Source organism: Salvelinus alpinus, chromosome 10, assembly GCF_045679555.1.
Source record: "Salvelinus alpinus chromosome 10, SLU_Salpinus.1, whole genome shotgun sequence".
Classification (NCBI taxonomy): domain Eukaryota; kingdom Metazoa; phylum Chordata; class Actinopteri; order Salmoniformes; family Salmonidae; genus Salvelinus; species Salvelinus alpinus.
Window position 1 is genome coordinate 48,409,229 of NC_092095.1, and position 144,179 is coordinate 48,553,407.

Sequence of the window (144,179 nt, forward strand, 5' to 3'; positions counted from 1 at the left end):
CAAACGGCATTCCAAAGAAGCGCGCATCTTCAAAGGCGCCCAAGATCAAATGTCACTTGTCTTCGTTTTTACAATCAACACAATTCACAGTACCATAGCAAAAATCACGGAATACAGTTATTTTGACAGTTCACATGAATCCAATAGAAACGAATCTTGTTCGATGTGAATCACCAGAGAGCAATCTTGCAAAATTCACGTTTCATATGACCTGACATGAATCTTCTTCCTAAGGCTTCCAAACCACAATGATCCATAAGCCACCCCACAATCAAAGTTCTAATATGCAAAGCGTTCAAATATTGCTCACGAAGCCACTCTTCACTGCAATTCCAAAGTTACACAGTTCCAATACCTATGCGTTCAATATTACAGATGAAGTCCATTTTCACAGTAATGCCACAATTCCAATAGCCTATGCAGTGCATTTGATACTCTTCACAGCGATCTAAGCACAGCATTCCATTGGGTTCCAAGTCACATCAAACATTCGCACACAAAGGCACTCTTCACGCCAATCCAATGTGAGAATTGCAATCAACAGTGTTCCATTGATGCTGCGCAAACATTTCCATACGAATATTCATACGTTGCATTGTTCATAAATCCATTCGAAACCGTCCCCGTATCAGAATATGTAATGGCTTGGCTTCCATATAGCCAACTAAAAGGCCACGTCTATAAACGCCTAAATACAGGTTTGGTTCCTTTTGCATTAACATAGAAAAAATAAGTTGTTGCAGTTCAAATGTATTTATTAATTGTCTATTGTTAGTCATACAGATTCCAGGTTGGTAAATGGTCAAATAAAGCATAAACAAATAAATGGTACCAAAAGCCAAATTAAATCCTAAAGAAATGGTAGCAAAAGCCAAATACAATTTCAAAAGAAATGGTAGAAAACTGAATCTCTACTAGGTGTCTTCCATCAGGTGCAATCACTTCCCCTCATGATTTACTGACAATGGTGTAAAGTACTTAAGTAAAAATATTTTAAGTAGTTTTTTTTGGTGTATCTGTAGTTTACTTTACTATTTATATTTTTTTGACAACTTTTACTTTTACTTCACTACATTCATAAAGATAATGTACTTTTTACTCCTACATTTTCTCTGACACCCAAAAGTACTAATTACATTTTGAATGGCTAGCAGGACAGGAAAATAGTTAAATTCATGCACTTATCAAGATACCATCCCTGGTCATCCCTATTGCCTCTGATCTGGTGGATTCACTAAACAAAAATATGCTTTGTTTTTAAATTATGTCTTGTACATTTTTCCACCACTGGTTACTGACACCATCTTTTACCCATAACCATTAATTCTCTATTTTACAGGTTAACCATAGATGTCCACCAGGTGTCAGAATAGCATCCATAAAAGACTTCTAATATACATATTTTTGTACACTAGAGGGCAATATATGTTGGGGTCACTGGTCACATGTGTGTGTGTATATAGGTAGCACAGGTGATCAGGAAGGGTTAACACAGGTGAGAGGAGTTCTTACCGTATCACAGATACAGCATATAGAATGCATCTCTCTGCACCTTTTGTATAGCAATATGTGTATTGGAGCTATTTATATTTTATAGGCTCAATAAATGGGAACTTTACCCAAAAAGAGTAACATTTCGGAAAGCTGTTATGTTATGGACGGCTCTCTACTGTGCCAGTGGATTTTCATAGGGAATCGCCATTACACCTCCTGTACACCCTGTTCACCCACGACTGCAAGGCCACGCACGACTGCAACACCATCATCAAGTTTGCTGATGACACGACGGTGATAGGCCTGATCACTGGCGACGACGAGAGAGCATTCAGGTAGGAGGTGAGTGACCTGGCAGTGTGGTGCCAGGACAACATTCTCTACCCCAACGTCAGTAAGACCAAGAAGCTTATCGTGGACTACAGGAAACGGGGTTGTACGAGCATGCCCCCATCTTCATCGACAGGGCTGCAGTGGAGCGGGTCCAGAGCTTCAAGTTCCTCGATGTCCATATCACTAAATACTTTAAGTGGTCCATGCACACGCAAACAGACCGAACGGAGAGAAGTACAGAGAGATCTTTGATGAAAACCTGCTCCAGAGCGCACAAGACCTCAGACTGGGGTGAAGGTTCACCTTCCAACAGGACAACAACGCTAAGCACACAGCCAAGATAGCTCAGGTGTGGCTTCAGGACAAGTCTCTTAAACATTTTAATACATTTTAGAATAAGGCTGGAACATAACAACATTTTGGAAAAAGTCAATGGGTGGAAATACTTTCCAAATGCACAATATATACTGAACAAAAATATATATGCAACATTAAACAATTTCTACAATTTTACTGAGTTACATTTCATATGAGAAAATCAGTTAGTTGAAATTAATTAATTAGGCCCTAATCTATGGATTTCACATGACTGTCAATACATTTGTTGGTCACAGATACCTTTAAACAAAAGGGCCTTAAAATGTAATTGTGTTCGTTGTCCATAGCTTATGCCTGACCATACCATAACCCCACCGCCACAATGGGGCACTCTGTTCACAACGTTGACATCAGCAAACCGCTCGCCCACACGATGCCATACACATGGTCTGCAGTTATGAGTCCGCTTGGACGTACTGCTTAATTCTCTGAAACGACGCTTATGGTAGATCAATTAACATTAAATTCTCTGACAATAGCTCTGGTGGACATTCCTGCAGTCAGCATGCCATTTGCTTACTCCCTCAAAACTTGAGACATCTGTGGCATTGTGTTGTGTGACAAAACTGCACATTTTCTTGTGACGTTTTACTGTCCCCAGCACAGGGAGCACCTGTGTAACGATCATACTGTTTAATCAGCTTCTTGATATGCCACACCAGTCAGGTGGATGGATTATCTTGGCAAATGAGAAATGCTCACTAACTGGAATGTAAACAAATTTGTGCACCAAATCTGAGAAAAAGCTTTTTGTGGATACGAAACATTTCTGGGATCTTTTATTTCAGCTCATGAAACATGGAACCAATACTTTACATATTGCGTTTATATATATTTTTTGTGTACTTCCATTCATTTTTTCAATTGGTCCCAGGGGACCTTCAGAAGAGTCTTGTGAGGCCTGTGGGTGTCCTAGAGCAAAGCAAAATGTATGTGTTTGTGAGAGTTTCACCTTTCCACAGAGGGGTAATATTAGTGTGAAGCCCAAACTCAAATATAATAAAATACAATTTATTTGTCACATACATGTGTTTTGCAGATGTTATTGAGGGTGTAGTGAAATGCTTGTGTTTCTAGCTCTAACAGTGCAGTCATATCTAACAGTAATATCTAACAATTTCACAACAATACACACACCTCTAAAGAAAAGGAATGGAATTAAGAATATATAAATATTGGCAGAGCAATGTCAGAGCGGCATAGACTTCGATACAGTAGAATAGGATATAATACAGTATATACATATGAGATGAGTAATGCAAAATATGTACTGTAAACATTATTAAAGTGACTAGTGTTCCATTATTAAAGTGGCCAGTAATTCCAAGTCTATGTATATAGGACAGCAGCCTCTAATGTGCTAGTGATGACTATTTAACAGTCTGATATCCTTGAGATAGAAGCTGGTATTCAGTCTCTCGGTCCCAGCTTTGATGCACCTGTACTGACCTCGCCTTCTGGATGATAGCGGGGTGAACAGGCAGTGGCTCGGGTGGTTGTTGTCCTTGATGATATTTTTTCGTCTTCTTGTGACATCGGGTGCTGTAGGCAGGTGGTTTGCCCCCCCGGTGATGTGTTGTGCAGACCGCACCACTCTCTAGAAAGTCATGCGGTTGTGGGCGCTGCAGTTGCCGTACCAGGTAGTGATACAGCCCGACAGGATGCTCTCAATTGTGCATCTGTAAAAGTTTGTGAGGGTTTTAGGAGCCAAGACAAATTTCTTCAGCCTCCTGAGGTTGAAGAGGCGCTGTTCCATGTAGGCTGTCTCGTCATTGTTGGTAATCAGGCCTACAGTACTACTGTTGTGTTGTCTGCAAACTTGATGATTGAGTTGAAGGTGTGCGAGGCCACGCAGTCATTTGTGAACAGGGAGTTCAGGAGGGGGCTGAGCACACATCCTTGTGGGGCCCCAGTGTTGAGTATCAGCAAAGTGGAGGTGTTCTTTACTACCTTCACCACCTGGGGGCGGCCCGTGAGGAAGTCTAGGACCCAGTTGCACAGGGCGGAGTTCAGACCCAGGGCCTCAAGCTTGGAGGGTACTATGGTGTTGAATGCCTAGCTATACTCAATGAACAGCATTCTTACATAGGTATACCTCTTGTCCAGATGGGATAGGGCAGTGTGCAGTGAGATGGCAATTGTATCGTCTGTGGATCTATTGGGGCGGTAACCAAATTGAAGTGGGTCTAGGGTGTCTGGTTAGATGAGGGTGATATGACCCTTGACTAGTCTCTCAAAGCACTTCATGATGACAGAAGTGAGTGCTATTGGGCGATAGTCATTTGGTTCAGTTACCTTTGATTTCTTGGGTACAGGAACAATGGTTGGCACCTTGAGGCATGTGGGGACAGTAGACTGGGATAGGGAGAGATTTAATATGTCCGTAATCACTCCAGCCAGCTGGTCGGTGCCTGCTCCGAGGACACGGCTTGGGATGCCGTCTGGCCCGGCAGCCTTGCGAGTGTTAACATGTTGAAATGTCTTACTCACGTCGGCCACGGAGAAGGAGAGCCCACAGTCCTTGGTAGCGGGCCGTGTCAGTGGCACGGCCTCAATGTTCTTGGCCTCAAAGTGGGCAAAGAAGTTGTTTAGCTTGTCCGGAATTAAGACGTCAGTGTCCGCGACATGGCTGGTTTTCCCTTTGTAGTCCGTGATTGTCTGTAGACCCTTCCACATACATCTCGTGTCTGAGCCGTTGAATTTCGACTCTACTTTGTCTCTATATTGACATTTTGCCTTACGGAAGGAATAACTACACTGTTTTTATTTGGCCATATTATTTGGCTCTTGTAGGCATCCCGGAAGTTGAAGTTGCAGTGGTCAAATGTTTTAGCAGCTCGAGTACTAGAGTCAATGTGTTGATAGAATTTCGGCATTCTTTTTGCTTTGTTAAAATCCCCAGTTACAATAAATGCGGCCTCAGGATATGTGGTTTCCAGTTTGCATTAAGTTCAGTGAAGTTCTTTGAGGGCCATCGTGGTATCGGCTTGAGGAGGGATATGCGCGGCTGTGACTATAACTGAAGAGAATTCTCTTGGGAGGTAATGCGGTCAACATATGATTGTGAGGTATTCTAGGTCGGGTGAACAAAAGGACTTGAGTTCCTGTATGTTATCACAATCACACCTTGAGTCTTTAATCATGAAACATACACCCCAGCCCTTCTTCTTTCCAGAGAGATATTTTTTCCTGTCTGTGCGATGAACTGAGAACCCAACTGGCTGGACAGACTTATACAGTATATCCCGAGAGAGCCATGTCTCCATGAAACAGAGTATGTTACAATCCCTGATGTGTTTCTCTGGAAAGAGATCCTTACCCTGAGCTCGTCAACTTTATTATCCAGAGACTGAACATTAGCGAGTAATATACTCGGAAGCGGTGGGTGGTATGCGCGCCTCCTAAGTCGGACTAGAAGACCACTCCGAGTACCACTCCTTCGCCAGCGTTGTTTTGGTTCGGCCTCTGGAATCAGTTCAAGTGCCCTGGGGAGTATGGTCGTAATGCTGGTAGTGCTGGTGAGTTACCGCCGCTCTGATATCCAATAGTTCTTACCGGCTGTATGTAATAACACAAAAACATTTCTGGCTAATAATGTAAGAAATAACACATACATCAACAAAATACTGCAACGTTTCCTAAGAGCTAAAAGCTAGGCAGCCCTCTCTGTCGGCACCATTTCAAAAGCTCTGTTCGGACTCTACAGACAGAAGTTGAGAGATCGGCTTTAGACGAGTCCCAAGACCCATGCGGGGGTCACATCGTGTTCATGAGAGTCTCATCTAGTTTGTAGGCCAAACCGTTCAGATGCTACAGACAATTTTGTGAGAAGACTGATTTTTTGGGATGTCTCATGGTCTAACAAACACTGCTCTAGCTCTGTTGTTACCTTTCATCACAGATGCGGAAGTGCGACATAGGCGAATGCTGTGGATTGAGACGCATCCAATTAAAAGAATATCTCTCTAGCTTAACCACCATCTAAAATTACCGTTAAAGAACCATAGGATATGATATGACCATGATGTACAGAAATTCAGAAAAATAAATGTTCAATAATAAAATAAAATCTCTTTGGTTTACATTTGTATTACTTTCCATTACTTCGATTGATAAATGTTTATGTTTAAAACTTCTTTAGCATACTGGTTATTGTTCGGAATTCCGGATGACTGACGTGCTCAAAGTAAACTGCCTGTTACTCAGGCCCAGAAGCTAGGATATGCATATATGGTAGCATTGGATAGAAAACACTCTGAAGTTTCTAGAACTGTTCAAATAATGTCTGTGAGTATAACAGAATTGATATGGCAGGTGAAAACACCAGGAAAATCCATCCAGAATCTTTTGTTGTTGTTGAGGTCACAGGCCATTTCAATGCTAGCCGATGGGATATACAAAATAATTCCTCTCAGATTGCAGTTCCTATGGCTTCCACTAGATTTCAACAGTCTTTAGATAGGGTTTCAGGCTTGTTTTTTGAAAAATGAGCAAGTAGTTGTAGTTTTTCCAAGGTGTCTCTCATTAGAAAAATAGTCTTGTTGGCGCTTGAATGAGGTGCGCGCTCTTTGTTATTTATTTCCCTATTGAACATACTATTCACCGTCCTAAATTTGATCATTTATTTTGATATTAGAATACCTGAGGATTAATTAGAAACATCGTTTGACTTGTTTGGACGAACTTTACCGGTAACCTTTTTGATTAGTTTGTATGCATGTTGAACCAGTGGATTACTGAGATCATTGGCGCCAACTAAACATACTTTTTGGGATATAAAGAAGGACTTTATCAAACAGAACGACCATTCATTGTGTAGCTGAGGCCCTTGGGATTGCAAACAGAGGAATATCTTCAAAGGTAAGTTATTTATTGAATCGCTATTTGTGATTTTGTGACGCCTGTGCTGGTTGAAAAAGTATTTTGATGTGGGGCGCTGTCCTCAGGTAATCGCATGGTATGCTTTTGCTGTAAAGCCTTTTTGAAATCTGAAAACGCGGTTGGATTAACACGAAGTTAAGCTTTTAAATGATGTATGACACTTGTATTTTCATGAATGTTTAATACTACGATTTTTGTATTTTGAATATCGCACTCTGCAATTTCACCGGTTCATGCGCCCTAACAGGTTGTACATTTTTTTCTTAAATTTTCTTTAATCGTGAAGTATTTAATTTGAAGCTATATATTAAGATTTATAACTCTCCCGACCCTTCCTGTCTCAGCCTCCAGTAATTATGCTGCAATAGTTTGTGTCGGGGGCTAGGGTCTGTCTGTTATATCTGGAGTATTTCTCCTGTCTTATCCGGTGTCCTGTGTGAATTTAAGTGTGCTCCCTTTAATTCTCTATTTTTTTCTCTCTCTCTCTCTCTCTTCTCTCAGAAGACCTGAGCCCTACGACCATGCCTCATGACTACCTGGCCTGATGACTCCTTGCTATCCCCAGTCCACCTGGTCGTGCTGCTGCTCCAGTTTCAACTGCCTGCAGCTACGGAACCCTGACCTGTTCACCGGACGTGCTACTTTGTCCCGGACCTGCGGTTTTCGACTCTCTCTACCGCACCTGCTGTCTCTAACGCTGAATGATTGGCTATGAAAAGCCAACTGACATTTACTGCTGAGGTGCTGACCTGTTGCACCATCTACAACCACTGTGATTATTATTTGACCCTACTGGTCATCTATGAACATTTGAACATCTTGGCCATGTTCTGTTATAATCTCCACCCGGCACAGCCAGAAGAGAACTGGCCACCCCTCAAAGCCTGGTTCCTCTCTAGGTTTTTTCCTAGCTTCCTGCTTTTCTAGGGAGTTTTTGGCTGAGTTTCTGTATAGCACTTCGTGACATCGGCTGATGTAAAGATGGCTTTATAAACACATTTGATTGATTGATAACTGAAACCCCTCCAAACCATGATCATATATATTTTCAAATAATTGCATATATTCAAATACCTTCAAATATTATTTATCTTTCTGAGAGGTATTCAAAATACTTCCAAATATTATTTGTTTTTCTGAGACCTGTATTTGAATTTCAAAGGAAAGTAGTTGCCTTTAGTTGGCATTTGAAATAAACTACAAAGTACAATGATATTCTGCCCAAGTCTGCTGTGTATGGTGAACTCCAAAGCAATCATACTCCATGGTCATTTAAAGCCTACTACTATCACTATACTTTTCCCACCACTGCTTACTGTTGCTGTAGTTATGAGACAGTGAGCAAGACAGTGTTGAGCTCAGAACTTCAGTCATCATAATGAATGAGTAAAAAAAAAGTTAGGATTTATTCAATAGATTGTGAGGCAGGGATACTATCTTATTACACATCAATGATTTGGCCTGATTTCCCCCCCAGGTCTGTTCATTCATGAACTTTGCCTGATAATTGCGATAAAACACTTGAAGAACTTTTAAACTTTCAAATGGTTCACAATGGTAAGGATGTATGAACAGAAGGCTACACAAAAGCAGGTATATTATTGCTGGGAATTACTGCACAGACATTTATGACACATTTTCTTTCATGTGTAAGTTCCTCCAGAGGAAATCCCATTCTATACATCATTTTGACAAGCAAGTTGTCATCAAGGTGAGTCCGCATGACATCATCTCAGTAGAAGACAATTTGCCTGCACACTATCCATCATAGGTTTTTCTAAGGTTTCTATAGATAATTCTTAAGGTATCTGCATCAATATTGAAGAAATGTTTTCTTTCAGTTTGAAGAGAGTCGATATGCTTGTCAAAGGTAATATTCTTTAATATTGGGTCCAGTTGGAGGGTTGGTTTTGGACAACCACTGAAAGACATGGGACCCCGAACCATCCCCTCACGGACTGACAATGAATGACCTGATCAAAATGTTTCTTCCACGTGTATATTCCCTGTGTGTAAATAGAATGATTTGGCTCTACTTATTGAATAAAGTCAAGCAGTGTATGAACCATACTTGTTATAGCGATGCATGAAGATGAAACCCATTCAATGCTAAACGCTGCCATCTAGTGGTCTGTTTTCAGCACCAACATTATTAGGTAAAAACAATTCAGATTTCAGATGGACAACATCAGCAATGAGCAGTCACTATACTTTATTTTAGGGACAATAGCATACAATTTCTCTGTACAATATTTAACATCCACTTCCAACCAGGCATCTGAAAAAGTTTATTAATTAACTTGCAAAGCATAAAAATTATTGGCAAGTCCACTAGCCAATAGAACAGTCATTTGTGCCAAAGTCACACCGTTTGACTATCAGCAAATACAGAACCGAAGCTAACCTAGGTTTAGCTTTAGTGTTGTTTTGAGAGGAAGTGTGTTACAGAAAACACTGTCTGCTGGTCACATACAAGGGATAACATTGTTGCTGGAATATTGTAGCAATGGTATCTCAATGCTGTAGCGTAACATCTGGGGTCTGAGCTAAAACAATGACCGGTTTCACACTACTGAGCCAACCCAAATCATAATTTGCTGGCTCTGATATTTTCCGATCACATTGTCATTTTCAGCAACTATGGTGGATGCTTAACCAGGCCACCCCAGTCCGACTCGGTTCGGCTTAGTTTGGCTCACCGCAGTAGTGTGAAAATGGTAAAACTATTGATACAGGGTTTCATTTGAGGGAATTTATCATCAGACCACCTTAGAAAGAAATTAGTCTCATCTCGGGAAGGAAGAGTGACCGTTTTGGGCCATTTGGGTCATAAATTGATACAATTTAAAAACAGATATACAAAATAAACAGGTAAAATCTTAATATGGAATAATGAATTCATCAGGGATCTTTTTGCTTCTTTGTAATATATTCTAAAAACAATAGAAACAACCTCATGCTATATCCATCATCTACAATCTAAAAATGGCATGTTTATTTACATAATGTGCATTTCAATATTCCAGTCAATCTGAAGTCAAATGTTATCGTTTATCTGAAAGAAATCAACTCTCACAAGAAGGCCAAGGTCTGATCAACTAAGAAGATTGTAGTGTGGTTTGGGGTTTAAAACGTCTGTACAGTGAAATCAGCTCTGTACAAGTAGCTGTGGTTTAAAAAATAAATAAAATCAGGTAAACAAAATTATACCCTCAAAATACCAGAAAATCAGAGGATCACATCATGGCTACATATTTATTTTTTCTCAAAAGCACATACGACAATCAAAATAATGCAGTAGTACTGTAGTGATTATATATCTGATTGTTGGTTCACCGCTAACTGCTTGGAAACTGGTGCCCCTTCCACTCTTCCTCCAATGACCTTTGCTTGCTAGTTGTATTGCTGAGCGCTACAGGGTTCCAGTGTGTAGGGAGGGAGGGGGGGATTCACAGTAACGGCCACCATTCTATGGCTTTCTCAATTAAAATGTCCTTGAATCCTCACATCCCCTCTCCTCCTCCTCAACCATATTAGGCAAGGAGACAGGATGTGAGGAACCAAGGAAAGACAAATTGCGATAGAGCCTACATCCGCTGCGAGTCCACTGGCCAACTGCAGCCTTTACCCCCGAGAGTACAGACACAATCTAGCAATGCAGTTGGGCCTTCCCTAAGTCCGTTCCACTGTCTTTCAGATAGAGGTAAAGTAATAATCGTTTGATTTGGCACCGGCCCACCTGCTCTCTGTCTAATACTCAAAAGCTCAGGTCTGCAAATAATTAAAAGATCAATAGACAAGATTAACTGTTTAAAAAAATGCTACAGTTGTGTGAAAGTCGCTCCTGCAGCAATGCAAGTATGTACGCACTTGCACCATTCTGCACGAGTTGCATATAATGTAGTAATTACTGAAAAGCATAGTATTGAATCCCTGAACGTTGTTGTAGCTCCAGTTAAAACACTGACTCGGTGCGAAGAGAGAGAACGCAAAGATGAACGCATCATCATCATCATCCGTGTCAATGTCACCCAGAAGACAAATCTGAGCTCATACGACAAGCTAGAAATGGTATACAGAACACATTCACAAATCAAATTCCGGAAGGACGACGAGAGACATCCTAGTTTTGCCCAGGGTGGGTCTACAGTAGTAATGTTGTCACACTGATTAAAGGCTCAACCGAGTTGAGATGATAGAGAGGCTAGAAGTAGAGATGTCTTAATGCTATGGTTAAGATGACACCAGGAAGAGATAGTCAGTGTGAAAGGTCACCCGCGTCTCAAAGCAGAAGGGTAGTAGTTAGGGACTGGAGAGACAGAAGGGTAGTAGCTAGGAACTGCGAGAGCGAGAAGGGTAGTAGCTAGGGACTCAGGAGAGACATAAGGGTAGTAACTACGGATGAGGGTGAGACTCGAGAAGTAGCTAGGGTCTGGGAGATAAAGATGGGTAATAACTAGGGAGTCAAGAGACAGAAGAGTAGCTTCCTGAGCTTTTAAAAAAATAATACCAAAGGATAACCAAAAGGCATGCTCACATCATTAAATACTCGGTTGACACAGCAAGCAAAAATAAGGAAGTGTAAAAAAATAAATAAAAATAATCAATGACTTAGGGGGTTATTGAAATACTCTTAAAATGTAGGATTAAAATGTTTCCAATAAAAACTAATTAAAACAGCAAGGAAGGACAAAATAATGCACAAAAAAAAATCTCTTGGCAAACTAGTTTTAAAAACTGTGGTGATAATTATTATATTTTCACCTGCCACAGCTGTACAGTATACAGTTCAATAATACCAAAGTAATGACGTCATCTGAATAGTTTAGAGAGAGATTGTTGTAATCATAGAAATATAATTAACAGTACTAGAAACAATAGTAGTTCCATTTCTATGGTTGTAGTGTTGTAATGAAGATGGAACTGAGGTATACCTTGTTGACTTGAGGGAGGTCTATGGTTTTGCTTTCGAAGTAGTAATGCTTGGAAATGGATCCCCCCCTAAAATAAACCTTGATTACCATTGTTTTGATATTATATACAGCAGCAGTACACGTGACATTCAGAAGCTGTTTCTTATTGGCATTACAATTGTCATTATCATACAAACACAGAAAGAAAAACAGCAAAGGAATTTTAAAACAAGTTGCCCTTTTTTCTTTACTGAGCCGTGAGAGTTCGTCTCGTAGAGTCCATCCTCTTCCTCTTCTTTTTCTTAGAAAATAGAACAGAAGTCTGTTAGGAGGTCCTAGTGTTTTCTTCATATATAAAATATCCCTTTTGCCCAACACAGGGTTCGTTACGACCTAGTGTTGTTCTTCTGAAGGATTCTTCTTTACAGTTTGAGGCTCGCTATGGGCGTCCAACTGAGTCCAACACATCATGATACTATGAAGTGGGTAGAAACCAAACCAGTGTTGGTGGGCACAGCCAGGTATTTCCTGAATGGCAGTAGTGTAGCGCACAGCACTAAAACACACCACGCCCATCTGAGGGGGTCAGGGGTCAGAGTTTAACCCGGGATCATCCAGAGTTCATGATCCTGTACGGGCCACTCTGGTTGATCAATGTATACCTGAAAACATCTAATCAAAATAGCTCCATGTCCACCACTTGACACGTCCAGTCAATGTCCGTCCATTCATAGGCTGGACTCTTTGGGAGGGAAGTCCACGTTGGTCACCATGGTGACGACGGTGACAATCTCCTCGGGGGCAATGATGTTGGTCTGGCGTTGCATCTGGATGATGCGTTCCTCCACGCAGCCCGCCGAGAGCCTCGCCTCGGCCTCGTGATCCCAGCACTCCTCGATGGTCTCACACAGCGTCACCAGGCCCTGGGACAAGCATAAGAATATATATATATGGTCATTTAAGCAGAAGCTTTTATCATACGCAGGAACTGAACCCATAACCCTGATGTTGCTAGCTCTATGATCTAACCCATTGGTTTCCAACCTTTTTCGGTTACTGTACCACCAACTGAATTTTGCTCTGCCCAGAGTACCACTGAAATACGTAACTACTACTTTAGGTAGTTTTTTGTGGTATCTGTACTTTACCATTTATATTTTTGCCAACTTTTACTTGAATACATTCTTAAATAAAATAATGTACTTCATAATCCATACGTTTTGTCTGACACCCAAAAGTACTCGTTACATTTTGACAGGAAAATGGTTTGCTTAAAATGTGATTTTTTAAAAACTTTTAATACTTAAGTATATTTTAGCAATTCCATTTACTTTTGAGTACATTTAAAACCAAATACATTTAGACTTTTACTCAGTTTTTACTGGGTGACTTTCACTTTTACTTGAGTCATTTTCTATGAAGGTATCTTTACTTTTACTCGAGTATGGCAATTGAGTACTTTTTCCACCACTGGTCTTCACTCACTATGTGTTTCTGCCAGCACTCTCTGAGGCAGGGCCGTAGCTTCTTGTGGACCACCACCTCCTGCATGTCCTCTAGAGACGGGTGCTGGCCGACCTCCTCCTCGAAGGGCAGTGTGTACTCATCCACAGGACCTGCAACAAAAACAAACACACTGCATGAGAATAGAGAAAACACACACACACACCAGCAAAGGAACCACACACACAGACACACGGCGAGTCCTTTGGGATCACATTCGGCACTGTAAGTATTCTGGTCACTTCCGTCAGCTCCACATGGAGTCAGCAGTCAGCCGTGTCCCCGAGTCACTGATCCTTACTGAGACGCACAAGGTCAACATACCCATTGCAAACACACGAGGACACACACATTTTTCTCTCACCGTCTGCAGCGGTGCAGCGAGCGGTCAGCTCCCACAGCACCAGCCCCATGGCGTACATGTCTATCCTCAGGAAGGAGTCTCTCTGGAAGTTGATGGCCCCCTCCAGCACCTCAGGGGCCATGTAGCGCCTCGTGCCCACCTGGAGAAGCATAACACAAGGCTACACTCTGTCTCATGTCAACAACACACTGCCCTAAGGTCATAGTTCACTCCGAAATCAACGTTTGTCCGATATTTACACGCCTCTTACGGACCTCAATCGTGGGATATTACACCGCGTTTGAAGTCTGAAAATGTATTTGATTTTGAAGTGAACTACAGTATCACTACATTTGCGGATAACGTATTGACAGATTCTGCTCTTTCTGCAGGTTAATACAGCATCAGAATAACCAGCGTCATTATTTTACCTGGCCGTGGGCGTCTCCTGCTGACTTCCCAGCTTCAAACTTCAGGGCCAGGCCGAAGTCCGCTATGCAGGCTGTCAGGTTGTTCTTCAGAAGCACGTTCTTGCTCTTCATGTCCCTGTTGGAGCCAGAAAGAGAGTGATAAGAGAGAGAGTCGTCGTCCCCCCGTCCCCCCCCAGAACAATAACTTTTTTGGGGTTCAAGGTAGGACCAGGCCAGCGGATACCACACCCTACCCACCTGTGTGCGACGGCGGGCTTGTGTCCGTCCTTCAGCCCAGGGATGTCCTCGTGGAGATAGGCCAGGCCACGGGCCAAGGTCCGGGAGATATGGCACAGCTCGTTCCACGACACCACGTTGGCCTTCAGGTAATCAGTCAGAGAGCCCTAAGGGGAAACAATTAGTGCTCGTCTTTTCTCTATTCACCCTGTAGGATTGTGCGCAGGAAAATTAGGACATTGGTTAATTTGACATCTCCTGCTACAGCTGTGACATGGGAGGGGGTAAAGTAGTTGTAGTAACACTGTCCAACCACTGGAGGGCAGACAACCTGTAGTTGCCAGTCATTGGAAACCCGCTTCAGGGGCTGACCCTGTGCTGCTTCCATTCTCTTGGTATATGTGTGGCAGAGGAGGCTGGTGGGTGGAGCTATAGGGGGACAGGTTTATTGTAATGGCTGGAATGGCATTAATGGAACGGAGTCAAACAAGTGGTTTCCATATGTTTGATGTGGAACCATTTATTCCATTCCAGTTGTTACAATAGTCTGTCCTCCTGTAGCTCCTCCCACCCACCTCCTGTGGTGTTTGGTCGGTTGGGGGTTAAGAACAAATAGACCAGGGTTCCCCAACTGGCGACACGCAGGCCAATTTTATTTGCGACCCGCAGGCCAATTTTATTTGATCCCCCCCAAGTTGTCAGACTATTTTTGGGTGGTCTCTTCAGCTCCAAGTGATTTTAATATTGGAAATCTCTTCCAAAGTATTCCCACGCATAATAGAGAGATATATGTGATCGTATACAAATGTAAGCAAGGTTTGAAATTATTATTTTTTGTTATCTTTTATTATCTTTTGCAATTATGTTAGCACATAAAGAAAAAATCGTCCCGCAGCCGATTCCAGTTCATGATCCCTGAAATAGACAAATGTACATTTTAATGGACAATCAAGTTATATACATACGTTGTCGTGATAGGCTGTTATGAGCCAGAGGTCTATGTCCATGTTGTTGCCTCTCTTCTCCACGCCGATAAAGTGGAGCAGGTTCTCGTGTTTCATCCCAGTCAGGCTGTAGATCTCATACTCGTTCTGCCATGACAGCTTGTCCTGCAGGCGACACACCAACAACACAACGTTAGGTTCTCTGTAGCTCAGTTGGTAGAGGACGGCGCTTACTACGGCAGGATTGTGGGTTTGATTCCCGCGACCGCCCATACGGAAAATGTTTGCGCACATGACTAAGTTGCTTTGGATAAAAGCGTCTGCTGAATGGCATATATTAGCTATTCCACCTTGTGTGATGCACAAATATGACGCAAATTGAACACAATAACTAATAGTAGTTCATGGGACACTTCAGTCCCATAAAACATGCGGCTCAAGCCAACTTCCTACAACAGAGCTAAACCTCAATCGATCAATTATCTATATAAAGTCATTTTTATATCAACAGCGTACCTCAACATCCAACTCATACCTGAATGGGGAAGACCTTGACAGCCACGTAGTCGTTGAGGAGCTGAGCCTTCCACACACAGCCGAAGCGCCCCCTGGCTTTGATCTCGATCAACTGCAATGGCTTCTGCCCCATGATGGGAGAGGGAGGGGTGTGTGGCCCCAGTGGGTCCTGTAGCAGAGGGCAGACAGGGAGATAGACAGCAGGTTGATACTGGGATCAATGAAAACACTCACACGCTCTGTACTAGTGTGACATTGGGGCTACATACTTGGTGTTGGGCTCAATTCCATTTCAGTTCAGTCAATTGATTCAGGAGGTAAATTGAAATGCCAATTCTAATTTCCATCATTGCTTCTCAGTTGAGAATAGCGGAGAGAGAACAGGTGCACGTCCTCACAGTATTCGGTCCCCACCTGATGCTGATACACCGGATACAATTTTTACTGTATCTAATTAGATCCGTCATTGCGCTAACAGGAACAGCATTTTTAAACTCTAAAAGCTGTGTAATTGCTGGGCACACACTTGGGAAGACAGATCATTATTAAAAAGAGTCCAGACTAGACAAGACAGTGATGAGAACCTGATGAGATTCATCTGAAAGATTTCTATCAAGGAAAACTGACTTAGTTAGGCTAGAGTGGTGTGACCGTTTAAAACACTGTCTGCAGGGATCATTCCAGGACAAGGAGAGAGCATTGTTGTATTCTACTTCAGTTATGTGGTCCTGTGTGGCTCAGTTGGTAGAGCATGGCGCTTGCAACGCCAAGGTTATGGGTTCGATTCCCACAGGGGACAAGTACTAAAATATGCACTCACTACTTACTGTAAGTCGCTCTGGGTAAGACTGTCTGATAAATGACTAAAACGTTATAAGTTGAATGCAACGGTGATAGAGGATGCATCCCTATGTAGTGCACTACTTTTGATCAGGGCCCATAGGACTCTGGTCAAAAGTAGTACACTACAGTATATAGGGAATAGGGTGCCTTTTGGGGCACACCCAGAGTCTTCTCAAAAGACATCTCAAGGCCTTCACAGGGCATTAGCTCGGTCAGTCCTACCGTCTCTTCAAAGAAATGGACTGACATCCATTTTCAATTAGATCATTCCATGTTATTATAGGAATATTTGAAGACCAAGCGTATCTTCTACAAATCCTCCCGCATAAAAGGTAGAGTAAATAAGAGACAGAAGAGAGGAGAGGTCTGGGACTTAGATGAAGCTAGGTAATGCAGAGAGGGGAGGGCGCCTTTAGCCTTCGATTGTGGTGATGAGAACATAGCGAGCCGTTTGGGACGCAACTACTTTTGACCAAGGCCTATAATGGCTCTGGTCAAAAGTAGTGCATTATATAAGCAACGGGGTGCCAACCCGGCAGGGTTGAAAACAAGGAGGGTGTGGCAGTAGCTGCTGTCAGAAGTAATGCCATGTATTTAGCATATTTATATCTGGGTACTGTATCGCATGAAGAGCAACCTGATATGAGTGGCCTGGATGGGTCAAGCCTCTCCCTCTGGTGATGGCTTAGGGCAGGGTTAGTTTCAAATCAACAATGTGCTAGAGGGAGCAAGTGTTCCAAATTGTGTGTGTGTGTTCCAAATATAAAATGGGTCAAGTCAGCTGGTCCTCTGGATTAAACTAATCACTTCCACGTGTGACTTTCGAGAGAGAGAGAGAGAGTAAGATGTCACCATCGATGTGGAGCCCCAAAACCGAACAATACGTAGTGGCTGGTTCAATGTCCACTGGAGGGCATGGCAACCATTGATGGAAAGATGAACAAGTGAGGGGTGTTCGGGGGGGGGGGCGGCTATTGTCGCCCTGCAGAGCTGAGGAATGGTGAGAGGGGAGGTGGGGGCAGACTCTCGCCGCCATCAACAGCCAGCCAGGCAACAGCGCTGACATTGGCCACGGTTTCAGTAAACACACCAGACGCCTGCCTGCCCTACATGCTTACGCCTGACTTTTCCTCCCCATAGTTTCAATAATTAATCAGACGCTTGAATGCTGAGTCGTAAAAAGCAGGATTGAAAACCGTATTGTGTTTAATGGAGAGACGCCCCTGGGCACTAATAAATGGCCCTCAATAGAATTCCATCCCGTTTATGATGTTTTGATAAAGGAGCTAAAAAAACAAAACAATTGTGTTGTTTATTTTACGGCCGATTTACGATCTGGTCCGTCCTTGGTTTTGATAAGAGGGTTATGAATCGTGGTGTGAGTCCCGATTGGCACCCTATTCGCTATATAGTGCACTACTTTTAACCAGAGTCCTATGGGCCCTGGTTAAAAAGTAGGGCACACTATAGGGGATAGGGTGTCATTTGGGAGGCATACCTTGGCTAGCAATGTAATGACACATGCGACAAGGAGTGATCGCATTGAAGGACTGTTTTGTTTCTAAAATCCTAAGTCCTCAGGAACCATGACACAGCCAAGGAGGCTAAGGAGCATTCACAATAGATACCAGCTGTACCACAGGACAATTTGGAAGAGGTAACCCTAGGTAACCCTGCTAAGGAGGTGAGGGCAATTTGATCAGATCCACTGACTGTCTAAAGACCTAGGATGAGTCTCAAATGGCACCCTATTCCCTATATACGCACTACTTTTAACTGGGGCCCACGAGAGCTCTGGTCAAAAATAGTGCACTATTTAGGGAATAGGGTGCCAATTGGGATGCATCCCTAGACCAGTGGCAAACAGTTCAAGTGGCAAACAGTTCAAGTAAAGCACTACAAAAGCAGGAGCAGCATCTCTTTCCCTAGAATTGTTATGATCTGGGCTGTGTACAGTGACCAGTCAGTCACCATGTCACCTGACCCAGGCTCCGTTCACAAGGTGGTTGGGCGGCTGAATGGCGTGCATTACACTTTGTCAGCACACCACACTGTACCATAGAAAAAAAAAAAAAAAAAAAGATCTGACGTAATCTTCACAAAACCCACCCACCCTGATGTATGAGGCCTTCAAACAATCACACATCTCAGCTACTTCAATTACAGCAATTGACTTATGACATTGAAAGCATCACATGCTGCTGGGAAGTTAACAGTAGTCCTTTGTTTGCGAAACGTTGGCTAAAATGTTGACCAGCGCCACATCAAAGGCCATACTTGTATTTAAATTGGTCCAATGCCTCTTTCATCCATGTATTAGCACAAGAATGGTCCGCGTTCCAAATGACACTATTCCCTACATAGTACACTACTTTTGACCAGAATCCTATGAGCCCTGGGCAAAAGTACTACAGTATATAGAGAAACAGGCTTCATTTCAGAGGCAACCTTCCCGTATTCAATGGATTCCAACCCCTCTTTCATTTACATGTTGGCACACGGCATCTTAGTTAGCTACCCTTGGTTGCATTGCAACAGACAAAAAAATGCAAAATATTATCATCCAAAGTGGACATCCATGCTCATAGAATGCATTTTGTACATTGACTCATGCATGCACTTTGTTTGGTCATTGGTTGATTCTACTGTATTTTGCATTACAAAGGATGAAAAAATGCATGACGTCCATGCAAAAATATGATTAAAAAGATCCATAAAAGCAACGATGACTCACATATAAAACAAACCCATCCCAAAGAAATAAAACAAAATCGGGAAGCAGTCAGAAATCAAAACGGGCCCAGTTATCAAGCTCCCTCCCAACCAAAACCCACTGAAATTGAAAAGTGTTGGAGTTTAATTAAACGTATCTTACCTCTATCATTATATGAAAGGCGTGCTTGTTACAGGATAGAAAAGAGGCAAAAAGAAATGATTGTTTTCAGTGAGGGTGACATGGAGGTAGATAAAGGAGCAGCAGTCACATCCCAGATGATAGATGACTCCGGTAAGAGAGATATCTCCCCGTTTCTCCCCTCGCTCTCCAGCTTTACTCCTGGGCCTGTGATGTGAAAGCTGTGGGCCTCCTCCCTTTTCTTCTCTCTCGCCCCGCTCACTCCTCCTGGGTCTGGCGTGTGAAAGATGTGGGCCTGTGTGTGTAGTCAGCTACTGAATCAATTCCAGCTTCCCCTGACCTCTCATGGCCGTATGAAAAATAGAGCCCCGATAACAAATGTGGACAGTATCGCCTGGCGCCGCAGCATCTGATGCCCATGTGTTTGTGCAGGAAAGCGAATATACGAAACATCTTTCCATGACATAGACTAACCAGGTGAGTCCAGGTGAAAGCTATGACCTCTTATTGATGTCACATGTTAAATCCACTCCAATCAGTGTAGATGAAGGGGAGGAGACAGGTTAAAGAAGGATTTTAAAGCTTTGAACAGGGTTTGGTAGTAGGTGCCAGGTGTACCGATGTGTCAACTGCAACACTGCTGGGTCTTTCACGCTTAACAGTTTCCTGTGTGTATCAAGAATGGTTCACCACCCAAAGGACATCCAGCCAACTTGACAACTGTGGGAAGCATTGGAGTCAACATGGGCCAGCATCCGTGTGGAACGCTTTCGACACCTTGTAGTCCATGCCCTGACGAATTGAAGCTGTTCTGAGGGCAAAAGGGAGGAGGTGCAACTCAATATTAGGAATGTATTCTTAATGTTTTGTACACTCAGTGCAGGCTAGTTAAAAGTATAGAATACTAATAGAGCAGCCATCTCCTTTTCAGCCTGAGGCTTTTTTTATACTCAACTGTTTTCATACAGATGTAGGATCTTAATTTGATCACCCTGTTGCAGGAGAACTTTCCTGTAAGGTTTTAAAAGTTTTTAAATTTCCACTTTGAAATGTCGGACTTGTTTCGCCCTAATGAAACGTGTATCAACCCCTACAAAAATGTCCATTAATTATAATCCACATAAAAATTCAAATTTCCTGTTCCTGCAGGATTATTTTCCTGCTGTAGCGTACTGGCTCAAATTAAGATATGGACGCGATTGTGATTGTGGTGACCCTTGAAAGGTTGCCAATCCCTTCTCGCTCACTCTCACTCTAACAAAGCACAGTAAGTGTTTACCTTTAAAAAGGCTCATTAATAATGGAGAGGCCTCAGCTCATGTTCCATACAGTAAGACAGTAGTAGTTAGGAGAGTGGCTGCTGTGCCCAAGCAGGACAGTCCTAAATGACGTCCCTGCCAGAACTAGCCCTGGGCCTGTGTATGCATGTATTACTGCCAGACTCTGGCAACCTCTAGGACACTGGCTAACGGTGTCCTAGCATTTCCTGCAGTCCATTGTTGTATTCATAACAAATACACGGATGCTCTTAATGTACATTCTCCAGGCTCACCTCACCTGTGTGTCACGACTGCTCGTCTGGCTACAGCAAAGCTTGAAACAAACCCACGTAGGGCAAATGAAACGGAGGGGCGCTCGTTGTAACAAATCAGACATGACGCAGAGATTAAGAGTCGAAGTGGGCGAGTTTAGTCCGGTGTCAGATCAGCTGCTCACAAGGCAAGGCAATCAGCACTTCTGTTCAAAGGAGATGCGTTATAGATTAAACATGGATGCTTTAAGGGCCCAGGGTTAGAGCCAGCCTCCAGGGGAGGAAAGGAGGGAGGGAGAGAGGGGAGGGGGGGCTGACTGCATTATTTATTTGTTTGTGCTTTACCCCTCACTTTCCCTTTCAGGCCTAAACCGCACCCTGGGTGCCCTCTCCTCCATGGCATCGTGGCAACGTAGTGCTGGGTTAGGGAGGCCAGAATAGTCCCAGCTCACCCCAGAAATAGATGACAAACACAGGGAGCCTGCCTGGCCCTGGGGTGGAGGAGTGGGGTCAGGACACACTGTTCCGTATATGACGCAGTAACCAAACACTTCACGGCATCGTGGGCTCCCTCTCAAACACACTGCAAAGGGCAACAGGCGGAGGAAAGGCAGTGGCAGTGTTCTGGTGACATTTGTATTTATTGAACGGCAGTTTACAAAGAGCTGTACAGGAGCAGACTTGAGTGAGCGAACCCTTGTCCGACCTATGAGCACAGAACCCTATCCTGTGAGCCTAACCAGGGTGAACAAACAACAGCTTTGTGTGTGTCCGTCGTGTGCCTGTGTGTGGGGCCATAGTAATGGCTTGAGTGCTGAGCAGATACACATTTCACAGTATTAGTGGCAGGCTGTGCCCACATACACTGCACGCACACACACACGGCCGCACGCGGTCCGAGTCGGGGCTAGGCTTCCTGTCACTCTCCAGCTAATCACATGTGTTCACTTCAGATCAGCAGGTTCAATGTTCTCTCCTGCCATCCATTGTTTGGCATCCGTTTTCCTTGGAAATGTTAGTGAGTCACTCCTATATCAAGATTAAAATACCAAGCAGTGAGGAGTACGTCTTCCGTTTATTCTGGACATCGCACGCACACACTCTCACACTCTTACCTGTGTTGGCACCAGGACGGGCGGGTATGCCAGCTTGTGATGACGGTACATCCAGAAGGAGAAGAGGACGATGGCGGCGATGCCCATAATGGGCACCAGAGAGTACAGCAGGGTGTTGAACAGCTGAGGCTTCTGGGTAAACGGGTTGGAGGTCGCTGTGGACGGGGGACCGGGGGGAGAGGGCGGTAATGGGGAGGAGGGGGAAGAAAATGAGAGGTAAGGGGTACATAAAGGTGCGAGAATGGGGAGGATGGTGGAAAGAGAGGGAAGGGGGTTGGTGAGGAGGAGGCAGGGAGATGGAGAGGGAGAGAGAATACACCTTAATACAGGTTTGCAAATGGGCTTTGTTCCTCTCATGTTTTCATCACGCCATACACAATGGTATCAGAAGACTAGTAGTGCAACACTCTAAAAATAGTTCCAACACAGCTCAACACATCTGGGTCGCTTCAACAAAATCCTCTAAATAGTGAGATTAATAGTGAAATGCATTTCATGAGAACTTAAGCCAGCAGCCAAAAATAACCACCGAAACCACCAAGTGACCCAAAAAACAAATAGCTAAGCCTTACTGTGCAGTGCGCCCACTTGTCATATCACAAAGATGTAGTATTTGATGTGATCAGCCACAGTTCCCTGCCATCACAGTTCCCTGCCATCACAGTTCCCTGCCATCACAGTTCCCTGCCATCACAGTTCCCTGCCATCACAGTTCCCTGCCATCACAGTTCCCTGCCATCACAGTTCCCTGCCATCACAGTTCCCTGCCATCACAGTTCCCTGCCATCACAGTTCTCTGCCATCACAGTTCTCTGCCATCACAGTTCTCTGCCATCACAGTTCTCTGCCATCACAGTTCTCTGCCATCACAGTTCTCTGCCATCACAGACACGGCTGGATTGCATTATTGCTGCGGTTTCCCTTCCTGTGACACTGAGGTTGTCTGGGGCTGGGCTTGGTGGCCCTGACGGACGACACTAGTTGCTACACTCTGACTGGGCCTAGACTCAGACAGGTCCCTACTGGCCGCCATAGAGAGGAGGACAGTGGCCAGCCTGGACACAGAGTTTCAAATTAAAGCAGTAGACCTACGGGCCCTGGTAAAGTAGAAGACCTTGTGTGTCTAGTGTTTGTTGGGGAATATGCCCCAGTGCCTCTTGGGTTATTCTTACTGACTGATTGTGTGTTTGGCTGGAAAACTGACAGAGGAGGATGTGACATTACATCAGCTTCCTGTGTGTGAACTTACACGATGACTTACTTTGGACAGCCTGCGTGTCGGGGCTGTAGAGGAACTTCTCGTTACACATGTTGCCTTCGCAGCAGCAGAAGAAGACGTCCGGACTCTCTTTCGTCTCCACACATTCACTACTGCGGCAGAGAGAGAGAAAGACAGAAGAAGAGAGAAGAGAACACCTCTGTCACAAAGGTAGAGAGCTGAGTGCTGGCAGCCCTCCACTGAACCGATCCACCTCTTTCTCTCTCTGGGGAGGAAGAACTACATCTTTACAGGAAGAGAGACAACCACTCTGACAAGTGCTGTAGTAGAAATGAGAAATGAAAGACAGGCCGTAAGCAGAGCTTTATGCACTATACTAAAAGCTAATTTATGCTTGATCCGAAAATGTGGTATGTGGTCGGAGACGCTGTATGGAGGGGTGTGATGCAATAGCGGAGCCTCCGGAGGCAGGCAGAGGCCAAATTGAGCTCCGTACCGCATCGCCATGCGCCTCTCAAATTTCGTAACAATATGGAGGGCTCCGTATAGCGCCGCATTGACATGATTGGTTGACGGTAGGTGAGGGCGGGAGGTCCTGCATAAACACAAAACTCACTTCCTTGACAACTTCCTTCACAACAGCTCTGCGCTGGTTCGCGAAGCGCAATAAGTATGAATGCCCTGACGTCTGCAGAGGCCATATCACCGTACATTCTGCACGGCCAATGCAGATGTCGGATTCACCATGCAGCGCCTTTAAAGATGTACTAAGTCAACCGTCATACAAAGGACAGTATGACCTAAACTAATTGTGTTAGTCACAATTAGATAGTTAGTCACTAGTGTTAGTCACTATCTGGAAGAAAGGACTGAAGTACAGTGCTTCAGACCACCAACCCTTAAACTTAAACACTAGCCCTAAGTTTAATAAGAATATATGCCATTTAGTAAACACGTATCCAAAGTGACTGTTTTCGTGCATACATTTTCATGTATCGGAGGTCCCGGGAATCAAACCCACTATCCTGGCGCCATGCTCTACTAACTGAGCTACAGAGAACCACTAAGCCCTGAGTCTACAATCTTGCCTCAGAATAAGACACTACCTAACCTGTCATAGCAGTTGACATCGTCCAGCCAGCAGCCCTGCTTGACGATCTCGATGGTTCCCGAGGTGTTTTTCCAGGTGGCGAAGCAGTGGAGCCTCTTGTCCTTGTCTCCGTAGCAAGGCTCGATGCCACTGCGGTTGGTTCGCTCCTTCTCCCAGCTAGAGTTGTAGTAAACGCACTCCTGTGTCTCCGAGCGACCCAGGATTGCACCTACAGGACAGAGCAAGAGACACACAAGCAGAACAGGTCATTCAGCCTGTACTCTACATACAGTGCATTTGAAAAGTATTCAGACCCCTTCACTTTTTAATCTTGTTACGTTAGAGCCGTATTCTAAAATTGATTAAATAAAAAATGTTCCTCATCAATCTACATACAACACCCCATAATGACATAAAAAAAACTGTTTTTGCTAATGCTAGCAATTTTTTTTAAACACAAAAAAACTAATTTAAATAACAATTTAGACTTTTTGCTATGAGTCTTGAAATTGAGCTCAGGTGTATCCTGTTTCCATTGATCATCCTTGAGATGTTTGATTGGAGTCCACCTGTGGTAAATGCAATTGATTGGGCATGATTTGGAAAAGCACACACCTACAGTGGGGAGAACAAGTATTTGATACACTGCCGATTTTGCAGGTTTTCCTACTTACAAAGCATGTAGAGGTCTGTAATTTTTATCATAGGTACACTTCAACTGTGAGAGACGGAATCTCAAACAAAAATCCAGAAAATCACATTGTATGATTTTTAAATAATTAATTTGCATTTTATTGCATGACATAAGTATTTGATCACCTACCAACCAGTAAGAATTCCGGCTCTCACAGACCTGTTAGTTTTTCTTTAAGAAGCCCTCCTGTTCTCCACTCATTACCTGTATTAACTGCACCTGTTTGAACTCGTTACCTGTATAAAAGACACCTGTCCACACACTCAATCAAACAGATTCCAACCTCTCCACAATGGCCAAGACCAGAGAGCTGTGTAAGGACATCAGGGATAAAATTGTAGACCTGCACAAGGCTGGGATGGGCTACAGGACAATAGGCAAGCAGCTTGGTGAGAAGGAAACAACTGTTGGCGCAATTATTAGAAAATGGAAGAAGTTCAAGATGACGGTCAATCACCCTCGGTCTGGGGCTCCATGCAAGATTTCACCTCGTGGGGCATCAATGATCATGAGGAAGGTGAGGGATCAGCCCAGAACTACACGGCAGGACCTGGTCAATGACCTGAAGAGAGCTGGGACCACAGTCTCAAAGAAAACCATTAGTAACACACTACGCCGTCATGGATTAAAATCCTGCAGCGCACGCAAGGTCCCCCTGCTTAAGCCAGTGCATGTCCAGGCCTGTCTGAAGTTTGCCAATGACCATCTGGATGATCCAGAGGAGGAATGGGAGAAGGTCATGTGGTCTGATGAGACAAAAATAGAGCTTTTTGGTCTAACTCCACTCGCCGTGTTTGGAGGAAGAAGAAGTATGAGTACAACCCCAAGAACACCATCCCAACCGTGAAGCATGGAGGTGGAAACATCATTCTTTGGGGATGCTTTTCTGCAAAGGGGACAGGACGACTGCACCGTATTGAGGGGAGGATGGATGGGGCCATGTATCGCGAGATCTTGGCCAACAACCTCCTTCCCTCAGTAAGAGCATTGAAGATGGGTCGTGGCTGGGTCTTCCAGCATGACAACGACACGAAGCACACAGCCATGGCAACTAAGGAGTGGCTCCGTAAGAAGCATCTCAAGGTCCTGGAGTGGCCTAGCCAGTCTCCAGACCTGAACCCAATAGAAAATCTTTGGAGGGAGCTGAAAGTCCGTATTGCCCAGCGACAGCCCCGAAACCTGAAGGATCTGGAGAAGATCTGTAGGGAGGAGTGGGCCAAAATCCCTGCTGCAGTGTGTGCAAACCTAGTCAAGAACTACAGGAAACGTATGATCTCTGTAATTGCAAACAAAGGTTTCTGTACCAAATATTAAGTTCTGCTTTTCTGATGTATCAAATACTTATGTCATGCAATAAAATGCAAATTAATTACTTAAAAATCATACAATGTGATTTTCTGGATTTTTGTTTTAGATTCCGTCTCTCATAGTTGAAGTGTACCTATGATAAAAATTACAGACCTCTACATGCTTTGTAAGTAGGAAAACCTGCAAAATCGGCAGTGTATCAAATACTTGTTCTCCCCACTGTATATAAGGTGTGGGACCTTCTATATGAGGTCCCACAGTTGACAGTGCATGTCAGAGAAAAAAAACTAGCCATGAGGTCGAAGGAATTGTCTGTAGAGCTCCGAGACAGGATTGCGTGCGAGGCACAGATCTGGGGAAGGGTAGCAAAACATTTCTGCAGCATTGAAGGTCTCCAAGTTTGGAACCACCAAGACTCTTCCTAGAGCTGGCCGCCCGGCCAAACTGAGCAATCGGGGGTGAAGGGACTTTGTCAGGGAGGTGACCAAGAACCCGATGGTCACTCTGACAGAGCTCCTCTGTGGAGATGGAAGAACCTTCCAGAAGGACAACCATCTCTGCAGCACCCCAACAATCAGGCCTTTAAGGTAGAGTGGCCAGACGGAAGCCACTCCTCAGTAAAAGGCACATGACCGCCCGCTTGGAGTTTGCCAAAAGGTACCTAAAGGACTCTCAGACCATGAGAAACAAGATTCTCTGGTCTGATGAAACTAAGGTTGAACTCTTTGGCCTGAATGCCAAGCATCACATCTGGAGGAAACCAGGCACCATACCTACGATGAAGCATGGTGGTGGCAGCATCATGTTGTGGGGATGTTTTTCAGCGGCAGGGACTGGGAGACTAGTCAGGATCGAGGGAAAGATGAACGGAGCAAAGTACAGAGATCCTTGATGAAAACCTGCTCCAGAGCGCTCAGGACCTCAGACTGGGGCGAAGGTTTACCTTCCAACAGGGCAACGACCCTAAGCACACAGCCAAGACAACGCAGGAGTGGCTTCGGGACAAGTTTCTGAATGTCCTTGAATGGCTCAGCCAGAGCTCGGACTTGAACCCGATTTAACATCTGGCGAGACCTGAAAATAGCTGTGCAGCGACGCTCCCCATCCAACCTGACAGAGAATGGGAGAAACTCCCCAAATACAGGTGTGCCAAGCTTGTAGGGTCATACCCAAGAAGATTCAAGGCTGTAATCGCTACCAAAGGTGCTTCAACAAAGTACTGAGTAAAGGGTCTGAATATTTATGTAAAGGTGATATTTCAGTTTTTTTGCTTTGTAATTATGCTGTATTGTGTGTAGATTGATGTTTAAATATGTTTTATAAATGTTAGAATAAGGCTGTAACATAACAAAATGTGGTAAAAGACAATGGGTCTGAATGCACTGTACAACATAGGCTAACAGAGCTCATAACAGGGCAGCAATTGCCTCAACTAGTGTTCATTCATATCATTTGTTCAGTTCACTGGACAGTAGTGTATGGATGTCAAATAGGTCTGCTTTTACTATATTTACTGATTGATTAACTGACGGAGGCTAAATGTGGCATTCTGTTTACAGCCTATGTGTCCTTAAAAGACACAGACAGATGCAGTGCACACACAGGAAAACAACACGTGCATTTTCAAATAGAACAGCTAGGCTATTGATGTGTACAGCAGCTTCCATGTAACTGAGGTATGGGTCCAACTTTAGCTACGTCATGTATTTTTCAGCAGGGCACTGACAATCAGTCAGGCTGAAAGAAAAGGGCTACAGAAGTCAAGTGCTTTTGGCCAGAGTCGGGCTGCAGCGGTAGGTCGTTTTAAACTACAACGTAAACAGCATCCAGGCTGAGGGCACTCTCTACCAAAATGGTGGTGGATAAGGTGAGTTTCCCCCTTGCTATGTAAAGCGCTTTGGGTACCTCAGTTGGTAGAAAGGCGCTATATAAATCCAATCCTCACCTTTGCTGTGCATTGCACTTGCCTCACAGTTAGAGAACTGCACACACAGGGAGGGCCAAAGTCCAGCAATAATCATTAAGGAATGAGCTTCCCCCCTGATGCATGGGGGATTTGTTAATTCGATTTAAGTGGTCAAAAAAAGATGATCCCATACAAACAGACCTCAGTTTCCACCTATTAAACAGGTGAAACATAATTGCTCCAGCGGGTAAGAGAAGGAGTACTGCTCTCAATGCTCTGTCCTACTGCTCTAAGCTACCATTCTTCCAGTGGGAATCCTGTAATTCCCACCTCACAACCCTGAGAAGACCCATGTTCGGGAACCAAACTCCCAGTCCTCTCTCCCTTGGCTTGGGTTGGCCCAAGTTGGTTCAACTGGCCCAGTTGGTTCTCTCACTCAGGAGCTAAGAACAGCTCTGGCAGTGGGCTGTGCTGCTCTGTGCCCAGGCTGTAGGCTGTTGTAGGGCCGTTTTTATCCCCTGGTATCTCAAACCCTGGCTCGGCTCAACAGCACCACGTCACTGCCTCAGTCACAGCCTGCCAGGGCTGCTGTGTGTGGGTCGGAGGCCAAACGCTCTCTCTCTCTCCTCACAGGAGCAAAAGGCAATGCTGAGAATCAGATGCAGGTGGTTCTCTTCCTGTATTCAAGAATATGCTTTTTTATGGAAGCCTTTGGGCAATTCCATGGTAACGGAATTACGCTTCGACTCAGTTTTCAATTAAAATGTATGCCAAACAAAAACCATTGATTTCAAAGTTTAACAAACCATAACTCCATGCACAATGTCTACATTAAAAAATTTCCACAAATTGTCACAAATTAATACTATTAAGAATGATGCAAACATTGCTAAGAGAATTACGGTAAAATATCCCTCTGTTAATGCAGGTTTTCCAAAAACTCTTAAATATCTGCTCTGAATTAAGACTGAAAAATGTCTGCAGAAAGAAAATGGTGTCAGCTATGACATGACAGCAATTTATTTTGGTTATTGAACTACGGTAGGTAGTAAGTGGATTTACATCCGGTAACGGAAATACGAGAGACAGAGAGAGAGGCAGAGGGAGATTGTCCAGACGGTTTTCACAGTCTTGCTTTGACCACCAGACAACAGAAAAAAAACTGTTATGAGCTGAACATAACAGTATGCCAGTGGAAGGGAGAACAGTAGCAAGAGACCAAACTGTGGTTTGTGGCTACTATGATTTCTATGAATTCTGCTACTGATTTGGTAACAAAATTACCAGTTTTAAATCACAACCTAATAATTAATAACCAAACTTGTTATCAGTTAAAACACTATAACTACTTGGTAGGTCTACCTTTCCTTATCCTCCCTCTTCACGAGAGAGCGAAATGAGAAAATATCTTAAAACAGGTCCAATGCAGATGTTTTTAACTCAATATCAAATCATTTCTGGGTAACAATTACAGTGACTTAAGAAAGCATTCATACTCCTTGACTTTGTCCACATTTTGTTGTGTTACAGCCTGAATTTAAAAATGTATTAATTGAGATTGTGTCACTGCCCTACACACAATACCCCATTATGTTAAAGTGGAATTATGTTTTTAGAAATGCTTTCAAATTAATACAAAATTAAAAGCTGAAATGTCTTTAGTCAATAAGTATTCAACCCCTTTGCTATGGCAAGCCTAAATAAGTTCAAGAGTAACAATGTGCTTAACAAGTAACAATACATTGTATGGACTCACTGTGTGCAACAGTGTTTAACATGATTTTTTAAATGACTACCTCATCTCTGTACCCCACAAATACAGATAATTGTAAGGTTCCTCAGTCAAGCAGTGAATTTCAAACACAGATTCAACCACAAAGACCAGGGAGGTTTTCCAATGCCTCGCAAAGGAGGGCACCTAATTGGTAGATTTATAAAAAAGACACTGAATATCCCTTTGAGCATGGTGAAGTTGTGACACTTTGGATGGTGTATCACCCAGTCACTACAAAAATACAGGTGTCCTTCCTAATGCAGTTGCTGGAGAGAAAGGAAACCGCTCAGGGATTTCACCATCAGGCCGACGATGACTTTAAAATCTCTGGCAAGACATGAAAATGGCTGTCTAGCAATGATCAACAACCAACTTGACAGAGTTTGAAGAAGTTTTAAAAGAATAATGTTCAAATATATTGTAAAATCCAGGTGTGCAAAGCTCTTAGGTACTTACCCAGAAAGACTCACAGTTGTAATCGCTGCCAAAAGGTGATTCAAACATGTATCAATACATGTCAATACTTATGTAAACTATATATTTCTGTATTTAATTTAATTTGCAAACATCTAACAACATTGTTTTCAATTTGTCATTATGGGGTATTGTATGTAGATGGGTGAAAAAAAAAAAAAAGTGATCCATTTTGAATTCAGGCTGTAACAACAAAAGGTGGAATAAGTCAAGGGGTATGAATACTTTCTGAAGGCACCTTACTGTGATTGTTTTCTAGTAAAATGGTAATAAAAAAGCTTCTCGCAAAGAGAAATGTCTCAAGCAACAATTTTGCTAGGGCTGTGTGAGTGGTTTGAGTGGAGGGGGGGAATGGGCTGTTCTTGGCAGAGAGGTTTGGAACTCTTTCTTATTGGCTTATTAATTAATTTAACACATGGTGATGTCACAATGGAAGGACAAAACTCCATCCCACCAAAACAGGCTGAAATTTCAGCTGTCTTTTCAAACGCTCTTACACTAAAAGGGACTTTTACACAATTTCAAAATATTATCCCAACCTCAGTGTGGAAATATATATAAAACACAGGAAAATCTCATTCGACTGCACTGCCTTTAACCTCTACAGGATCAGTGTCTCTAAACCGGGATGGTTGTTGCTAACATGCGCTAATGTGACTAGAATGACGTTGTAAACAACCTTCCGGGACATAGACATGTCTTAAATTCTTGTTAATCCAACTGCAGTATTACATTTACAGTAGCTATTACAGTAAAACAATACCATGCTATTGTTTGAGGAGAGTGCACAACAAAAAAACTTATCATGGCAACTGGTTTGATACACTCACCTCTGAAGGTAAATAATGAACTTACATTCAGTAAACTTGCTCTGATTTGTCATCCTGAGGGTTCCAGAGATAAAACGTAGCATAGTTTTGTTTGATAAAATCAATATTTATATTCAAATGTAGGAACTGGGTTCTACAGTTTGAACCCCTGCTGTCTGTTAGATTTGGGTATGTCATTTTAGGCGGAAATGGAAAGAAAGGGTCCGATTGTTACGCTAGGGGTCAGATTATTATTATTATATATATTTTTTTTAAATAACGTTCGGAAGGTAAACGGACTATATCTCAGGTCCAGATCGTAGAATATGCATATATTTTACAGATTAGGATAGAAAACACTCCAAAGTTTCCAAAACTGTCAAAATATTGTCTGAGAGTATAACAAAACCGATTCTGCAGGCGAAAACCTGAGGAAATCTAACCCGGAAGTGATTATTATTTTAAAAAATTATCTGTGATTCCTGGCCCGTCTTTCTTCCATTTAAAGGGGTATCAACCAGATTCCTTTTCCAATGGCTCCCTCAGGCTGTGACAAGGCTTTAGACAGTTTCAGGCTTTTTTGGGAAAAATTAGCGAGATTTTTCAAAACAAGTCAGGTGTCCTCTGATTAGTTCCTGCGCTCCGAGGGGGGTAGCTCTCCATTTTCTTTCTCTCTTTTATTGAATAGGTTACGGTCCAGTTGAAATATTATCGATTATGTTTGTTAAAAAAACCTGAGGATTGATTATAAAAAACATTTGACATGTTTCTACGAACATTACGGATACTTTTTGGAATTTTCGTCTAACGGAACGAGGCTTTGGTTTTCTGAACATAACAAAAAAACGCCATTTGGGTTGCGCGTTATAAAAGTAATATAACAATATAACAAAAAGAACATTTGTTGTGTAACTGGGAGTTACAATCATCCGAAGATTATCAAAGGTAAGCGATTACTTTTATTGCTTTTCTGACTTGTGACCATGCTAATTTGGGGCTAGCTGTTGTAGTATTGATTGATACACACACACACACAAAAGCTTGGATTGCTTTCGCTGCAAAGTATATTTTCAAAATCTGACACGATAGGTGGATTAACAACAAGCTAAGCTGTGTTTTGGTATATTTCACTTGTGATTGCATGATTATTAATATTTTTAGTAATATTTTGCGCCCTGCAATTCAGCGGTTGTTTAGGAAAATGATCCCGCTAAAGGGATCCGTAGCGCAGAGAAGTTAAGAGGTTTTAAAATATGTGGGTTTTAGTAACGGAATTGGCAATGCAATGTTTTTTTTAACTTATAGGAGGCAAATCATTTCTTTTGATATTAGTTGGCAGGGGTCTTTACTTCAACATGATTGTGTTTTGATGTATTTCTAATAGCCTACTCATTTCTGGTATATGTCTTCCATTGGTGGAAAAAGTACCCAATTGTCATACTTGAGTAAAAGTTAAGATACCTTAATAGAAAAAGACTCAAGTAAGTCACCCAGTAAAATCCTACTTGAGTAAAAGTCTAAAAGTATTTGGTTTTAAATATACTTAAGTATCGAAAGAAATTTCAAATTCTTTACATAAAGCAAACCAGACGGTACCATTAATTTCTTTTATTTTAAATTTGTTAATTTACGGATAGCCAAGGTTACACTCCAACAGTCAGACATAATTTACAAACAAAGCTTGTATTTAGTGAGACCGCTAGATCAGAGACAGTAGAGATGACCAGGGATGTTCTCTTGATAAGTGTGTGAATTAGACAACTTCCCTGTTCTGCTAAGCGTTCAAAATGTAACAGGTACTTTTGGGTGTCAGGGGAAATGTATGGAGTAAAAAGTACATAATTTTCTTTAGGAATGTAGTAAAAGTTGTCAAAAATATAAATAGTAAAGTAGTACTTAAAAGTATTTTAACTTAAGTACTTTACACCACTGCTGTCGTCTATGACTCCTATTCCATCCGTTTGACCAGAAATCAAAGCCTTTTCTTACTCCACATTTTTTGAATTGAAAAATCCACAAATACGTCAACTTCTCAAATATAGACTAGCTTTCATTTGACACCCAATTTGTCATGCTCCTATGAACTTCACGTCGGTGCTCATGGGTCCTTTTAGATGGAAATTCCCCTTTACATAAATTAGCCAATGTAGCTCTACAGTACAAACGAAGCAATATTGCACACAATGTTCCTGCGTCCCATAGGCTAAGTTTAACACTAGACTATTGAACAGAATGGAAGCAAAAAACTTCCAAAAGAAATGCTCAATCAATCTCCTGACTCGATCGCTAGTTACTGCTCCTTCAGATACCAATCAGGGTGAGTGCATAGCATAGCCCACACAAAATGGCAGATATGCCTGAAGAACACATTCCCTCCCACACAACAGCTTTGTGTCCCAAATGGCACCCTATTTCCTACATAGTGCACTATTTTTGACCAGTGCCTCTGTTCAAAGGTAGTGTACTATGTAGGGAATAGGGTGCCATTTGGGACACAGTTTAGTTTTATGGTACAGAACAACTCTTAATTTTTCAACACTTTTGATGTTGTTCTAACAATGATTTATTTGTTTGCAGAGAGATATTATATAAGTGAGAGTGATAAACTTCTCGGAAACATCTTAAAGCTTTTCAGAATGAGTCATATGTTGTAGTGATTTGTGGGATTCAGGTTAAACTCTAGATTAAATAAATGGGTGGATGTTTGTAGCGTCATACTGCAATGAGGATTTCTGGGCAGGTGTGGGTATGAATAAATATTCAACAGATTAAACAGGCGCAATAAAACAAACAGCCTGAAAACAAACCAAAAAGCTTATAAATCTAATATCAAGATATTGAGGTTCAGAAGAAGAACTAAAAATGACTTCAGTCCAGGCTCACTGTTTAAAACCAAACCAGTCCTAACCACAAGCCTCTGTTAAACAGAACAGATACGTGTGACATGTTTTCAATGAAAGTAGTTCATCCTTCTGTTTAACAAAAGTAATCCGCCAGAATTAATGTAATCCACAAAGCATGTAACAAAATAGTCACAACACTTTGCGAAACTAGTCTGGAGGAACCATATGGTTTCAAGCCCCATCATAATCGGAGCTGTTTTTTGTGGTTAGCCAAAACAACACTCAAGAGCCAGGCATTCAGACTTAACAAAAACATCCCTCACCACAGGTTTACAATGAGCTAACCCGCAAACGTCTGTCAACTCATGATCCCTTGTTAGAAGGAACTGCAGTTGTAGTGTTACGATAACCCAATGTCGGAGGAAATGTCAATATACAGAGGTCTTAGTGCTACAGAAGACATGGTGGTACTTAGTCATGCACCAATTTGACATTTTTGGCCGACACCGATATTTTCCTTGCCAAAAAAACGATACCGATAACCAATATTTACAATTTTAGTGGCCTTTTAAGCATTCTAGTACAGTTAAATAGTTAACACACACACACACACACACATGGATGCAACGGTCTCAGGCACTGCATCTCAGTGCAAGAGGCGTCACTACAGTCCCTGGTTCAAATCCAGGCTGTATCACATCCGGCCGTGATCGGGAGTCCCATAGGGCGGCGCACAATTGGCACAGCGTCGTCCGGGTTTGGCCGTCATTGTAAATAAGAATGTTCTTAACTGACTTGCCGAGTTAAATAAAAGGTTACACATACACACACACATTTTTGTCATATGCCCCCATTACCAGTAAAACATAAAACCCATTTCTTTCACTTACTTGCTGTGCTGTTTTGTTCATTTGTTCAGTCGTTTCATTCTCAACCAGGATTTCAGCAAAAACAGAAACGTCCCTTTTTCAGGACCCGGTCTTTCAAAGATAATTCGTAAAAATCCAAACAACTTCACAGATCTTCATTGTAAAGGGTTGTTTCCCATGCTTGTTCAATGAACCATAAACAATTAATGAACATGCACCTGTGGCACGTTCGTTAAGACACTAACAGCTTACAGACGGTAGGCAATAAAGGTCACAGTTATGAAAACTTAGGACACCAAAGAGGCCTTTCTACTGCCTCTGAAAAACACCAAAAGAAAGATGCCCAGGGTCCCTGCTCATCTGTGTGAACGTGCCTTAGGCATGCTGCAAGGAGGCATGAGGATTGCAGATGTGGCCAATAAATTGCAATGTCCGTACTGTGAGAGGCCTAAGAAAGCGCTACAGGGAGACAGGACGGACAGCTGATCGTCCTCGCTGTGGCTGACCACGTGTAACACCTGCACAAGATAGGTACATCCGAACATCACACCTGCGGGACAGGTACAGGATGGCAACAACAACTGCCCGAGTTACACCAGGAAGGCACAATCTCTCCATCAGTGCTCAGACTGTCCGTAATAGGCTGAGAGAGGCTGGACTGAGGGCTTGTAGGCCTGTTGTAAGGCAGGTCCTCACCAGACATCACCAGCAACAACGTCGCCTATGGGCACAAATCCACCGTCGCTGGACCAGACAGGTCTGGCAAAAAGTGCTCTTCACTGACGAGTCGCGGTTTTGTCTCACCAGGGGTGATGATCGGATTGGTGTTAATCGTTGAAGGAATGAGCGTTACACCGAGGTCTGTACTCTGGAGCGGGATTGATTTGGAGGTGGAGGGTCCGTCATGGTCTGGGGTGGTGTGTCACAGCATCACCGGACTGAGCTTGCTGTCATTGCATGCAATCTTAACACTGTGCGTTACAGGGAAGACATCCACCTCCCTCATGTGGTACCCTTCCTGCAGGCTCAACCTGACATGACCCTCCAGCATGACAATGCCACCAGCCATACTGCTCGTTCTGTGTGATTTTCTGCAAGACAGGAATGTCAGTGTTCTGCCATGGCCAGCGAAGAGCCCGGATCTCAATCCCATTGAGCACGTCTGGGACCTGTTGGATGGAGGGTGAGGGCTAGGGCCATTTCCCCCAGAAAGGTCCGGGAACAGGTGCAGGTGCCTTGGCGGAAGAGTCGGGTAACATCTCACAGCAAGAACTGGCAAATCTGGTGCAGTACATGAGGAGATGCACTGCAGTACATAATGCAGCTGGTGGCCACACCACTGACTTACTTTTGATTTAGATCCACCCCTTTGTTCAGGGATACATTATTCAATTTCTGTTAGTCACATGTCTGTGGAACTTGTTCAGTTTCTCTCAGTTGTTGAATCTTATGTTCATACAAATATTTACACGTTAAGTTTGCTGAAAATAAACGAGGTTGACAGTGAGAGGACTTTTGTTTGTTGCTGAGTTTACATGTCAAGCAGTAAAGTTTCAGCGCTGTCTGTCTGTGGCCTCACTTCCTCGGTGCGCACTGTCACTGTGTCCATTTCCATCATGTCCAGCTGTGTACGTAACATTTCACGTAAACCCTGTTTCTTGTCTGCATCGAAGTAGCGGTCATTGTACATAGCATCGAGCATGGTGGCGACACAGTAAAGAGAGAATGCCACCGAATCGCTTTGTTGAGCAGGCGTTTCAATGCCACGACAGAGGGTATCACGTCAACTGCGCCTGCAGCACACAAGCGTATTTATCGAGTCAGTTGTTTGAATGGAGCTAGCTAGTGTGATCATGTTTCAAACATGTTCTCAAATGCCATTGAAATGGCAGCAGAGGTATGACATCCAGCACATTCATGAGCATGCACTACGACTTTCCTCAGTAGGAAATCCTCGACGACCCACTGTGCTGTCAGACTCATCATGCTCATGGGGTTGACATCGCTGGCCCAAATGTCAGTCGTAAAGCTAATAGCAGTGACGCAATGTAAAAACATTTTTTGTTGCAGTGACGCCATTACTGTGTAACTCCGGCAGGGCAAAATCTGAAAAATAGCACACTTGGTAGTGTGTACCGGTGCTCGACTAGTCGGCGAAAGCCAACATCACCCACGACAGAGAACAATTGAATGTCAAAGGCAATGAATTCCATTATATTGGAGTGAATGGATTTCGCCGCCTTTGAGTTGTCTCGCTGAAATGTTCTTACTCTTTCAAATGACTGCTCGACTTGTTGACTGCTCGATCCACACAGCAGACATTGAGGGCTAGGTTAGGAATGCTGTGTTGCACATGTAGCGCTACATTTTAGGTGGCGTCATTACGTCATGTACCTACGTTATATAGGTATGCACGTCAGCTTTGACATCAGTTTTGCACATTGGCATTAAACTAGACATCGGGCCGATGCTGTTGGCATTTTTAGCTAATATCGTCCGATTCCGATATGTTCACTGATATATCGTGCATCCCTAGTCGTACTACTACTGTACAAGGAGAGAGAGCAGTGCTGCTCACAGCAATACTTACTCTGATTTCCCCCCTGCTCAGTGTAGCTTAACTATCACTCTGCCCTGAGTGCCCTCCATGTCTAGCTTGGAGAACATATTTGTCCTTATATGTACTGAAACATGCCCACAGTATAAGCATCCACTAAGTTTAAGGGAACATTAATTGGCTACTTTCAGTACAAGCAAATGCAAAGTGAACATTGTCCACCAGACAACCTCCCATTCCCCACTCAACCTAAATGCAATCAAATGTTGTGGTTTAGACAGACAGGGCCATTGCCTTTATGTACAGTACACTGACTGACAGGCTGGTGGACTGCAGTACAGGGAGCGAGTCTGGACTTGGCAGCCTCACCAAAGGCTCCCTGACTCCCTGCCTGCCTGACTTGTTGCCTGTCCAGAAGCCAAAAGGTGATGCTGGGACTGAGAAGGTAATCATACGAGCTTGAGGACCGGAGCATTTAAGGGCTCCGCTCAGTCCAGTGGCTATCAATGTGGCCCCCCTCCCCTGTAAGGTCAGGGCCCCTGGGCAGTTGTCCAGTCGGTATTCCGCCATGATTAAAACAAGTTTGTATAGCTGCCTAGACTAACTACCAATCTAAAATTGGTAGCTGACATGGCTAATTGAGTGACTGACATAAGAGAAAAACTGCTGATACACAGCCACATTTCAAAATTGCACCTTGTGTATTCTACTATTCTAACTCTCAACAGTAAGTTGAGACCCAGACTGAGTTCCTTAACCCTCCAGAAATGTAACTTATGTCTCTTACGTCTGGAACCGGCCCTGCACGGGGGACCTCCTGCACTGCCGTGTGTGTGTAAACCAAACTATTCATTAAAGACTTGGCATAGTCATAGCAGACAGAGGGTGGAATTTCTCATGCTGTTGATTAAATAAATTACAAGAATATTAAAATCGACACAAAGACACAGAGCAAATATCCTAATGAATAATGATTGACGATTCGCTTGTTGATTTTGTGAGAGATAGGCATACAGAACGCAAATAAATTCCACAGAATTGCTTCAAGCTGGGTGCATCTTTACCCTTAAAAAAAACAATCCCTGTTCTCGTGATGATGCCCAGTGCCAAGATGGAGTGAAAGGGAATTCATTTGAGAAAGTTATTAATTCAGTTGCTCCCCGAGTACAACATTACACCAGCCTTTACAATGGACTGATTTCAGGGGTCACTCCAGGATAAACTGGAGTGAAGAACATATTTTTTTGTTTATAATGTACTTTCAACCCCTTTTTCTCCCCAATTTTGTGATATCCAAGTGGTAGTTACAGTCTTGTCCTATCGCTGCAACTCCCGTACGGACTCGGGAGAGGCGAACGTCGAGAGCCATGCGTCCTCCGAAACACGACCCTGACAAGCCACACTGCTTCTTGACACAATGCTCGCTTAACACGGAAGCCAGCCGCATCAATGTGTCAGAGGAAACACCTTACAACTGGTGACCGAAGTCAGCGTGCATGCTCCCGGCCTGCCACAAGGAGTCAATGAGCGCGATGGGACAAGGACATCCGGCCGGCCAAATCCTCCCCTAACCCGGACGACGCTGGGCCAATTGTGCGCCGCCTCATGGGTCTCCCGGTCGCGGCCGGCTGCAACACAGCCCGGGATCGAACACAGGTCTGTATTGACACCTTAAGCACTGCTGCTAGTATAGGGGAATGGCAAGAAGTTAAACGGTAATGCTTTTACCTCCAACAGCACTGGAGCTAGCCAAAGGCAAGAGTGCAGAGGTCTCGCGAGACTTAAGAACTGGCTTTGTGAGGAGAGTAGTGGACATGGGCTAAGAATGAACAAGTTCAGTATATAGTATTTCACCCAGTTTCTTTGGATTGTGTTCTACCGTTTTGTTCCTACTGAATACAACCCGGGTTCTCTGCAGTTGGGACCAGGAGCAGCTTTTACTACACCTACTACAACTTTCTAGCTGGAAGAGTGACTTGTTTCAGTCTGTCAAACTGAAAAATTGGGGCAATTACAGCCAGCTGTTTGACTGGAGGCACAGCAGCTGCCGAGGCTCGTAGCTGATACGTAGGAAGCGTCGCAATTGGCACCCTTTTCCCTATATAGCGCACTACTTTTGACCAGGCCCCATTAGAGCTGCATGGTGAAACACTGCTTACTTCTGCAAAGCTGAGATCCTACGGAGTCAGCACTAATTGTAATGACATATAGCCTAATGTTTATTTTTCCAGGACCCTGATGCTTTCACGTGACGTTAGAAAAAACCTTTACGTCAGGCATTTTAGGGTCCAGGTCAGATAAATAAAGCAGCATCAAGAAGCAGAGTAGCAGACGCCTGAAGAAATTGTTTTTCATTCTCTTCTTGGCTATGTCGAGAGTACCGGGGCATCATATTACAATACCAACAACAACTGGCAGGAAAAGATATGGGGTGAGAGAGGGGTCCCTTAAACAGCTAACAGCTCTACTGTCACCGGGGAGTGTTCAACTTCTAGAACCACTTGTTACTACCCAGTTACACTCAGTTGACTCCTTCAACCCAATAACTGTATTGCACAATTACAACCAACTTGAGTTCGAAGATGCAGCTTTGGTTTTGTTCTATGCATTACAGATCTACTCGTCTCTCACCACAACCGCTGTGGGGGACCCTGAGTCTGGCGACCGAGACTACAGATATAGCTCCTATATCCTGGACATTGCACCCACTGAATAACATGCCCGTGTTCTGCCATGATCAACGACATAGGAGGAGCTATGGAAAAACACTGGGCCTCGTTTCTCTCTCGGTGATGTGGCTGAGGGACAGGAGTGGCTAGCTATACAGCTGCAACTGCTGCAGTGTGGGGTTGCTGCTAACTATCAGCCAGCTTGCATTATGCAATGAGTAGAGAGACAGGAGACTCACTGCAGGCGGAATCATGTGGTTGTGCACCCTGCTGCTGCAACACACACACACACACACACACACACACAAGGCCCCTATGCGGCTGGTTTCCTGGGATTGGGTTACAGTTATATAATATACAGTAGAAGTGCCACTGTAGCCCATCAGGAGGAACATTGCTCTCCACTCTGCCTGCCTGGTGTAATCACTTTACTGTGACAGGGTGAGGGATGCTGGACCCTTGGAATCAGCCACTTACAGCCAAATGTCGAGCAGCATCTCTAGTGACTGTTAAGAAGCAACTAACAATACTTGGAAATGGCTTATGTATCCTTATTGGTTATTCAATATAAATCATTTCTCTATTCATAATAAGTTGACACTGACATCAAACAAAGCACACTGAACCGGTTAGTTGCTAGCCAGACCCGGTCACAAAGCCTGCAGTCTTTCCATACAGGCCAGTAAAACCACCAAACTCAGCAACAGCATCCAATCCCCTTAATCCTTGCTGGAATGTCTGACAGCCTATCAGTCTCAACTTCAATTAAACTGCTTACGGCCAAGGCTACAGCATTCAGGGCACCCAATGAACTAGTCTACTGTACAGGCACCCATATTCCAGGGCCCCGCGCCAGCCTAATAGGCTACATACAGCCAGCTCTGTGCATAGTGCACATTCTTACAGTTTATTCTACAGGAAGGAAATACAATTTTAAACGGCTAATTATCCTCAGCAGTGTTGGGTGTAGGGGTAAGTGCACTGACCCCAGCTAGCTAAATTGTCTGGAATTATCTTGAGGAAAATTGTGGTAAGCATAATTTATGACCAGAAGGGAATGGGGAAAGCTTAAATTCAATGCTTATCTTCAGAGCAATTCAACCACGTAAAAGCAAATGACTGCTCACAACCACCTATAGCTAGGACTATTTAGCCAGGACTATTTAGCCGAGAGGACCATTTCAGGCCTAGTTGATAGAAAAAGCTCTTCCCCAGTATCTCTTACTACACTATTGTACTCTATGGCGCTTCTTTCATCCACAGGGCTCGAAAATACCTCATGCTCATGTTCTACAGGAAAAGCCTACATTTTCAAATAGGTCTTTAAAACAGGCCATGATTATTAGTAATTGGTCCCCCTCTAACCATTTAGTGTGCATTAGCCTACTGGAAGCAAATGAACCCGTCTGTTCAACAAGCAGCAGATACATATAACCCGTCTCCCTAAAACAGACTTCCCTTTGTGCTTTGGGAAGCGAGTCAGAGAGGGAGAAGAAAAAAACTGATGACAGCAAGGCATGAAAAATCTTATCGGGAGCAAAAAGAGCAAGGGGAAAGAGAGTCTTGAGAGACTTGAAACAAGAACATGATAAATGTAGAACCAGTGTTAATCAGCCTGGATCTAAGCAAGGCCGTACGCTGAGCAGCCAGTCTGTCTAGACTACTGCAGTCCTGTGAAGCATAAGGCAACATCTGCAGGACACATTAATTACACTTAGGACTAGGCCCTTTTTACTTTAGGCCTCCAGAGTCCTGAGCACTGAGAAAATTGCATTGTGCTGAAAGTGAAACCCATGGTTTACTAACGGTAACCTTCGCCTAATTATGCACGTCTTACCATAGACATCATACCTTTGTGTAAGTGGGTAACTCCACCAATTGACAGAATAAGGGAAGTGCATCTTTCCCTTTCAAGACGATTCTATACGGCACAAAAATATAAAACGCAACATGTAGTGTTGGTCCCATGTTTCATGAGCTGAAATAAAAGATCACAGAAATGTTTCATACGTACTAAAAGCTTATTTCTCTCAAATCTTGAGCACAAATTTGTTTACATGTTAGTGAGCATTTCTCCTTTGCCAAGACAATCTATCCACCTGACAGGTGTGGCATACCAAGAAGCTGATTAACTTCTTATGGCTGCAGGGGCAGTATTGAGTAGCTTGGATGAAAGGTGCACAGAGGTGCCCATAGTAAACTGCCTGCTCCTCAGTCCCAGTTGCTAATATATGCATATTATTATTTGTATTGGATAGAAAACACTCTGTAGTTTCTAAAACTGTTTGAATGATGTCTGTGAGTATAACAGAACTCATATGGCGGGCAAAAACCTGAGAAAAAAATCCAAACAGGAAGTGGGAATTCTGAGGCTGGTCGATTTTCAAACAAGATCCTATTGAATTCACAGTGAGATATGGATGAGTTTGCACTTCCTACGGCTTCCACTGGATGTCAACAGTCTGTAGAACCTTGTCTGATGCCTCTACTGTGAAGGGGGGCCGAATGAGAGGGGGAATTAGTCAGGTCTGCCATGACCTGACCATGCACGTTCAAATGAGAGGGAGCTCTGTTCTATCGCATATCTGAAGTCAATGTAATTCTCCGGTTGGAACGTTATTCAAGAATTATGTTAAAAACATTCTAAAGATTGATTCAATACATCGTTTGACATGTTTCTACTGACTGTTACAGAACTTTTGGACATTGTCAGCTTTTAGTGAACGTGCTTCCTGACGTTGGATCTGTTTACCAAACACGCTAACAAAAATAGCTATTTGGACATAGATGGACATTACCGAACAAAACAAACATTTCTTGTGGAAGAGGGCGTTCTGGGAGTGCATTCCGACGAAGATCAGCAAAGTGAAGATTTATAATGCTTTTTATGAGTTTTGTTGACTGCACAATTTGGCGGGTAAATGTATGGCTTGCTTTTGTGGCTGAACGCTGTTCTCAGATTATTGAATATTGTGCTTTTGGCATAAAGCTTTTTGAAATCTGACACTACGGTTGCATTAAGAACAAGTGTATCTTTAATTCTATGTAAAACATGTATCTTTCATCAAAGTTTATGATGAGTATTTATGTTATTTGACGTGGCTCTCTCCAATTTCTCAGGATATTTGAGGCATTTCTGAACATGGCGCCAATGTAAACTGAGGTTTTTGGATAGACAGGTGTGTGCCTTTCCAATAAATAGAATTTAGCACAGGTGGACTCCAATCAAGTTCTAGAAACATCTCAAGGATGATCAATGGAAATAGGATGCACCTGAGCTCAATTTCGAGTCTCATAGCAAAGGGTTCTTAGTTTTTTATAAATTCACAAATGTCTAAAAACCTGTTTTTGCTTTTTATTATGGGGTAATGTGTGTAGATTGATGGGGGAAAAAATGTAATCATTTTTAGAATTTGGCTGCAAAGTAACAAAATGTGGAAAAAGTGAAGGGGTCTGAATACACTGTATCTAAAAATGACCATATATCCTGATGTTGAAAGCAAAACTACCAAAACTATTGATGTTGGTGAACCTGAACAATCAAAATAAATTTGTATGCATCCTAAGCCCTGATCAGCAGCTAGCCAGATGAGTCGTCTCAGGCAGTTGCTTAGGCTACTTTATTTCTGACAAAACACCATTTAACAGCACATTTGATAACAATAACCTAGCAAATTTCATTGGTTGTCACTCAACTAATAAAGCCTAAAATTGCGCAGGCCATTTCACAATAATTTGAATGCTGAAGATCACTCAAAAATGACACTTTTTTAAATAGAAAACAACAAAAGTAAGCTTGAAAACACATCAGGAGACCACTTTTGAGGTCTGGGGAAAAAATCTGAGAAACTTTTTGGTTGTTAGACACCCTTCAGTTCAAGTGCACGGCAGCAGAATTGTTTGGTTAGCGGAGTTTCTGTAGTGCACATGTGATTGCAGAGTTTGCTCAACAAATAGCAATTAGATTGATTAAAATAATCCTGATATCATTCTGCCAGGTAAGCATAGGCAACTTTGTAGTTAACATTTCATTCAGAAGGATTTTGGGAAAGCCTTTCCATCTATCATTTTTATCATTAGCATCATCGTTAACGGCTATACAAAGTAGAAAAACTCACAGGCAGGGGAATTCCCGCGTTGCCTCTTCAGAAAGTTATAGGAAAATACAAATCAAATCAAATTTTATTTGTCACATGCGTCAAATACAACAGGAGTAGACTTTACCGTGAAATGCTTACTTACGAATCCTTTCCCAACAATGCAGTTAAAAAGTAAGAAAAATGTGCTATGAATAAAAACACATAAAATAACGAGGCTATATACAAGGAGGGCCGGTACCGAGTCAATGTGCAGGGGTACGAGGTAATTGAGGTAATGTGTACATGTGGGTAGGGGTAAAAGTCACTAGGCAATCAGAATAGATAAACAGAGTAGCAGCAGCGTATGTGAAGAGTGTGAAAGTGTGTGTGGCGTCAATACGCATGTGTGAGTGTTTCGTGTGCGTTTGTGTTGGAGTGTAGTTAGTATGTGTGAGTGGATGGACTTGGGTGGCTGGAATTTGACAATTTTTAGGGTCTTGCTCTGACACTGCCTGGTATAGAGGTCCTGGGTGGCAGGAAGCTCAGCCCCAGTGATGTGCTGGGCCGTACGCACTACCCTTTGTAGTGGCTTTGGTCAGATACCAAGCAGTTGCAATACCAAGCTGTAGTGCTGAGCAATTAGTGCTTTTTGAGGACGGTATGGTTATAAATTTTTTTTGCGGTTTTCGATTTCCATTAAAAAAAATTAACGTTAAATGCACTCTGGGTGAATTCTTTAACAACACTGGGTAAAACAATAAAAGTCCATTGATGGTAGTAACTGCCAATTAATGCTCATTACTTACTAACCATAATTTACTCACATTAATAAAATATTTGATAACCTGTTCCCTCTAAGCTGCGCGCAGTAGCCCTGAGACCGCATAGCAGAAATATGTGCCCACAGAGAGCGGCAAGAGATTTAACTTCACTCAACTTTCTAGAGCAGTGGTCACCAACCGGTCGATCGCGAAACGTTTTTGTAAAAAACCCAACAATATATCCTTGTGTTCCGAAAAAATATATATTCGTCTCGGGCTGTTGCGGGTAGATTCGGCTGCCCTGTGAACCAGGTAGGCGAATGGGTGCAATTTTAAAACATTTCATGTGTCTGAGGGTACAAACTCTGCCTTCCCGGCGGGCCCAGAGAGAAATCAAGTGCACTATAGGCCTACCACTGGCCAATCGGATGGCTCAGATGACTGTGTCTGCAGTAACGCAGCAGGCATAAAAGAAAGCTACAGCAAAGTTGATAATGTGAAATTTCAAAACGTTTAAAACCATGACTACAGAGAGACTCAACGAATACAGCAAAAGAGATGGCGTTTTAATGAGTGAGTTCATGGTGTTTTAACTTCTTGGAACTATAGGGGGTGCTGTTCCGCATTAGCATATTTGGGTCTCCAAATTAAACTGCCTCGTGCTAAATTCTTGATCGTACAATATGCATATTATTGTTATTATTGGATAGAAAACACCTTCTAGTTTCTATAGAAGTTGGAATTTTGTCTCTGAGTGGTACAGAACAATATCTACAGCACTTTTCATGACAGGGGTCAGATTTCAGAAATTTTTACCCCTGATCTGGAGTCTGTTTTTAAGGCGACAGTGAATGCTATGAAGAAACCGACACTGCCTACGTCTTCCTCTGGGTGTCTGTACGTCATCACGTTTTGAATGGAATCGATTGCACAATCACAGCCATTATAAAAGAACAAAATGTATAGGGACCTCCCTTTCTCGTCGCGCGCCTGAAGCGTGAAGGACATCGGACTTGCCTCATTCCAAATCGTTGTCTAACCAGCAATATTTCTCCGGTCATGTTTTCAGTCGTTATAGTTGTTAAAAACATCATAATGTAGTTAATTTGAACCGTTTTATAGCAATTTATATCCGTTTAGTGCGATTTTGAGGAATTTCTTTGTTGTGCACTCTGAAACTTTGGACACGTTTTGTGGTCCCGTTCGATCGTTAGTGGATATTTCGAAGGACAGAGGACATCTATCGACCAAAAGAAGATTACAACATAGAAAGGATACATTGCCCAAGAATCTGATGGAATAACAGCTCAAAGTAAGCAATATTTAATATGATAAATCGTTGTTCTGTCGAAATATTTTAAACGCATATTTCGCCATTTTGTTTGTTATCGCGTCACTTGGCGAACCCTGTATTGAAAAGTAAGGATAATTTTAAAAATGTAAGTCAGCGGTTGCATTAAGAACTAATTTGTCTTTCGATTCCTGTCAACCCTGTATTTTTTAGTCAAGTATATGATTAGCTTTCAATTAAACTAGATCACTCTGATAGATGACGTCAGACATATTGAGGCTTGATTTCCTAGTATTTTTATTGTGTAACCACGGTTTTGTATGGCTAAATATGCACCTTTTCGAACAAACTGTATATGTATGTTGTAAAATGATGTTACAGGAGTGTCATCGGAAGAATTCTGAGAAGGTTAGTGAAAAAATTAATATATTTTGGCGGTGATTACGTTATAGCTGGATGAATATGTATGAACTTTCCAATGTGTAAGTCGCTCTGGATAAGAGCGTCTGCTAAATGACTTAAATGTAAAATGTAAATGTAAATAGCGCTCTTTGGCTGGAATCGATGCTCTGGTAACGTTTTCACATGTGGTATGCTAACTTATCGATTTATTGTGTTTTCGCTGTAAAACGCTTAGAAAATCTGAAATATTGTCTGGAATCACAAGATCTGGGTCTTTCCATTGCTATGCTTTGTCTATTCTTATGAAATGTTTTATTAAGAGTAAATTGGTCATACACGTTGCTCTCTATAGTAATTCTAGTCGTCTTGTGATGGTAGGTGCAATTGTAAACTGTGATTTCTACCTGAAATATGCACTTTTTTCTAACAAAACCTATCCTATACCATAAATATGTTATCAGACTGTCATCTGATGAGGTTTTTTATAGGTTATTGGCTATCAATATCTTAGTTTAGCCGAATTGGTAATAGCTACTGGTGGAGAGAAAAAATGGTGGACAAAGAAATTGTGTATTTTGCTAACGTGTTTAGCTAATAGATTTACATATTTTGTCTTCCCTGTAAAACATTTAAAAAATCTGAAATGGTGGCTTTATTCACAAGATCTGTATCTTTCATCTGGTGTCTTGGACTTGTGATTTAATGATATTTAGATGCTACTATCTACTTGTGAAGCTATGCTAGCTATGCTAATCAGTGTGTGGGGGGGATGGGGGGGGATCCCGGACCCGGGGTAGAGGCTCGTGAAAGGTTAATGAGTGAGTTCATGTTTAAGTTAATACTCAGCACTGCCAAAACTTTGTATTCAACACTTTTATAAGCCATAAAATGCACGTTCTTCGTATTTCCAATCTGTGCTACAACAAGCACTGTAGCAGTAATGAATGAGTATCTATAGGCTTGCGTTATTATTAGCGGCTTGGGACTTTGTTTTATATCGAGGAATGTTTAACTTTGTCTGTTCATAGGAGTAACATGAATTTGTGCACGAGGCAGAAATAATGCAGTGCGACTCGAGTTGCCATCATTTGGAAGGCAGTGTCCCTTTTTGGTCAGTGTCAGTGGAGGAAACGGAGAGCAGGGGGATGTTGAGAGGCGGACACTCAGTCTGCTGCTCTCTTCCTCTGCTGAGAATGTCCATCAGATGCAGGCACCATCAGCCCAGTAAAATAAAAAATATATATATTTAAATGTATGCTCACTCAGCTGTGTTTCACAAGTAACACAACAACTGATATATTACCAGTGTGATAATATAGCCTACCTCAAATATATTTAAAAAAAATGGCCCAAACAACAATGCATTGGCAGGGCAGTTCAAGCAAAGCCAATATGCAGTGATAATGTATTGGGCCTATAGTTTACTGCACAAACCTCATTACTACATTTTTAATGGGTTAATATTGCATAGGCTTACATTTAAGTCATGTTAAAAAAAAATCTATGCGGTAGATCTCAGATTACATTTAGGGGTTTTCCTACTAAATTCAATACATTTTTTAATATTGTTGAATTCAGTTTTGTCTGGAATCCGTGATTGTCTGCATCACAGATTTTATAGGGCTCTAATTATTCAGGAAGGACACAAGGAAACTGGGACAGTGCCAGCCAACTCCAGCAGCTCCTTAAACTGTGAGCGACCAAAATATTGCAGAAAGAGTTTAACCCAAATAACAAACTGTAAAAGTTCGGAACGAGTCCAATATTTTGGACACGTGAAGATCTTTAGTGCAACTCCCCTTGCTTCTTGAAAATGGTGCTAGCCAAAACTAAGGAGATGTTCTGCAGCTGTGCCATCCATCCATCCATCCATCCTGAAGCCTGGACCTAAGGGGGGGGGGGGGGGGGGGCTAGACCTGCTACATCTGTCTCGCTTCATAATTTCTCTGGTCTGGTTTGCTGGTGGTTGACAGTGTCAACATGAGCCCTGGTGGGGGTGGGAGCATGCTCTTTTTCACTGACACGGTGAAGAACGCCTGGGCTCCGCTCTGGGGCCTCCAGGGTTCCCTGGAGACTGGTTACTTCGAGGAACGCTGCAGGCCTGGGTTCAAATAGTATTTGGCCTCTTTCGAATACTTCATGTGTTTACTTGAGCCTGCCTGGAGTATATGAAATGGAGTGGTTTGCACTTATGGTACTATTCCATTGGCCCTGATGCACCAGGCAAGCTTAATCAAACACAGTTTAAGCTTGAATGATTTCAAATACTATTTGAACCCAAGTCCAGACTCTAGAGAGCGAGGCAGCAGGTAACCTGAACCGGATACAAAGCCTGGAATGGGCCATGGGCAGGCGAGCGACAGCAATTGAGCCGAATATTATCCCACACCAAACCTCAACCACTTCAGTCAGTCAGAGCGGAGTTTGGTTTCAGTTTTCGTAACAAATCTAGTCCAGCAGAGCATGTCTGTATTACTGTACATGACATGTCAAGATGAGTGTGATTCAATTATACTGCTGTTGCTTGGCTTTGGTGAAGCCAACATAAGTCATTACACATTTTTGAGCTGAGGATTTAAGCGGCTGGGCTAGAGCTACTTTACCCTCAGCATATGGCTGTGTAGTCTAACCTCCTTAGCCTTGTTTTAAAGAGGATCAAACTCTACATGGGCCTTTGTACCAAATCAGAGTCAAAGGACTGCTTCAGGCTAGACATTTGAATTGTTGAGCATCACACTGCAGTACTTTCTTCAGGGTCTAGGTTATGCATATTTACTGTCCTCATAATTCCTACTCACATCAGTATACAAACACCCACGTTCAGTGACAGATATTCAGGCTTAACACAGAAAGAAAGACGCAGAAGAAACAATGTAAATGTGTAACGTGGCCAGAAAAGCTAATACTTTTACATGCGTCATCAAACCTTGAAAATATAACCGTGACAGTGTTTCCCCTAGGATTTTTTCAGCAGTGGTGGCAAAGGTGGCAGGGGTAGCTGTTTGCATAGACTTCCAGTCATTGAGCTAATGACTATCCCTTTAAAAGCACATCTCAGCTGCTAAATGAATATAGGGGAAACACTGCTTGACTGACCAACTGTTAGGGCAGCAGCAGCTTTCAAAAGCAGACAACATACAGGATTATCTAGGCCGCTTGCTCCCCAGTGAGGATTCTGCATTTAATTCCATATAGTCTCAAGTCAGCAAATTGTAGTCTTTCTTAACCTCTCTAGGGTGTGGGATGCTAACGTCCCACTTGGCCAAAAGACAGTAAAAATGCAGCGCCAAATTCAAATAAATTACTTTCATGAAATCACACCAAATTAAAGATACACATGTTGTGAATCCAACCAACATGTCTGATTTCAAAAAGGATTTACGGCGAAAGCACACCAAACGATTATGTTAGGTCAATACATAGCCACAGAAAAACACAGCCATTTTCCCAGCCAAAGATAGGTGTCACAAAAAGCAGAAAGAGATAAAATTAATCACTAACCTTGATGATCTTCATCAGATGACACTCATAGGCCATCATGTTACACAATACATGTATGTTTTGTTCGATAATGTGCATATTTATATCCACAAATCTCAGTTTACATTGGCGCCATGTTCAGAAATGCCTCCAAAATATCCAGAGAAATTGCAGAGCCACATCAAATAACAGAAATACTCATCATAAACTTTGATGAAAGATACATGTTTTACATAAAATTAAAGATACACTTGTTCTTAATGCAACCGCTGTCGGATTTCAAAAAAACTTTACGGAAAAAGCAAACCATGCAATAATCTGAGACGGCGCTCAGATATAAAAAAACATTTCTCCGCCATGGAGTCAACAGAAATACGAAATTACATCATAAATATTCCCTTACCTTTGATGATCTTCATCAGAATGCACTCCCAGGAATCCTAGTTCCACAATAAATTGTTGTTTTGTTCGATAATGTCCATTAGTTATGTCCAAGTAGCTACTTTTGCTAGCACGTTTAGTACACGTCCAAACGCTCGCGCAGGTCCGAAAACTTCAAAAAGTTATTACAGGTCGAATAAACTTGTCAAACTAAGTAGAGAATCAATCTTCCGGATGTTGTTATCATAAATATTCAATAACGTTCCAACCGGAGAATTCCTTTGTGTCTACAGAAGTAATGGAACACAAGGCGATATCATGTGGAATGCACATGACCAGGAACTGGCTCTCTGCCAGACCACTGACTGAAACACCTCCCATCCAGCCCCACATCACAGTAGAGGCTTCATTCAACGTTCTACAGACTGTTGACATCTAGTGGAAGGCGTAGGAAGTGCAAACAGATCCATATCTTACTGGGATTTGAATAGGCGATGAGTTGAAAATCGACCAGCCTCAGAATTCTCACTTCCTGTTTAGATTTTTTCTCAGGTTTTTGCCTGCCATATGAGTTCTGTTATACAGACATCATTCAAACAGTTTTAGAAACTTCAGAGTGTTTTCTATTCAATAGTCATATGCATATATTAGCATCTGGGACAGAGTAGGAGGCAGTTCACTCTGGGCACGCTATTCATCCAAATTGAAAATGCTGCCCCCTATCCTAGAGAAGTTAATGAGACGAGGTCCACCACCAGACAAAAACATATGGTTTTATTTTACATTTCCAGTATAGGCCTAGAGGTTATGTGATGCCACAGTATGACAAACTAGTGACAACACTCAAATGAAAACAGTACAGGTCAGAATGGTATTTCCCCAATGATTTCCCATCTAAGATAACATCTATTGACAGTGGGTACTCAGTTAGGTGACACGACAAACAGTGGACGCTATGTGTGATCAAATACACTTTCACTAAATATGGTTGTTAAAATACATAAAGTCCTTTGAAAACCTGAATGTGGAAGTTAACCATGGGCCAAAATGTAAAGTGCCGTGCTAAAAACGGTCAAATCAAATCTGTCTTCAAACAGATTCAAACAAACCTTCACGAAACCCGTGTGCTCATATTTGCTCTTTGCCATTGGTATTGCTCTCTACCAGAGTAAGATTGATGTGACATTGTATTGCCAACAAGTATGGGAACGTTCTGAGGGTTTCACAGTCATCAGACATCCATTGGACTGAAATAGGTTAAATGTTTTTTCCTTCGCTTTGGTCAATCAGATGTTTTTAGAGACACTAAAAAAACATAACAGGTTACAAAGTAGAGTTTTGTAGTTACATTTTGGTGTATGAGAAGTCAAAATTCACATTCCCACCTGTTTTCATGACAAGATGCTAGCTAGCTGTATGAGGGAGTATGTTGGCTTGACGCCGTTCGCTGAGGTAACGCTTTGGGCGAGAGGCAGCGCTGCTCTGTAGTGGCTGTATCAGGGTTTCGGTTAGGAAAAATGTGGCGCTGAACAACGGGAAGATTTGAATTTACCCGCCATTGGGTTCATAACCCATTAGGGCTTCCACTCACGGTGCTCAGAATGACATAAATCACATTTTAAATGGTAATGCATCTTAACAGCAACTGATTTAATTAACAGCTTATAAAACATTATTTTCAAACACTTTCCAAAATGCAATGTGCCAGAAAACACCATTTTAAACAGTGCACCTGATGGCGCTTCCATATGTGACAGAGATTCAAATATCTGTTTGAAAATTACAAAGAATCTAAAGATGCAATAACTAGGATGGGTTGCTAATATGACTAGGGTTGTGCTTTGGCTTCTGGACAACAAAAGAAAGTTTACAAATGAATATGCCAAAACTATACATCTCAGCAAAATACATTTAAACTCAGTTTTTCACAATTCCTGACATTTATTCCTAGTAAAAATTCCCTGTTTAGGTCAGTTAGGATCACCACTTTATTTTAAGAATGTGAAATGTCAGAATAATAGAAGAGGATTTATTTGAGCTTTTATTTATTTCATCACATTCCCAGTGGGTCGGAAATGTACATACACTCAATTAGTATTTGGTAGCATTGCCTTTCAATTGTTTAACTTGGGTCAAACATTTCCTGTAGCCTTCCACAAGCTTCCCACAATAAGTTGGGTGAATTTTGGCCCATTCCTCCTGCCAGAGCTGGTGTAAGTCAGGTTTGTAGGCATCCTTGCTTGCACACACTTGAAATACATCCACAGGTACACCTCCAATTGACTCAAATGATGTCAATTAGCCCATCAGAAGCTTCTAAAGCCATTACATTTTCTGAAATTTCCAAGCCGTTTAAAGTCAGTCAACTTAGTGTATGTAAACTTCTGACCCACTGGAATTGTGATAAAGTGAATTATAAGTGAAATAATCTGTCTGTAAACAATTGTTGGAAAAATTACTTATTGTCATGCACAAAGTAGATGTCCTAACCGACTTTCCACAAATTTCTTGATAACAAACTATAGTTTTGGCGTGGTTGAAAAACGAATTTTAATGACTCCAACCTAAGTGTATGTAAACTTCCGACTACAACTCTATATAATTACTCCTATCTATACAGAAATAAATAATATTATTCAAATACTTCACCAGAAAGCATGACTTAGCCACAAAGGAATCGAGAATAATTAGCTTCTTAAAAAAAATAAAAAATTAATAGCTGTGCATTGTTTCAAATCACAAGCTTGCAGGCTTATGTCTTCGAGGTCGACCGATTAAATCGGCATGGCCGATCCGATTAATTAAGGCAGATTTCTAGTTTTCATAACACTCGGTAATCTGAATTTTTGGACGCCGATTATGGCAGATTACATTGCAATCCACGAGGAGACTGCGTGGCAGGCTGACCACCTGTTACGCGAGTGCAGCAATGAGCCAAGGTTATTTGCTAGCTAGCATTAAACTTATCTTATAAAAAACTAAATCAATCTTAACATAATCAATAGTTAACTACACATGGTTGATGATATTACTAGTTTAACTAGCTTGTCCTGCGTCGCATATAATCAATGCGGTGCCTGTTAATTTATCACCAAATCACAGCCTACTTCACCAAACGGGTGATGATTTAACAAAACTGCATTTGCGAAAAAAGCACAATCGTTGCACCAATGTACCTAACAATGAACATTAATGCCTTTCTTAAAATCAATACACAAGTATATATTTTTTTTAACCTGCATATTTAGTTAAGAAATTCGTGTTAGCAGGCAATATTAACTAGGGAAATTGTCACTTCTCTTGCGTTCAGTGCAAGCAGAGTCAGGGTATATGCAGCAGTTTAGGCCACCTGGCTCGTTGTGAACTGTGTGAAGACCATTTCTTCCTAACAATGACCGTAATTAATTTGCCAGAATTTTACATAATTATGACATATTGAAGGTTGTGCAATTTAACAACAATATTTACACTTAGGGTTGCCATCCGTTCCATATTTCACTGAAAGAATAAACTTTTTGTTTTCAAAATAATAGTTTACGGATTTGACCATATTGATAACATATTGCTCGTATTTCTGTGTGTTTATTATATTATAATTAAGTCTGATTTGATATTTGATAGAGCAGTCTGAGCGGTGGTAGGCAGCAGCAGCAGGCTCGTAAGCATTCATTCAAACAGCACTTTCCTACATTTGCCAGCAGCTCTTCGCAATGCTTGAAGCACAGCACTGTTTATGACTTCAAGCCTATCAACTCCCGAGATTAGGCTGGCAATACTATGGTGCCTATAAGAACATCCAATAGTCAAAGGTATATGAAATACAATTGGTATAGAGAGAAATAGTCCTATAATAACTACAACCTAAAACTTCTTAACTGGGAATATTGAAGACTCATTTTAAAAAGGAACCACCAGCTTTCATATGTTCTCATGTTCTGAGCAAGGAACTTAAACATTAGCTTTTTTACATGGCACATATTGCACTTTTACTTTCTTCTCCAACACTGTTTTTGCATTATTTAAACCAAATTGAACATATTTCATTATTTGAGTCTAAATAGATTTTATGTATTATATTACATTAAAATAAGTGCTCATTCAGTAATGTTGTAATTGGCATTATTACAAATACATATAAAAATGTGGGTCCTCCAATAATCGGTATCCATTTGGGTCCTCCAATAATCGGTATCGGCGTTGAAAAATCATAAAAAATATATAATAGAAAGAGAAAAAAAAGAGAAAAAAAATTCGGTTGACCTCTACTATGCCTATTTGGGAAGTGCGCAATTTGGGCAGCGAGCGTGGCACTAGCTGATATTGAGAAGCAGCTGTCAGTGACAAGCATCTAAAATGTGTCTTGAGTATAATTTGAAAAGGGTCATTAAGCAGAAATCGCTCCGCCATTTCCTGGTTGCTAAAATTCTAGTAGTTCGCCTAATTTCAGTTTGTGACAAAACAAGTATAGAGAATGTAGAGAATCAGTGTACCATCTAAACCGCTGTGAAATGTCTTATCAATAACCAAAAATATTGTATTTTCAGCTTGTGTACAAAAAAATAAAATGGGAAGCATAGAAATAGGTAGCCTAATTGTTAGAGCGTTGGGCCAGTTATCGAAAGGGTGCTGGATCGAATCCCCAAGCTGACAAGGTAAAAATCTGTCATTCTGCCCCTGAACTAGGCAGTTAACCCACTGTTGCCCCAATCTATGTAAATAACAATTTGTTCTTAACTGATAGACCGTTGCCTGCATGTGAATGGGAGGTGCGCTTCAATAATCAGTTGAGAAATAAAAATAGCTTTTAAACCGTGCACAAAAACTGTTTTTAACAGGCGACTGTACTTAGAATTGTTGCGCAATATATGGTCTTATAACAGCACATTTTACTCCAGCAGCAACAAGCTGAGGATAATAGGCTCTGTATGCTGTGCGTGTGTGATAGATAAAGAAGATACATAAACAACTAACACCTAAAAGCATGACAGTAGAATGTGTTTCCATCAATAAATAAAAAGCATTATTTTGCAATGGGATTTTTTCCCACTCCCAGTCATTTTGGCTGGTAGTAATTTTTATTAAAAAATAAATAAAAAATGTTTACTGATTTATTATTTGGAAAAAAAATGGCCAAAAGCCAGCATCTAACTGAAACCCTGGGCTGTATTGTGCCAGCATCATTTCCAATCCCCATACATGTACAGTACCAGTCAAAAGTTTGGAAAACCCTACTCATTTGGGGGCAGCAGGTAGCCTAGTGGTTAGAGCGTTGGGCCAGTTTCCAAAAGGTTGCTGGATCCAAACCCCGAGTTGTAAATAAGAATTTCAGCAAACTTAACATGTCTAAATATTTGTATGAACATAACAAGATACAACAACTGAGACATGAACTGGACATGTGACAAACAGATATTGAAAAATGTGTCCCTGAACAAAATCAAAAGTCAGTATCTGGTGTGGCCACCAGCTGCATTTAGAACTGCAGTGCATCTCCTCCTCATGGACTGCACCAGATTTGCCAGTTCTTGCTGTGAGATGTTACCCCACTCTTCCACCAAGGAGCCTGCAAGTTCTCAGAAATTTCTGGGGAAGAAAGAAAAAAAATATCGCCCTAGCCCTCACCCTCTGATCCAACAGTTCCCAGATGTGCTCAATGGGATTGAGATGCGGCCTCTTCGCTGGCCATGGCAGAACACTGACATTCCTGTCTTACAGGAAATCACGCACAGAACGCGCAGTGGCATTGTCATGCTGAAGGGTCATAACAGGATGAGCCTGCAGGAAGGGTACCTCATGAGGGAGGAGGATGTCTTCCCTGTAATGCATAGCATTGAGATTGCCTGCAATGACAACAAGCTCAATCCGATGATGCTGTGACACACCGCCCCAGACCATGACGGACCCTCCACCTCCAAATCGATCTCGCTCCAGAGTACAGGCCTCGGTGTAATGCATTCCTTCGACGATAAACGCGAATCTGACCATCACCCCTGGTGAGACAAAACCGCGACTCGGCAATGAAGAGCACTTTTTGCCAGTCCTGTCTGATCCAGCGACGGTGGGTTTGTGCCCATGTTGTCGGTGATGTCTGGTGAGGACCTGCCTTACAACAGGCCTACAAGCCCTCAGTCCAGCCTATTGCGGACAGTCTGAGCACTGATGGAGGGATTGTGCGTTCCTAGTGTAACTCAGGCAGTTGTTGTTCCCATCCTGTACCCATCCCGCATGTATGATGTTCGGATCAGCTGTCCGTCCTGTCTCCCTGTAGCGCTGTCTCACAGTACAGAGATGACAATTTATTGCCCTGGCCACATCTGCAGTCCTCATGCCTCCTTACAGCATGCCTAAGGCACATTAATGCAGATGAGCAGGGACCCCGGGCGTCTTTCTTTTGGTATTTTTAGAGTCAGTAGAAAGGCCTCTTTAGCGTACAAAGTTTGCATAACTGTGACCTTAATTGCCTACTGTCTGTAAGCTGTTAGTGTCTTAACGACCGTTCCACCGGTGCATGTTCATTAATTATTTAAGGTACATTGAACAAGCATGGGAAACAGTGTTTAACTTCTTATGGCTGGGGGGCAGTATTGAGTAGCTTGGATGAATAAGGTGCCCAGAGTAAACTGCCTGCTACTCAGGCCCAGAAGCTAAGATATGCATATTATTAGTAGATTTGGATAGAAAACACTCTGAAGTTTCTAAAACTGTTTGAATGATGTCTGTGAGTATAACAGAACTCATATGGCAGGCAAAAACCTGAGAAGAAAATCCAACCAGGAAGTGGGAAATCTGAGGTTTGTAGGTTTAAGTCTTTGCCTATCCAATATACAGTGTATAATTTGGCCCGATTGCACCTCCTAAGGCTTCCACTAGATGTCAACAGTCTTTAGAACCTTGTTTCAGGCTTCTACTGTGGAGGGGAGAATAAGAGCTGATTGAGTAAGAGGTCCGGCAGAGTGCCATGAGCATAGTCTCGCGCACGCCCGTGAGAGTTAGCTGCGTTCCATTGCATTTCTAAAGACAAAGGAATTCTCCGGTTGGAACATTGTTGAAGATTTCTGTTAAAAACATCCTAAAGATTGATTCTATACGTCGTTTGACATGTATCTACGAACTGTAATGGAATTTTTTTTACTTTGTCTGGCCTGCGCTTCGTGAACTCGGATTTGTGAACTAAACGCGCAAACTAAAAGGAGGTATTTGGACATAAATGGTCTTTATCGAACAAAACAAACATTTATTGTGGAACTGGGATTCCTGGGAGTGCATTCTGATGAAGATCAAAGGTAAGTGAATATTTATAATGCTATTTCTGACTTCTGTTGACTCCACAACATGGCGGGTATCTGTATAACTTGTTTTGGTCTGAGCGCTGTACTCAGATTATTGCATGGTGTGCTTTTTCCGTAAAGCTTTTTTGAAATCTGACACAGCGGTTGCATTATGGAGAAGTTTATCTAAAGTTCCATGCATAACACTTGTATCTTTTAGCAATGTTTATTATGAGTATTTCTGTAAATTTGTGTGGCTCTCTGCAAAATCACCGGATGTTTTGGAAGCAAAACATAACGCGCCATTGTAAACCGAGATTTTTGGATATAAATAAGGACTTTATCTAAAAAAACATACATGTATTGTGTAACATGAAGTCTTATGCATGTCATCTGATGAAGATCAAAGGTTAGTGATTAATTTTCTCCATTTCTGCTTTTTGTGACTCCTCTCTTTGGCTGGAAAAATGGCTGTGTTTTTCTGTGACTAGGTGCTGACCTAACATAATCGCATGGTATGCTTTCGTCGTAAAGCCTTTTTGAAATCGGACACTGTGGTGAGAAACTTGTTAATCTTTAAAATGGTGTAAAATACTTGTATGTTTGAGGAATTTTAATGATGAGATTTCTGTTTGAATTTGGCACCCTGCACTTTCACTGGCTGTTGTCATATCGATCCCGTTAACGGGATCTCAGCCGTAAGAAGTTTTAAACCCTTTACAATGAAGATCTGTGAAGTTATTTGGATTATTACAAATTATCTTTGAAAGACTGGGTCCTGAAAAAGCGACATATTTTTTTTGCTGAGTTTACTGTGCATAAAGTAGTATAAAAAGTTGCATTCTAATTTCATAAATTGGTTCATATTGTTACACATTCTGTTTTGCATTGTTAATATGACCAACCTACCTTAAAATTCTTGGTCTTGCATTACTGTAATTGTATTCCGTACTGACTCATTTGCATATTAAGTGCCATGTTTGTAATATTGCATTTTAATATAATACATTTTACTTGAATCATCTCTGTTCTACACCAACCCTAAAAATGGCAAAACAATATCTTATCGGGGAAAAAACATGTTGAATGTAAGAATCCCAACAGGTGATTTGGTGCCATTATTGACTAGGGATTAACATAAGGTTGTGGACTGGTCTTTGACCTTTAACGATAACTTCAGATAAGATCTCAGCAACAGTAAGTCCTATCCTCATGAAATATAGTGTTGTGTTCCTGAGAAGCTTCTATATGACATGAAATACAAAGTAAAACACCATATACAGTTTCATTTTGACCCCTAACACTCTACAAAATGATAGATGGCATAGGTGACTTATGGCTAGTTCCCCTCAGATGATAGCACCATGGATGCTTCTGAGTGATTTTTTTTTTTTTGTCAGTGGTCTTGGTGCACTGGAAATGTAATGCGGCACACACTGAGGAAGAGGCATATTCCAGGTATTTCCACACACTGCAATTCGTCTTACATTATGAATCAACATATATCTTCCCACTCATCCAAGTGGATTAAAGTATCCAATCACTGCTACTGCACAGACTGAGCCATGCAACAAATTGCATTTTTTACATAACAGGAGGTATCAGTATACTTGTTAATGAGAAAGAAAAACAAATCGGGATCTCTGTTCAAGCAAAGTGTAATAAACTTTAAAATGAGGCAGGTGTCACGGTCAAAGGCCAAAACGCATTGTATCACTGACTGTGTACAGTAGTACAGTATTTCTAACACAACCATACATACAAAGCCAATTATTTTACCAACAGATATCCACCCACCTGAGGAAAACGAGATGAGAAAAACAGCAAACGCCAGCTCGCTAGCGGCTCCCATTTTCAATCCAATTGAAATCCTTTTATTTCCGGGAAATAAACAACACACAGCTGCAAAGGTTTGCTCCTCCACTGTGTGTTGTGAAGGTCTGTGCAAAAAAAGAAAAATGTAACTAACTTAGCCAGCTAGTTTGCAAGCTAGTATTGTCAACATAGTGTGGTATTAAGACGGACTTTCCAGTTGACAGGTGTTTGTTGCGAAGACTCCAAAATATCCACTGGCCAGCCAAGAGGCTTGCTACTACGTTACACAGTTGAAGGTCCTGAAGAATTATGTCCAAAAATGTGGAAGAGGTGATACTTGTGTAGCTAGCTAGAGGCTACAAAATGGTTAAAACCATAGCTAATGACTGACTTGTTGCAGGTTGGTCTAACTATCCGTAGCACCTTACAGTACTAGTAGCTAGCAATAATACTAGGCAACTATTCCAGTGTTTAACATTTGTTACCTTTCTTTACATTCAATCTTGTTAATTTACCTAGTTAGACGAAACCAGGTAATAATGCTAAGCAGTCAAATTAGCAAAAATATCATGGAACATATCTAATTAACCCTCAATCTTAGCTAGCTTCAGGTAGTTTAAAATTACGTCGTTTTCTAGCTATAGTAAATGATCTAACGTCAGCTAGCTAGATAAGAAAGACGTTTCAATACACCACATTTCGCGGACTAACGTTATATTTGATACAGCTAATTTCTTGGTACTCACGACGCTCCAAAATGTAAAGTTAACGTTATGCTAGTGCATAATCCGATTCCAAACAGAAACATTGTAATTCCCCTTCCCAATGGATTGCAATGTGTTCTGTCAGTTGGCTTTTACGAGCTAGTTGTGCACACCGTAAAAGCTGGCAACCAGTGTCTGTAAAAATCGTATCCAATTGCAGCTTTGGAGCAACCAAAATGTTATCAGACACGTCGTTGGGAAACGCACATGAGATCAACAGCGAATAAGTTTTGACAACACGCTGCTGTCAAGTCATGAGTGTATCAAAGACAAGAACGGCAGTACATCATTTTCCCAAGCGTGCAGTATCCTCAACATTTCCCTCTCCTGTGACCAGTGCCACAGTTTCAAGATGGCGTTTGGTGTGGATTGTCTTTGTTTTTTTCTTTACTCCACCCTCAGACCCCTCCCCTCCGTTTACTCAAACGCCCTCTCGTCAAATCGAAAGCGAGCTCGGGCAGCCTAAAGATGACTGGAATCCAATCAGAGGAAGAGAACCGTTCATAGTTGGGATACATCTCAATAGTCTGCGTGGATTCCTCCTTTTATGTCCTCTCCTTCATATGCTCTGATCGAAAAACATTGGATAGGTGAAATAAATATGATGGATTCTTATAGGAAGTTGTTTACCCTGTCCTGTTCAGATCAACCCATGAAGGAAGAGAGACAATGCAAAAAAGCAATATACTCCCTAGCTGAGAAAAACTCAACTCCATGAAGTAGTTTCCCAGTAAGCAAATTATCTTGTCTTTTAGATGTATTTTCCAGACGTCAGGTGCATTTTAGGTGCGGAATGAAAGGTGAGAAGACGTATTTTCCGGGTTTATTTTCCGGATATCGAAAATACGTCTTTTCTAAACATCGCTAATATGTATTTTGTGGACATTGAAAATACATATATTCCGGATATAGAAAAAACGTATTTTACGTGAGGGAGGTAGACAAGTGGATTTATATTAAATCTCTAAACTGACAAGGTAAAAACCTGTTGTTCTGCCCCTGAACAAGGCAGTTAACCCACTGTTCCCCGGTAGACCGTCATTGTAAATAAGAATTTGTTGTTAATTAACTGACTTGCCTAGTTAAATAAAGGTTACATTTTCTGGACATCGAAAATATGTATTTTGTGGACGTTGAAAATACATATTTTACGGATGTTGAAATCAGGTGCATTTTATGTGCTGAATGAAAGGTGAAAATACATATTTTCCGGACGTTGATTCTATGGCCAAATTTCAACTGCACATACAGTACCAATCAAAAGTTTGGACACACCTGCTCATTCAAGGGTTTTTCTTTATTTTTACTATTTTCTACATTGTAGAACAAATGTGGAATCATGTAGTAACCATAAAACTGTTAAACAAATCAAAATATATTTTATATTTGAAATTCTTCAAAGTAGCCACCTTTTGCCTTGCTCTTTTGCATTTCAATTAACAGGTATGCCTTGTTAAAAGTTAATTTGTGGAATTTATTTCCTTCTTAATGTGTTTCAGCCAATCAGTTGTGTTGTGACAAGGTAGGGGTGGTATACAGAAAATAGACCTATATGGTAAAAGACCAAGTCCATATTATGACAAGAACAGCTCAAATGAGCAAAGAGAAACGGCAGTCCATCATTACTTTAAGACATGAAGATCAGTCAATCCTGAACATTTCAAGAACTTTCTTCAAATGTAGTTGCAAAAACCATCCAGCGCTATGATGAAACTGGCTCTCGTGAGGGCCGCCACAAAAAAGGAAGACACAGAGTTACCTCTGCTGCAGAGGATAAGTTCATTAGAGTTACCAGCCTCAGAAATGGCAGTGAAAAAAATGCTTCACAGAATTCAAGTAACAGACACATCTCAACATCAACTGTTAAGAGGAGACTGCGTGAATCAGGCCTTCATGGTCGAATTTCTGCAAAGAAACCACTACTAAAAGACATCAACATAAAGAAGAGGCTTGCTTGGGCCAAGAAACATGAGCAATGGACATTAGACCAGTGGAAATCTGTCCATTGGTCTGATGAGTCCAAATTTGAGATTTTTGGTTCCAACCGCCATGTCTTTGTGAGACGCAGAGTGGGTGAAAGGATAATCTCCACATGTGTACTTCCCACCGTGAAGCTTGGAGGAGGAGGTATGATGGTGTGGGGGTGCTTTGAAGGTGACACTGTCTGTGATTTATTTAGAATTCAATGCACACTTTACCGGCATGGCTACCACAGCATTCTGCGGCGATACAAAATGGAATCTGGTTTGCGCTTAGTGGGACTATCATTTGTTTTTCAACAGGACAATGACCAAACACACATCCATGCTCTGTAAGGGCTATTTGACCAAGAAGGAGAGTGATGGAGTGCTGCATCAGATGACCTGGCCTCCACAATCACCCGACCTCAACCCAATTGAGATGATTTGGGATGAGTTGGACCGCAGAGTGAAGGAAAAGCAGCCAACAAGTGCTCAACATATGTGGGAACTCCTTCAAGACTGTTGGAAAAGATTCCAGGTGAAGCTGGTTGAGAGAATGCCAAGAGTGTGCAAAGCTGTCACCAACATGGCTACTTTGAAGAATCTAAAATCTAAAATATATTTAGATAAAAAAATTTTTGCTTACTACATGATTCCATATGTGTTATTTCATAGTATTGATTTCTTCACTATTATTTTACAATGTAGAAAATAGTAAAAAATAACGAAAAACCCTTGAATGAGTAGGTGTGTCCAAACTTTTGACTGGTACTTTATATACACTACTATTCAGAAGTTTTGTGTCACTTTGAAATGTCCTTGTTTTTGAAAGAAAAGCTAATTTTTTTGTCCATTTAAAATAACATCAAATTCATCAGAAATACAGTGTAGACATTGTTAATGTTGTAAATGACTATTGTAGCTGGAAACGGCGGATTTGTTTTAAATGGAATATCTACATAGGCGTACAGAGGCCCATTATCAGCAACCATCACTCCTGTGTTCCAATGGCATGTTATGTTAGCTAATCCAAGTTTCTCATTTTAAAAGGCTAATTGATCATTAGAAAACCATTTTGCAGTTATGTTAGCACAGCTGAAAACTGTTGTCTGATTAAAGAAGCAATAAAATGGTCCCTCTTTAGACTAGTTGAGTGTCTAGAGGATCAGGATTTGTGGGTTCGATTACAGGCTCAAAATGTCCAGAAACAAAGAACTTTCTTCTGAAACTCGTCAGTCTATTCTTGTTCTGAGAAATGAAGGTTATTCCATGCGAGAAACTGCCAAGAAACTGAAGATCTCGTACAACGCTGTGTACTACTCCCTTCTCAGAACAGCGCAAGCTGGCTCTAACCAGAATAGAAAGAGGAGTGGGAGGCCCCGGTGCACAACTGAGCAAGAGGACAAATACATTACAGTGTCTAGTTTGAGAAACAGACGACTCACAAGTCCTCAACTGGCAGCTTCATTAAATAGTACCCACAAAACACCAGTCTCAACGTCAACAGTAAAGAGGCGACTCTGGGATGCTGGCCTTCTGGGCAGAGTTACAAAGAAAAAGCCATATCTCAGACTGGCCAATAAAAATAAAAGATTAAGATGGGCAAAATAACACAGACACTGGACAGAGGAACTCTGCCTAGAAGGCCAGCATCCCGGAGTCGCCTCTTTGCTGTTGACGTTGAGACTGGTGTTTTGCGGGTACTATTTAATCTCGGAGTACATCCTTAATATAGGACAGAGGAGCCAACTGGAGATTGCAGCAAAATATTTATTATTGCTCCCATGTCTCATGCACTTATGGTAGCTTTTTTATGAGCTTTAAAACTGGCAGCAATGGTGTTCAAAGTAGTCTGTAAACCAAAAGACCACTTCAACTACAATAACATTCTCAATAACAGTTACATCATTTTTTTCTTGCTAAGACTGTGATATTTTTGTTTGTGTACCTTAGCTGAATGTACTGACTGGATAAGAGCATCTGCTGAATTACCAAAATGTAAACTTTAAAAATAAGCATGCTGGGTATTATCCTAATGAACTCCGCCCTCAAACAAGTACAAATTTACTCGGTGCAGACCAGATCCAAAGCTGAATGAATCATAGACGTCTAGGCTGTGTTTCACAAGTTTGAACATCACAGTATAGTACGGCACAGTTTAGTACAGTAGAACACAGTAGAGTACAGTACAGTTCGGTACATATGGTACGGGACAGGACATCAGAGTTTTAATTCAGTAAACTACAGTACAGTAGAGTACGGTGCAATACAGTATACTACAGTTTAATTCATTAGAGTACAGTACAATATAGTTTAATTCAGTAGAGTACAGTACAATACAGTTTACTGTGCTCTACTGTATTATACTCTACTATTCTCTAAATTTCTTTACTGTACTGTGTACTGTACTGTGATGTACTGTACTCTGCTGTGCTGTGCTGTCCAAAATTGTGAAACATAGACTATCTATGATTGGTTCAGATTTGGTCCGGTCTGGACCGGGCTAAATCTGAACCAATTATATACAGTTGAATTCGGGAGTTCACATACTTTTAGGTTGGAGTCATTAAAACTAGTTTTCCAATCACTCCACAAATTTCTTGTTAACAAACTATAGTTTTGGCAAGTCGGTTAGGACTACTTTGTGCATGCACTACTTTGTGCATGACATAAGTCATTTTTCCAACAATTGTTTACAGACAGGTTATTTCATTTATAATTCACCGTATCACAATTCTACTGGGTCAGAAGTTTACATACACTAATTTGACTGTGCCTTTACACCGCTTGGAAAACTCAAGAAAATTATGTCATGGCTTTAGAAGCTTCTGTTAGGCTAATTGACATCATTTGAGTCAATTGGAGGTGTACCTGTGGATGTATTTCAAGGCCTACCTTCAAACTCAGTGCCTCTTTGCTTGACATCATGGGAAAATCAAAAGAAATCAGCCAAGACCTCAGAAAAAAAATTGTAGACCTCCACAAGTCTGGCTCATCCAACCCCTGAAGGTACCACGTTCATCTGTAGAAACAATAGTACACAAGTATAAACACCATAGGACCACGCAGCCGTCATTCCGCTCAGTAAGGAGACGCGTTCTGTCTCCTAGAGATACTTTGTGGCGAAAAGTGCAAATCAATCCCAGAACAACAGCAAAGAACCTTGTGAAGATGCTGGAGGAAACAGGTACAAAAGTATCTATATCCACAGTAAAACGAGTCGTATTTCGACATAACCTGAAAGGCCGCTCAGCAAAGAAGAAGCCACTGCTCCAAAACTGCCATAAAAAAGCCAGACTACGGTTTGCAGCTGCACATGGGGACGAAGATCGTACTTTTTGGAGAAATGTCCTCTGGTCTGATGAAGCAAAAATAGTTTGGCCATAATGACCATCGTTATGTTTGGAGTAAAAAGGGGACGCTTGCAAGCCGAAGAACATCATCCCAACTGTGAAGCACAGGGGTGGCAGCATCATGTTGTGGGGGTGCTTTGCTGCAGGAGGGACTGGTGCACTTCATAAAATAGATGGCATCATGAGGTAGGACAATTATGTGGATATATTGAAGCAAAATCTCAAGACATCAGTCAGGAAGTTAAAGCTTGGTCGCAAATGGGTCTTCCAAATGGACAATGACTCCAAGCATAACAACAACGTCAAGGTATTGGAGTGGCCATCACAAAGCCCTGACCTCAATCCTATAGAAAATTTGTGGGCAGAACTGAAAAAGCATGTGCGAGCAAGGAGGCCTACAAACCTGACTCAGTTACACCAGCTCTGTCAGGAGGAATGGTCCAAAATTCATCCAACTTATTGTGGAAAGCTTGTGGAAGGCTACCCGAAATGTTTGACCCAAGTTAAACAATTTAAAGGCAATGCTACCAAATACTAATTGAGTGTATGTAAACTTCTGACACACTGGGAATGTAATGAAAGAAATAAAAGCTGAAATAATTCATTCTCTCTACTATTATTCTGACATTTCACATTCTTAAAATAAAGTGGTGATCTTAACTGACCTAAGACAGATCATTTTTACTAGGATTAAATGTCAGGGATTGTGAAAAACTGAGGATATGTATTTGGCTAAGGTGTATGTAAACTTTCCACTTCAACTGTACATCTATGTTTGGGTCAAATCAATGCCGGTCTGAACCAGAACGAATCTGAACCAATTATAGACGTCTATGTTTGGGCCAAATATAGGCCTATCCAGACTGGACCAAATCTGAACAAATTATAGACGTCTATGTTTGGGCCAAATAAAGGTCTGTGGACGTTGAAATCAAGGCCGGTCCAGACAGGGCAAAATCTGAACCAAATATAGTCGCCTCCTTGGACGTTGAAATCAAGGCCGGTCAGGACTGCACCAAGAAAAGACGTCCAATGGAAATACATGTCCTAGAAGATGGAAAGCAAACAGGAGGAGGAGAGATCAGGTGTGACCATTCAAGCCAATGAGAGGGCAGATATGCACGTGAACAGGCCATAGAGATAGATAGAGGACTCATCTTTGTATTTGTGCCATTATAGCATTTGTGACAGCATGGGCAATGCCATTGAGGCAATCTCCATTTTAAAGTAATCAATTTTCTTCTTCATCATTGGCTGATTGCTCCCAACGTATAGGAATCCCCACCCAAATAACTACTTTAAAATGGTGGAAGCCCTCAATGGCAATGTCCATGCTCAAACAGGTTATATCCATGATGAGTCCTCTATCTATATTACAGGAAAAACTCAGATATAAAGTCGCTTTGTTTTCTTCATATTTGCCGAAATGCCACGTGTGCCACTTATATTACTGCATTCGTAACAACCTAACCATTATAACACTTCTCTTCGATCAAATAAGCCTCACACAGCAAATTAGCAATGACATTTTTTGTTGACCAAATTCGACACTCTTTAATTGACCAAAAATGTTCTTCTTCTTCTTCTTCTTTTTTAACAGCAGTTGGCATCCAGTATGTTGCATTACAGCCCCCAACTGACCAATAGTTGTGATACAAAATGGGAAAAGGGGAAATGGGATTTTCTTAAATTTAAAATGTCAAACGTAACATATTTTTAATTACCCTACCAACTAACCCTACACTCATTAAAACCCACCACCTTATTCCACTACTTTAACCCTATCTGATCCTACCCCAGAGCAACGGCCTGTGAGGACGGGACACGACCACTCAACACACCCTGTAACTTCTGAAGTCAACTCCCGTAACCCCAAGTACTACTCTGCAGCTGCCACCACAACATCTATTTTCTGTGACTTATAATCCATCTCTGCGGTACAGTTGATAACGAACGCTAAGAAGCCAACCTTACTGTATCACTCATTGGCCTATTCCTCGGTTCTGGCGCAGATCTACTATTCACAGGGCTCCTCTCAGAATCCCTCAACCTTGATTCACCCTCATCTACTTTCTTCACTGCCTTAGCATACCACATCTTCTGCACTACTCTGACCCTGGCCACATCAGCCTGCCTCTTTCTCACCGGACACGTCCGATCTCTAGCAACATGGGCACTCCTACAGTTGAGACGCACAACTTTTCCCACCAAAACGGCACATTCCTCTGTCCCATGTCCTCCTACACACTTCCCACATCTTGGAATCTCCCTCCTACACACTTCTGTGACATGCCCATAAACGTGATACATATAACACCGCAGTGTATTCGCCACAAAAGCTTTAACAGCATAACTCATATATCCTAACATTACTGTGTTAAGTAAAGATTCTGAATCACCATGCCCCCCACCGGATCTGCACGCACCAAGTGGCGAGTGGCACAAACACCAGGAATCTTCAACATAAATTGCTCCACCTCCACACTTAACGCTAACCCAGAAATCACTCCCTTCAATGGTGCCCTGTGCCTAAGCGCAAGCAAGATACAGGTATTTCCCTGGGTTGCGTCGCACAGAGCGCCCTCTCCCTCTGATCTGAAGAAACACGAACAAACATCACAAGTCCACTTAAGGTTACCTTCACCGACCCAACAGCAACCACCATCTTTTCCACCCGTCTTTTCCACCCAACTACCCATGGATCAGCCAAAAGGCCTGGTTCCACCCTCTTCAAAAATCTCACTCCCACTGGACGAAACATAACTTTACCATAACCATGTCCATCAATGCAAGGCTCAGGCTCCGAGCTCCTCACAATTCCTTCTACCCCTTCCATTTCACCTCCAGAACTCGAACTGGCATCCGGCCCACTCTGTTTGAACTTGACACCAATCTTCCTCGACATACCCTCTCCCTTGTTATTGCTAGCTTCAACAGATTCAAACCTATCCTCTGCCTCCTTCAGTCTTTTCAACCTCCTCTCTCTTTCCCTCCAATCCTCCTCCCTTAACCAATTACCTGACTCCTTCTGAAAATATTTAACTTCTCCAAGCCAAAATCTCTTTTTAGCATCCTCGAGAGAGACATGCTAAGCCCTGTACTCCCTCCACTTCAAACTCAGTAAAGCCTCCAGTCAAGAAGCCAGCCTCCCAAAACCAATTTTGTTTAAAACCCTCTTCCTTGGGCTTATTTTTATGGACAGATTTTGGGCAGAGTAAAACCTCTCGCTTCTGACTACATCAATTCACCCAAGGTCAATACTTCAACATTTTAATGATTAAACGCTTACATTGTAACTATGTTTGTCCTCTGTAGTTGCGTGCCTTTTTTTGTTTGCTGAAATTAATACTTTTTCATTAAATGTTAATTTAATATAACCACCGATCGTTTCCTTGTTGAGATTCAATTGCCACATGCAACACATTCATTGAAAAAGTGTGAATTTCAGCAAACAAAGAAAGGAACGCAACTACAGAGGAAAAGGCACGCAACTACAAAGAAAGGCACGCAACATTTTTTGGGGGCGGATTGATGTAGTTGGCGGATTGATGTAGTCGGAGCTGAATTCCACAAAGCCTGGTCTCTGCTCCACTCCATTGGCGGAGTTCATCATAAACTTCCTTCACCATGGAGTGGAGTATAGTCAGCTAACCCCCCCCGGAGTTGATTGGAAAATCAATGGTAAGTGGAGTAAGGAAAGGTGTAGCCCTACCATAAGCAGGATCATGTTTTTTACAATTTCATGATGGTGGACTAGTGGATAATGATTTGTGGTGAAATGTACCCATAAACCCTGTGTCTCAAGGAAATTAATGTATTTACCTCCTGCATGTTGGTAGCTGAAGGATTTATCTGACTGCACAAGGTGATCTATCAGGCTAAATTGGTTTTGATGGATGAGGCTATGATTAATGTACTCAGGCAACAGTGCCCCCCCCCCCTCTCTCCCCCACCCCTCTCTCTCCCTCAACACACAAAGGCGTACCCATTCTACTTGTGTGCTACTGTAACACATAAGGCTCAGTGTCTGGGATAGTTGGAATTCTTTGATGTCAACAGTGATTTGTCATACTGTAGTGTTTTTCCAAGCTACACTGATGTTGTCCTACCTACACAAATATAACACCACTGTGTGTTAGGTACTTTGTTGCCAGGCAAAATACAGTAGCATTGTGTTGTAGGAGCACTACAGTAGCCAGTAGAAATACCTTTTAACATTAAGTGTTTGGATTATTATGGATTATTGCTTTATGGTTCTGGTTTGAAAGATTCTGACCCAATAGGTCATAGGCACACGCATGCACTTAAACGTGTTCTCACTCCCAATCCCAATCTCTGGCTGCATAAGAGACGGTAATTGGACTAGAGCAGCGTATCCTAATTACATGAGGACTAGTTCTTAGTTACAAAGGCCAAGTGGTCACACAGGATTTCAACTATTACCCAACCGAGCAGCCATGTCCTCCTGCTGTTACGTAGCTTACTAAGTGTACAATGTGAGGTGAATAGAGTAGGGATGTCCTCCTGCCAATGTTACAGTAGGCCCACTGGTTTGAGGACCCCCATTGTACACCTAGAACACTTTCTTTGTCAGTTGTAGTCAAGCAGCAGTCTATATAAATGTATGACAGGAGCACAGCCACAACCAACAATTTAAGATTTGAAACAATTCTACATGCCAAATGGGACAACCGCCAAACAAGGCCAGGGATCTTGGCACAGAAGAGATTACAGTATGCCACTAAGATAAATTCTCTCCCACTGCGAGCACACACACACATACACACACATTTGTTTTACTGTTCTTGTGGGGACCAAACAATTGATTTCCATTGAAAATCCTATTTCCCCTAACCCTATTTTTTTTTTGGAACCTTTATTTAACTTGGCAAGTCAGTTAAGAACACATTTTTATTTACAATGACGGCCTACACCGGCCAAACCCGGACGACGCTGGGCCAATTACGCGCCGCCCTATGGGAATCCCAATCACGGCCAGTTGTGATACAGCCTGGATTCGAACCAGGGTGTTTGTAGTGACACCTCAAGCATTGAGATGCGGTGCCTTAGACTGCTGCATCACTCGGGGGCCCTCCCTAACCCCTAACCCTAATTGTAACCCTAAACCTAACCCTAATTGTAACCCTAAACCTAACCCTAACCCTATAATAGCCGTTTTCCTTGTCCCCACTTGTCCAAATGTTCTTTGTTTTAATATCTTTGTGAGAACTTCTCTACAAACCTTGGCTACTTCTCCTTCCTATAACTTACCAAGTTCACCAACCCCATGTATTCCAGTTTGGGGATATTGTCTTCCTTTTAATAACATAAATGTATTTGAAGGATGAAAAAGGAGGACAGCCTTCAGAGTTTGCTGTTTGTTTATATTTCGGTTTTTGTTAGGGAATGTTAAATTGTTCATACAGCACGGTACTGCTCTGACAAACTTTCTGCATTCCTATCCTTAGCCTAGAGCTTGCTATATAAGCCATGTGTGTGTAATAAAAGTAATCACTTGAGAAGGACACTTGCCAATGTTCTGGCTTGTTAAATTATTTTATCCAAAACATTTAGGGAGAAAACATTTGCGTCAGTAGTGTGGAATATAGCACCCCTACAGCTAGTATGAACAGGCCAGTATTTAATAGCGAGATATGGAAATTTGATCTTGAAGTAAACTGAATATATATCGCTTAGTTACTGCCTTGTAATGCCTACTCACGCCGTTGCTAAATCTAAAAGTCAAAGACAAGTGGTGACAGGAAGTACATTTGGATCAGAAGCAGATTCTAAACAGCTTGATCCATTGACACACCTGATCTTATTCACACCTGGTAATTATTGCCACCTGCCTGCAGCTGATCTCTGCCAAAGCCATTACTGTCCTATAGTCCCAGGCCCCAGGATAAAGTTGTACAAGATTAGATGGGGTTCATGTAGTAAGGCTAACAGCCTAGTCATGTTGTCCTCCTTTCCTCTATCTTTCACATCACAAGTATCTTCTTTTATTCTTATTATTTTTTTCCCTTTCTATTTCTCTCTTCTTGAGTGAAGGAGCAATGTAAGGGAAGGAAGAATAGAATAGTATATCGCATAGGAAAATGTGCTCTGCAATGAAGTACAGGCTTAGGCTACATGGCATAGAGATGACAATACATCACAAGACATACGTGTAGGCTACAATCTACTGGCACCTGATGTGTCCCACATGGCACCCTATTCCCAACCAAGTGCACTACTTTTGACCAGGGCCCATAGGGTAATATAGGGAATAGGGTGTCATTTGGAACGCAGTATTACCCTCCTCCTAATCTCATTAGGAAACAAAATCTCCTGTAACGGCATTACACATCCATCCATTGCATATGATGATGCCAGTTAGTTAGGTTGTTCGTGATTGGCATACTGCATACGTACATTAAGTATGTCTTAAATGTACATACAGAGCAGGCATGTGCCTCACTTCAGCCTCTCCAGCAAAGCGTGGTGGACACTTATGCAGCAACAGTTTTCAGTGAATATCTCAGGGGGATTTTTAGAGGCCTAATATTCCACTCTCTGATTAAGTTGACACATAATAGCTACTTCTATTTCAGCGTCACAAAAAATAATTTTGGTTTGGTTTTCTGGTTGATGTTGTGTTGACATCGGGTTTACAGCCTACATACCATGCACAGGAGGTTGGTGGCACCTTAATTGGGGAGGACGGGCTCGTGGTAATGGCTGGAGCGGAATCAGTGGAATGGTATCAAAGACATCAGACACATGGTTTACATGTATTTAATGCCATTCCATTCGCTCCGTTCCGACCATTATTATGAGCTGTCCTCCACTCAGCAGCCTCCTGTGATACCATACTACAATACTAGTTAATTAAATTATGTATTTGTTGTGCTCGAAATGTTTCACACATACATTTCTCACACCTACACCGAGCAAACCATCCAAAATAGTAATTATGGCATTTCTGGGTCTCTCTTTCCCCTATTTGTCAAAGCGGACAGAATCTGTCTCTCCTCGACACCCGCACTCCATGGCGTTTGACATGAGTGATGGTATCAGTGACAGCTTTTTTCCTCATCCCTGTAACAGGGGCGGGACTGCACTGAAACCCAAAGCCTGAAACCCTTGCTTTTATCTGGCACTGCTCTCCTCATGTCCTTACATGAACCCAGGTACCATCTTTCTCTCTCCATCTCTCTCTCCACCTCTCTCTCTCCACATCTTTCTCTCTCTCGTTCTCTCTCTCCCTCTCTTCTCTCTCCCTCTCTCTGCTTTCTCTCTCTGATTTATTTCTCACCCCCCCCCCCCCGTCCCTCTGTGCAGGGAGGCTTTGAACATGCTCAACATTAAAGCTGGCAAGCTCAGTGCTTTTTAAAGCAAAGCACGTATCAGTGTCTCTTTAATCTTAGCATGCCCAGCATTAGCTACTGTTGCCCCTGTTGCACTCTAGATAGACAGGCAAGACCTATTTATTTACCAGGCATTGCCAGGACAGGCAGGGATAAATGATTACAGGCATTATATCTGTATCAATATAAGGGTTTTAAAGTGTTTCGATTACCTCCATTTGTTTTCCTGGTACCGTGCAAAGATCTTCCCAAAGAATCTGATGACAAACTTTTTGCCACAACGAGAGTTTTGAGTCAAGAAGGATTTTACTCTTGAAAGCACAACTGTTTTTGTGTACACAATTGTGTGAGCAGTGGAGCACGTTTTCCAAGTTGCCAATTTTTCCATAGCCACTGTCATTTCAACTCACTCCAAAACGTACCAGAAACAAGTTGATAGGGGTCAACGGGTTCTCAGCATCAGTTCATGTCATCTTCGTCTCATCTTCATCTCTTTATGCTTTCTGTTCCATCGCCATTTATGGCATCAATGGCTTTTACTGTAAGGCCATCCATCAGGTAGATGAAGGCTTGCCCACCCATAGGCCTATTCACCTTTAAATTCAACTCATCGTTATTGGAACAAAAAAACATCTTTCTTTTCATATTCCAGGGAGCCACTGAAATTAATTGCATCTACAGATGAAAGCAATCAATTATTTGAGTTTACATATGGCAATGAAGGTTATTACTCACCAGCCTTTCATGAGTTCATATCCTTACATATCCTCGCATAGAATTTCAATTCACACATTCACTTTTCATTCTAAGAACCTTGGGTGTTAATACGTGTATAGTGGCAGACTTCTGAAGTTCATTTTGATATACGAAATGTTAGATAAGCAAACTGTGTGACAGCGCATTGAAAAGTCACCGCCCTAAATAGAAGATGGTTGTACTTGGCAGTGCCATCATAATGTCTGTGCAGTCGGAGTTATTTGACCACAGGATCCGTCTTCTCTCAAATCAAAGCATGTGTTGATGGATTTGCCCTATATTGAACTCACAATGTTACGAGATATATTGACCTTGTGGAAAGGTCAACAAAACAGAAATCTCTTTACGTCGTCTCTCTTAACATCTCTTAACATCACAATATTACATAGAGTATTGGCAAATTGCAAAGCCATAATAAATAATTGTGAGGGCAACAGGGTCATACATATGTCATACACTACTATACTGCTGACTTTTGTCTACTGTAGCTGCTCCTCCTCTCCGGCTGGTTCTGGTGTCACGCTGAAATACTTCCCCGCTGGCGTTAGCCTGTCAACAGGGCCTAAAGGTGCCCCTAAGTTAGGATCCCACTGGTGTTGAGAGGACGCTTATTGGTGCTGCTCCCAATTTAGGGTCCAGCCTCACGCTGAGTTGTGTGATGTCTCCAACAAATGCGACCTTAGTTATCACAGAGTATTAATCGGCATGTGATGGCTGTTCACATATAGACCTACTCCTGAAATAAGGAGCCCCAACTGGCACCCTATTCCCAAGTGTGCTACTTAAAAAAAAAAAAGTGTAGTCTGTCTTGTAGTGCACTCAATGGGAATGGGGTGCCATTTGGGACTCAGCCATGTTGTTTTCTCTCACTGGGGAGATGAAAGCGCGACAGACTGAGCATTGACTGCTCTATACTTAGTCCATCACCACCCGAGATATACACTATTATTTTCATAAAGCTCCTCTCATGAGGGCTAATTTGAGAAGAATATTAGTGTTGCTTTGGTTGGTCGACGATCAAACATGTTTTGAACATGACAGTGCATTCACATAGCTGCTCTGGCCCCACAGACAGGCAATCAGGCAGGCAGACAGACAGACAGACAGACAAGCAGACAGACACACTGACACAGACAGCAGCCAGGCATTGTACTAGCCTGAGCAGCAGAGAACCCTGCTCGCTAAAAACAACGGCCGGGTCCTTTCATCCACTAGCCAGTCCACCACATCGGCTTGCTAGGTTCTGTACCCATTGAGTTCTGCCAGAATCCTGCCACCATCAGCATTTGCATATTTCCAGACTAAAGGGGCTTTACCCCGGTCCTTTCTGTCCTTTTCTGTCTAGTCAGACAGGAGGCATTGAAAGTGTTGTTGTCGAGCTAATCCATAGTGTGGCGGAGGGAGGGTGATGGGTGAGGAGCAGGGAGCTGTCGCTGCAGGGTAAACATTAAGCATTATACCCTGTTAGAAGGAGGGGGGCAGGCAGGCAGGCAGGCAGACAGGCAGGCAGGCAGGCAGGCAGGCAGGCAGGCAGGCAGGCAGGCAGGCAGACAGACAGACAGACAGACAGACAGACAGACAGACAGACAGACAGACAGACAGACAGACAGACAGACAGACAGACAGACAGACAGACAGACAGACAGACAGACAGACAGACAGACAGCAGCATGGTCCTCAGAGCCCCAGACAAACTAGAATATCTGTCAAGAGGCAGGGGGAGAAAGACAAAACGGGTAAACAGGAAGGGTTTATTCAAGTGCCCTCTGTTCTGCTGGTGGTGTGGCTCAGCTCAGAGATAGTTTTTTAACACAGCCACCTAAACCTCAGTTGGGAAGCAGTAGCGACTCATTCAGGAAACTCCTGGGCAGTCTGAGATCCTGCTGTAGATAAAGTGGCGCCAGTCCGACAGCGATCTCGCTCAGCCCTACCCTTAGTTTCTCTCTCTCACACAATCTCTGGACATGGCCCATTTCACTCGACCCTCCCCTTAGTCTCGCAGGCCGCACACCAAAAATGCCAAGTATTCCCACAAAACAGGACAAACTGGTAAACAATGGGGTTTGAATGGAGTGGGTAATGTTGCTGTCTGAGTGTCTGGGTTTACCCAGTGGCTGGGTCTCTTGAGAGGAGGGGGTGGTGGTGTGTGTGTGGGCCATCTGTTGCAGGCTGACAGAGTTGTTGTGGCCGAGGAGGAGGATGTGTTCCCCAACTCCATAGCATTTAGTGGCAGCTAGGCCCCTTCACAGCTACAGCTGAAGCCTTTCCAGGATGGCCACACTTTGTAGGCCGTACACAGGGCAATTATCTTCAGCCACGCCAAGTAGAAGCCAATCGGCTACTGACTTTCCTTTATATGTTGGCAGAACAGCTTGGCATTTTTATTTGGGTCGGCTGGTTTCCATCTACAGATGTTTTTTTAAATATTTTTTATTTCACCTTTATTTAACCAGGTAAACTAGTTGAGAACAAGTTCTCATTTACAACTGCGACCTGGCCAAGATAAAGCAAAGCAGTGCGACAGAAACAACAACGCAGAGTTACACATAGAATAAACAAGCGTACAGTCAATCACACAATAGAAAAAAAGAAAGTCTATATACAGTGTGTGCAAATGGCATGAGGAGGTAAGGCAATAAATAGGCCATAGTAGCAAAGTAATTACAATTTAGCAGATAAACACTGGAGTGATAGATGAGCAGATGATGATGAACAGATGATGGTGTGTAAGTAGTGATACTGGTGTGCAAAAGAGCAGCAAAGTAAATAAAAACATTATGGGGGATGAGGTAGGTAGATTGGGTGGGCTATTTACAGATGGACTATGTACAGCTGCAGCGATCGGTTAGCTGCTCAGATAGCTGATGCTTAAAGTTAGTGAGGGAAATGTAAGTCTCCAGCTTCAGCAATATTTGCAATTCATTCCAGTCACTGGCAGCAGAGAACTGGAAGGAAAGGCGGCCAAAGGAGGTGTTGGCTTTGGGGATGACCAGTGAGATATACCTGCTGGAGCGCATGCTACGGGTGGGTGTTGTTATCGTGACCAGTGAGCTGAGATAAGGCGGAGCTTTACCTAACATAGACTTATAGATGACCTGGAGCCAGTGGGTCTGGCGACGAATATGTAGCGAGGGCCAGCCGACTAGAGCATACAGGTCGCAGTGGTGGGTGGTATAAGGCGCTTTGGTAACAAAACGAATGGCACTGTGATAGACTACATCCAATTTGCTGAGTAGAGTATTGGAAGCTATTTTGTAGATGACATCGCCAAAGTCGAGGATCGGTAGGATAGTCAGTTTTACTAGGGTAAGTTTGGCGGCGTGAGTGAAGGAGGCTTTGTTACGAAATAGAAAGCCGATTCTAGATTTTATTTTGGATTGGAGATGTTTAATATGAGTCTGGAAGGAGAGTTTACAGTCTAGCCAGACACCTAGGTATTTGTAGTTGTCCACATATTCTAGGTTAGAACCGTCCAGAGTAGTGATGCTAGTCGGGCGAGCGGGTGCGGGCAGCAAACGGTTGAAAAGCATGCATTTGGTGTTACTAGCGTCTAAGAGCAGTTGGAGGCCACAGAAGGAGTGTTGTACGGCATTGAAGCTCGTTTGAAGGTTAGTTAACACAGTGTCCAAAGAAGGGCCAGATGTATACAGAATGGTGTCGTCTGCGTAGAGGTGGATCAGGGAATCACCCGCAGCAAGAGCGACATCGTTGATATATATATATAGAGAAAAGAGTCGGCCCGAGAATTGAACCCTGTGGTACCCCCATAGAGACTGCCGGAGGTCCGGACAACAGGCCCTCCGATTTGACCCACTGAATTCTGTCTGAAAAGTAGTTGGTGAACCAGGCGAGGCAGTTATTTGAAAAACCAAGGCTATTGAGTCTGCCGATAAGAATACGATGATTGACAGAGTCGAAAGCCTTGGCCAGGTCGATGAAGATGGCTGCGCAGTACTGTCTTTTATCGATGGCGCTATTGATATCGTTAAGTACCTTGAGCGTGGCTGACATGCACCCATGACCAGCTCGGAAACCAGATTGCACAGCGGAGAAGGTACGGTGGGATTCGAAATGGTCAGTAAACTGTTTATTAACTTGGCTTTCGAAGACTTTAGAAAGGCAGGGTAGGATGGATATAGGTCTATAACAGTTTGAGTTAGAGTGTCACCCCCTTTGAAGAGGGGATGACCGCGGCAGCTTTCCAATCTTTAGGGATCTCGGACAATACGAAAGAGAGGTTGAACAGACTGGTAATAAGGGTTGCAACAATGGCGGCAGATACTTTTTGAAAGAGAGGGTCCAGATTGTCTAGCCCAGCTGATTTGTACGGGTCCAGGTTTTGCAGCTCTTTCAGAACATCTGCTACCTGGATTTGGGTGAAGGAGAAGCTGGGGAGGCTTGTTCAAGTAGCTGCGGGGGGTGCGGAGCTGTTGGCCGGGGTTGGGGTAGCCAGGAGGAAAGCATGGCCAGCTGTAGAGAAATGCTTATTGAAATTTTCGATTATCATGGATTAATCGGTGGTGACCATGTTACCTAGCCTCAGTGCAGTGGGCAGCTGGGAGGAGGTGCTCTTGTTCTCCATGGACTTTACAGTGGCCCAGAACTTTTTGGAGTTAGAGCTACAGGATGCACATTTCTGTTTGAAAAAGCTAGCCTTTGCTTTCCTGACTGACTAATACTGTGTGTATTGGTTTCTGACTTCCCTGAACAGTTGCATATCGCGGGGACTATTCGATGCTATTGCAGGCCGCCACAGGATGTTTTGTGCTGGTCAAGGGCAGTCATGTTTGGAGTGAACCAAGGGCTATATCTGTTCTTAGTTCTACATTTTTTGAAAGGGTCATGCTTATTTAAGATGGTGAGGAAATTACTTTTAAAGAACGACCAGGCATCCTTGACTGACGGGATGAGGTCAATATCCTTCCAGGATACCCGGGCCAGGTCGATTAGAAAGGCCTGCTCGCAGAAGTGTTTTAGGGAGCGTTTGACAGTGATGAGGGGTGGTCGCCATGTTATTCACGTGGCGGCCATTGCTCACTGACTAATGTTCCTTTTCTAACGTTTAACGTTGAGCTGTAAATACGGTCTAGTGGAGGCTCAAGAGGGACTGCTGAATCTAGCCATCTGTTCATCTGTTCACAGTGATTTTAAATGAAGAGAAGATCAGATAAGCAATTTCCTATCCTCCTTAGACACCTCTCTGGTGTGGAGGCGGAGGTGCGACCGAGCTCTGGGATGTGCGACTAGCTAAACATAGTGGTGTGCTTAATTTGAAGAGTATGTTTCTATTAGGGTGTTTGTTATCTTGTTGTTATCCATATGTTCTCTTTCAGTTTCTCTGGGAACTTTTAATAAACTGGTTCTACAGAGAACAGTTTACTTTCTCTTTGATGACTCATTGGTTTGTGGACTGTATGTTTCTGTGGTCAACAAATGGATTTTCAAACATCACTTTGCACACTGCTATCTGTATCTACTATGCATTAGCTTATCCTAGTGTACTCATCTTACTATAATTCAAAGCCATGCATTAAAAATAATCTCCATATAGCAGTCTCTGGGTATAAATTGATTGGTGTGTTTTAGTGTATACTAATAATACCACTATGGCCACCTGAGAAAAACCAATGACTGAAACCAAAGAAACTCAATGTTCTTCAGTGGATCATTTTCTACTTTCTAATAATGTGAGAAAGAAGACAGAGAGAAAAACCCTGCAGTTGCTCAGAGAAGAAGGCATGGTCAAACCATTGGCACAATAGTGTTCTGAACAGGTTAATCTCAGTGATCAACTGAAAGGATGAGGCAGATGTCTCAACACAGCTGTGAGTTTGGCATGTACAGTACTGAAAGAACCACCTTCCCCTACACCATGTACCATGAAGAATATATGGCAACATAATGTAGTGATCTCACTCTCTCTCTCCCACACTACTCTGCCTCCCTCTCTCCATCTTTCTCTCACTTTCTCTCACTTTCTCTCTCTCTCTCTCTCTCTCTCTCTCTCTCTCTCTCTCTCTCTCTCTCTCTCTCTCTCTCTCTCTCCCCTCTCTCTCTCTCTCTCTCTCTCTCTCTCTCTCTCTCTCTCTCTCTCTCTCTCTCTCTCTCTCTCTCTCTCTCTCTCTCTCTCTCTCTCTCTCTCTCTCTCTCCCACACAACTCTGCCTCCCTCTATCCCTCTTTCTCTCACTGTCTCTCTCCCTTTTTCTCTCTCTCCCTCCATACATCACTGTTTCCCATCAGGAGGCTGAACTGAAGTAATCAAATCCATGGTATAATGCAACAATGTTACAGCGAGGGAAGTCAATGGCTGTCTGCTGCGTTCAAGAACACTGTGTCCTCCAAAAGAGGGATATGACACACTTTTCACGTCAGGTGAATTGATGCTTATGTTTTTGCTCTGGCTCCCTGCACACTATGCACCCTAATGTATGCCAGCAGCAGGAAAGGCATTTGTCCAAAGCGACTTACAGTATGTAAGTGGTGTGGGAATACACAACACTGGTGTTGCTAGCACCACCTTCTGTATTCAGAGATTGGCTCTTAAAATATTTATTCACTGGGGGATTCTGTTCCGATGCATTTTTGCTATACTTTTCAGTGATATGTTATATGTGTCAGGCAGACATTTTAGTTCTAATTCTAACAGGGAGAATTTTAACTCATCTATCCTAGATTTCTCTCAATGACCCGACACCTCTGCTGTACAGTAATTGTCGATGGGGATTTGGAGCTGTGCTGCTCTCTTTCAATGGGCTGGAATGAGAGGCGCCAGCCAGCCCAGGGGTTTTAAAGAGACCACAAATCTTCCACTGCCTTTGAAACCAGACACCCCGATTGCTATGGAGTGCGGACCACCAAGAATCACTATGTGTGGGCATCCAAAGGTCTGGCAGTTTAGCACAGAGAGAGAGAGACCGAAAGAGAGAGAGACAGAGAGAGAGAGAGAGTGAGAGAGAGTGAGAGAGTCCGAGAGAGAGAGAGGGAGAGTGTAGTGTCATGTATCATGTTCGGGTATCATGTTCGCCTGTGTATTAGCCTGTATGATCAGAGTGATATACAATATACAGGGAACAAGAAAGGAGAAGGTTGAGATTTTTTTTTATAGATTATTATTATGATCTGTCCATGTAAAGTGATAAGTAGCAGATGGTGAATGACTTTGGAATCTTAAACCTACCAAAGTTGGGGTCTATTCCATTTAAATTCCAGTCAATTCAGAAAGTAAGCTAGATTCCAATTCTAATTTTAAAATGTTCTCATTGAAAAGCATTGAAGAGAATTGGAACTTCAGTACACTTCCTGAATTGACTGGAAAATAAATGGAATTGACCCCAACCCTGAAACCTACACACTCATTGACACAGGAAAATTAGACTCTTTAAACGCAGCTGAATTAGCCTCCTTGATGTTAGAGAAAAGCAATCTTGTTTTTAATAAGTGTGAAATGATCAGTGGTGTGACCCTGTTAGATGTTAGTCTAGTAAACCCGATCCTAAGCAACAAGTCTGCCTAGGGAAACTAGTTAAATGTAGAAATCTTCCCAAAAAACAGATGCTGTGGAAGGGCACCAGAGGGGATGGTTGCCGTTTTACGAGCTCCTAACCAATTGTACTGTTTTGTGTGTTTTTTTCCGCATTGTTTGTAACTTATTTTGTACATAATGTTGATGCTTATGACCAAAAAGAGCTTCTGGATATCAGAACAGCGATTATTCACCTCGAATTGGACAAAGATTGTTTCTTTAATGAGTCGGACGCAATGGATATACAGTTGAAGTCGGAAGGTTACATGCACTTAGGTTGGAGTCATTAAAACTAGTTTTCCAACCACTCCACACATTTCTTGTTCACAAACTATTGTTTTGGCAAGGCGGTTAGGACATCTACTTTGTGCATGACACAAGTAAGTTTTACAACAACAGATAGATTTACAGATAGATTATTTCACTTATAATTCACTATATAACAATTCCAGTGGGTCAGAAGTTTACATACACTAAATTGACTAGGCCTTTAAACAGCTTGGAAAATTCCAGAAAATTATGTCATGGCTTTAGAAGCTTCTGATAGGCTAATTGACATCATTTGAGTCAATTGTAGGTGTACCTGTGGATGTATTGTAGACCTCCACAAGTCTGGTTCATCCTTGGGAGCAATTTCCAAATGCCTGAAGGTACCACGTTCCTCGGTACAAACAATAGTACGCAAGTATAAGCACCATGGGACCACGCAGCCGCCATACCGCTCAGGAAGGAGGCGCGTTCTGTCTCCTAGAGATGAACGTACTTTGGTGCGAAAAGTGCAAATCAATCCCAGAACAACAACAAAGGACCTTGTAAAGATGCTGGAGGAAACAGGTACAAAAGTATCTATATCCACAGTAAAACGAGTCCTATATCGACATAACCTGAAAGGCCGCTCAGCAAGGAAGAAGCCACTGCTCCAAAACCGCCATACAAAAGCCAGACTCCGGTTAGCAACTGCACATGGGGACAAAGATCATACTTTTTGGAGAAATGTCCTCTGGTCTGATGAAACAAAAATAGGACTGTTTGGCCATAATGACCATCGTTATGTTTGGAGGAAAACGGGGGAGGCTTGCAAGCCGAAGAATGCCATCCCAACCGTGAAGCACAGGGGTGGCAGCATCATGTTGTGGGGGTGCTTTGCTGCAGGAGGGACTGGTGCACTTCACAAAATAGATGGCATCATGAGGTAGGACAATTATGTGGATATATTGAAGCAACATCTCAAGACATCAGTCAGGAAGTTAAAGCTTGATCGCAAATGGGTCTTCCAAATGGACAATGACCCCAAGCAAACTTCGAAAATTGTGGCAAAATGGCTTAAGGACAACAAAGTCTAGGTATTGGAGTGGCCATCACAAAGCCCTGACCTCAATCCTATAGAAAATGTGTTGTCAGAACTGAAAAAGCATGTGCGAGCAAGGAGGCCTACAAACCTGACTCAGTTGCACCAGCTTTGTCAGGAGGAATGGGCCAAAATTCACCCAACTTATTGTGGGAAGCTTGTGGAAGGCTACCCAAAACATTTGACCCAAGTTAAACAATTTAAAGGCAATGCTACCAAATACTAATTGAGTGTATGTTAACTTCTGACCCACTGGGAATGGGCTCTCTACTATTACTCTGACATTTCACATTCTTAAAATAAAGTGGTGATTCTAAATGACCTAAGATTTTAATTTGGATTAAATGTCAGGTATTGTGCAAAACTGAGTTTAAATGTATTTGGCTATGGTGTATGTAAACTTCCGACTTCAACTGTACCTACAAGAGGTTCAACAAAGGGCCTTAATTTCATTCATTAATGTAGGCTGTTGGTAATGGTAGAAAATAAGTAAACTACAACAATGAGAAGCAATTCCCGAAGAAAACCACTCCGATATTATCCTTAAAAGACCACTAGAACGAACGACTGCTTTCTTTGTTAACTTTTAGTTTTTAATTTGGATTGATTACAGTAGGGTTGGTGTTTGCAAGTATTACACTAATGAACATCCACTGGGCTGTGGGAGAAAAAGCGATGATGTGTTATATATGAGGAAAAACATCAAATGAGATATCTAGTTTCAGAAAAGAAAAATCATTATATCACTAGTTTACAATACCTGCCCATTGGCACTGCATACAATTATATTGTAGACCAACTGAAAGGCTATGAAATACAGACACTTAGTAATGAAAGATTTCCCAGGCTGGAAGGCTAGCTTCTCATCAGTCTTTGTGCTCTCCTGAGATGGCTGTAATTGATTGTTGTGACAACACCGCAGAAAGATAGCTGCCTGGCTGGTGCTTCTACTCTTTCCTGTGCTTGGAAAGCCAAGCATCTCTGCAGGTTTCTTTCCTCACGAGTTTGATCTTTCCTCAGAAGTGCTTGTATTCTATTTGTTCTGCACCAAGTGAGCAATGTAAGCCAATCTTTCCCACTGGGCACAGACGTCAATTCAACATCTATTCAACGTTGGTTCAACATAATGAAATGACGTGGAAACAACGTTGATTCAACCAGTGTGTGCCCAGTGGGTTGTCTGCAGATGAGACACACACATGCACACACAAATACACACGGAACACTCACACACAGAATCCCAGAAACTTCCAAAAGAAGGGACATACAGTATTGACCCATATTTACAGTCTGACAGACCATTGGTAGCAGCAGGCATATGTTACTGAGGCCCAATGTTGGGGATTCCCATCTTTTTCTCTCTGCAACATCAGCAGATCTCCATCAGTCCCAGACAATAGTTTTTTTTTCTTCTGGAGAATCCTGAAGAAAAGGACATGGAGGGGAGAGAGAGGGAACTCTTTGGGAACTCTTTTTAGGAAACTCGCGATGTCCAGCTGTTGATTGAAGCAGCAGCACATGGTCTTAAAGGTCCAATGCAGCCATTATTTATCTCAATACCAAAGCATTTCTGGGTAACAATGAAGTACCTTATTGCGATTGTTTTCAATTAAACTGAACAAAAATGTAAACGCAGCATCCAACAATTTCAAAGATTTTACTGAGTTTGTATTTATTAGGGATCTCCATTAGCAGCTACTCTTCCTGAGGTCCAAACACATTAAAGCACTTACATTACATATAAAACAAAAGATAAAACAGTACATCATTTAACTTTATTACACCACTACATATCTACAATACAAAACGTATAATACCACCATGCAACAATATTACAACGTATGCATATGCATATGTCTGTACCTTTTGTGTGTCTCTTCAGAGTCCCCGCTGTTCCGTAAGGTGTATTTTTAACTGTTTTTTAAAATCTGATTCTACTGTTTGCATCAGTTACCTGATGTGGAATAGAGTTCCATGTAGTCATGGCTCTATGTATTACTGAGCGCCTCCCATAGTCTGTTCTGGACTTGGGGATTGTGAAGAGACCTCTGGTGGCAGTGTGCTAGTATTTTAAACAGACAGCTCGGTACGTCAGGCTTGTCAAAACTTCTTACAAAAACTAGTAGTGATGAAGTAAATTTCTATTTCACTTTGAGCCATGAGAGATTGACATGCATATCATTCATGTTAGCTCTCCGTGTACTTTTAAGGGCCAGCCATGCTGCCATGTTCTGAGCCAATTGTAATTTTCCTAAGTCCCTCTTTGTGGCACCTGACCACACTACTGAACAGTAGTCTAGGTGCGACAAAACTAGGGTCCTGTAGGACCTGCCTTGTTGATAGTGTTAAGAAGGCAGAGCAGTGCTTTATTATGACAGACTTCTCCCCATCTCTCCCCATCCCCACAACATGGTAGCAGCACAAAACATGGTACAAACATTATTGGGCACAGACAACAGCACAAAGTGCAAGAAGGTAGAGACAACAATACATCACAAAAAGCAGCCATAACTGTCAGTAAGAGTGTCCATGATTGAGTCTTTGAATGAAGAGATTGAGATAAAACTGTCCAGTTTGATTGTTTGTTGCAGCTCGTTCCAGTCGCTAGCTGCAGCGAACTGAAAAGAGGAGCAACCCAGGGATGTGTGTGCTTTGGGGACCTTTAACATAATGTGACTGGCAGAATAGTATAAGACTATATCATCTGCATATAAATGGATGAGAGAGCTTCCTGCTGCCTGAGCTATGTTGTTGATGTAAATTGAGAAATGCGTGGGACCTAGGATCGAGCCTTGGGGTACTCCCTTGGTGATAGGCAGTGGCTGAGACAACATATTTTCTGACAATATACACTGCACTCTTTGAGAGAGGTAGTTAGCAAACCAGCCCAAAGACCCCTCAGAGACACAAATATTCCTTAGCCGGCCCACAAGAATGGAAGGGTCTACTGAATCAAAAGCTTTGGCCAAATCAATAAAAATAGCAGCACAATATTTCTTAGAATCAAGGGGAATGGTGACATCATCGAGAATCTTTAAGGTTGCAGTGACACATCCATAACCTGAGCGGAAACCGGATTGCATACCCGAGAGAATGCTATAGACATCAAGAAAGCCAGTCAGTTGATTATTGACAAGTTTTTCCAACACTCTTGATAAACAGGGCAAAATAGAAATAGGCCTATAACAGTTAGGATCAGCTTGATCTCCCCCTTTAAATAAAGCACAAACTGTGGCTGCCTTCCAAGCAATGGGAACCTCCCCATAAAGGAGAGACAGGTTAAAAAGGTTGAAGATAGGTTTGGAAGGCATCTGACCCAGATGGTTTTTTGGGGTCAAGTTTAAGGAGCTCCTTTAGCACCTTCAACTTGTATGTTTAATATGTTTTGACCATGACAATTTACAATCCAGGGTTACTCCAAGCAGTTTAGTCATCTCTACTTGCTCAATTTCCACATTATTCATCACGAGATTTAGTTGAGGTTTATGGTTTAGTGAATGATTTGTCCCAAATTCAATGCTTTTAGTTTTGGAAATATTTTGGACTAACTTATTCTTTGCCACCCATTCTAAAACGAACTGCAGCTCTTTGTTAAGTGTTGCAGTCATTTCAGTTGATGTAGTAGTTGATGTAGTAGCTGATGTGTATAGTGGCATGTCGTTAATAAAGATTGAAAAAAGTAAGGAGCCTATATATTCAACAGTGAAAAGGTGACTCCGGGATGCTGTTCTTCTAGGCAGAGTTGGTCCGCCTTGGTCCGTTAATTCTACAAACGACCGTGACAGAAGATCCCACCACTCACGGACCAAGCAGTGTGCACAGGAGGAGAGGGTATCCTGGGCCTGGGAGGATATCCAGGAGGTAAAGACATCCTGGACTTGGGAGGAGATAATGGCAGGAGACGAAAGCCTGCCATGGAAGCAGACGCAAGGCATTCTTTTTTTGGGGGGGGCACACGGGGTGGTCGGTGAAGTTGAGGTGTGAGTCAGAGACCGTTGAGGAGTTATTGGACAAATTGGAGGAGAGTGAACGGAGGGGAAAGTTAGAGACATTCGAGGAGCTGTTGGACAAATTGGAGGAGAGTGAAGCGAGAGAGCTATTGGTTTGGCGTAGTATGCACGACATGCCCCCTGATGAGCGTGTTAGCCGTCCAATGCCACCTGTGCCAGCTCCCTATACCCGTCCTGAGGAGCGTGTCATTTGTCCGGTACCATGTGGAACAGTTCTACGCACCAGGCCTCCACAGCCCATTACGTCCTGTGCTAGCTCCCCGCACTCACCGTGCAGAGTGTGCCAGCTCCCTATACCCGTCCTGAGGAGCGTGTCATTTGTCCGGTACCATGTGGAACAGTTCTACGCATCAGGTCTCCAGTGCGTCGCCACAGCCCAGTACGTCCTGTGCCTGCTCCTCGCACACTCCCTCAAGTGCGCCTTCCCAGTCAGGTGCGTTCTGTGCCTGCTCCTCGCACTCTCCCTGAAGTGCGTATCCCCAGTCAGGTACGTCCTGTGCCTGCTCCCCGCACTCGCCCTGAAGTGCGTGTCCCCAGTCCGGTGCCACCTATGCCGGCCCCACGCATCAGGCCTCCAGTGCACCTCCCCAGTCCAGAGCTTCAGGCGATGGTCCCCAGTCCAGAGCTTCCAGCGACGGTCCCCAGTCCAGAGCTTCCGGCGACAGTGCCCAGTCCGGAGCTTCCGGCGACGTTTCACAGTCCAGAACTTCCGGCAACGTTACACAGTCCGGAACTTCCGGCGACGGTCCACAGTCCGGAACCTCCTGAGACGGTCTACAGTCCGGAACCTCCTGAGACGGTCTACAGTCCGGAACCTCCTGAGACGGTCCACAGTCCAGAACCTCCTGAGACGGTCCACAGTCCGGAACCTCCTGAGACGGTCCACAGTCAGGAACCTCCTGAGACGGTCCACAGTCAGGAACCTCCTGAGACGGTCCACAGTCCGGAACCTCCTGAGACGGTCCCCAGTCCAGAGCCTCCTGCGAGGGTTCCCAGTCCAGAGCCTCCAGCGAGGTTTCCTAGTCCAGAGCCTCCAGCGAGGTTTCCTAGTCCAGAGCCTCCTGCGAGGGTTCCCAGTCCAGAGCCTCCAGCGATGATCCACGGTCCGGAGTCCCCGGCGACGATCCACTGTCCGGAGCTTCCGGCAACGATCCATGGTCCGGAGCCTCCGGCGACGATCTACAGTCCGGTTCCTCCGGCGATGATCCACGGTCCGGAGCTTCCGGCGACGATCCCCGCACCAGAGCCGCCACCGAAGCTGACGTATCCGCGAGCGGAGTGGGTACTTCGCCCCGCACCGGAGCCGCTCCCGACGTTAGATGCCCACCCGGACCCTCCCCTAATGAGTCAGGTTTTGCGGTCTGAGTCCGCACCTTTGGGGAAGGGGGGGGGGGGGAGTGCTGTCACGCCCTGACCATAGAAATCCTTTTATTCTCTATGTTGGTTAGGTCGGGGTGTGACTAGGGTGGGTTATCTAGGTTATTATTTGTCTATGTTAGCCTGGTATGGTTCCCAATCAGAGGCAGCTGTTTATCGTTGTCTCTGATTGGGGATCATATTTAGGCAGCCTTTTTCCACTGGGTTTTTGTGGTATCTTGTTTGTTTGTGTGTAGTTGCCAGTGTGCACTGTAGTTGACTTCACGTTTCGTTTTTTTCCTTTATTGTTTTGGTGAGTTTCTTTAATTAAACATGTGGAACTCTACGCACGCTGCGCCTTGGTCCGTTAACTTCTCTAGGATAGGGGGCAGTATTTTCACTTTTGGATAAATAGTGTGCCCAATTTCAACTTCCTTCTACTCATCCACAGAATATAAGATATGCATATTATTAGTAGATTTGGATAGAAAACACTCTGAAGTTTCTAAAACTGTTTGAATCATGTCTGTGAGTATCACAGAACTTATGTAGCAGGCAAAACCCCGAGGACTAACCATTCAGATTTTGTTTTTTTTGAGGTCACCGTCTGTTCAATGAGTTTTCATTGGGATACTAGATTTCTAATCAACCTGTTTGCAGTTCCTACCGCTTCCACTGGATGTCACCAGTCTTTGGAAATAGGTTGAGGTTATTCCTTTGTGCAATGAAGAAGAACGGCCATCTGGAATCAGTGTAACGTTATGTGTACTGTTTGAGAGTTGCGCAAGACTAGAAAAGTAACGTTAGTTTGTTGTCATCCTGTATTGAAAACAGATAGACCCGTCTTCAATTTGATCGATTATTAACGTTTACAAATACCTTAAGTTGTATTACAAAAGTAGTTTGAAATGTTTTGGCAAAGTTTAGAGGTAATTGTTGAGATATTTTGTAGTGACGTTGCGCAAATTGGAAGCAGTTTTTTTCTGGATCAAACGCGCCAAATAAATGGACATTTTGGACATATATGGATGGAATTAATCGAACAAAAGGACCATTTGTGATGTTTATGGGACATATTGGAGTGCCAACAAAAGAAATTCGTCAAAGGTAAGGCATGATTTATATTTTATTTCTGCGTTTTGTGTTGCGCCTGCAGGGTTGAAATATGCTACACTCTCTTTGTTTACTGTTGTGCTATCATCAGATAATAGCATCTTATGCTTTCGCCGAAAAGCCTTTTTGAAATCTGACATGTTGGCTGGATTCACAACGAGCTTTAATTTGGTGTTTTATATGTGTGATTTAATGAAAGTTTGATTTTATATCATTTTTTTGAATTTGGCGCTCTACATTTTCCCTGGCTATTGGCCAAGCGTCCCACATATCCCAGAGAGGTTAATTCTACAAACGACCGTGACACCCATGGTGTTAATACTTGCGTACTATTGTTTGTACAGATGAACGTGGTACCTTCAGGCGTTTGGAAATTGCTCCCAAGGATGAACCAGACTTGTGGAGGTCTACAATTCTTTTTCTGAGATCTTGAAAATATTCTCAAATCATATCGTCAGGTCAGCAAGGAGGAAACTAGTTTGCTAATGAGAAACCTTTGAGTTTAGGAGGCTCTTTTATTACCTTTTATTACCACAAATACACAAACAAAAGTACACTGTCAATCAAACTTTTTTTTTGTCACAAGTCAAAAGTAGATTAAACACATGATCTTCATACTTTTGAACCTTAACATTTGCCGTTTGGCTTATAGTGGTGTTAAAAGTGAATTTGTAGATGGATAGACAGATTACATGTCAAAAGTTGAATGCCTGCAACTACACACAAACAAACAATGATTTGTTTTGATTTTCCCATGATGTCAAGCAAAGAGACTCTGAGTGTGAAGGTAGGCCTTGAAATACATCCCCAGGTACACCTCCATTTAACTGAAATTATGTCAGTTAGCCTATCAGAAGCTTTTAAAGCCATGACATCATTTTCTGAAATTTTCCAAGCTGTTTAAAGTCACAGTCAACTTAGTGTATGTAAACTTCTGACCCACTGGAATTGTGATACAGTGAATTATAAGTGAAATAATTTGTCTGTAAACAATTGTTGTAAAACTTACTTGTGTCATGCACGAAGTAGATGTCCTAACCGACTTGCCAAAACTATAGTTTGCTAACAAGAAATTTGTGGAGTGGTTGAAAAACCAGTTTTAATGACTCCAACCTAAGTGTATGTAAACTTCCGACTTCAACTGTATATGTCTTTGCCTCATAGTAGATTGCTTTCCAAGCTGTTTCTGTTTCTGACAGTGTCACAGTGATGTACAGGTCTTGTGTGTGCGTGTGCGTGTGCGTGTGTGTGCATGTGTCCTTGTGTTTTCTGTGCATGCATGTGTGTGTGCGCCCACATATGTGGGTCCATGTGCGTGTGGAGATCCAGCCAGGCATGGCAGTGATGTATTGTACACTGCTGCTAAGTCAATGAGGAAAACCTCCTGGGGTGATGTTGAGAGGGGATCCTTCCTTCAAGACAGCTAATGTGTTCAGGAAATGGCTACCCCAGACATCCTGAAGATTGGCTACCTTGTCTGAGCACTGAATAGTAGACAGCCTATTTTCCAGTGGTGAGCATTGCCCTTTCACTCTGAGAATGGGTTTTCCTTGGTCAGGTCATTCACAGCAGTACTTACTTACAGACAGGATACAGACAGTTTGTTACAGCTGTTAGTAATGTTCAAGAGGACAGCTGATGCTTAGAAATAGTATGCAAAAAAAGTCAATAATATGAGAAATGATCCAATGGGAAAAAGAATGCCTGCAGAGCATGAAGGTTTCCTGGTCCTCGTTTCTCCAACAAAACGTTAATGAGACACTTTCCTCTGAAGAGGTCGGAGCACAGCGGAGCCCCCCCCCCCCCCCCCCATCCTGCTTCCCAGGTCCCAGACCGTACTCTCTAGTCTCGGCTCTACTGTAATTAAGCAAATGCAGTTGCCAAGAACCGTTCCCCAAGCTCCCGAAATAGGACCAAGGTGTTAAATATGGAAGATTAAACGCACACTGCAGTAAAACACCTCTTTTATGTGATACATATTATAGGGGTGACGGAATGCAGATAATCTTACAGTATATACACAACTCTGTGTGTCTCCATGTGAATGTGTGTGTGTGCATGCATGTGTGTGTGTGTGTGAGAGAGAGATTTAGACAGGATCAGATGATCGCACTAGTCCTCCATGGCTGTCTGGACACTTTTTAGGCCCACACCTCCCGTCTCCAGTTTCATAAGCCACCCATCTAAACATCAATAGTCCCTAATTAATTTTACAGACAACATTTGGTGTGATGAAAAGTAATTTATTGCTTGATAACATTATTAGCCTTGAACATTGGGCCTAAGGGAGGAATTATGTAATGTGAAAAATAGAGAAGAAGCAGGAGGAATCTACTGACTACTCTCTCTCTCCATCTCTGCAGGCAAGGACATACTGTCACTGGTGAAAATGCAATACAGAGAGATCTGAGAACTGCCTGGAGGAGTCCACAAATACCATGCCTTCAGAAAGTATTCACACCCCTTGACTTTTTCCACATTTTCTTGTGTTACAGCCTGAATTTACATGGATTACATTTAGATTTTTTTGTCACTGGCCAACACACAATACCCCACAATATCAACATGGAATTATGTTTTTCGATATGTTTGCAAATTAACAAAACATTTCAAGTTTAAATGTCTTGAGTCAATGTTATGGGAAGCCTAAATAAGTTCAGGAGTAGAAATGTGCTTAACAAATCACATAATACGTTGCATGGACTGCAATAATAGTGTTTACTATGATATTTTAATGATGACGTCATCTCTGTACACGACACATACAATTATCTGTAAGGTCCCTCAGTCGAGCAGTGAATTTCAAACACCGATTCAACGTCAAAGACCAGGGAAGTTTTCCAATGCCTCACAAAGAAGGGTACCTATTGGTAGATGGGTCAAAAAAGCAGACATTGAATATCCCTTTGAACATGGTGAAGTTATTATTTACACTTTGGATGGTGTATCACTACACCCAGTCACTGCAAAGATACAGGCCTCCTTCCTAACTCAGTTGCCAGAGAGGAAGGAAACCGCTCAGTGATTTCACCATGAGGCCAATATTGACTTTAAAACAGTTTAATGGCTGAGATAGGAGAAAACTGAGGATGGATCAACATTGTAGTTATTCCATAATAATAACCTAATTGACAGAGTGAAAAGAAGGAAGCTTGTACAGAATACAAATATTCCAAAACATGCATCCTGTTTGCAACAAGGAACTACTGCAAAAAATGTGGCAAAGCAATTAACTTTTTGTCCTGAACATGAAGTGTATTGGATTTGCCCCAAACATAACAACACATTACTGAGTACCACTCCATATTTTCAAGCATAGTGGTGGCTGCGTGAAGTGATGTATATTCTTGTAATTGTTATGGACCTGGTTGTCTGCTTTCCACCAGACACTGGGAGATGAAGTCACCTTTCACCAGGACAATAACCTAAAACACAAGGCCAAATCTAAACTGGAGTTGCTTACCAAGAAGACAGTGAATGTTCCTGAATAGCCGAGTTACAGTTTTGACTTAAATCTACTTGAAAATCTATGGCTTTCAACTGTTCTGCCTGCGGCTATGGAACCCTGACCTGTTCACTGGACGTGCTACCTGTCCCAGACCTGCTGTTTTCAATTCTCTAGACAGCAGGAGCGGTAGAGATACTCTGAATGATCGGCTATGAAAAGCCAACTAACATTTACTCCTGAGGTGCTGACCTGTTGCACCCTCGACAACCACTGAGATTATTATTATTTGACCCTGCTGGTCATCTATGAACATTTGAACATCTTGGCCATGTTCTGTTATAATCTCTACCCGGCACAGCCAGAAGAGGACTGGCCACCCCTCATAGCCTTTTTCCTCTCTAGGTTTCTTCCTAGGTTCTGGCCTTTCTAGGGAGTTTTTCCTAGCCACCGTGCTTCTACACCTGCATTGCTTGCTGTTTGGGGTTTTAGGCTGAGTTTCTGTACAGCACTTTGTGACATCAGCTGATGTAAGAAGGGCTTTATACATACATTTGATTGATTGATTGATTGTCTAGCAATGATCAATAACCAATTTGACAGAGCTTGAAGAATTGTGAAAATAATAATGGGCAAATGATGCACAACCCAGGTGTGGAAAGCTCTTAGAGACTTACCCATGAAGACTCACAGATGTTATCGCTGCCAAATAATTCTACAAATTATTGACTCCTACAGTATATGTCTGTATTTCATTTTCAATACATTTTCAAAAATGTCTAAAAACATGTTTTCACTTTGTCATTATGGGGTATTGTGTCTAGATCGGTGAGCATTTTGTATTTATTTCATCCATTTTGAATTCAGGCTGTAACAGAACAAAATGTGGAATAAGTCATAGGGTATAGGGTATGAATACTTTCTGAAGGTACGTAGACACACACCGTAGATATGGATATATAGATATAGAGATATAGACAAAGATAAGATATTGGACAGTATCTACAGACATATAGTATAATACCACATATGATAACGTTTGAACTCCCTGGTCGTTAACGATCATCATTGTGTACTTGCTTTACTCACTCCTTCCTTTTCTATAGATCCACCAGATGTCATGAAAAGACGGAATCCCATTTTAATCCATCAGATTAGTGATAACAGCCTCTCCAGTCTTAGTAATGATCATTATCCTTCCCAGAAGGTGTTGGCGAATGTGTTGCAAAACAATGACATTATCTGTGCTAGACTATCATCTAATTGTTCAATCTCTTAGCATAGACATATTCATTGGAATAAACCCTGGTCAAAAGGGGATGCCTGGAGGGAGCAATGAACTCTTGGTAATTTCATTATCTGCATCATGGCTGTATCAACACCCAGTGAGTGACAGCCAAGCTCTCTCCGCTTCATCCAGGTAGCTGCATGCCAAAGTCCACTGTGTGAGCTTTGTTGTCCGCCAACCTTAAATGGTTCACTCCTCCTCCTTCCCTGACTTCGTTTCACAGGGCGTGGCTTGTCATACGATCTATGTGGAACCTCTTCACTGTGGCAGCATCCCACAGCATTATCGATTCCAGGTGGACCTCGATCTGTTCGTACTGTACATGCTGTTTCCTACCCTAGTCAAGAGTCATCTGTGTGTTCAGCCTAAGCCAATGTACTGTTTCTTTGAAGTGATAATCATCTTAACCTTTCTGGCGTTTCTAGCCCCCTCTGCTGGTATACCAGCAATAGCACCACAAAACTGGCTTCACTACCTACTCATCCAGCCTGTGGTTTCTTTCACCCTTTAGCTCCGAGAGGAGGCCTTATGTTGTTAGAATGCTGTTACATTAGGTAAGACTCCCTCACCTACCAGTGGTGCTCTATGAATATAGTTTCCGGTAAACCTACATTTAGAAAAAAGAAGAACCGAGTAACCCTTTTGGAACTCTTTTTTTAAAGAGTTTTAGTGTTCCTGGTAGACATGGTGTTTTATTGTATTATATATTGCCCAAAATGTATTCATTTGTGTTCCATTCTACAGTTTATATAACGTGGTATGGCATGTTCTGTATCTAGAGATTGCAATGAGGAGGAGGAATAGGAGGTGGACAGCTTGTTGGCTGAGCACACGCACACGCGCACACACTAACAGCATTCTGCTTGATTAATATTCCAGAATTTTAGGCGGCTGTGCAGGGTGGGGGAGGGGGAGCTAGTTTAGCTCTGTGTGTGTGTGTGTGTGTGTGTGTGTGGTATAGTGTGGGCTTTACTGTATGTTTTCTGACTGCAATATGTGGGTCACAGTGTTCCTCTGCTGCCCATATCAGAACATTGGTCTCTTAGTATGCAGCGCCATACTCTATGGGCGCAATACTTCTAATATGAGTTATGTCCCAAATGGAACCCTATTCCCATCGGTCTCTGGTAAAAAGTAGAGCACTATATAGGGAATAGGGTGCCATTTGGGACATGACCATAGATCATTCTACATGTTAGTTGCTATAAAATGAAACAAAACAAACAACGATAACATTTCCTATGGTATTCGTGTTTGTGAGTGTCTATAGCTACCATCCATAACTGCATGCTTCAGCACTGTAGGTCTGATTGCTTTCTGAGATGGAAAAAAATGTAGCCAGTTGGATAAAATATATTACATGTCAAAGGTTCTTTTCACCAAAAGCTCTTTTTCATTAATCTGTCATTATGCTAAAGACCACTGGCATCGCCTTGATCAACTGTAATCAGGACGGATCATCTCATCTTAGGTATTATATGAGGATTTGGTTGCAATCGTGAATATTCCATGTTTTGAATTAATTTCATATTTGCTTGATTTTCAACTGGGTTGGCATTTGTTACAGGCCATACTGTAGGCCTGTACAAGTCAAGTTCAAGTTATCAAGAGTGTCATAGAAGGTAGACTTCACTTCATATATATATATAAAGTACCAGTCAAAAGTTTGGACACACCTACTCATTCAAGGGTTTTTCTTTATTTTTACTCTTCATTCTTCAAAGTAGCCACCCTTTGCTTTGAAGACAGCGTTGCACACTCTTGGCATTCTCTCAACCAGCTTCACCTGGAATGCTTTTCCAACAGTCTTGAAGGAGTTCCCACGTTATGCTTAGCACTTGTTGGCTGCTTTTCCCTCACTCTGCGGTCCAACTCATCCCAAACCATCTCAATTGAGTTGAGGTCGGGTGATTGTGAAGGCCAGGTCATCTGATGCAGCACTCCATCACTCTCCTTCTTGGTCAAATATCCCTTACATAGCCTGGACTGCGCATGGTCATTTTCTTGATGAAAAACAAGTGCAGTGTTTCGCTGCAGAATGCTGTGGTAGCCATGCTGGGTAAGTGTGCCTTGAATTCTAAATAAATCACAGACAGCGTCACCAGCAAAGCACCCCCACACCATCACACCTCCTCCATGCTTCACGGTGGGAACCACTCATGCAGAGATCATCCATTCACGTTCTCTGCGTCTCACAAAGACACGGAGGTTGGAAACAAATATCTCAAATTTGAACTCATCAGTCCAAAGGACAGATTTCCACCGGTCTAATGTTCATTTCTCGTGTTTCTTGGCCCAAGCAAGTCTCTTCTTATTATTTGTGTCCTTTAGGAGTGATTTATTTGCAGCAATTCGACAATGAAGGCCTGATTCATACAGTCTCCTCTGAACAGTTGATGTTGAGATGTGTCTCTTACTTGCAGAGGTGGGACCAAGTCACTGTTTTACAAGTCACAAGTACATCTCAAGTCTTAGCACAAGTCCCAAGTCAAGACAGGCAAGTCCGAGTCAAGTCTCAAGTCAAGACCAAGAAGTGTCAAGTCTCAAGTCCTAAACTTTGAGTCCTAAACAAGTCATAATGTGCTCTTCACCCCAATGTAATACCATTTCATATTTTTAACAAGAGTAATGGTATATTATATTTACGCAAATCATGAAGGCTTTTAAAAATGTCTATATATTGACTTTCCAAATAATCGTTATATTTCCATGGAAATACATGGTTAGCCATGAGAATGACCCCCCCCCCCCAATAGTGATCGTCTATCGAGGATCGCTATGGGGCACAATCGGGCGATGTAGGCTTGTACACAATCGCCCAACCTTAACACACGCACACACACACTCTCTCTGTGTGGTTACAGTAGGCTAACGTATGTAAATGGTTTTAGGAACAGCAGTAAAATCAGGCAGGATTTAGGCTACCAACTGCCTAGCCAGTTGTAGCTCAGTCTTGAGTGCAATGATCACATTCCCGGACTGAATGACTGTGTGGAGGCTCATTGATTTAATGTTACGTTAGCCTACATGTTACACCAGTAAAGTAATAAAATATATAGCTGTCGGCTATATTAGCCACGTCTTACCGCTCTTTGTGCAGCTTCAAATGGCGAACAAAGTTGGAAGTTGTTGCGCCTCCGTCTGTAATTTTCTTCCCGCATGTTTTGCAAGTTGCAATCCGTTTTTGGTTGATACAGCGTCATCTTTATATCTGAAAATATAAATTTTGGGTATCATCTTTCCAAGGGCTCCATCTGAATTCACCCGCTGACGATCCTCTGCACTGCCACTCACAACTTTTTCTCAGATGGAACAATTTTATTGGCTGCTGTCAGATTCAAACTGTAATCTGTTAAATGAAGAGTTGATGCGCTGCACACTTTCTTAAATAGCATCATTTTTAATATTTGGGCTTGGAGAGGGTATCAAGTCAGGTCGAGTCATAAGGCTCAAGTCCAAGTCAAGTCACGAGTCATTGGTGTTAAAGTCAAAGTCGAGTTGCAAGTCATCATATTTGTGACTCGAGTCTGACTCGAGTCCAAGTCATGTGACTCGAGTCCACACCTCTGGTTACTTGAACTCTGTGAAGCATTTATTTGGGCTGCAATCTGAGGTGCAGTTAACTGCAGCAGAGGTAACTCTGGGTCTTCCTTTCCTGTGGCGTTCCTCATGAGAGCCAGTTTCATCGTCGCGCTTGTTGGTTTTTGCGCCTGCACTTGAAGACTGTCATTTCTCTTTGCTTATTTGAGCTGTTCTTGCCATAATATGGACTTGGTCTTTTACCAAATAGGGCTATCTTCTGTATACCACCCCTACTTTGTCACAATACAACTGATTGGCTCAAACGCATTAAGAAGGAAAGAAATTCCACAAAATAATTTTTAACAAGTTTGTAGGCCGTCATTGTAAATAAGAATTTGTTCTTAACTGACTTGCCTAGTTAAATAGAGGTTAAATAAAAAAATAAAAACAAGGCACCCCTGTTAATTGAAATGCATTCCAAGTGACTACCTCATGAAACTGGTTGAGAGAATGCCAAGAGTGTGCAAAGCTGTCATTAATGCAAAGTGTGGCTACTTTGAAGAATATCAAATACAAAATATATTTAGATTTGTTAAACACTTTTTTGGTTACTACATGATTCCATGTGTGTTATTTCATAGTCTTGATGTCTTCACTATTATTCTACAATGTAGAAAATAGTAAAAATAAAGAAAAACCCAGGAATGAGTAGGTGTGTCCAAACTTTTGACTGGTACTGTATATACAGTGAATTTGGAAAGTATTCAGACCCTTGACTTTTTCCACATTTTGTTACATTACAACCCTATAATCAAATGTATTAAATAGTTTTTTTCCCTCATCAATCTACACACAATAAACCATAATGACAAAGCCAAAACAGGTTTTTAGAATTTTGTGCAGATTTATAAAAAATTGCAAACTGCAATATCACATTTTCATAGGTTTTCAGGCCCTTTACTCAGTACTTTGTTGAAGAACCTTTGGCAGCGATTACAGCCTTGAGTCTTCTTGACAATGCTACAAGCTTGCTACAAACACCTGTGTTTGCTGAGTTTTTCCCAATCTTCTCCGCAGATCCTCTCAAGCACTGTCAGGTTGGATGGGGAGCGTCGCTGCACAGCTATTTTCAGATCTTTCCAGAGATGTTCGATCAGGTTCAAGTCTGGGGTCTGGTTAGGCCACTGAAGGACATTACTTCCAAGATGGCATAGCAGTCAGACGTCATTTTTTCCTCGTATTGTCGTGTCCTGTATATATATTTACACCTTTCTTCGCATATCTTTTATATATTTTATTATCCAAGAACTCAACTACAAAAAGCTTTCCTGCAACCCGCCTCACCAATTACAAAAAAAAGTATTATTTACCTCAAATCTGAAAATCCACAATAGAAGCTAGCCAGAAGCTAACCAGAAGCTAGCCAGAAACTAGCCAGAAGCTAGCCAGAAGCTACCCAGAAGTTAACAAGAAGCTAGCCAGAAGCTAACCTGAAGCTACCCAGAAGTTAGCCGGTTTACTGGCTAACGTTAGTATTTCAGCTAACCACGTTTTGTGGTCATCAGCTATTCCTTTAGCTCGATAATCTATCGGCACTTTTGTACAACGCGACTCAGACCAGAACATACCGGACCTATTTTTCTCAATATCCCCGGATTTCAACCGCAAGCTCTGGACATTTACACCTTGATTTCGCAGCTAGCTAGCTGCAAACCGTGTGTCTATTGGCTTACGTCGATCCCGGAGCAAACTTAAATTATTCCGGAGCTAGCCAGCTGAAGAGTTCCATCAGCCATTCCTGGGCTACAATCACCTATCCGGACCCGTTTTACTACAAATGCGGAGCCCCACCGGGCCTTCACGACTGACTACCGACGTTATCTGCCCGAGGGAGTTATCCAACTGGCACCTCCGTCGCGACGTTACCCGAACGCTCATCTGGGGCCCGCTAATCGTTAGCTGTCTTATTGGCTGCTATCTGAATAGGTATATCGGACAATTTTTCTTGGGTCACTATAACTATATCTATTTTGCCAATTGGATTGATCCCCTCTACCACATGGAACCCCACTAATCTACCGACGGAAACGCACGAGGTGACTAAAAATAGACCTCCATCCTATGCTATCTTGCTACCGATAGCCAGCTACCCGGCCAGCTGTCTGGATCGCCGTGACCCCAACCAACCTCTACTCACTGGACCCTTATGATCACTCGATTAAGCATGCCTCTCCTTAATGTCAATATGCCTTGTCCATTGCTGTTCTGGTTAGTGTTTGTTGGCTTATTTCACTGTCGAGCCTCTAGCCCTGCTCACTATACCATGTCCAACCTTTCAGTTCCACCACCCACATATGCGATGACATCACCTGGTTTCAATTATGTTTCTAGAGACAATATCTCTCTCATCATCACTCAATACCTAGGTTTACCTCCACTGTATTCACATCCTACCATACCTTTGTCTGTATCGCCCCCAGAAACTTCCTTTTACTCTCTGTTCTAGACGTTCTAGACGACCAATTCTCATAGCTTTTAGCCGTACCCTTATCCTACTCCTCCTCTGTTCCTCTGGTGATGTAGAGGTGAATCCAGGCCCTGCAGTACCTAGCTCCACTCCTATTCCCCAGGCGCTCTCTTTTGATGACTTCTGTAACCGTAATAGCCTTGGTTTCATGCATGTTAACATTAGAAGCCTCCTTTTGTTTTGTTCACTGCTTTAGCACACTCTGCCAACCCGGATGTTTTAGCCGTGTCTGAATCCTGGCTTAGGAAGACCACCAAAAATTCTGACATTTTCATCCCCAACTACAAGATTTTCAGACAAGATAGAACGGCCAAAGGGGGCGGTGTTGCAATCTACTGCAAAGATTGCCTGCAGAGTTCTGTTTTACTATCCAGGTCTGTTCCCAAACAATTTGAACTCCTACTTTTAAAAATCCACCTCTCTAAAAACAAGTCTCTCACCTTTGCCGCCTGCTATAGACCACCCTCTGCCCCCAGCTGTGCTCTGGACACCATATGTGAACTGATTGCCCCCCATCTATCTTCAGAGCTCGTGCTGCTAGGCGACCTAAATTAGAACATGCTTAACACCCCAGCCATCCTACAATCTAAGCTTGATGCCCTCAATCTCACACAAATTATCAATCAACCTACCAGGTACCACCCCAAATCCGTAAACACGGGTACCCTCATAGATATTTTATTTTTATTTTTTATTCTTCCGTTATTTTACCAGGTAAGTTGACTGAGAACACGTTCTCATTTGCAGCAACGACCTGGGGAATAGTTACAGGGGAGAGGAGGGGGATGAATGAGCCAATTGTAAACTGGGGATTATTAGGTGACCGTGATGGTTGAGGGCCAGATTGGGAATTTAGCCAGGACACCGGGGTTAACACCCCTACTCTTACGATAAGTGCCATGGGATCTTTAATGACCTCAGAGAGTCAGGACACCCATTTAACGTCCCATCCGAAAGACGGCACCCTACACAGAGCAGTGTCCCCAATCACTGCCCTGGGGCATTGGGCTCTTTGTTTAGACCAGAGGAAAGAGTGCCTCCTACTGGCCCTCCAACACCACTTCCAGCAGCACCTGGTCTCCCATCCAGGGACTGACCAGGACCAACCCTGCTTAGCTTCAGAAGCAAGCCAGCAGTGGTATGCAGGGTGGTATGCTGCTGGCAAATATCATATCATCCTAACCAACTTGCCCTCCAAATACACCTCTGCTGTTTTCAACGAAGATCTCAGCGATCACTGCCTCATTGCCTGCATCCGTAATGGGTCAGCGGTCAAACGACCTCCACTCATCACTGTCAAACGCTCCCTGAAACACTTCAGCGAGCAGGCCTTTCTAATCGACCTGGCCGGGGTATCCTGGAAGGATATTGACCTCATCCCGTCAGTAGAGGATGCCTGGTTATTTTTTTTAAATGCCTTCCTCACCATCTTAAATAAGCATGCCCCATTCAAGAAATTTAGAACCAGGAACAGATATAGCCCTTGGTTCTCTCCAGACCTGACTGCCCTTAACCAACACAAAAACATCCTATGGCGTTCTGCATTAGCATCGAACAGCCCCCGTGATATGCAACTTTTCAGGGAAGCTAGAAACCAATATACACAGGCAGTTAGAAAAGCCAAGGCTAGCTTTTTCAAGCAGAAATTTGCTTCCTGCAACACAAACTCAAAAAAGTTCTGGGACACTGTAAAGTCCATGGAGAATAAGAACACCTCCTCCCAGCTTCCAACTGCACTGAAGATAGGAAACACTGTCACCACCGACAAATCCACTATAATTGAGAATTTCAATAAGCATTTTTCTACGGCTGGCCATGCTTTCCACCTGGCTACCCCTACCCCGGTCAACAGCTCTGCCCTCCCCTCAGCTACTCGCCCAAGCCTTCCCCATTTCTCTTTCTCCCAAATACAGCTGATGTTCTGAAAGAGCTGCAAAATCTGGACCCTTACAAATCAGCCGGGCTAGATAATCTGGACCCTTTCTTTCTAAAACTATCTGCTGAAATTGTTGCCACCCCTATTACTAGCCTTTTCAACCTCTCTTTCGTGTCGTCTGAGATTCCCAAAGATTGGAAAGCAGCTGCGGTCATCCCCCCTCTTCAAAGGGGGGGACACTCTTGACCCAAACAGCTACAGACCTATATCTACCCTGCCTTTCTAAGGTCTTCGAAAGCCAAGACAACAAACAGATTACCGACCATTTCGAATCCCACCATACCTTCTCCGCTATGCAATCTGGTTTCAGAGCTGGTCATGGGTGCACCTCAGCCACGCTCAAGGTCATAAACGATATCTTAACCGCCATCGATAAGAAACAATACTGTGCAGCCGTATTCATTGACCTGGCCAAGGCTTTTGACTCTGTCAATCACCACATCCTCATCGGCAGACTCGACAGCCTTGGTTTCTCTAATGATTGTCTCGCCTGGTTCACCAACTACTTCTCTGATCGAGTTCAGTGTGTCAAATCGGAGGGTCTGTTGTCCGGGCCTCTGGCAGTCTCTATGGGGGTGCCACAGGGTTCAATTCTTGGACCGACTCTCTTCTCTGTATACATCAATGATGTCGCTCTTGCTGCTGGTGAGTCTCTGATCCACCTCTACGCAGACGACACTATTCTGTATACTTCTGGCCCTTCTTTTGACACTGTGTTAACAACCCTCCAGGCGAGCTTCAATGCCATACAACTCTCCTTCCGTGGCCTCCAATTGCTCTTAAATACAAGTAAAACTAAATGCATGCTCTTCAACCGATCGCTGCCTGCACCTGCCCGCCTGTCCAACATCCCTACTCTGGACGGCTCTGACTTAGAATATGTGGACAACTACAAATACCTAGGTGTCTGGTTAGACTGTAAACTCTCCTTCCAGACTCACAAACATCTCCAATCCAAAGTTAAATCTAGAATTGGCTTCCTATTCCACAACAAAGCATCCTTCACTCATGCTGCCAAACATACCCTTGTAAAACTGACCATCCTACCAATCCTCGACTTCGGTGATGTCATTTACAAAATAGCCTCCAAAACCCTACTCAATAAATTGGATGCAGTCTATCACAGTGCCATCCGTTTTGTCACCAAAGCCCCATATACTACCCACCACTGCGACCTGTACACTCTCGTTGGCTGGCCCTCGCTTCATACTCGTCGCCAAACCCACTGGCTCCAGGTCATCTACAAGACCCTGCTAGGTAAATTGTAAATGAGAACGTGTTCTCAATTTGCCTACCTGGTTAAATAAAGGTGAAATAAAATCAAATCAAATAAATTGAGACATGCCCCGAAGCCACTCCTGCATTGTCTTGGCTGTGTGCTTATTGTCGTTGTCCTTTTGGCAGGTGAACCTTTGCCCCTGTCTGAGGTCCTGAGCGCTCTGGAGCAGGATTTCATCAAGAATCTCCCTGAACTTTGCTCCGTTCATCTTTCCCTCGATCCTGATTAGTCTCCCAGTCCCTGCCACGGAAAAACATTGCCACAACATGATGCTGCCACCACCATGCTTCACCATAGGGATGGTGCCTGGTTTCCTCCAGATGTGACGCTTGGTATTCAGGTCAAAGAGTTCAATCTTGGTTTCATCAGACCAAAGAATCTTGTTTTTAACGGTCTGAGAGTCCTTTAGGTGCCTTTTGGAAAACTCCAAGCGGCTCAGTTTGGCCAGGCGTCCAGCTCTAGGAAGAGTCTTGGTGGTTCCAAACTTCTTTTTTCATTTAAGAATGACGGAGGCCACTGTGTTCAGACATGTTTTGGTACCCATCTCCACACACACACACACACACACACACACACACACAGTTATTTTACTGAATTTCTCCTGCTTTAGCATGCTATGAAAGCCTTTACTCTTAAATGTAAGTTTCCAGAAAAACTGTTTTTTATTTAACCTTTATTTAAGTAGGCAAGTCAGTTAAGAACACATTTTTGTTTACAATGATGGCCTACCCTAGTCGAACCCGAACCCAGATGACGCTGGGCCAATTGTGTGCCGCCCAATTGGGACTCCCAATTGTGATACAGCCTGGAATCGAACCAGGGCCTGTAGTGACACCTCTAGCACTGAGAGGCAGTGCCTTAGACCGCTGTGCCACTCAGGAGCCCACCCACTGTTGAGTGCTACAGTATATTCACAGGACTGAAAACACTCTCCCTCATCCAACAAATAGCCTAGACGATAGGTCTGAGATGTGAAATGTGTGTTTAAGAGCTGTCTGTTTGCTAAAAATAAAACAGCACAAGAGCCACAGTCTCCAACCCAAATGGCACCCTATTCCCTACATGGTGTACTAATTTTGATCAGGGGCCATAGGGCTCTGGTAAAAAGTAGAGCACTATATAGGGAATAGGGTGCCATTTGGGACATTTGCCAGAGATCATTCTACATGTTAGTTGCTTTAAAATGAAACAAAACAAACAACGATAACATTTCCTATGGTATTCGTGTTTGTGAGTGTCTATAGCTACCATCCATAACTGCATGCTTCAGCACTGTAGGTCTGATTGCTTTCTGAGATACACGTCAAAGGTTCTTTTCACCAAAACTCTTTTTCATTAATCTGTCATTATGCTAAAGACCACTGGCATCGCCTCGATAAACTGTAATCAGGACGGATCATCTCATCTTAGGTATTATATGAGGATTTGGATGCTATCGTGAATATTCCATGTTTGATTTCATTTTATATTTGCTTGATTTTCAACTGGGTTGGCATTTGTTACAGGCCATACTGTAGGCCTGTACAAGTCAGGGTCAAGTTATCCAAACAGTGTTATAGCACATAGACTTCACTTATATTCCTTCTTACTACAGCTGTTCCATTGTTACTATTGTGACCAAAATTCTTAAATTCAATTATTTGACTGAACGTCTCCTGCCTTTCGCATTCTATAAAAGCCTTTACTTTTAAATGTACGTTTCCAGAGAAACTGTTGAGTGCTACAGTTTATACAACAGGTGGGTCTAATCCTGGGCCCTGATTGGTTAAAACTGCATTCCAACCGGTGTCTATTCCACAAGTTACCACCGGCTAAAGCTATGATGTTGATATGCCTATTTACTCTATTCCATCTCATGGCACAATCCACTGTCATCAGCCCAGCCAGGCAATTTAAAAACTTGATCTCCACTATAAAAAGCATCTAGACATAATCTCCCATTTCTTTTAGACTAGCAATTGGTTTTCAATAACTAAGATTTGTATAAACCTTGCTGTCTGTCTCTCTGATATTTGCAACATTATTTCAGTATTGAAATTCGATCTCTAGCTGTCCAATAGCAATGAACGTGTAGGGGTCAGTAGTCAGGATGAGACAGACAGGAAGGCAGCTTTTATTAGCCAGCCAGAAATCATGAATCAGCTGGCATAATTTTTATGTATATATACAAAGAAATGTCAGTCGGAATCAGGTCTTTCCAGTTTCAGTTTGATGCAGCAGTTTGTGTTAGCTGTGTTGTTGGTTAGCTCCTCTGAACAACAGTGTCCTGACCAGAGAGCACATTTTCTTAGCCAGGTGAAATCGGCCATCATCAAATCAAATCAAATGTATTTATATAGCCCTTCTTACATCAGCTGATATCTCAAAGTGCTGTACAGAAACCCAGCCTAAAACCCCAAACAGCAAGCAATGCAGGTGTAGAAGCACGGTGGCTAGGAAAAACTCCCTAGAAAGGCCAAAACCTAGGAAGAAACCTAGAGAGGAACCAGGCTATGAGGGGTGGCCTGTCCTCTTCTGGCTGTGCCGGGTGGAGATTATAACAGAACATGGCCAAGATGTTCAAACATTCATAAATGACCAGCATGGTCAAATAATAATAATCACAGTAGTTGTCGAGGGAGCAACAAGTCAGCACCTCAGGAGTAAATGTCAGTTGGCTTTTCATAGCCGATCATTCAGAGTATCTCTACCGCTCCTGCTGTCTCTAGAGAGTTGAAAACAGCAGGTCTGGGACAGGTAGCACGTCCGGTGAACAGGTCAGGGTTCAATAGCCACAGGCAGAACAGTTGAAACTGGAGCAGCAGCACAGCCAGGTGGACTGGGGACAGCAAGGAGTCATCATGCCAGGTAGTCCTGAGGCATGGTCCTAGGGCTTAGGTCCTCCGAGAGAGAGAAAGAAAGAAAGAATTAGAGAGAGCATATCATCAGCTCATTGTTATGGAGGTACCAAAATAAATGTCACTAGAAAACAACTTATAGACATCCAAATGCAGCTACTTTGTTGTTATTCTGGCCGCACTGTTTGACGTGACTGTAAGTTAGCCATAGCTGGCTAGCAAGCAAGCAAGGGATAAGAACTTTGGCAATAGAACATTTAAAACGAACGACTGGGTCGCGTCCTTAGATACAGAACAAAAAGACTTAACAACTGGGTCGCGTCCATAGATACAGAACAAAAAGACTTAAAACTTCTTGAGGATAGGGTGCAGAGTTTTCACTTTGGGAAAAATAGCGTGCGCAATTTCAACTTCGTGCTACTCATCCCCAGAATATAAGATATACATATTATTAGTAGATTTGGATAGAAAACACTCTGAAGTTTCTAAAACTGTTTGAATCATATCTGTAAGAATAACAGAACTTATATACCAGTCAAAACCCTGAGAACTAACTTTTTTATTGTTAAGTTCCTGTATGTTCAATGTGTTTTCATGGGCACACCAGAATTCTAATTACTATCCACGCAGTTTCTACTGCTTCCACTGGATGTCGCCATTGTATGGAAAAAGGTTAAGGTTTTTCCTTAGTGAACTGAGAAAGATATTGACCCGGAAGTGGAGTGACGTCGTGTGTTTATGTTTGAGAGTTGAGCAAGACTTGAAAAGTACCGTGAGTTTGTTGATATCCTGTATTGAAAACAGATTGACCCGTCTTCAATTTGATCGATTATTAACGTTTACAAATACCTTAAGTTGTATTACAAAAGTACTTTGAAATGTTTTGGCAAAGTTTAGAGGTCATTTTTTTGATATTTTGTCGTGATTTTGCGCAAATTGAACGCTATTTTTCCTGGTACAACGGCGCCAAATAAATGGACAATTTGGATATATATGGACGGAATTAATCGAACTAAAGGACCATTTGTGATGTTTATGGGACATATTGGAGTGCCAACAAAAGAATCTCGTCAAAGGTAATGCATGTTTTATATTTTATTTCTGCGTTTTGAGTAGCGCCGGCATGGTTGAAATTGTCAAAAAAGAGAGTGTAGCCTCTGTACTATCATCAGATAATAGCATCTTATGCTTTCGCCGAAAAGCCTTTTTGAAATCTGACATGTTGGCTGGATTCACAACGAGTGTAGCTTTAATTTGGTATCTTATATGTGTAATTTAATAAAGTTTGATTTTATAGATTTTTTTTTGAATCTGGCGCTCTACATTTTAACAGGCTGTTGGGACGCTAGCGTCCCGCGATCCCAGAGAGGCAACTGGGTCGTGTCTCTGGCAACCAAACCGATAGAATAAACAACCAGCCGGCTTGGGTAGCAACCTTAGATTTGTGTAGGAAACATATCTTGTGGAAGGATGAAATAGTATGAATAAATTCATCAAAGTAACGTTTCTGAAAATATGTCAATCATTATTTGAAGATGTTGGTAACCGGTTGTCTAAAAGTGATAATGCCCTCAAAGCCCGTGTTTGGAGAATATATTGGCACAGTTTGCTGGCCCTTGACTTCGTCTGGGCCTAACAACACCCGTGCTAATATATCCTCCAAACACTGGCTTCTCTTGCATTATCACTTAAATATTTCACAGGACTGAAAACTCTCTCCCTCATCCAACAAATAGCCTAGACGACGGGTCTGGGATGTGAAGTGTGTGTTTTAGAGCTGTCTGTTCGATAAAAATTAAACAGTACAAGAGCCTCAGTCTGAATCCGAAATGGAGCCCTACGGGCCCTTGTCAAAAGCATTGTGCTACATGGGGAATAGAGTGCTATTTAGGACGCATTCACTGATCAGCCGCTGGCCTACAGCCAAGTTTCCACAGAGAAGGGAAAAGGTTACTGATGAAGAGCTTCTTCATTTTGAGAGCAAAATAATCATTTCCCGGAGACTTTCAATCGGGCCCATTTGCAGCAGTTGCTATCTTGGCATGGCGGTTGAGATCAATAACAACCTGAGTGACTCTGCCAAAATGATCAGAGTAGCTGAGCAGGCCTTGCATATCTTCCTCAGTCTTTCATATTTCAATAGTCAAAATAGAGACATTGATCACATAAACAATCAGAATAGGCCTAGTGGCTTACCCCCACCATTGGCTTAAGGCCAGTGCACACCACCTTTTCTGCTCTGGCTTCAGTCTGAACATGGAAAACCCTTCACCATGAGGGTCTATGTGGGCACTCCTGACATGTGATCACTAGAACTGCAAGTCAGTGTATTGGTAAGGTATTGGTTCGAATCCCACTTCTGACTCCATGTATAGACAGGCCACCATTATGTTAGCTTCAGAACTTAAAGCTAGAATCCGGAGTTGAAACAATAACAAAGGGGACACCCCGCCTCTGTTTTGGTAATAAAGCTGAGGGATGGGCCTGGATAAATGTAGCCACTCTCAAATTCATAGACAGTGCTATGGATATAAGCACTGACCATCCATGATATCAAAATTATAGTTTTAACCATGTTTTGAGGCTATACTTTTTTTTTTTTTTTTTTACATTTACATTGTTTACAAACATTGGAGTAAAACAAGCTTATATTGTGGGTTCTGATGGGGTTAGACAGATGAACTATGCTCATGAGGTGCTTATAAGTTATAATCTTTAAGAACCAATGGTTGTAATTAAGTTAAAAAATGGATGCAGCAACTGCAGATTCTAGATTTAAGTGCACTTGGTGAGCCTATAACTGTCATAGCATTTAGACCAAATGAAAGCACAGTTAAAGGCCCTCTTTGTAAGCTGCACTATGGAAGCTATTGTTATATGCTACTACAATACTGCTGTTGACTTCACTTCATATCGTTATCTAAATAATTTATACATTTTCATCATGGGCATTTTGGTAATAACTTTGTTTTGTTTTGCACACAAGTTAATAAGGGAACTTGATTTATGAAATTACCTCTTCTAATTGCAGAGTCAATTAGACAGTAGATTATAATTATCCTGATTTGACAACAAATTAAGCCACTTGAATTAAGCCAGAGAGCGAGAGGTGGGTAACACGAGATACAGGGAGGAGAAAACACAACACAGCAGCTACATTAATTATCCTGTTCGTTCAACACATTTGTTGTTGCTGTTGTTATACGTATTCCCCATCCTCATGGGGCTAACATCAGAGAGACTCAGCTCAGGTTAATATCAGAGACAAATCCTCTCCTACATAACAGCCTATTCTGATGGGGAATGGGTCCTCTGTAGCTCAGTTGGTAGAGAATGGTGCTTGCAATGCCAGGATAGTGTGTTTGATTACTGGGACCACCCATATGTAAAATGTATGCACACATGACCGTAAGTTAGTTTGAATAAAAGCTTCTGCTAAATGGCATTTATTATTATAATGTTACGTGTCTTTTCCTTCACTCTTAGTAGCACTGATGTTGCAGATGGCTGCTAGTTTTGAAGATGGTTTTACATTCCTTTTTTTTTTTTTTTTTTTTTTTTTAACCTTTCTTTAACCAGGTAGGCTAGTTGAGAACAAGTTCTCATTTACAACTGCAACCTGGCCAGGATAAAGCAAAGCAGTGCGACACAAACAACAACACAGAGTTACAAATGGAATAACAAACATACAGTCAATAATACAATAGAAAAAGTCTATATACAGTTTGTGCAAATGAGGTAGGATAAGGGAGGTAAGGCAATGAATAGGCCATAGTGGCTAAATAATTACCATATAGCAATTAAACACTGGAGTAATAAATGTGCAGAAGATGAGTGTGCAAGTAGAGATACTGGGGTGCAAAGGAGCAAAATAAAAATAACGGCATGGGGATGAGGTAGTTGGATGGGCTATTTACAGATGGGCTATGTACAGGTGTAGTGATCTGTGAGTTGCTCTGACAGCTGGTGCTTAAAGGTAGTGAGGGAGATATGAGTCTCCAGCTTTATTGATTTTTGCAGTTCGTTCCAGTCATTGGCAGCAGAGAACTGGAAGGAAAGGTGGCCGAAGGAGGAATTGGCTTTGAGGGTGACCAGTGAAATATACCTGCTGGAGCGCGTGCTATGGGTGGGTGCTGCTATGGTGACCAGTGAGCTGAAATTAGGCGGGGCTTTACCTAGCAGAGACTAGGTCTTCTTCTTGATCATGTTCATTGGTTGTTTTTCCTACTTTACTTGAAAGCACTGATTGTAAGTCTTATCCAGAGAGACTGAGCTGTAAAATCTAAATGCCATGTAATGAATCTGTGCTATGGTCAGTTACATGGTCACCTATGGTCACCTACTCTGCAGTAAGGCATCCAAGCACATTTTAGTTGGGCCCTCAAAGGATGCCAAAGCAGCTGCCGTGACAAAGCTGCAAAAAGACAAAACCACACAACGGCCCACTTACTATAGGTTTAAAATATGGGGATAAGCACGTTGTACTTACACAGAGACCTGTGGACCCAACTGGGAGATGTGTCCCAAATAGCATTATATTCCCTATGTAGTACATTACTTTTGACCAGGGTTGGATGATCCATAAGGCTCTGGTCAAAAGTAGTGCACTATATAGGGAATACAGTGCCATTTGGGACAAAACCTGGGTGTTGTAAGGTGACGGATCAGGTGTCTCTCTGCTGATCTGACTTAATCTGCATCCTAAATGGCACCCTATTCCCTAAAGAGCATAGGTCAAAAGTAGTGCTATTTGAGAGGGAGAAAATGTTGCAGCGTGTGCAGGGTTAGGGAGGATAGGTGGGTATAGGGTGCCATTTGGGACTAATTCCTTAATCTGTAGCACTGGCACCACTTCTGACAAATCATTACAACCTGACCTGCCATTGCACCTTTTTTTGTAAATATATTTTTTTAACCTTTATTTAACTAGGCAAGTCAATTCAGAACAAATTCTTATTTACAATGACGGTCTACCCTTGCCAAACCCTAACAATGCTGGGCCAATTGTGCGCCGCCTTATGGGACTCCCAATCACGGCTGGTTGTGATACAGCCTGGAATCAAGTCAGGGTCTGTAGTGACGCCTCTAGCACCAAGATGCAGTGCCTTAGACCGCTGTGCCACTCGGGAGCTCCATCACAGCAACACAGCATCAGGTTCAGAGACTTTTTATCGGAAGAGAATCCACTGCTGGGACAGTTCATTATTGGGGTAGAAATCCAATGTTGTTGTTCTATATAGAGCCATAGTTCTAACATGGGATTTATTTGGGATGATATCAAGCTAGTCATCCGAAGATATAGCTCTAGAACCGTCCACCATCTTCAGTAGACGTCAGAAGATGTACTGTGTGTTGCTTGTGATAATGAATGGCCTTGTTAGACAATTCAGCAGGACTGACAAGTTTCTACCAACACTGTCACAAGACATCCCATCAGACATCATCAAGAGCAAAAAAACACACACACACACACACACACACACACACACACACACACACACACACACACACACACACACACACACACACACACACACACACACACACACACACACACACACACACACACACACACACACACACACACACACACACACCCTGCTCCACAACCCTGCCCACACTAATGTGCCAAGCCTGTCACCACTGCTTCAAACATGGAACAGCCTAGCTTAGCCTATAACGCATGCTGCGTCTATGAATTGTGGTTTGTGATGAGATGCATTTGTTTCTGGAATTAATGTAGCTGTCCAGGAGCTCCTGGTGGGCCCATTATCCAGGGCTGGGTCTTGGGTCTATTTTAGGAAGAGCTACATGGTACACAATGTACTGTCTTAAAGGGCATGGAATTCTAATCATCCAGGGGGGGTATGGGTGGGGTTAAAGGGGGTAGGGATGCAGGGTGGTGTAGGGGTATTGGAGGGTAGGTGGGTATAAGGGTAGAGGAGGTAGGGGGGCATTAGGGACTAATTCCTTAATTTGTAGCACTGGCACAACTACTGCCAATGCATTACGACCCGACCTGCCATTGCTGCCATCTCACATCACAGCAACAGGTTCAGAGACTTTTTATCTGAAGAGAATCCACTGCTGTGACAGTTCTTTATTGGGGCCAAAATCCAGTGTTGTTGTTCTATCTAGAGCCATAGTTCTAACATGGGATTTATTTGGGATGATATCAATCTAGGCATCCGACGATATAGCTCTCCAACCGTTCACCATCTTCAGTAGACGTCAGAAGATACATATGCAGTGGAAACACTACAGGTTCTGTACTGTGTGCTGCTAGTGATCAAGAGTGGCCGTGTTGACAATTCAGCAGGACTGACACGTTTCTCCCAACACTGCCACGATGCATCCCATGAGACGTCATCAAGAGCAATCCACCAGTCAGTGGTGAAAACAATGTGACGTGCTGAAATGAAACAACGTTAATGCTTTTTGATTTGCAGGAGAAACCACACACACTGTTCCTCCCATTGGGCCCTGCTCAAAGGTAGTGCACTATATAGACTGAGTGTACAAAACATTAGGAACACCATTCTAATATTGAGTTGCACCCCCTTTTGCCCTCAGAACAGCCTCAATTAGTCAGGGCATGGACACTACAAGTTGTGGAAAGCGTTCTACAGGGATGCTGGCCCATGTTGACTCCAATGCTTCCCACAGGTGTGTCAAGTTGGCTGGATGGCCTTTGGGTGGTGGACCATTCTTGAAACACACAGGAAACTGTTGAGCATGAAAAACCCAGCAGCGTTGCAGTTCTTGACACAAACCGGTGGGCCTGGCACCTACTACCATACCCTGTTCAAAGGCACTTCAACATTTTGTCTTGCCCATTCACCCTCTGAATCACACACATACAAATCCATGTCTCAGTTGTCTCAAAGTTTAAAAATCCTTCCTCAACCTGTCTCCCCCCCTTCATCTACACTGATTGAAGTGGATTTAACAGGTGACCCCAATAAGGGATCATAGCTTTCACCTGGATTCACCTGGTCAGTCTATGTCATGGAAAGAGCAGGTGTTCCTAATGTTTCGTACACTCAGTGTATGTGTGTCATGATACAGTAAGAGGTCAGGGGGTTCTTGCAGGCCCTGTGTTTAGATGTCCTGGTTCTCTGATGTCTCTCCATGTCCCTTCGAGCCCCATGCATGTTGTTGTTGGAGGCAGAAATAGCCTGAGCATTCCTCGCCTGGGCCAGAAAAATCATGATCGGAGATGCTGATGAACCAGCCACCCGTTCAGGAGTGAGAGTGAGAGTGAGAGTGTGTGTGTGTGTGTGTGTGTGTGTGTGTGTGTGTGTGTGTGTGTGGAGCAGGCTGGGGGGTTATAGGGACTATTTTCCGTAAACACAAACACCCAACGGCCCTAGCCGCCCGCTGCCGCTCCAGATCCTACCCCATTACCCTGGCCAACAAATCAGTCAGGGAGGCACCATGGTCCCATGTGGCTCAGTTGGTAGAGCATAGGGCCTGCAATGCCAGGGTTGTGAAATTCCCATGGGGGACCAGTATGAAAAAAACTGAATGTATGCACTCACTACTGTAAGTTGTTCTGGATAAGCGTGTCTGCAAAATGACAAATGTAAAAAAATGTAAAATGTAATGCATTGTAATCACACGCCACCTGCTCTGCTGGTTCTCTGCCTGCTTACATCACTACATGGCCACTCTCTGAGTCCTGCTGTGCCCTGTCAGTGTGAAACACTCCCCACCGGGCAATGTAATTTCAAATAAATTATGTTGAACCAATGTTGAATTGACATCTGTGCCCAGTGGGACGAACACAATTGTGGTTGGTGATGAGATCCATTTGTTTCTGTAATTTATGTGGCTGTCCAAGAGCTCTTGGCGGGCCTATTATCCAGGGCTGGGTCCTGGCTCTATTTTAGGGAGAGCGACATGGTGCACAATGTACTGTCTTAAAGGGCATGGAATCATCCAAGGGTATTAGGGGTGGGGGTAAAGGGGTAGGGGGACTGGAGGATAGGTGGGGATAGGGGATAGGGGATGGGGGGCATTTGGGATTCATTCCTTAATCTGTATCACTGGCACCATTTCAGCCAATGCATTAGACCCAACCTGCCATTGCTGCCATCTCTCATCACAGAAACAGGTTCAGAGCCTTGTGATTTTTTATCTGAAGAGAATCCACTGCTGTGACAGTTCTTTATTGGGGTAGAAATCCAATGCTGTTGTTCTATATAGAGCCATAGTTCTAACATGGGATTTATTTGGGATGATATCAAGCTGGTCATCCGACGATATAGCTCTACAACCGTCAGAAGATAAAAATTCAAAGGTTCAGGGGAGAAACTCAGTGGGCTCCTGGTGGTACAGTTGTCTAAGGCACTGCATCTTAGTGCGAGAGGTGTCACTACAGTCCCTGGTTCAAGTCCAGGCTGTATCACATCTGGCTGTGATTGGGAGTGTTATAGGGCGGTGCACAATTGGCCCAGTGTCGCCTGGGTTTGGCCGGGGTAGGCCGTCATTGTAAATAAGAATTTGTTCTTAAAAGATTCCACCCCTTTTTTTTTTTTTTTTTTCACCTAAAATGACATACCCAAATCTAACTGCCTGTCGCTCAGGACTTGAAGCAAGGATATGCATATTATTGATACCATTTGAAAGGAAACACTTTAAAGTTTGTGGAAGTGTGAAATGAATGTAGGAGAATATAGCACATTAGATCTGGTAAAAGATCATTCAAAGAAAAAATCATGCATGTTATTTTTTTGTACCATCATCTTTGAAATGCAAGAGAAAGGCCAAATTGTATTATTCCAGCCCAGGCGCAATTTAGATTTTGGCCACTAGATGGCAGCAGTGTATGTGCAAAGATTTAGACTGATCCAATGAACCATTGCATTTCCGTTCGAAATGCTGCATCAAGACTGCCCAAATGTACCTAATTGGTTTATTAATAACTTTTCAAGTTCATAACTGTGCACTCTCATCAAACAATAACATGGTATTCTTTCACTGTAGTAGCTACTGTAAATTGGACAGTGCTGTTAGATTCACAAGAATTTAAGCTTTCTGCCAATATCAGATATGTCTATATCCTGCAAAATGTTCTTGTTACTTACTATCTCATGCTAATCACATTAGCCTTCGTTAGCTCAACCGTCCCGTGAGGGACCCACCGATCCTGTCGAGGTTAACTGACTTGCCTAGTTAAATAAATGTTAAATATAATAAATAAAAACACTACAGGGTCTGTACCGTGTGGTGCTAGTGATCAAGAGTGGCCTTGTAGACAATTCAGTAGGACCGACAAGTTTCTCCCAACACTGCCACAACGCATCCCATCAGACATCATCAACACTAATCCACCAGTCAGTGGTGAAAACAATGTGACGTGCTGAAATTAAACAACGGTAATGCTTTTTGATCTGCAGGAGAAACCTCACACACTGTTCCTCCCGTTGGGCCCTGCTCAAAAGTAGTGCACTATATAGGGCAGAGGTATTCAACTCTGACCCTAGGAGGTCCGGAGCCTGCTGGTTTTCTCTTCTACCTGATAATGAATTGCACACACCTGGTGTCCCAGGTCTAAATCAGTCCCTGATTATAGGAGAACAATGGAAAAATGCAGTGGAACTGGATTTGAGGTCCAGAGTTGAGTTTGAGGGATATAGGGAGTAGGGTGCGATTTGGGACTCAACCTGTATGTACTGGATGTTTCTGCAGTCAGTTGCAATAACATGTGGAAGGGAATCAGAGAGAGTATGTGTGTCATAGTAAGAGGTCAGGAGGTTGTTGCAGGACCTGTGTTTAGATGTCCTGGTTCTCTGATGTCCCTCCATGTCCCTTTGTGTCCCATGCATGTTGTTGTTGAGAGGCAGAAATAGCCTGAGCATTCCTCACCTGGGTCAGAAACATCAGGATTAGAGATGCTAATGCAACAGCCACCAGCTCAGAAGTGTGTGTGTGGGTGTGGGTATGGGTGTGTGGAGCTGGCTGGGAGGGGTCGTCAGGACTATTTTCAACAGACACAAACGCCTAACCTCCCTAGCCTCCCGCTGCCGCTACAGATCCTGCCCCCTGAACCCCAACACCCTGGCCAACAAGTCAGGCAGGCACCATCATCACACGCCACCCTTTCTGCTGACTCCCAGCCAGATTACATCACTACATGGCCACTCTCTGAGTCCCGCTGCGCCCTGTCAGTGTCGAACAGTGTGAAGCACACACCCCGGTTGAATCAACATTGTTTCACGTCATTTCAATGAAATTAAATGAAGTTGAACCAGTGTGGAATAGACGTTGAATTGACGTCCGTGCCCAGTGAAAAACACACACCAACAACCCCGTAACTAGGGATGGTAAGGGATACGGGGGGGGGGGGGGGGGGGGTACAGTGGATGAGGGGTGACCTCATGTAACCGTGTCTTTGAAAGGATTTGAAATGGTAGCGGTAATGAGGACAGCACATGGCTGGTTGTCATTTATAACACCACACTGACTGCTGTTTAAGAATATCACAGGCTGCCGCCGCTTCCATCGAAACCTTGACTGGGATGTGTATGAAAGGCCTGCTCTGTAACGTGACACTGACAATGTGGTCAGTACTGGTTCTAAGGGTTTTACATGTCTCAACTGTTGAACTGTATGAACCCTTCTCTTCACGTGCAGGACAAAACTGGCTACTGTGATGGGCTCCTAGCCACTGTGTGCCTGCCCTTTGGGGTGTACGGCATTGTGTAGGAGGGTTTTACGGTCACAGATGAGACTGTCTCCACTAAAACAAAACCCCAGCCTGATAGGCATCTTATATGACAACACTACATTTATACCACCAGGGTCAAGGCTCCCTATGTTTTTCCCTCTGTCACTTTACATTTACATTCTGTTCAAAGAAGCCTTTAGGCCACAGATCTCCTCTCTCTCGTCACAGTCATTTCCGGTCCTATTTTAGAGAGCGCTGATACCAAGGTACACAGCGATGTCGAGGCAAAATAAACCTTGCTTTGATTGACAGAGGAATGTGTGGCTATTAAGTTGCTGCAGGAGGGCAGGGGGTTCAATGGGGAGCTGGGTGTGTGAGTGTGGAGAGCTTCTTTGCTTGCACACACATTCTTCTTGTTCCCGAGATTTTTTTTTAAAACAGAAAGAGACCTTGGTCACCTCATCGTCCCCCTGAGAGGGTGAGACCTTGAGGCCTGTCACTCTAGGAATCCGATACCACCAACGGTATGATTGATGAGGTGAGTGTGTGTGTGAGGCCCCTTTCTCATTTTCAGCTCAACGGTGAAAGATTAAACATGCCTCCTGTTGCTGTTTACACAGTGTCATTTCATATGGGCCCTGTTTGCCTGTAGGCTTCAAACTAAACCTTGTTTAACATCGTTTTTACTGGTTTAATGAGTTTAAATGTCTCTGCAGAGCAGGATGCTGATCTATTTCTACTTTTCACAGTTATTTCCCCTCATTATCTGACACAGAAAGGATGAAAAAAAACAAGATATTACATTGGGAGTCTACAGTACAGTAAATGGATGTCCCCAACCAGGGTGAGAGCAGCCAATTGGCTAGTGGTGATGTCATGCACAAGATAAATTATGCCCTGGGCTCCTCCCACTCCAGCCAGAATGAGCTCATCGGTTGCCCTTGGTCTGGGTTCTCTCTCTCTCTCTCTCTCTCTCTCTCTCTCTCTCTCTCTCTCTCTCTCTCTCTCTCTCGCTCTCTCGCTCTCTCGCTCTCTCTCTCTCTCTCTCTCTCTCTCTCTCTCTCTCTCTCTCTCTCTCTCTCTCTCTCGCTCTCTCGCTCTCTCGCTCTCTCGCTCTCTCTCTCTCTCTCTCTCTCTCGCGCTCTCTCTCTCGCGCTCTCTCTGATCCTGCTATTCATTTCATCATGAGATGCAGTGTTTCTCCCTGCTTCACCATTCTGACTGATATCCCCTTTTCCCCGTGCCACACCTTTTGAATCCCAAATCAGATGGGAAGTGAGCTGGCCATAGAATTAGAATCATTCTATTTCTATAGAGATGGCTGGCATCAGTATCATAGATGCCATCACCCCAAATGCCATCTCCTGCTTGATTCTGTTGACTAAGCACTAAGCCATAGGGTTCCAAATGTATAGTATGTCCCCATGCCTCTACTAATCCACTCAAATGTAAAAATAGTTTCAAAAGGGTAACACGTTATATTAACGGTTGGTAATACATTTCTAAGGCATTTACGAACAGTTTGACTCCCACATTTGTAAATGTTAGTAAGCTAGTTATTCACACATTTATTTCAAATGTTCAATATATTTCCCTAAACATCCTGCTTATTCTTTTACCAATTTACCATGTTCCAGGCAATTTTGTGACCTTAAAGAGATTCTCCGGTACTTTTGTATACTTTTTAGCCAGCAGTTCTGAAAGTAGCTCTCGTAAGCCAAAAGTGGTTCCCGAAATATTCATACTACTTCACATTCCTGTATGTGCAGATATGAGCACCACGTCATCGCTCTCTCTCTCTCTCTCGCTCTGCTGTGCATGCCTCTTGCTAGCTGTCACTCACATGGCGAGTGGCTGAAGCTCTTTTGCTAGAATTTGAATTGCTAGGGGGCTGGCCCACACCGGGGGAAAATTTTGGGAAAATGGAGCAGTATAGCTTCCAGAAAAACAGTTGCTTTCAAACTAGGGATTTCATGGCTAATTATGGTAAGACAGTAATTCTGCTCATAGATTATGCATGTACAGTATGAACTACACATTGACACATCCAGCCCAAAGCTGGATGTTTAAAAAAAACGCCAAAGTTCCGGAGCATGTCTTTAAGGAGCGTCAGGTAATGCTGGAATGTCTACCAATGGCATCTCCATAAGTTCTGTGAGAAATTACACTGGTCACTCAAAATATTTACAAAGCATTTATAAAGTACAAACAGCGCTCACTTTAGATTAGGGACTGCAAAAACACTATTAATGATTAGTAAATTGTTTATAAATGTGGGAGTAATGATTAATATATAACTATTATAACGGCCTTATAAATGGTTTATTACTGAATGTTAATATAAAATGTTACCTTCGAAAGCACCAAGCCATCTCTCTATCTCCAGATTTAACCCTGAGAAGCTTTGAGCTTTGCTACCTACTACCGAACGACAAAGCACTGGCCTCTTGAATATCCTGTATGAATCATAGGAATTGATGGAATGTTCATATAACAGATATGGCCTCTGTGCATTTTCTCTTCTTTCATATAGCGATGTGAATGGATCTATAGTACCTAGTGCTCACTCAAGCAGAGAGATGGCTATGTTTATAGGTAGTATTTTGCCATACCAAGAGTACAGTACATCCCATTTATGTTGGTTCAATGCCAAGGCAATTTGAGGAAGGACCCTATTTTAACATCAAGAGAGGTGATTCAGGTTGGGATATAGTCTTTGATCTTCTATAGAGTACAAAATGCAGTGCTTTGTCATATGCTGCCCTCTGGTGGCCATTTTAAAGTATTACCAAAATATCACAACAAGGGACCAAGAAAGACAAGGAATGGGTAGAATGGTTGATTGAATTGGCTTCTAGTATATGTGTCATTATTGACATCTAGTGGAATCTCAGTTTAATTCCAGCCACGGCCATATATTTAGGCTATATTATTTTCTATAATGTGGTTCTGGTAGCAGCTATATCTAAACTAGAGCAAGCAGCCTACATTAGAAGTGTGGCACAAAGCAAAGCGATAGGCTACTCTGCCCACTCACAAACAACACCCTCACTATCCTATGTTTAGGCCTTCTGTCCACACAGGTATGACAAATGGCAGAATGCAGAGAAAAAACATATGGCTTATTTGTTTTAAGGTAGCTATATAGTAGCACATAGGCACGCCCTTATTCCTATGTTTTGCAAAATGGCGGATCTTTCAGTTTGCCCTAGCCCATGTTTCTAGATCGAATTGGATCTTGGGTCTAGTATTATAACATATACCCACCCACCTGGCGAGTTATTTGCCAACCCATGCCTGGCTGTAGCTGCTTGGCAATGCTACCACCCCCTCCAAATCAAAAGCAAACATGGATTCCATGTTGTGTTCTCGCTTCGCGTGCACACCTGTCTGTGCTTCACACCTGTTTCTCCTAGCTAATCAGCCTCGCAATATGGCCACCGTGCTGCCACAGACAGGAAGTAGACAAGAAGTAAAATGGAGCGTCGGCACACAACATTGACATCCATGTTTGGTTTTGATTAGGAGGGGGTGGTAGCATCGAACAATTGGATGTAATCATTTTTGGGCCACTGCTTGGGGACGCAAATTAGGACTTCCTAATCAGAACCGTCTACTGATTACGGACATACCTTCCAACATCGGATACAGTCATTTGCAGCGTCCTTAACTCGAACACTTATCCAATGTTATGCACTAAGACGGAGCCTTACTGTTAAAATAACTGCACTTACTGTTATTAACTGTATACATGAAGACGAGCTCTGTAGGGATACGTTTGATCACACACCTATGACCGACCTGCCCCTGTGTGTTTATGGTAAGAATCACATTGTTTTAACTTTTATTTGAATTTGGATGAAGTTACATTTCTGAATATATGGGGCTCATGTTTTGGAAACTTTGTTTTCCCTCGGCTACAAAATAAAGTTTGTTTGTGTTTACAGGAGCTTTGATATGCTACTTGATTGATTGAGACAAGGCAAGGTGAACGCTGATGTAGGCTACAGCTGAACCAGCGAGAATGAAATCACACATATTTCATTTACATTTACATTTACATTTAAGTCATTTAGCAGACGCTCTTATCCAGAGCGACTTACAAATTGGTGCATTCACCTTATGATATCCAGTGGAACAACCACTTTACAATAGTGCATCTAACTCTTTTAAGGGGGGGGGGGGGTTAGAAGGATTACTTTATCCTATCCTAGGTATTCCTTAAAGAGGTGGGGTTTCAGGTGTCTCCGGAAGGTGGTGATTGACTCCGCTGACCTGGCGTCGTGAGGGAGTTTGTTCCACCATTGGGGTGCCAGAGCAGCGAACAGTTTTGACTGGGCTGAGCGGGAACTGTACTTCCTCAGAGGTAGGGAGGCGAGCAGGCCAGAGGTGGATGAACGCAGTGCCCTTGTTTGGGTGTAGGGCCTGATCAGAGCCTGAAGGTACGGAGGTGCCGTTCCCCTCACAGCTCCGTAGGCAAGCACCATGGTCTTGTAGCGGATGCGAGCTTCAACTGGAAGCCAGTGGAGAGAGCGGAGGAGCGGGGTGACGTGAGAGAACTTGGGAAAGTTGAACACCAGACGGGCTGCGGCGTTCTGGATGAGTTGTAGGGGTTTAATGGCACAGGCAGGGAGCCCAGCCAACAGCGAGTTGCAGTAATCCAGACGGGAGATGACAAGTGCCTGGATTAGGACCTGCGCCGCTTCCTGCGTGAGGCAGGGTCGTACTCTGCGAATGTTGTAGAGCATGAACCTACAGGAACGGGTCACCGCCTTGATGTTAGTTGAGAACGACAGGGTGTTGTCCAGGATCACGCCAAGGTTCTTAGCACTCTGGGAGGAGGACACAATGGAGTTGTCAACCGTGATGGCGAGATCATGGAACGGGCAGTCCTTCCCCGGGAGGAAGAGCAGCTCCGTCTTGCCGAGGTTCAGCTTGAGGTGGTGATCCGTCATCCACACTGATATGTCTGCCAGACATGCAGAGATGCGATTCACCACCTGGTTATCAGAGGGGGGAAAGGAGAAGATTAATTGTGTGTCGTCTGCATAGCAATGATAGGAGAGACCATGTGAGGATATGACAGAGCCAAGTGACTTGGTGTATAGCGAGAATAGGAGAGGGCCTAGAACAGAGCCCTGGGGGACACCAGTGGTGAGAGCACGTGGTGCGGAGACAGATTCTCGCCACGCCACCTGGTAGGAGCGACCTGTCAGGTAGGACGCAATCCAAGCGTGGGCCGCGCCGGAGATGCCCAGCTCGGAGAGGGTGGAGAGGAGGATCTGATGGTTCACAGTATCAAAGGCAGCCGATAGGTCTAGAAGGATGAGAGCAGAGGAGAGAGAGTTAGCTTTAGCAGTGCGGAGCGCCTCCGTGACACAGAGAAGAGCAGTCTCAGTTGAATGACTAGTCTTGAAACCTGACTGATTTGGATCAAGAAGGTCATTCTGAGAGAGATAGCAGGAGAGCTGGCCAAGGACGGCACGTTCAAGAGTTTTGGAGAGAAAAGAAAGAAGGGATACTGGTCTGTAGTTGTTGACATCGGAGGGATCGAGTGTAGGTTTTTTCAGAAGGGGTGCAACTCTCGCTCTCTTGAAGACGGAAGGGACGTAGCCAGCGGTCAAGGATGAGTTGATGAGCGAGGTGAGGTAAGGGAGAAGGTCTCCGGAAATGGTCTGGAGAAGAGAGGAGGGGATAGGGTCAAGCGGGCAGGTTGTTGGGCGGCCGGCCGTCACAAGACGCGAGATTTCATCTGGAGAGAGAGGGGAGAAAGAGGTCAAAGCACAGGGTAGGGCAGTGTGAGCAGAACCAGCGGTGTCGTTTGACTTAGCAAACGAGGATCGGATGTCGTCGACCTTCTTTTCAAAATGGTTGACGAAGTCATTTTTCATATTTATATTTATATAAATTTATTTATTTATTTATATTTATATTTCAGAGTGGTAAGTGCTGCTATACTTACTAAACGTAGGCTATTTATTTCTATTTACTTGAGAGTGTCACGCCCTGGCCATAGAGAGGCTTTTATTCTCTATTTTGGTTAGGCCAGGGTGTGACTAGGGTGGGCATTCTAGTTTCTTTATTTCTATGTTTTCTATTTCTTTGTTTTTGGCCGAGTGTGGTTCCCAATCAGAGGCAGCTGTCTATCGTTGTCTCTGATTGGGAATCATACTTAGGCAGTCCTTTTTCCCTCTTTCATTTGTGGGTTTTTATTTTTGCATTGGTCGTTATTTTGCCCTGCAGAACGTCACATTCGTATTTTGTTTTGTTGTTTGTCGGTGTTCATTAATAAAAAAAAGTAGAATGAACACGTACCACGCTGCGCTTTGGTCCACTTCATCCGACGACGAGCGTGACAGAGAGTTTGAATCGACTGGAGCTTCTTGTTTGGTAAATGAACTATCTCTGTTTTCGCCTTTGTTTTGGAGAGCTCATTGTGCAATTAAACCAGATACAGTGCCTTACAGAAAGTATTCACACCCCTTCAATTCTCAAACATTTGTGTTGTTACAAAGTAGGATTAAAATGGATTAAATGTTATTTTTTGGTCAACGATCTACACAAAATACTCTGTCATGTCAAAGTGGAAGAAAAACAATATTTATATTATGTTTATTTATTAACAATAAAACACTAATATATCTTGATTAGATAAGTATTCAACCCCCTGAGTCAATACATGTTAGAATCACCTTTTGGCAGCGATTACAGCTGTGCATCTTTCTGGGAAAGTCTCTAAGAGGTTAAAGTCAAAACTGTAACTACTGTAAGCCCCTCAGGAACATTCAATGTAGTCTTGGTAAGCAACTCCTGTAATGGGTGCGTGTTGATGGCAGGGAAGTCAGGCGCAGGAGAACGAACTTGGTATAAACGGAGTCGTTTAATAAGTGCTCATAAAACTCCAAAAACCAAAATATTAAAAAAATTATAAAAGTGGGTACAAAACCCGTCGCACACCGACACATGACTTGCACAATACATACAATCAAACAATCTCCGACAAGGACATGAGGGGAAACAGAGGGTTAAATACACAACATGTATTTGATGAGATTGGAACCGGGTGTGAAGGAAGACAAGACAAAACCAATGGAAAATGAAAAATGGATCAGTGATGGCTAGAAGGTCGGTGACGTCGACCGCCGAACACCGCCCGAACAAGGAGAGGGACCGACTTCGGCGGAAGTCGTGACAACTCCAGTGTAGATTTGGCCTTGTGTTTTGGGTTATTGTCTTGCTGAAAGGTGAATTAATCTCCCAGTGTCTGGTGGAAAGTGAAGGCACCGTATGTGTTTATACACTACCTTAGTCTATCAGAAACTGAGGTCTGAAAGGCATCTTTCCCCTCATCTAGATACCAGAGAGAGGATATATACAGTGCCTTCAGAAAGTATTCACAACCCTTGACTTTTCCCAAATTGTTTTGTTACAGCCTGCATTTAACATGGATTAAATTGATATTTTGTGTTATTGGCCTACACACAATACACCACAATGTCAAAGTGTAATATGTTTTTCGTATTTTTTTAAACAAATTAATTCAAGTTTTCACCCCTTTGTTATGGCAAGCCTAAATAAGTTCAGGAGTACAACTTTGCTTAACAAGTCACATAATAAGTTGCATGGACTCACTCTGTGTGCTATAATAGTGTTTAACATGATTTTTTCATGACTACCTCATCTCTGTACCCCACAAATACCATTATCTGTAAGGTCCCTCAGTCGAGCAGTGAATTTCAAACACATACTCAACCACAAAGATCAGCGAGGTTTTCCAATGCCTTGCAAAGAAGGGCACCTATTGGTAGAAGAAAAACAGACATTGAATATCCCTTTGAGCATGGTGATGTTATTAATTACACTTCGGATGGTGTATCAATATACCCAGTCACTACAACGATACTGGCGTCCTTCCTAACTCAGTTGTCGGAGAGGAACGAAACCGCGCAGGGATTTCACCATGAGGTCAATGGTGACTTTAAAACAGTGGCTGTGGTAGGAATAAATAACTGAGGATGGATCAACAACATTGTAGTTACTCCACAAAACTAACCTAAATGACAAAGTGAAAAGAAGAAAGCCTGTACAGAATAAAAATATTCTAAAACATTCACTAAAGTGAAATTGCTCAAAAATTGGCAAAGAAATTATCAGTCCCAGTGTCTGCTTTCCAACAGACACTGGGAGACAAATTTACCTTTCAGCAGGACAACAACCTAAAACACAAGGCCAAATATGCACTGGAGTTGCTTACCAAAATGACATTAAATGATCCTGAGTGGCCTAGTTACAGTTTTTACTTAAATCGTCTTGAAAATCTATGGCAAGACCTGAAAATGGCTGTCTATTTGTAATGATCAACAACAATAGATAAGATCTTGCTACCATGGAAAGGAAAATACCTGTCTATTTGTGGAAAAATCACCCTGATTAACTCTTTAGTCATATCACAGATTACCTATTTGCTTATGGTTTTTCCTACACCTAGTGACCTGCTTTTTAAATTACATCAACAAAAAATATTAAATTTTATTTGGAATGGCAAGCAAGACAAAAATAAAAGGGCCTATTTATATAACAAATATGAATTCGGAGGGCAGAAATGATTAAATATTAAAGCATTAAGATCTCTCACTGAAGGCATCAGTCATACAAAAGTTATACGTAAATCCAAACTGGTTCTCTAGTAAATTGGTAGGAATTTATTCAGATTACAACTGCTCACTTTCGGTTGTTTGAAAACGAAATCAGCTCCAAAATATCGTTATTTTTTAAACAAGCCTAAGAAAGTGGGTTGCAATTTCAGTTTAATACACCTGAAAAGACAGAACAAATAATACAACAAATATTGTGGTTAAACTCAAATATACTAATTGATAATTATTTTAATTTTTCTATACATTTTTGAAAAAGGTATAATTTTCGAAAAATTATATCATAAATAGGACTTGTGGAGTTATGTCACACATGTAGCTAACACAGACATATGGAAATGTCTGCTCTACCCAAATTTACAACCAACTAATTGCAGCATTACCACAAAAATGGAAGAGGCAAGTTGAAGGGAGAAAAAGTAAGGAACTTGTCTGTCGGCCCTGCATTAAAGAACATAAATGGTTAAAGAAAATTGTGATAAATAAAAACAAATACAAATTTCATTTCAGGACCAAAAAATTGACAGCTGTGCCATATAAATTGCAAAAAAGTTGGGAAGAGATTTTACCCATTCCATGGCACATGGTTTATGAATTGACACGCAAAACAACACCAGATTCAAAACTTAAAATTGTTCTATTTAAATTATTACACAAAATTCTTGCAACCCATAGAATGTTATATATATGGGGGATACAATCTTCCCAGCTATGCAGATTTCGCTGTGAGGAGCCAGAGTAATAAGATCATTTATTTTGGCACTATCTTCACGTAGCTCGTTTTTGGTCACAGGTCCAGGAATGGCTGAACAATTGCAACATTTGCCTAGATCTAACGCTACAGATAGCAATACTGGGTGATTTGAAAAGTCATAGTCAATCAATCAATAATTTAATGATTATTTTAGCAAAATGTTTTATCTTTAATTTACAATCTGTAGAAGCTATGAGAATAGAAAGGTTCAGTATTTTTGTGAAGCATCACAGCACAGTTGAAAAATATATGGCATAGAAATCTAAAATTGATGGTGTTAAGAGATAGATGGGAGTGGTTGAATGGAGATGAAGGGTGGACTAATAACAAGATAAACAATGTAAAACATACGCGGTCTGTAAAATATATATAGGTTCAGATATTTTGTGAAATAGCACAGTTACAAATAGAAATCAAACTGGATGGACATCAGAAATAGAGGAAGGACTAAAAACAAACAAAATATAACTATTGTAAAATAGATTGTGTCTGTAAAATGTGTATAATATGTATACAGTAATCCCTCGTTTATCGCGGGGGTTACGTTCCGAAAATGACCCGCGATAAGTGAAATCCGCGAAATAGAAAACTTTTTTTTTTTTTACAATTAGCAACTATTACATGTATACAAATACAGTGACTCACGTGTAGGCCGTTTCGTCGACATTATGGGTTTAGGAGATGTTCGAAATTACAAGATAATTTGGCCAACTTAATGTAAATTTGCCAAGCTGTTTTATGTACGTACACATAACTGCACGAGACGACAAAATGATAGCACAATTCGTAGCATGTTTTGATACAAGAAGCGGGAGTGAGTTTTTAGCGAATCAGAATGCAGAGCACAATGCACCAAAAAAATAAAAAAAATGCATTATGAAAATCCGCGAAATAGCGAATCCGCGATAAGTGAACCGCGAAGTGGCGAGGGATCACTGTAAACTGAAGGTAGAAGCCTAAGTGTTATTGTTTATTAGTTTACTCCAATAGGGGGAAGGGTGAAGGGGTTTGCGGGATTTGGAAGTTTACATACACCTTAGCCAAATACATTTAAACTCAGTTTTTCACATTTCCTGACATTTAATCCTGGTAAAAATTCCCTGTCATTAGGTCAGTTAGGATCACCACTTCATTTTAGGAATGTGAAATGTCAGAATAATAGTAGAGAGAATGATTTATTTCAGCTTTTATTTCATTCATCACATTCCCAGTGAGTCAGAAATGTACATACACTCAATTAGTATTTGGTAGCATTGCCTTTCAATTGTTTAACTTGGGTCAAACGTTTCGGGTAGCCTTCCACAAGCTTCCCACAATAAGTTGGGTGAATTTTGGACCATTCCTCCTGACAGAGCTGGTGTAACTGAGTCAGGTTTGTAGGCCTCCTTGCTCGCACACGCTTTTTCAGTTCTGCCCACAAATGTTCTATAGGATTGAGGTCAGGGCTTTGTGATGGCCACTCCAATACCTTGACTTTGTTGTCCTTAAGCCATTTTGCCACAACTTTGAAGTATGCTTGCGGTCATTGTCCATTTGGAAGGCCCATTTGCGACCAAGCGTAAACTTCCTGACTGATGTCTTGAGATTTTGCTTCAATATATCCACATAATTGTCCTACCTCATGATGCCATCTATTTTGTGAAGTGCACCAGTCCCTCCTGCAGCAAAGCACCCCCACAACATGATGCTGCCACCCCCGTGCTTCACGGTTGGGATGGCGTTCTTCGGGTTGCAAGCCTCCCCCTTCTTCCTCCAAACATACCGATGGTCATTATGGCCAAACAGTTCTATTTTTGTTTCATCAGACCAGAGGACATTTCTCCAAAAAGTATGATCTTTGTCCCCATGTGCATTTGGAAACTGTAGTCTGGTTTTTGTATGGCGGTTTTGGAGCAGTGGCTTCTTCCTTGCTGAGCGGCCTTTCAGGTTATGTCGATATAGGACTCGTTTTACCGTGGATATAGATACCTTTGTACCTGTTTTCTCCAGCATCTTCACAAGGTCCTTTTCTGTTGTTCTGGGAGTGATTTGCACTTTTCGCACCAAAGTACGTTCATCTCTAGGAGACAGAACGCGTCTCCTTCCTGAGTGGTATGATGGCTGCGTGGTCCCATGGTGTTTATACTTGCATACTATTGTTTGTACAGATGAACGTGGTACCTTCAGGCGTTTGGAAATTGCTCCCAAGGATGAACCAGACTTGTGGAGGTGTACAATTTATTTTTCCTGAGGTCTTGGCTAATTTCTTTTGATTTTCCCACGATGTCAAGCAAAGAGGCACTGCGTTTGAAGGTAGGCCTTGAAATACATCCACAAGTACACCAACAATTGACTCAAATGATGTCAATTAGCCTATCAGAGGCTTCTAAAGCCATGACATCATTTTCTGGAATTTTCCAAGCTCTTTATAGGCACGGTCAAGTTAGTGTATGTAAACTTCTGACCCACTGGAATTGTGATACAGTGAATTATAAGTGTAATAATCTGTCTGTAACCAATTGTTGTAAAAATTACTTGTGTCATGCACAAAGTAGATGTCCTAACCGCCTTGCCAAAACAATAGTTTGTTAACAAGAAATGTGTGGAGTGGTTGAAAAACGAGTTTTAATGACTCCAACCTAAGTGGATGTAAATTTCCGACTTCAACTGTATATGGGAATATACGTGTATGTATATGCATATATATATTTACCCCAAGAATATATGGGGATTGGAAATGATGCAGACAATTACTTCAATCGAAGCAACAATCTTTCCGCAATATTAAGCTGATCCACCCCTAAAAAAAGAAAAAAGAAATACATTAAAAAAAGATCAACAACCAAACAACTAAAAACAATAATGTGCAAATATTGTACAATCCAGGTTTACAAAGTTCTTAGAGATTTACCCAGAAAGACTCACAGCTGTAATCACAGCCAAAGGTGATTTGAACATGCATTGACTCAGGGGTTTAAATATTTGCTGTATGTAAATGAGATATTTCTGTATTTCATTTTTAATAAACGTTTTCACTTTGTCTATATGGGGTATTGTGTTTAGATGGGTAATTATTATACTTTAAAAAAATCAATTTTGAATTCAGGCTGTAACACACCAAAATGTGGAATAAGTCAAGGGGTATGAATACTTTCCTGTTCTATTTGTTACCAGAAGGGTAATCTATGTGGAAGCAGTAGTGAAAGAGTCACAGTACAGCTGATCTTTAATAAACTAGGTATTTCACTCAAGAACAGCCCTGTGTGTGTGTAGGAGAACTGAGTCCTTCGACTTTGCACTCTCTGGAGTCTTTTATTAATTATTAAAGAGGATCTAGTCTCTGGTGTTCCCAATCAATATTCTATTTTCGTTCAAACATCAAATGTGTATGTAAAGTTGCACCGTGCATACAAATGTACAATTTGCTTCTGATTAATAAGGTTTCTATTGCTTGCAGGAACATATCAAACGATTTCCATTTGAACAATGTGTGTGTGAGTGTGTGTCAGTGTGTGTGTGTGTGTGTGTGCACAGTACACAGTATCTTCTGCATTTGGAAATCAGGACATCAGGAAGTGAACACGTTCGGGGACAGGCAGGATGAGTCTCTGCCCTGAATCCTGGGCCACGTTTCAGCAGCCAAACGTTGTTGAACGTTACAGATAGAAATGCCATGAATAGAGCAAACATGATTTCTTGTTCTTCAAGTTGGAGAGGCATGTTTGTGCCTACATAACGTATTTCTATCTGATCATTCCCGAAACGTTGTGTCCTGCTGAAGTCGCCCCTGGATACACTGTATTTATTTAGAGGTCTATTATGGGCATCATTTTAGATAACGTATCCATGCTTGGCATGCTTTGTGTGGTCTAGGCCTACCTCTTTTTTTTATTGCTGAAGTGTACAGTACCAACAACAGTTAAGTTAATGAATCACTGAATGATTGAAATCATTGATCAATGCTACAGTCTTCTCAGTGCAAATGGAACAAACGTTTTATTTTCCAGCGTCTGAGTCCCGCTTTATGACCGTGTCTGTGATTGATTGAGGAAAATTGAACCGTAATCGGTCAAGTGTATCTTTCTCCGAGTCTATCTCTCTATCTATCTCACTGCCTTTCACACGGTCCGTTTTCACAGGGAGTCAGTCAAGGAAGTGCGATGACTTCAGTTTTGCCTCAGCACACAAGCCATTTACTCTACAACGGCAGCAATCACGAGGCCAGTCAGGTAGAATCTCTCTGAAGCAATACTAAACGTGTTCATTTCACTCTCACTGCCTGCCATGACAAAGCCCTGAAAAAGAGTGCGTGTATGTGTGAACATGAGATATGAGCCTTGCGTCTCTAGTCGTAGTTGTTCTACAATGGAAATTATATTTGGGAAAAAAAGGGAAAAAAAGGGGAAAGAAGAGTGCTGTCAATTCTGAGCGGGGCATTAAAAGTGTAATAACAGTTTAAGGATATAATCCATCAATCCTGTCTATTGTTGCGACGGAGAGAAAAATAAGTTGATCCATCTCTTAGGTCATCATTTTCCAGCATATTAGATGACAAATAATTGCCCATTCATCAATAACAATAGATGAAAGATGAAATGATTTATTGCTGTTTGGCTGAATGTCTATGATGGAGCCTCGCGGGTCACTCATGCACAGCGCTGCAGGAGAGGTTGAGAGAGGGAGAAAGAAAGAGGTGGGAAGGGAGAGAGAGAGGGGAGGGAGAGAGAGAGGGGGACAGAGTGAGTAAGAGAGAGCTAGAGAGAGGGAGAGAAAGAGGGGCGAGGGAGGGATAGTGAGTGAGAGAGAGGGGGACAGAGGGGGAGAGAGAGAGTCAGAGAAAGGGAGAGAGAGTGGGAGTGAGTGAGAGAGGGGGACAAAGGGAGAGAGAGAGAGAGAGAGAGTGAGAGTGAGTGAGTGGGGAGAGACGAGGGAGAGTGAGGGAGATAGAGAGAGGGGGACAGATGGAGAGAGAGAGACAGAGAGAGCTAGAGAGAGAGAGTGGGAAGAGAGGGGGGGAGAGAGGGAGGGAGAGTGAGTGAGGGAGAGAAAGAGGGAGACAGAGGGAGAGAGAGAAAGCTAGAGAGAGGGGGAGAGAGAGAGGGGGGGGAGAGAAAAGGAGAGACAGAGAGTGCTAGTCTGATTGATTTAATTTTCACGGGTCCACACTAACATAGTCATAGACAAAAGGCTGAACCCACCTCAAACAAGGTGGATCATTCAGGGAAAGATGACAGAAAGGTGATTGGTGGGGTGGTTCTTCATGAGCAGTGGAGCAGCACAGGGAGACTATCCTCTGCCAGGCCCCCTGCTCTGTAAACTACTAAATCACTCTGGCCTGGGGTGGGCTGCTCCCTGCCACTATGGTAATGAAGGGAAATTGTACTACTAATTCAAGATTAATGACTTTGAGGACTGTGTAAATGTAGCACTTGGTGACGCTAGTGGGGTTGGGACAGGAGGATTCTAAGTGTCCTTGTTCGTCCGTGGGACCCAGGACCTAGGCCCAGTTAGTCCATGGGCCAGAAGGTCAAAATTCACATGTCGGTACCAACTCAAGTGTCAAAGTCTAATTATGATATTAGTAAAGATCCATGTACAATGACACAGTTGTGTGAAGACAAACAGGGGTTCAGTATAGGCTACAGGAACCTATAGCTCGGATGCTGGTGTAGATGACATGGCGGGGGTATTGACGTAAATTCACGATTGATCATTTGAACAGGACATCTTGCACAGCTGCATGCAGTGATGCACAATAGCACTATTGATTATGTGAGTGAACTGCAGATCCCTGTGAGATCAGGCCCCTCCATCCCTCTTGCTCTAGTGACTCAAGTCATTCCATCTGGGCACTATCGGGGCTATTTCTCTTGGCTTTGTCTCTTTTTTTTAGGATTTAGGATTGTTATTTTGATCCCCTCTTCTTTAGTATGGTTCTCTGTTCCAAGTGGTACCCTTATTCCCTATATAGTGCACTACTTTTGAACAGGGCCCATATAGCTCCGGTCAAAAATAGTGCCCTATGTAGGGAATAGGGTGCCATTTGGGATACAGCCTGTGTACAGCAGGCCCCTAGCTCTCGCTGTTTTGGCTGGGGCTAGATTTGAACTATATATTTGTGGACTAAAGCAGGCTATTCGGTTAGACAGGTACTCAATTGCAGTTATCAAAACTCATAATCTCTATATTTATCTACAGAGGAGCTTTGCTGGCAGGAGCTCAGCCACTGAAGTCTCTGGATCCTCTCATCTCCTCAGCTCATCCAGGCCTCTCTCTCTCTCTCTCTCTCTCTCTCTCTCTCTCTCTCTCTCTCTCTCTCTCTCTCTCTCTCTCTCTCTCTCTCTCTCTCTCTCTCTCTCTCTCTCTCTCTCTCTCTCTCTCTCTCTCTCTCTCTCTCTCTCTCTCTCTCAATTTCAATTCAATTCAAGGGGCTTTATTGGCATGGGAAACATGTGTTAACATTGCCAAAGCAAGTGAGGTAGGTAATATACAAAAGTCAAATAAACAATAAAAATGAACAGTAAACATTACACATACAGAAGTTTCAAAACAATAAAGACATTACAAATGTCATATTATATATATGCAGTGTTGTAACAATGTACAAATGGTTAAAGCACACAAGTTAAAATAAATAAACATAAATATGGGTTGTATTTACAGTGGTGTTTGTTCTTCACTGGTTGCCCTTTTCTTGTGGCAACAGGTCACAAATCTTGCTGCTGTGATGGCACACTGTGGAATTTCACCCAGTAGATATGGGAGTTTATCAAAATTGGATTTGTTTTCGAATTCTTTGTGGATCTGTGTAATCTGAGGGAAATATGTCTCTCTAATATGGTCATACATTGGGCAGGAGGTTAGGAAGTGCAGCTCAGTTTCCACCTCATTTTGTGGGCAGTGTGCACATAGCCTGTCTTCTCTTGAGAGCCATGTCTGCCTACGGCGGCCTTTCTCAATAGCAAGGCTATGCTCACTGAGTCTGTACATAGTCAAAGCTTTCCTTAAGTTTGGGTCAGTCACAGTGGTCAGGTATTCTGCCACTGTGTACTCTCTGTTTAGGGCCAAATAGCATTCTAGTTTGCTCTGTTTTTTTGTTAATTCTTTCCAATGTGTCAAGTAATTATCTTTTTGTTTTCTCATGATTTGGTTGGGTCTAATTGTGCTGTTGTCCTGGGGCTCTGTGGGGTGTGTTTGTGTTTGTGAACAGAGCCCTAGGACCAGCTTGCTTAGGGGACTCTTCTCCAGGTTCATCTCTCTGTAGGTGATGGCTTTGTTATGGAAGGTTTGGGAATCGCTTCCTTTTAGGTGGTTGTAGAATTTAACGGCTCTTTTCTGGATTTTGATAATTAGTGGGTATCGGCCTAATTCTGCTCTGCATGCATTATTTGGTGTTCTACGTTGTACACGGAGGATATTTTTGCAGAATTCTGCATGCAGAGTCTCAATTTGGTGTTTGTCCCATTTTGTGAAATCTTGGTTGGTGAGCGGACCCCAGACCTCACAACCATAAAGGGCAATGGGCTCTATGACTGATTCAAGTATTTTTAGCCAGATCCTAATTGGTATGTTGAAATTTATGTTCCTTTTGATGGCATAGAATGCCCTTCTTGCCTTGTCTCTCAGATCGTTCACAGCTTTGTGGAAGTTACCTGTGGTGCTGATGTTTAGGCCGAGGTATGTATAGTTTTTTGTGTGCTCTAGGGCAACGGTGTCTAGATGGAATTTGTGGTCCTGGTGACTGGACCTTTTTTGGAACACCATTATTTTGGTCTTACTGAGATTTACTGTCAGGGCCCAGGTCTGACAGAATCTGTGCAGAAGATCTAGGTGCTGCTGTAGGCCCTCCTTGGTTGGTGACAGAAGCACCAGATCATCAGCAAACAGTAGACATTTGACTTCGGATTCTAGTAGGGTGAGACCGGGTGCTGCAGACTGTTCTAGTGCCCGCGCCAATTCGTTGATATATATGTTGAAGAGGGTGGGGCTTAAGCTGCATCCCTGTCTCACCCCACGACCCTGTGTGAAGAAATGTGTGTGTTTTTTGCCAATTTTAACCGCACACTTGTTGTTTGTGTACATGGATTTTATAATGTTGTATGTTTTACCCCCAACACCACTTTCCATCAATTTGTATAGCAGACCCTCATGCCAAATTGAGTCGAAGGCTTTTTTGAAATCAACAAAGCATGAGAAGACTTTGCCTTTGTTTTGGTTTGTTTGGTTGTCAATTAGGGTGTGTAGGGTGAATACATGGTCTGTTGTACGGTAATTTGGTAAAAAGCCAATTTGACATTTGCTCAGTACATTGTTTTCATTGAGGAAATGTACGAGTCTGCTGTTAATGATAATGCAGAGTATTTTCCCAAGGTTACTGTTGACGCATATTCCACGGTAGTTATTGGGGTCAAATTTGTCTCCACTTTTGTGGATTGGGGTGATCAGTCCTTGGTTCCAAATATTGGGGAAGATGCCAGAGCTAAGGACGATGTTAAAGAGTTTTAGTATAGCCAATTGGAATTTGTTGTCTGTATATTTGATCATTTCATTAAGGATACCATCAACACCACAGGTCTTTTTGGGTTTGAGGGTTTTTATTTTGTCCTGTAACTCATTCAAGGTAATTGGAGAATCCAATGGGTTCTGGTAGTCTTTAATAGTTGATTCTAGGATTTGTATTTGATCATGTATATGTTTTTGTTCTTTATTCTTTGTTATAGAGCCAAAAAGATTGGAGAAGTGGTTTACCCATACATCTCCATTTTGGATAGATAATTCTTCGTGTTGTTGTTTGTTTAGTGTTTTCCAATTTTCCCAGAATTGGTTAGAGTCTATGGAGTCTTCAATTACATTGAGCTGATTTCTGACGTGCTGTTCCTTTTTTTTCCGTAGTGTATTTCTGTATTGTTTTAGTGATTCGCCATAGTGAAGGCGTAGACTCAGGTTTTCCGGGTCTCTATGTTTTTGGTTGGACAGGTTCCTCAATTTATTTCTTAGATTTTTGCATTCTTTATCAAACCATTTGTCATTGTTGTTCATTTTCTTCGGTTTTCTATTTGAGATTTTTAGATTTGATAGGGAAGCTGAGAGGTCAAATATACTGTTAAGATTTTCTACTGCCAAGTTTACACCTTCACTATTGCAGTGGAACATTTTACCCAGGAAGATGTCTAAAAGGGATTGAATTTGCTGTTGCCTAATTGTTTTTTGGTAGGTTTCCAAACTGCATTCCTTCCATCTATAGCATTTCTTAATGTTACTCAGTTCCTTTGGCTTTGATGCCTCATGATTGAGTATTGCTCTGTTCAAGTAGACTGTGATTTTGCTGTGGTCTGATAGGGGTGTCAGTGGGCTGACTGTGAACGCTCTGAGAGACTCTGGGTTGAGGTCAGTGATAAAGTAGTCTACAGTGCTACTGCCAAGAGATGAGCTATAGGTGAACCTACCATAGGAGTCCCCTCGAAGCCTACCATTGACTATGTACATACCCAGCGTGCGACAGAGCTGCAGGAGTTGTGACCCGTTTTTGTTGGTTATGTTGTCATAGTTGTGCCTAGGGGGGCATATGGGGGAGGGAATGCTGTCACCTGCAGGCAGGTGTTTGTCCCTCTTTGTTTTGTCCCTTTGTCTCTCTCTCTCTCTCTCTCTCTCTCTCTCTCTCTCTCTCTCTCTCTCTCTCTCTCTCTCTCTCTCTCTCTCTCTCTCTCTCTCTCTCTCTCTCTCTCTCTCTCTCTCTCTCTCTCTCTCTCTCTCTCTCTCTCTCTCACACACACACACAGAATCAATGAATCCGGATACTGTAAGAGGTCGTTTATCTTGTCATCTTAGGAGGAAGTGAGACGCGGCTCAGTCACTCAGTCTCACTATTACATTTTGGGTAGTCTGACAGACAGACACAGGAGACAGAAGAAAAGAGAACTGGGGGAGTGAGGTGTAGGTGCATAGGAGTCTTGTTACCATGAAACAGATTCTATAACTGTCAGAGTAGAGAGAGTGCCTTACCTGTCAACGATAGAAGCCACATAGAACTGACTCACATCTCTTTCCCTCCACCCCTCCTTCTTTTGATAGTTGTCTTTATACCTGGAACTGTCAGAGCTCTATCATACCTATCAACAATGAAGGCTTTCTTGACCCCTACTGGGACAGTGGTAGAATAATGTGAGGCTCTTTCTCCTCCTACTGACATCGTTAAGAGACGGGAGGGGAAAAGATCTTGTTGGTGACACGTACAGTATATGCAAAGGTAGCCTTATTATTACCAAACATATAGATGCCTGTGTCAGAGGACTGCTTTGTCATACCTGTCAACGATAGAGATTGTATTCAATTGACTTTTGGGATAGTAGTGCAATGGCCTACGTGAGGCTCCTTCCTTCCTTCCTTTTTTCCTTCGCTGTCCTTAGTTGAGCTGGTGTCATGTCGTTGGGACTTTCTCTACGGTTCAGAGTGTCCCCTCTCTCTCTCTTCTGCTTGTGTGCGTCCCTCTATTATCCTGTTCTCCCTCTCTCCTTCCTGAGTAATTGAAGTAATTTCCCACCTTGGCCATGATGAATGTGTCCCCGGCTTGGAGCCTGCCCTTCTACTTTACCAGACCTAATTAAAGAAAACATTCCATGATTGCCTATTTTTCCTCATGCGTGACAACCTAATATTCTTCCTACTACCTGATTAGAGACTTATTATGCTTAGATTTAGATTGATTTAACAGAGAAGTCTAATAAAAGACTACTTGGTTTGATTTAAAGGGAATTGCAGGTTTGAGCCGTGCAGTCTCGGAATGTAATTGTCATTACTCGGTCATGATATGAATGTGATGTGGAGAGGGGGGCAGAGAGTGTGTTTGTGGGGGGGGGGGGGCGGGGGGGTTCGAGGCGGTGGAGGGGGACTGGAGGAGGCTAAAATTGAATTAGAAAATTAGAAGGTCACTCTGTGAACAACAGGTGACATTTTGGGGATATTCTAGCCACAATAGAGCTGTCAAAGAGGCGCGTTAGATGGTAGGTTTGTCCAGTATGATAAATCACATCCATCATGGTCGTTCTGAAACTGACACATTTCCATCAAAACAAGATTAATCTTTCCATCAGCAGGAACAAGGTTTTCATAATCATTTGTAAGTCTTGGATGCTAAACTGGAGAATAAATAGCCTTTTCAGTGTTTCCCCTGTATTAATCTATCTGCGGCGCATTGCCGCTGCTAAATTGTTGCCGCCACACAAAATATATATATATATATACAGTATATATATATATTTTTTATGTTTTCATTGTAAACTTAAATGACTAAAATCAGACAGAAAGACACAAACCAATAAAATAAAATGATGAATTTAGGAGTTCTTTTGGCATGGCTGGATTACCGACTCGGCACGCAGGTATGGTGCCATATACAGGCTATGGTAAATGAGTCACCCCTACAATAATTGTTTTACAAATATGTTATTGCTAGAAATGACCTTTTCACAGTCACTGGTGCTAAAGAACATTCTAGGGGAAACACTGCTTTTATTTGTGTAGCAGCTTGCAAGTGATTGATTAGATTCTTCTGTCATGAATGTGTTAATTAGAGGATACAAAAACTTCTCACTCTGATTGGTGAGTGTTTATGAATCGTTTCTGGTCATATATCCCTCTGATGAATATAGCTTATTCATTTAGGTAAATGCATTAAATACAACATTTTGACTCGATGAGGTATCGCTAAAATGTGGCATTGCTACGTTTATATTGATACATACACTATCTTGAATTATCAATGAAATCAGTGACAAAAAAAACTAATGGTCAACCGACAGAAAAGCCATGGTTGATTATGCTTTAAGTAAAGTTGCTTTCTGCGGAACTTCTTGAAGTTAAATGATGGCAGCCCCCCTGTGCCCTTGCTTGAATCTAGTTAGTGTAATCACACATATCGACGTGCTTCAGCAGCAGTTTGATAAATGACACGATTAGAGGTAAAATGAACAGTTTCACTTCAGCCATGAGATAAAGGCATTAAGATCTTATACGTGTGCGGCCGGGACACTCCAAGTCCATCCTTTATTTTAGAATTATAACAATTTATTGAGGATTCCAATGTAGCCTGGCTTTGACATGTTATCATTGCATGATTATTGACCATGTTAACTTTTATATTGGTTTCTTGATTATGTGTTTCTTGATTAAAAGACTTCTAGCATGAACCACAGAAAGGAGACATCCAAGATTTTGTTCAAGACTCTTAGTCCCTGGCAACATAAGGTAAGTACGTAGCTTTGCGTGAGCCAGAACAGCTCATAGGGGTGGCAGGTAGCCTAGTGGTTTGAGTGTTGGTCCAGTAACTGAAAGGTTGCTGGATCAAATCCCCGAACTGACAAGGTAAAGATCTGTCGTTCTGCCCCTGAACAAGGCAGATAACCCACTGTTCCCTGGTAGGCCGTCATTGTAAATAAGAATTTGTTCTTAAATTAACTGACTTGCCTAGTTAAAAAAAAAAGAAAAGGGAACGAGCCTATCTCTGTAGTGTGAGGCAACTTGATGTACCTGTAGACCCCCTGGACAGGACACGAGTCTATCGCAGAGCCTTACACCCAATATATCTTGTTAATAAGGCCAAGCAGAGACGCATCAGGTCCCATTTTTACAGTCTTTGGTATGACTCAGCTCGGGATTGAAATCACAACCTTCCAATCTCAGGGCGGACACTCTACCCACAAGGCCACTGAGTTGGTGGCTACGTAAGGTGGTGACCATTTTATAGATTTGAACCCATGCTGCAGTGGTATATGTGGCCACACACTGTTGTAGACTACTGAGCTCACCTGGAAAGATGAGAGGGAGAAAAAGAAAACATTTGTTCCCCACAATTGTGTCTCACAGACAGCCAAGCTGTGAAGGCTTGGAGCAGGGTGGGTTCATTTTCATGTGTGCAGAGCACTGTAGTATCCAGTAAATTGTTTGAAGGAGGATGAGAAATAATGCAGATAAATGATGAGATGTCAAGCCCCTGATGCTCTTAAATGAACCTATTATGGCAGGAGAGGGGCTGGGAAGGGGGGCTGTGGAGAGAGGACGGGGGGCTGGGAGGAGAGGAGGAGGACAGGAGGGGGGCTGGGCCAGGTTGGGGTGTCTGAACAGGAAGGGCGGGGTGTCTGAGATGGAGGGGGGAGCAGGGAGGTGGGGGGAGCAGGGTGGCGGGGGGAGTAGGGGGGAGGAATCGCAGTCATTGCCTCATTATAAGAAGTGTTCGACTTGTCAGTAAAGTGAAAAGAGCTGGAATGATTTCCAGTTTATTTGTCATTTCAGTTATTAAAGCTGTCTACTGGGCTGGCATGAAAATGAATGAACGGGAAGACTCTATACAGAGTAAATTGTGTAGTGACGCAGGCTTGGCTTCCTTCACACAGATAGATAGATCTTCTATTTGTCCAGTGAAGCAGCAAAAATAAACCTTCAAGACATGAAGTGGCACTACATGAGAGAGAGTGGAAGCGGGAGCAGAGAGAGGGAGTGTGAGAGAGCAGGGCAGAGAGAGGGAGAGTGAGAGAGCAGGCAGAGAGAGGGAGTGTGAGAGGGCAGGGCAGAGAGAGGGAGAGTGAGAGAGCAGGCAGAGAGAGGGAGTGTGAGAGAGCAGGGCAGAGAGAGGGAGAGTGAGAGAGCAGGCAGAGAGAGGGAGTGTGAGAGGGCAGGCAGAGAGAGAGCAAGAGAAGAGGGAGAGAGAGACAGCAACAGAGAGGGGGAGAGAGAGCGGTAGAGAAAGAGAGAGGCAGGGAGTGGAGAGCAGATAGAGAGAGAGAGAGGATCAGAGATCCATGATGTTTATTAAGCCCTGCGTAAATGAGATGTTGCCGAGCAGCGGGCGGTGGGGCGAGGGGGCGGGTGCGGTTCCCGGTTGGGACTGACGGAAGATAAAGCTAAACATTAAAAACTGATTTCTAAAATAATTAATAACACTCTGAAAGCCATTGATGATCACTCACTGACGACTTCATTATTGCAATTAATGGACCCCTTGGCTACTTGACCCAATCATCAAAATTAGTGCCAAGGAACCTTTAGGACTGATGGATGGACTGCTGGTGCCTCACGGTGGCTAATTGGCAGCAGCCACAATCAAGAAGGAATATGTTGATGAGACTGTGTGCATCCCAAATGGCATCCTATTCCCTATGTAGTGCACTACTTTTGACTAGAGCAGATGGGCCCTGGACTAAAGTAGTGCACTACATAGGGATGTAAACATTGACTGGCATTCATTAGTTAACTCAGAGGCAGAGAGAAGAAAAGGAGAGGGACAAAAGATGCAGAACAAACACGTGATGACACACCGTCTTCCAAATTTGGATTAATAAATGAACCATTGTCGGAGGTGTAATCCAGAGGTTTTTGAGTAACGTGGCCTGTACATTTTCATGTGATGTTTATATCCATGTGCTATAGCCTTCGTCACAAGTTGGTAGCATTAGATACTTGCTGTTTACTCTTCCCCTTTTAACACACCTGCTGTAACAACTAGGAGACGGTGTGACTTGGACAGCTGTGGATACGAAAGGAAACATGATCATGTCTGGTCATAAGGTAGAGCAGTTTGTCTCCTCTCCTCCCCTCTCAGGGGTGATATAAACATGATGTATAAACACAAGATGTACAGGACCCAGGTGAGCCATCGCTGGGACGTGGGACGTGGGAGAGCGGGCCATAAAAAAGCAAACATAAATGATAGCCCCCCTGCGCTAGACTCATTGATTTCCCTTTCAGCGAGAGGGAGAGGAGGGAGAGGACAAATGGCTCCCTACTTTTCTCCCATACACAGACTAGCCAGGCAATAAAATAGTTCGCCTGGATGGGTGATCATGAACTTTGGCTGACGGTGAGGGTTAGCACGGATAATGTATGGGTAACGTATGCTGTACCGGTAATGTATTGATAATGTACGACAAGTATGAATGCCTATTGCAATAGATCCACTTTTATCTTCCTGGTGGATAGACATCAATATCATCGGAAAACTTGGATGGGAACTTAGTATGTTGTCCACCAAGGCACAGCTTTAGGCCTAAGTGAGAGGCCCCTGTTTAAAACCTCAGTCAGATCAGCAGTCCCTTTAACTACTGCCGAGTGCCCATATCTCACTAGATCAGTTTGAGATGGCTCATTAGGCCTAAGCATATAGATAACACTCTCAATTGACAAGCACAAAGTATGGGGCTGGCTCCCTACATTTGGAAACAAGAAGAGAGAGAGAAGGCCAGGAGATTGATGTTCATGCTCCTTGGGAACACTCGTTGACTCAGGCACGCTCCTACAGAATGTTCCGACGTATTCCGGAATTCCCAGGGCTTGGCTTCTATTGTTCAGTGGTTTCTGAGTCCTGCAACCTCAAGGACAGCCTTCACCATTTGACTTGAGCAGTGACAGATGGGTTGCTATAACGCTGTGTGATGGATAACATCGCTGCACTGGGACTTAATACCTCTAATTGTAACAGCTACATTATCATGGAGATTAATGGCCTTGTCAAAACCTAACTTCTCCACCCCGATTATAACCCCCCTGCCCCTATCCTCCCCCATCTTTACCCCCATTTTAAAACACTTTTCAGCTGTTAAAAAATGTTGCATCCAACTAATTTATTCAAATTATCCCGTCCCTGGTTCCTCGTCTTCTCAGCATTTCTTTTTTCTCTCTCTCTCTCTCCCCCTCCCTTCCTTCACTCAGTCTTGAACCTTTTGGTGCAAATTAACGTAACAAAAAGTATATTAATTAATGTTTGTGGCTTTTAATTTCTGGCAAAGGATGCCTGTCTTGAAGCAGCTGGCTGTTGGGGGGGCCGGGGCGGCTGTGGGCCCATATCGCTAGCGTTGTGGTTGAACCCATGCCAGAAAAGTGCAGATGTAATTCTGTTATCTCTTGCTTAGTCGTTTACGCAAATTAATTTCAACAATTAGCCCTCTACCGGTCTTTCATGAATCATGCAGGAGGAGCTGCCTGGAAAGGAACACTTGCTGATGTGGAAGAAGCAGTTAATGCCTGACTAGCATCTAAATGTCTAAACAGCACCCATGGAGGCTCAAATGTCTCAAATGGCACCCCATTCCCTATGTAGTGTACTACTTTTGACCATGGTTCATAGGGCTCTGGTCAAAATTAGTGCACTATATAGGGAATAGTCATAGCGTGGCATTCGGGACTCTTTATAGCAGGGTTACCCAACTTGCAGTTTTTATTTGGCCCCCTAATTTTTCTGCGCAAAATATATATTTTTTAATTATCACTTAGAGCTGATTTGCTGGTGTTTTTACTGTCTTTTATGTGCAAGAATAAACATTTAAAAAAATTATATATTTTCCAAAATATTCCAATGCATAATAGAGAGATACTTATATGTGATCGTACACAAATGTAAGCAAGGTTTGAAATTATTATCTTTTTGTCAAATATGATATCTGTCTGGGATTCTTGAGGACAATTTGCAGTTTACAAATGATTTGTAATTATGTTCCAGCCCCCTGACCATCCGCTCCAGACAAAAATCATCCCACAGCTGAATCTAGTTGATGATCCAAGCTTTATAGTGTACTACTTCTGCCCAGGGCCCATAGGGCTCCATGGTTAAAAGTAGGGCAGTATAGGCAATAAGGGTGGGAATTGCCAGGGACCTCACGATACGATATTATCATGGAACTTAAGTGCCAACACAATATGTATTGAGATTCTCACAGCTCTACATGCATTGTAATTCCATACTGTGATTCTATTGCAATTTGACGTTCCAAACATATTGCTGACTATATCTCTGACGCAGAGAGACAAGAGAGAGCATGAGAACGGTTGTTTGGATCATTCATGGAGATGAAAGTGCTGAAATCATGTTGGCTCACTATTTGAAAAGAAGACGGAGAACAATCTATGGGATGAAAAATACCGGCGTCAAAGTATCGATATAATGTCGTCCAAAACAATATTGCGATATGTATCATCACTAAGGAATAGGGCGACATTTGGGACGCATGCAATCTTTGCGGGTTGTGAGACTATTATACAGTATGTGCCTCAGACATGCCCCATGTTCGGGCTCCTAACTGTTTAGTGTATTATTTAATCCCCTGTCATACTATGTACTGTAAGTAATAACATGACATGGCTTTCGAAATGCAATAAATCAAATGCCTTAGATTAGAAGAGAAAGTACTCCCATGCAGTTATGGCTATTACTGTATGACCTTAATCACTTGGCAATAGGCCTATGCTACTCCTGACAGAGACACACTGTCGTGAATCAGGCAATTTGCTTTAGTTAATATCCCTGATGTGGTCTGTGTGGGTCTGGATTATAACTAGTTTAATCTAGATCGCTGCTGTGTTTTGGTTGCAACCCTTGGGATTTCAAGTGAATGGAGAAGTGGTTAGTTAAACAGGATTCTGTTGTAGACAGAATATTGCTCTCGGTGATTTGATTTTCTTATCTTTTTCTTATGTGTTTAACATGTCCAATGGATACAGCCTCCGTTTGATATGCATAGGTCTCCTCAAATATAGTCCACCGTTTGGTTTTCAGAACTAAGCTCGTCAACAATAACACTTACTCAAGTGTCGGTTTAATGTAAAATGATAGATTGTGAGCGTCTTTCATATGCATGGAGATTTTCCCCAATGCCGAAAATACATCAGAAATTGTATCTTCATTCTTTTGCACTGAAAGTCCATTTTGCCGAGAGGCGGGCGTATGAATCAACACTTCCCCATTATGACCAGTAGGGGGAGTTTGTCCCCTATAGTTTCTG

General features: G+C 42.6%; 1 protein-coding gene across 7 annotated transcripts; it reads right to left on the reverse strand.

Annotated features, from left to right (window-relative positions):
• Positions 1-9,278: 9,278 nt before the first annotated feature.
• LOC139532137 (activin receptor type-2A) lies at positions 9,279-61,110 on the reverse strand. Of its 7 annotated transcripts, XM_071329336.1 has the most exons (13): positions 60,696-61,110; positions 59,967-60,109; positions 24,626-24,833; positions 23,545-23,666; positions 22,296-22,450; positions 19,671-19,694; positions 15,972-16,121; positions 15,458-15,601; positions 14,514-14,659; positions 14,277-14,391; positions 13,867-14,005; positions 13,485-13,615; positions 9,279-12,922 (listed from the first exon to the last, which is right to left on the reverse strand). In XM_071329336.1, the coding sequence occupies exons 2-13, from the start codon at positions 60,019-60,021 to the stop codon at positions 12,728-12,730; spliced, it is 1,584 nt and encodes a 527-aa protein (XP_071185437.1). In that variant the 5' UTR covers positions 60,022-60,109; positions 60,696-61,110; the 3' UTR covers positions 9,279-12,727. The 7 variants fall into 7 exon arrangements, with proteins under 7 accessions (XP_071185437.1, XP_071185441.1, XP_071185438.1 ...); XM_071329340.1 differs by having other exon boundaries at positions 23,557-23,663; positions 59,967-61,110; XM_071329337.1 differs by having other exon boundaries at positions 23,545-23,663; positions 59,967-61,110.
• Positions 61,111-144,179: the final 83,069 nt, after the last annotated feature.

Bases quoted from the DNA above. Each gene is read 5' to 3' on its own strand.
- LOC139532137 (XM_071329336.1), bottom strand. From the start codon at position 60,021: ATGGGAGCCGCTAGCGAGCTGGCGTTTGCTGTTTTTCTCATCTCGTTT. The intron at 22,451-23,544 runs GTAAGTTCACAC...CCCCGTCCACAG, and splicing joins TGTCCAAAGTAAGTCATCGT to CGACCTCCAACCCGTTTACC. The intron at 15,602-15,971 runs GTATGAGTTGGA...TGTCGCCTGCAG, and splicing joins TCAAGGTCTTCCCCATTCAG to GACAAGCTGTCATGGCAGAA.